The sequence below is a fragment of the Protopterus annectens genome, chromosome 3.part0 (assembly GCF_019279795.1).
Source record: "Protopterus annectens isolate FY-2018-M chromosome 3.part0, PAN1.0, whole genome shotgun sequence".
NCBI classification, from domain to species: domain Eukaryota; kingdom Metazoa; phylum Chordata; order Ceratodontiformes; family Protopteridae; genus Protopterus; species Protopterus annectens.
In genome coordinates, this window is record NC_056731.1 from 113,325,442 (window position 1) to 113,469,620 (window position 144,179).

Below are 144,179 nucleotides of genomic sequence, written 5' to 3' on the forward strand. Positions count from 1 at the left end.
GTACATATTTTATAATCAGTGCACCTTTACACCACATCCCTTGCCCAACAGCCCAATATTACACCTTATTGACCTAAACAAGCTTTTGTCCAGCATTTCTTCTCTTTTTACATTGTAATGCTTACATTTGTTAAAACTAGAAAAGAAAAGAAAAAAAAAAAAACACTTGTTTACTTTAGTATCTATATCGCATATAAGAAAGTCTGAAAATGCTTTACTACATACATGCCATATCATAAAATGCTTTATACAAATACAGTCAAGAACAAATATTGCTTTTACTTACAGTTGCTTTTTCCATTTTTATTCTGTGTTTCCTTTTAGTATCCTTCCAACCATTAATGACATGAAGTGGAGCATATGCCTGTCAGTCCACTACCAAGTTTAAAAAAGTCAACAAAAATCCAATCTTTCTCTGCCACTTTTTCTTGTAAAGCCATATTTCACAAATGTGATTGATACTTTATAGTTTCACATTTATTCACTAATTTCAGTGTTGCTGATCTTCTTCCTGTTCATCTCTCTATCCCATCCTGACTCCAGAAATCCAAGGTACTCCTGAGTCTTCTAATCCGCTGCTGTGCATTTTTCTGTCTCTCAAGCATATCCCTTAGGAACATTGGAAGAAAAGGTTTCACTGGCAAAGGCTCTCTAGGAGCCTTACCATCAGAAGAATGAAAAGCATTAGTTCCCATATGTTTGATTGCTCACTACTTGTTAGACAAACATTTGTATTTTCCCATTAGCCTGCTCTGCATCATAAATGACTTTGATACTCCAGAAAAAAAGTATTATGAAGACAGCTGGATACAGCAGTTTGAATCTCACACCTGCCTCTCAAAATTCTGTGACTGCTGGGATAAATTTGCTTCTAGTGTGCCTGTTGTATAATAAATAATCATTTTCCACAAACACTCTGTTTCCAGTTTTTAATACTTTGCCCTTCTGCCACAGTGTTGTCAGGATCAACTCTGTCTGCTGGCATGATTGCATCTTTGCTAATACAGGCTCAGTTGTATTCTCATGACCAGGTTTGGAGCATGCAGACAATGTGCCCTTTCATTTAACAAACCCTGCTTTGGAATACCGGCCCAGTTACTTATTTGTGCTTTCATAAAATTACGGACTTCTGTTCCTTCCAGTTTTTCTGGTACAGCAGAAAATCTCAGGTTCTCTTTGCATGCTCTGTCCTCTAACATTACCATTTTTTAACAGCTCTTCTTAAGCAGTCTCCTACTTAGCCAGCCCTTTTCTTCATTTGACATCTGATTTTTCCAGTTTTATCAGTTTATCTGGATGGCTGTTTAAATCTTATTTCATTTTATCCAACATTTTGTTATTTGAGTTGATATACCCCTTCAATGTTTCATTTCTGCTCTGAGCACATTTGACTTATTTTTTCCTCTAAGTCACTGGAGGGATCTCTTGCACAAGGGCTGGAGCTTGAACTGTTTTTTGCTGAACACCTGCAGGATTCTTCCAAATCAATGTTTTCTCTTAAACCTTTCTAGTTGCTTTTCTTTAAGGCCCTCTCTGTTTTTTCTTTGTTGGCACCCAGGCAGTGTACTTACTAGCTATTAACTGAATTTTATTAAAACAGACAGAATTACTGGCCTTTATCTATTGGTTTCTTTTTTCTCACAGGCATGCAAAAATTAAGCTGTTGATCAGTGTATAGCCATTTTGGAAATTCTGGCATCCTAATTGCTCTAAACAGAGGAGATAAGTATGAAACAAGATTGAAGTGTAACTATATTCATGGGTTTAAGGCTTTGACTATATCAGTATTTTGGTGTATAATTCCACATTCAGTGTAGCATTGGAGGAAGTGGAGCTAAGAGCTTGTCATGCCACTGAAGAGTGCAACAGTAGTATAGTCTGAGACCCATCCTCTTTATTAATTACTTGTTAGGGCTCTACAGGATGTAAATATTGCTCTATACACTGACTCCTCTCCCTTCTTAGGGGTGGAAAATCCACAGAATTGACACGGTATACAGTACAGCTCCTCAAGCTATTACTAACTCATCAGCATATACAAGTACTAAATCCAGTCAGTATTACTGTCTGGAACTAACCAGAATATTAGTAAGACAGGTGTTCTCTAAATCAAGAACTTTAGATGTGCCACTATAAATCAAGTCAGCAACTACAAATACATTAAGATACAGTGTAAAGTCCACATGGATACAACTGCATCCAAAGTTATATCCTCACAAATGCCCAATCTCACTTTCTCTAGGTGCTCCTTCCCTGCTGTTTTATATAGAAAACTAGCTCCATTAAATGTATTGGCCCAAGCTAGACACTGTTACAGCTAACATTATCCCAAAACACCAAACCTTTCCTAGATACTGTTTATATCCTCCTCCCACCTTTCTCTCAATGTTGAATTCCTACTATAGACCATCTGTATTCTCTTCAGATATCACAAAGTAATTATTTTTGGTGACTTTAACCTTTTTCTGGCCCACTGAACTCTCATCTGAACAGAATTATCCTTTCTCCATAGTCCAATACAATTTGCTCCAGAACAACTAAATTCCTTAATCAATAAATCTGCAATATTAGTTCTTATTCTTACTTTCATTATTGTTCTCCTGCTCACTGAAAGACCACAAACCCATCACAACCTCCTGCTTGCTAAAAGTCTCCAACTGTCCTCCCAACTACATAATCACATACAATATCTGAGTTCTCACTAGACTCTCTGTTATTCCATTGTATATATACAGATCCGTCCGTACTGTACTCTACAATCCACCCAGATACTATACTTTCAGTATTTTTTAACACTGTTTTGCCAAGCCAGGATCAGCTCAAACCCCCCCCCCCCACCCACCAAGTACTAAAAGGCTAAAATCTACTAAAGCCTCTTGGCTCAACTCTGAATTAGCACAGCTGATAACGTTTGGAAGGACTGGAAAAACAACCTGAATTACCAAGCCAAATAAATATTAGTGCATACTGGTCCTTACACACGTTTACCAGAATGCAGACCAACAAGGCAAAGGCAAATTACTGCAGAATCCAGCAACTATTCCACCTCAACCAACCCATACAATTCTGAAACTTTCTAAAAATGTAGCATCAAAAATATTTCCCAATGCAAGCAGCCAGAAAATTATTCTACCTGCCATTCTGTAAGCCATCCACAACATAATCTGCAACTCACCCTGTCCCCACAAATCTTTGCACAAATGGATAACCCTCACACAAATTATGACCCTCTGCATGTTGCCTAGGAATATCTACTGTTCTCCTTGCCAGTCATCATTAAAAAAAAAAAAAAAACATGAAGGAATCAAAAAACTCAAAACTTCCCAACCAAAGCAGATTATATCTCTTCTCTGTCTACTCTAAGATACTAAAACTGGTCTCCCAATTCCTTGCCACACCCCTTGTTCATATATTTACTTTAACACTAACTACTGTACTTGGACTTTACCTGTGCAAATTAAGCATGCTAGTATTCCCCTCCCTAGGGTCCCCAACCCCAAAACAGGTGATGACTGTCACATCATTGCCAGCTGGGACCCAAAAGCCAGACTGTTAGAAAGTCTGATTAGCATCCAAATGGTAGAATACCTTATCAAATATGACATTTTGTCAGATAGTTAGTGTGCCTTTTGGCCGAACCACAGCACTATCACTGCTATCTTCTTTCTAACCAGCTAAATCCACTTCAACATGGAAGATGGCAAGCTCACACGAGCTCAGTATGGCTATCTTCATGGATGTCAAATGTACTTTTGACTTTGCAAATCATGATAGTCTCACCAACAAATTCAAAGTATGCTGCTTTCCTGATATCTCTGGTTCCTGGTACTGTTAGCTACCTCCATGACAGGCACTTTGCTACCATGTCCAAATCCCTTCTTTTCTGAGTGGCGCCATCATCTCTGGTGTACCGCAGGGATCTGCTCTTGGCCTGCTTCCATTCACTCTTTTCATTAACCTCCCATAGAACCTTTTTAGTGTTAACTGCCTGCTTTTTACCAATGACACTATCACCATAACCATCATTAGAATAATCCAAGCCTTACAAAGTGACAGAACTTCTATAGAACTGGCTACTATAAAATAAGTTAACTCTCAGTAACAACAGATCCACATTGGTATATATATATATATATATATATATATATATATATATATATATATATATCAGAAGGTCACACACAATATTATTATACCATTGGACATCACCCTGCCTGTGTTTTTTTGACAGAAGTACTTAGGACTGACTCTTAATCCTTCACTATCCTTCTTACTCCACATCGAATCGGAATCTCGAAAAGTTTTCACACAACATAACAGTCTTCTTTCCAATAGTTAAAAAAAAAAAAAAAAAAAAAAAAAGCTACTCAAGGACCATCTTAATCAATCCACTCAGTGCCCATGCTTCAACACCCCTGGGTTGAACACTACTACCTTCTTTATTCTAGCACTCCCACTTTTAGTGCTCCACCCCCTCCCTTGCACTCCCACTTATTCCTCCTCTGTCCTTCTAACTCTCACCCCTTATACTTACCTCTGCCCTTCTCATCTCTGTCTTTTACCCAAATTAACATTGGGTTTAGTCCATAAGCTTTGTTCTGAATGGCCTAACATTCCCAGTCTGACTTACCTGTAAGCCTTACATACGTAACATGTTTTGCTAAACATCTTTTATCACCTCATCTCTCTCTTTACGAAGGCATGACTGAAGTATTTGAAATAAGGTACTTTTTTCTGGTTTAGACACCTTTTAGACTCTCCTTTACTTACCTGTCAGTTCTATTGATGTATTGACTCGTCACCTTTATGTACAAAACTCACCCTAACTTATCTAACAGTAGTAGCAATTTAATGACTTGTCACGTAGAAGAGCTGATTTAGGACTGTGAAACAACTATAGTGTTTTATAAAATAACTGCAGTGTCATTTAATTTTTCAAATTACTACTACTGTATGTGTTTTTTATCTCTTGCTTTGACTTGCTGTAAATATAATTTTTTGCCTGTTTGACCAGGATCATGCCTGAAAATAGTCTTTGGGCTAGTGTATTTACCCAGTTAACACATGTAAAAAAATAATATTAAAAAATAAAACCTGGAAAAGTGAAGGAAGTTTCAGGTCAAGTGTTTAACTTGTGAAATGAGATGAACTACCAAGTTAAGTGTGTTGATCTCTAGGTTGGTATGTGCTGTCATCACTCATCACTCTATAAAACCACACAGTGCTTTTGTTCTCACTCCCAGGCAGTACTAGGGGGCATCATTGTTTTCCATGGAAAAGTCATATGGTTTCCAATTATCACTGAGACGTGTTCTTTTTAAACACTTTGAAGCTTTTATACTTTGACCATTGTATACCTCTACCAAATAGAGTCGTAGCACCATTCTTTCATTATCCTGAGATTTACCAAGCAAGATGTTAGTATTAAAAAGGGATATTTAATTTTGCAGCTTGAGAGACTTTAGCAAAATAAATCCAGCTAGCTGGAACAACTTCTCTTCAGCCATCTTAAATGAAGGAAACCTGACTATTTTTGTAAATAACTTTATTTATTCATCCCGTGGTTACAATGAAAAGAGGAAAAAATCTCAGTAACATTTTCCATTATCATGTTCGTGCATTATACATACAAGCTCCATCATAATTCTGTTTTTATTTAAATACATTACAACATACTCATATACTTTACCGTTGCTACTGACCTATTTACTTAAGTCAACTACTTGAGCATTATTTTGTGTATAATTTCTCAATTGCATCATTTATTTTTATGACATTTACTTTTGTGATCTTGTAATGATTCCATCTCTAAAACATTCATTTCCTTTAGTGTATTCAGTACTTCATTACTGATGGTTTAATTTTTGATTTCCACTTTTGTGTGATTGTTTTTTGGCTGCTAATAATATTAAACTTAATACACTACTGTGCTTTGGCATTTCTAAAACTAGACTTCAATTCAATAGCATTGTCTCCTTGGTTAATATATGTGTGCCCCCAACAATTGTGTCAGGACATTTTTCAAGGAGTCTTTAAACCCATTTAACTCCACACATTCACAGAAAATGTATTTCTAATGTCTTCTTTCCTTCCTTTCACATCTCTGACAACTATTCTCCACTTTGACAACAAATCCTCCAAAGTCTACTTGAAGTATACATACCTATATGGAAACTTTCATGCAAATATTGTAAATCTTCTGGACTTTGTAGCATACCTAGGGATCTTACAAGTTTCCTCCTATTGTTCTTTTGCAATTTATCATTCTAATCTTTTTCCCAATCAGCAAAATTGGTAGGGAAATGGCATAAGCACAAGACTAAAAACACATTTCCTTGGTGAATGTCTGACATACTAAGTGCTCATTTTCTTGAAACCCAAATAGCCTGTGCCAGAATGTACCAGAACAACTACCTGCAGTCAAGAGGAAAAAGTCATCAGCTTAGTTTAACTTGCTCAGTCCTCAGCAACAGGAAGCTAATTCATCCATTTGCGTCCTGTAGTCTTCCAAGTCAAGAAATCATTTTCTTACGGAGAGCTTTTCTCCAAAAATCCTCTATAATCAGCAATATCTCAACCAATGAGAACTGTATAAAATGTAAAACATGAAGGCTCTTTGTTAGACAGTAGGCTACACAACTGCTATTAGTATCAAATACCTGTCTGATGCTGCAGATTTTATACTGCAGTGTTACAAAAATGGCATTTTTATCTTCCAAAATTTCTAGTGTTATGGTTAAAAAAAGGGTTATATCAAGATAGACTCAGGGTATCAGTGGATGAATTGTTTGTTTGTTAAAGTGATGCATGATAAGGGCAGGTAGAACTGTTTGCTTTCAGGTATTGCACCACATACATTATCAACAACATTTAAAAGCAATATTAATCTACAAAACTGAAGCTGTTATATGGCAAGTAATAATTTCAAAGTTGTGTGTCTTAATGCTTTACATACAATGGCACAATTTGTTCACCTGTAGGTCACACGACTTTGATACTGATGCAAGTATGAAAATATTGCTAACATTCATAACTTTGTCTTTACATTATGTACCATGTTTATATATATATATATATATATATATATATATATATATATATATATATATATATATATATATATATATATATATAATTATTTTTTTACTAACACTTGCTTATTGGCTATACTACTCTCTAAATGACAGTACCACTCTATTTTTGTGTTAAAAGAACATGCATTTTTTTTATAACCTGTTGCAAACACTCCATGATTTCTCTAGTCCTGTACATCATAAATTGTCCATTTCATTGTACATGTTTAGCAAATCATGTCAGCTTGTAGATGTCATCTTGCTGGCTTAGTTTTCAGTATGTATCCATACCAGGGCTTCAGCAATTAGATTTAGAAACACCCATGGAAGTCTCCTGTTAAGATGAGTGTACTCTGACAGGATATGCCCTTTTCAGATTATTATACTTGGTTATAAGAAGCAATGATTAAAGGTATGCTCCTGCCTCCTCACGTCTACACTTAACAGGCTGGAGATAAGTGAAGCCTCTTTTTTTCATTTTTTTACATTGACTAAATAAAAACTTTCAGTCTTCTCATAGTTATACAAGCAATGTTTTATGATTTTTTAGCCAAGAAGTACACCTTTTCTCCACAGGTCATCTGTCCAATGATCTGTTCAAAAGCCCCCATGGCAGGATAATTTTTCCAAGTGACTAAATAGAACAAACTGATAGGACTGACTGTTTTTATCCTCCAACTGCCAACCATCTGGTGAATCATTGCATTTTCACCCATTTGTTCCTTAAATAGATGGCAGCCAAATTTAACATGAGTGTTATCTAGACAACCATCAGGGATGTAACATTATGTGGCCACCATCCCACTGCTCAAGCTTGTATGTACTGAAGGATTCAGTATGCAATGAACCTACAACAGCATGTGATCCACATTTAAGAGTAACATAATCCCTCTGGAAGGCCCTACCTCCTTTAAAAGCAAGCACCTTTATGTAATCCCTACCTTTCTCTACTTTGAGTGCCAGTGTAGTCTGTGCTGAGGCATGAGTGTCTCACAGAAAGATGAGTGGGCATTACCTTGCCATTCTGATCCCTTTTCCAGCTCTTTCAGCACCTAGTCTGCTAACTCAACCAAGGACATCTAGGCCATAGTCAGGGTTTTATGCCTCTGTACAAGCAGACTGTCCATTTATACAAATACTACAGAGCAGTCCCTACTGATGCTGGTAAATGCCAGTCCTTACTCACCCCTCTCCTGTGCAACCTCCAACTGAGAATTTCAGTGAAACTATAAGAATGACCGACCATGTGACAACACAGCAATAAAATTAACTAAAGTTAGGCACATTATATTACACTCCATGCTAATTAAACTATTTATTTTAATTTAATTTTGTTTACTTAGGAAGAGCACTGCTCAAGACTGATGAACTGCAGGCTCAGCCAGGGTTACTAACAAACTACTAACAGCAAACAGTACAAATATAAAGTGCATAGTTAAATGGGATTTTGCCAAATGCTTACAAGATTCCAAATTCTTAAATGTTACATTCTGAACTGAAACCCGGCAGCTGACTGCAAATGTGGGCGGCAGAAAACCTGGCTTTTTTCTGTCTTACTGCACCTTATGTATGTACTGTGCAATGGTAGGCAGGAGAGTTCAAGTCAGTGTATAACCACTCCCACGTTTCTGAAATGGTTTGCTGTTTTAGTACCCCCTCCTCCTTCTCATTTGATAAAGAGCTTACAGACCTGGAGGATCTCATGCCCTTGCCAACATAGGCAGAAAATCTGCCTATCTTATTCCTACTGGCATTAAATTCAGTCACCGTTTACCTTGAACGTAGGGATACAGTAATTACTTGCAACCAATGAAACCCATAAAAAAGATAACACTACAAACTAGTTGTGTATTTTGCAAACATTTGGTTTACCAGTATGTTTATAATTTGTACAAAAAGCAGCGTATTTTTACTTTAAAGTTAATATTAAAATGCACTCTAGAGGAAGCAATCTAGTACTAGGTATGCTGCTTACACTTGTTAGTATACTATCCTGCTGTTATGAAGACACCAGAGTATGCTGTATACAGTGGAATTAAATAACTCCAGCTTTATCCTTTAGTAGAGGGTTCTTTTCTTCAGTTCTTGAAAAAAGTGAAGCTTTCACACGATTGAAGTAGACATTTGTTCCTTCATTAAACCGTTCACTTCTCTGGACATTTCCATCAACTGGAGTGTATGTCTTGAAACGCCTAATTGATACAGTAAGGAGATAAAATGCCAAAGTTAATTTTTCTGTTATTATAGTAAAATTATTCTTACCATCTTCCACGTACTTCTAAACTGAGATATTGTGATTTTTAATGAAAGTTTTGATCCTGTAATAACCCACAACTTATAAAAGCTACATACTAGGTAGCATTTTTCACATACAATACATTAGAGTTTTAGCCAGTGTAGTTTGGCATTTACAAGCTGAAACATTCTCTTTCCAATCATGATCAAACAAATGTCATTAGCCTTCCTCAAATCCAAAACAAAAAACAAAACAAAAACCTTCATTATAATTGCTAACATTATGATTCAGGTCTAAATGAGCACCAGAGGAGCCACTTTTGCACAGCTGCGTAATAGGTTCATAGGTAAGTACTTGGCTAATTGCCCTTGCAGGCCATTTTAAGCCTAGCCAGTTTTCCTTTTTGTGCTTGAAATAACTTAGTCCATTTGGTTATAGATTGGCCTTACCCATCCCATGGTCAATAATTATATATTACCACTAATAAGAATAACTGGGATCATACCATAGATAATTTGAGAGGACCCATACATGGGATAAAACATTCAAGAGTTGTCTCTTTCCTTAGTAGTAAAGTGGGAGTCCTGGTGTAAATTTTATATTTCCCATCCATACACAGGGCAGATGTCATTAGCGGACTGGAGTTCCACTGTGACGACCCCTAACTAGAAAAAGCCGAAAGACACAACAACAACACAGGGGAGATGTTCAGGCAGGAATATGAAAGCAAATATTCACCCATTTACTGAAATCTTACAGTAATCTTAGAACTCTGCAGATGTTGTAACTGTCCATGTGCATCTGCACTGAGATTTAAAGTGATAAAGCCTTGGCTACAGCTCTGGATAGACTAGCAGTTTATGCATTGAATGGCTAAAGCAAAGGAGAGTGAGCGAGCAATTATCTCAAGCTGACCCATCAGGGGGGAGGTGGTGTGACCTGCACTGCTAAACCTAACAGGAGTATTGAGGTATTATAGGTAACAGCTATTGGATCTGTGTGGCTCATACCACACAAAAGACATGGTGATGTGGCCAGGTATGCAGTGGCATTCTAGGGAAGCTCTCTAAAGTAAGCCATCAGCAGCTGTGTGGGGGTGGGGTGGGGTAGGTTAGGTCAGGATGTCACATGATGAGTAGGCTAGACCACTCTCTTATTGTTGCCACTGTGTGAGGAATGGGCCTGCCTTTTGCCCTCAGAGGAATGAACAGGCCAGCTTAGTGTAGATTGAATAGGCATCGGGTGGATTGTGTGGACCACAGTGGAGGAGGAATGTTAGAGCATTAGTGCAGGGGAAATTAGCACAGACACTGAATCTACCTCAGCCCTAGGTGGTAACTGTTAGACAACTCAAGCTGTACAGTTCCACTATGTGTGGAGTTCATGTTAACTGAAATGCTTGTTTTGCCTGTTGCTAAATTGCAAAGGTAGTATTTGGATGATGCATTTCGGGGTTCCAAACTAGATATAGGGGTCCATCTCTCTTCCAGTGTAATTCCAAGTCAGCTTATTCAAATATTTCAGCTTGCCCCATTCCTTCATGCAAAACAAAAATGCATTCAAAAGTGTTATCATTTGCCATGTCCAGAAAGCTTCATAGAAGAAAGTTGCCATCTAATGCCTAAGCATTAGCTGGATACCTAGTGACCTTTTTAGAAAAAGGCAACCTTTCAGTAGTCATGGAATGTAGAGTAGTATTCTCCCATGTTCTGAAAAATACATCCTCTTCCCAGACTACACAATATGACTACAAATTTACTTTACATATATCCACCTGTTACACTCCGCCCATGCATTCAAACTTGCTGGGCAGCAGAAGGAAGGACTATAGTCTTGTGTTCACAAAAGCAAGAAGTACATGACTCTGGCTAGAGCTTGTGAGTGAAGATGTTCAATGTCATTCACTGAACAAGGATCATCTATGGGACATCAGAACTGTTAAGTTACTGCACCACAGGGGAGAGGATACTAGAGAACAGTTACAAAGTGATCTTCTCCATGGCTGACAAGAGCTTAAAGTGAAGCGAGAGGAACACTTACAAGGGATATGAGTTATTAGGAAAAGCAAATTGAATCTTATAGTATGAGGTGAAAGTACACGACATGGAGACAAAATACAACTACAGGATGGCAGTGTGTCATAAGTGCTCTCCATCCAAGCATACAAGCCGTTTTGTTTTGTTTTGTAGTAGCCTGCCTTCTTAATCTGGTGACTATCACATTCTACAGTTCCCTAAACCACTTGCTCAGAGAAATTCCATGAGAATAAGAATGCATCCTAAGTTTTAGAAACAGCAACAGTGTTTTTGTTTGCCTTCTGAGCAATGTAGCAACAATCTAGAAAAAAAAAAACATTAACACCCCCCTTTGCAGGAAACTTTTGACATTCAAATCTCTTTGCTGTTGCAAATGGTTACACTGCTCTAAACTATTCCTTTCTTAAAGAAGATATTAAGCTAGGAACGTCTGCTTTTCTACCCGCACAACACACAGCTCAACATCTAATATATATATATATATATATATATATATATATATATTTTTTTTTTTTGTTCAAACTGTTATTAAATTATGTCTTAAAAGACAGGCGCACATATATTAATAAAAAAGAAAAACCATATTAACATTTTTCCATTTACACTCATTATACATTACATATTTTTTCATTTTTAATAACTGCCTTTCAGTACAACATTACATAAATTGTTCAATTCCTGCCTTCCCTTAAACCTCACTCCTCCTCCTTCTGAACAATATTCTGCATGTATTGTTTAAACAAATTCCATTTATTTCTATGTAATTTGCTCCTTCCCTTTTCTAGAGATCCCTCTTTCATTTTTTTAACACTTTTACAATATTCAGTTCTCCAAATACAGTTTGTTTAAATTTTGATTTCCATTTTCTAGTAATTGCTTTTTTGGCAGCCAACATAATTAAACTTAATAAGGACTTACTATATTTAGGCATTTCAGATCTTGTGTCCTACTTCAAAAGAATCATGTCCTTAGTTACAACCATTTCCTCTCCCAATATGTCTTTTGTTTTTAAACAAGAAACATCTTTATTAAATCATCACTTATGACATAGGCAATCATACATTTATATAAATGAACGCAAACCATAATGACATGATTTTAGTTGCAATTATTATACATCACAAACCATACTGACATAATTTTAGTTGCAAACATTATACATCACTTATAATCTACCCAATCACTGTCAGTCAAATATTACTTAACTCATTTAAATCCTGCCTTCTTTTAAATCATATTCCTCTCCTGTCTATATTGTACCCACCGTTCCCATTTTTTCTATGTAATTTGCACCTACCCTTTTCTAAAAATTCCAATTCTAGTTGTTTTATCTCTGTTACTATATTCACTACTTCTAGTAGAGTTGGTTTAGACTTTAATTTCCATTTTCTAGTAATTTCTTTTTTGGCAGCCACCATAATTAGACTCAGCAAGGCCTTACTATGTCTAGGCAATTCTGATTCTGTATCACAGCTCAGGAAAATAACTTCCCTAGATGCACCAATTTGCTCACCCAGTATTTCTGATAGAGTAGTCTGCAGGGAACGTTTAAAGTCTGCCAACACATTACGTTCCCAATTACCTTTCTCTTCCCCATCACACGTCCAGTATTTGGGGTCTAGCTGAGGAAAAAATATCTGGAGAATAATTGGGGTATAAAAATATCTATGTAAACATTTCCAAGCAAAAATCCTAAATCTTCTAGATTTTGTTGCATATTTGTGAGACATACATATATTCCCCATTGTTTCTTTGTGAATTGTTTATTCAATCTCTCTTCCCAATCCTTTCTAACCTCCTCTAATTGATTTGTACAGTTATGCAATATTTTATATACTGTACTAATTATTCATTTTTTAACAGCAGCTTCTGTTCTGCATTGTCCTAAAAACTCTAGCAATGCTGTTTTTTCATTTAGGACCCCCCCCCCTATTTGTTGTTTTATAAATATAACATTCGTATGATTATTGTTATCCTCCTTAAAGATCTGCATCCGAAATCCTAGTCTCTCATTGTTTCTTGAGCTTCCCCATCTGTTTTATCATCCCTTTCCTCTTTAAATTATATGTTTCTGCATGTGCTATGTACAGGAGCCTTAACTATGTAGCTCTGAAATACCCCTTCAGATAGAGTAATCCAAATCTGCCTTGTTCTATTGGAAGAATTGGCTTATCCAGAAAAAAACTAAGAAGCACAACAAACTGCGCAACTGTAATCCAAGCCAGATGGCTAAAAAGAAGAAACCAGCAGAACTTTTAAAGATGTATTTCGTTTTTCATTCACAAAATATGTGAACTTCTTCAGACAAAGCTTATCCCACTTGACTCTCACAGTCTTTCCCTCCCAGATAAAATCCTTCAGCTCTTTATTAATTGCTATGCACAACTTCTCCTCTATGTGATAAAAACATGCCTGACCTGTGTATAACACTAAAGGGACTAAAACATTTTAACTGCTTGTATCTTACTATCCATACCCATATAACACAGCTTCCAACTTCTCAGTTTTTGTATTGTCTTTTGTTTAGTCTCTTCCCACATATCCTTAGATGCCACACCAGAATCCTTTTTAATCCTTATTCCTAAGTACTTCATTTTATTATGTTCCAATAAATATGGATATTGCTAAACCAATTCATGTGTGGGTGCATAATTTACAGTTATTGCCTTTATTTTAGCTTAATTCATTTTGTATTCTGAAAATATTTGAAACTGTCTCAAAATGTTTCACAACACTGAAATGTCCTTTCTGGTTTTGTCAGGTGTAAAATAATATCATCTGTAAATAGAACCAACTTTTCTTGACTACCATACCAATTATATCCTTGAATTTACAAGTCCCTTATTTTCTTTGCCAATGGTTCTAAATATATTGCAAATAACAAAGAGGTAAGAGGACACCCCTGCCTGGTTCCTCTGCTCAAGCAGAAATTATCAGAGAGCAACCCATCCACTCCAATTTTCACCTCCAATCCCTCATAGTTCCTCTTAATCAACCTTATAATTTTATCATGGAATGCAAATGCTTCCATTGCCCTGCTTATAAACTTCCAACATACTCTGTTGAATGCTTTCTCTGCATCAAGACCCAACAACAACAGTGATATTTTCTTATATTCTGCTTCCCTCTGGATCATTAATATTCTGTTAATGCTGTCAAATGTTTGCCGCCCCTCCACAAAACCACACTGATCCATATCTTTGAGTTTTGGCATCACTTTTGCCATTTTTAGCAATTATAGACAGAAGCACTTTATAGTAGTAGTATAGTATTGAAATAGGCCTGTATGAAGCTGGATCTGATGGGTCATTATCCTCGTTAGGTATTACAGCTACCACAGCTTTCTTCCAGGATGTTGGTACTTCTCTTCTTAAAATACTATTAAACAAAACATTCCAGATCTTTATCATTTTTTCCATCCTAGCTTCCAAATGTCTACAGAAATATCATGTATTTCTGGGGACTTTCCTGTGGATTGGTTATGCATCACCATTTTTATCTCATCTCCTCTTATTCTGTTAGTAATTGAACCTCATCTACCTCTAACCTTGGTATATTTAATTCCTCCATAAACATTTCCATTTGTACTTTTTCTTGATTTCCATATTCTCTACTTTGTGCAGACTTTTATAGAATATCAAAAATATTTCTAATACCTACAGGATATCTTATCTTCATTGTTGTAGTTTGCTTAAGCTTGGTGATAGCCCTTTCTACTTACTGTTGCGTGAGTCATTGTTCTAAAGGTATTTGTGCTCTAGAGTTATTATCAAAAAACAGGAGCTTAAAACAAATCTTTCTAAACTCATGCATATTATCAAGGTAATCCCTTACTTTCTGTTTAGCATTCTGCAGTTGCCCCTCTTCTTGCTATGTGCGATTCCCCCTATTTTGCAATATTTTAACATTTGTCAGTCCCTCTAAATAATTCTTGTTATTCTTAACCATAGCTCCATTTCTTTTATTTCCACACTATTTTTAAACTCCACCTTAAATTTATCCCACTTCCTAGCTATATGTCCAAAACAAATGTATATCTTCTCTAATAGCTCCTGAGAAATTTCCACTACCCATTCTTTAAAATTCTCTTTTTTCAACAGATAGGTGGGAAAGTGCAAGTGTCTCATTTTTATTTCATTACCCTGTGTTTTTATTTTAGTTATTATTGGCGTATGATCTGAAGTAGATGTTTGATGTGTATCAGGACTTTCAATTGTACATGTTACTGTGAAATGTAAATTCTGTGTAGCTTAGTCCAGTTTTTGTATCTTGGGAATAATATATAAATTCACCCTGAACTCCTAGTACTAAATTCATATGTTCCATGCCAAATATTTTCATAAATGTCTTCAAAAATCTCCCCATCTTTGTTATATTTCCCTTCTGAGGCCCCAAAAACATCTTCACTGCTGCAAATCAAATTCTAATCCCCATCTATAAGTAATATTCCTTGCTTAAAGCTGATTATTTCTCCCAGAATTTTCTTAAGCTCCATTATAGCAGTTTTAGATGGAATATAAATGCATGCCAGTGTAATCCTCCTCCCTTGCCAGTAGCCCCTTAGTACTACAAATCTATAATTATTATCTTTCTATCCTCTTCTGTCACTATTGGAGCTCCTCTTGCAATTAATACAAGTACTCCTCTTTTACTTTGTCTTAAGTATTCTCCTGAACAGCCATCCTGAAAAGCTTTCTTTATCAAATTCACATGTTCAGTTCTTTCCAAGTCCGTCTCTTGTAGCATATCTATTTGCACTCAGTTTTTAATACAGTTCACTACTGTTTCTGTTTTGTATTTATCATTGAGACCAATGGTATTTAAAGACATTACAGAAAGCATCATTGTGTTAAAAAGTTATTATTCTCAACTTTTATGTGTAATAGCTTTTTTAAGTATCTAGGTCTAGCTTTTGTGTTACATGCATACAATGTTTGGCAGGTTGATCTGTTGTACAACTGCTTTGTCATATCCATTTGAGCCTATGCCATGTCTTACAAAACTTTGTTTTATTGAAAGCCCTCAAAAAAATCACATCTCCAATACCCCCTTAAAACCTATTAACTTAATAACACGAAAAAAGCTATGTACACTTTCAAAAATGAAGTTTTACCCTCCTAATAGGAACATGTGTCCCAAACTGACAGCCACACTTATAGACTTAGGTTAACCTAAAAGAAAGGTTATCCATGCTAAGGCGCACTGTACAGCCTGTGCTTCTACTAAGTGCTGTCTGTTTTTTGTCTTATCTTTATAGCTCTCCTAGCTGGGAAGACACTTGAATGCTATCAGAAAACATTATATCCTAGCTACTTCTCTTTATCAGATTGTTTCCATGGAGACATGAGGACCAGATGCTGGGTTGCTAGTAAGCTTACATTTATTTCATAGAAAAAAAGCTTTATAATATTAAATGTTTTTTCATTTACTTGATTTCTCTTAAAACTTGTTACTAGATCATATATTGCAGTTCCTACATTCCTTAAAACTGAACAAGGAAAAAGAGAGAAGAAGGGAGGAAAAAAAAACAGGAACATCTGTTTACATTACTACCCTCGTTACACTTACAAATAACTGAGAAAACTTTACTTTATAGGATGCAAGGAAAATCATGCACTATAAAACTTTATAAAACTATAAAATATTACTTTTAAGAAAAATAATTGTGTTTTACTTACACGTAACTTTCTCCCTCCTCTTCCCCTCTCCTAAGTATTTTTCTGAATATTAATGAAATTAAGTAGGGTATATGCTTTAGTGTCCCCTACAAGTTTAACAAAGTCAGAAAAGTCTAATATTTCCAGATTTTCTTGTTCTGTCATATTTTACAAATATAATTATTGCTTTGTTAATTCCACATTTATCAATTTCCAAGTTACTGGTTTTATTCATATTCATTGCCATCTCCCAAATCATGTCTCTGCTTCATTTCCAAAGTACACTCATTTCTCTCAGTTCTTCTAGTCAACTCTTGTGCTTTTTTCTTCTCTCAAGCATTTTCCATTGAAACACTGGAAAAGATTTCACTGGCAGTCTCTCTGTGGTCTTTATTACCACAAAAACAATAAGCAGATTTTCCTTCTGTTTCACAGCTCACGTTTTGTTAGACAAACCTTTCTATTCCCTCCTTAGCATGTACTGCATCAAAAATGATTTTATCTTTCCAGGAAAGAATATTTTGAAGATAGCTGGGTACATCAGTTTGAATTCCCTGATTAGTGGAATAAATCTACTCTTCTTCTGCCTAGTGTACTTTGAGTAATCATTTTTCAAAAACAATCTGCTGTCTCCCACTTTTAGTACTTTGCCGTGCCACTGTTTTGTCAGAATCAACTCCTTCTGCTGGTAGGATTGCATCTTTACTATTAAAGGCCTATGTTTCTTTCTCATAGTCACGTTTGTAGCATACACATGATGTGCCCTTTCATTTTACAAATCCTGCTGTGGAATACCAGTCTATTCATTCCAGCTTCTCTGGTACAGCAGAAAATCTCAGTTTTTCCCTACATGCTCTAACCTCCATTTCTATTATTTTTTTAAAACATCTCTTTTTGAGCAGTCTCATATTCAGCCAGCCTTTTCTTCTATTCAACCTCTGACTTTTGCAGTTTTATCACCTCATCTGAATATATGTTTAAAGCTTCTTCCATTTTTCCACCCTTTTGTCATTTGAGTTGGTATACTCCATCAGTGTTTTGTTTATTTTAATCAGATCTGTGTGCAGTTGTCTTATACTTTCCTCTAGGTTACTGGAAGTTATGTCTGGAGCTTGCACTGCTTTTTGCTGAACAGCTACAGTACTGTTCCCGGTCAGGGTTATTCCCTTTTGCAGCTGGTTTTCTTTCAAATCCTCTGTATTTCTTTTTTCCTGGCATCCAGGAAGTTCACTTTCTAGTCAGTTACTGAAATTTGCCCAGAAATAAGTTCACTGCCTTTCTCTGCCGAGTTTCTGTTTTCACAGTAGGAGAACTAGAAATAAGCTATTACTCAATATGCAGCTATCTTGGAAGTCCTCTGATCACCCAATATTTCTTTCTCAAATATTTGTATTAAATTTAAGAATATGCATATTACAAAATATAAATCAGAATTAGAAGCATACACATTAATTTAAATCAGCCATGCAAAAAAGAAAAAAACACATAAGCTCAAACCAAGCTAAAACAAAAGCTATTTACAATGGTGTCTCAGTGAACAGAGATGAAATAATCCTTCAAATTAAAGTTCTGTTTCAAACTACATAAAAGTCAATTCTATCAAGTATCTCTGCGACTTTTATCCAAGAATTATACTGTTTTTGTATTGATAGTAGCTATTTCCATTTGAGTAACATTGAGTCATGTTTCTGAATTCTTTAAATGTAGGTGAAATCTTGCTCTTCCAATTTGTAGTAATAGTTTTACAAGCAATGGCTAATAAGATACAAAGTAATAAATGTTTAGATTTGGGAACACACTTAGGCATAGGGGCATTGAACAAAGTCAATGATTTGGTCAACTAAAAATTATCATTAAAACAGTTTGCAAAAAATAATTAATTCTCCCCAAAATGGTCTAAACAGGCTACACTCATAAAACGTGTGTTGCCAGTTAACTATCACTTTAAATTTACATCTCCAACATTCTATTTCTTGGTCAACATTAATTTAAAAAAAAAAAAAAAAAACACACACTAGAAAAAGTAATAAACAAACACAATACACAAAACTAAAACAGCGTATTAGTGCAGGTGAAAAAAAATTCAAATTAAAAGTAACAAAAGGAAATTTTTAATAAGCACTTTTGTTCATCCAAATAGTTTGAACTTCATCAGACAAATATAAAAATGAAGAGATCCATTTAAATAATCTGCCACCACATCATATGACCTCTAATAAGTGAGGTCACTTTAACTAAAGTAAAACAAAAAATACTAATTTAACAGCAAAATAAGTATACACATATGTATATTTAAATATATAAGATCTTTAAAACCAAGTCTCGACTACCTAATAGCTATACATTATTTTATAAACAGATAATCATTCACCTTTCAAGGATCTCATATTGAAGAAACATCAGTAAGACCCAGAAAGCTGCATGCATTTAAACTTAGTTGCCACACAAGTTCAAACTTATTTTGGCTGCCAAATTAGTATTTTTGGTTTTATTTTAGTTAATTAAGTGACGTCACTTATTAGAGATCATATGACGTGGTGGTGGATTATTTAAATGGGTTTGTTCATTTTTGTATTTGTCTGATGAAGTTCAAACTATTTGGTTGAATGAAGGCACTTATTAAAAATTTCCTTTAGTTACTTTTCATTTGAAATTGTTTTTTTTTTCTACCTGCACTAATATGCTGTTTTAGTTTGAGAAGTGTGATACAGATTCTGTGAATACATTTCCAAGAAAATAATTTCCATTGTAATGAAAGACAAGTTTGCATTTAGGAAATGGAGATAATTTTTTTATCATTGTCCTAAGGGAGATGATTATTAATTGTTTTATAATAACCCCAATAGCTTTCTTTATGTTACAGTATCTGATTCTTTATTAAATTTGTATATTTTATAAAGATAGCCTTTTCCTTGAGCTGTTTGTTTACCCATAATAATCAAAAATTCTGTCATCAAGGAAACACATGTAAAATGCTCAAGGGGGAGTGGTCCCAAAATTGTTTAATACAAATTTCCTCTCCCATTGAAGCATTATGATGTTAGCAGAGATGGGGGCACATGCTGCCCCCATCATCATACCTTTCATTTGAAGGAAGTAGTGCCCATCAGTGAAGACAAAGTTATTTTTTAAGACCAATTCCATAAATAAGTCGAAAACATTTATTTCATTGTTGAAAAATACCCCCAACGTGACTTTGAAATCGTGGAACCATTCAAGTCCAATGTCATGATGGATGACATTAAACAAGTTAACTAAATCAATGGTACAAAAAACATATTCTTCATCATAACTCAATTGTGATACCTTACTTAAAAAAATCCCATGAATCTTTGCATATGTGTGAATAACCATTCAACACATTTTTGAGTTTCAAGTCCACATATTTAGCCAAAGAATGAGTTTTGAACTTGGAGGCATTAACTATTGGTCTCAAATGGGGGGGGGGGGTCTCTCAAATCCTTATGTGTCTTATGTAGACCAAAAGTAGAGGGAATAATCAGGAATTTAACCTCTAAAAAACACCAAGTGCTCAAGTCAATCTGACCCTGGTCCAACATGTCCTGAAGTAACCAATCTATTCTGGGGTATGCTATATTCAGCATATTCAGCAAAGTCTTTTCATAAAAAACATTGTCACACAAGAATAAAACATTTTGTATAAATAATTGTCAACATTCATAATAACAACCCCCTCTCTTATCAGGTTTCATCACCCGAATAGTCCTGTTCTTACACAACTGCTTCAAAAGATCAAATTCACATTCTGAAAGGTTCCCAACCAACTGTGTATTGTATTTGCATAAAAGTGACCTAAAATCAAAGTCATATAACTTCTCAAAGATAAGCAGAGAGAGGGAGGGGATGGGGTGGGTTGAATATACTACTTCTTTTAAAATCATCCATAACATTGGCAACAAATGTCTTTAAATACCACTTTGAAGTTAACTTTCTGTAAAAATAACTTCAAATCTATAATCAAGTCATCTATTCTAGTGTGTGATGTAAGGACAAAATTATAAACCTTACATAACAAGTCTGCCATGTCAGAACCAAAAACATAGCTTGTATAGTTAAAAATGAAAAAGTCACCTTGCGTATTTTGAACAATTTTAAGCCATGAGGGTCATCATCATTAGAAACAGGTGCAAAACAGCTTTTAACACTCAAATCCACATTCAACTGGCATAATTCTGATCTGTTCTCCTCCAATTCTGATGTATACAGACCCCATTCCTGTTCATGTCTCCCCTCACTGCATTCTGTTGATTGTTGTACAGACTCCGGATCCACTCTGAACATCTGGGGAGATTTGGGCCTAAAGGGGCCAGACCAGTGTGAGCAACATCGTTGTCATCATGGCTGGAACTGTCTGCACCTTCATTGGGTGTTACCACAGTAACCAAGGGCTTCGGATAAGGCAATCCTTTCAGATGGTTAAGCCAGTCACACTCAAATTTCTTTACCTTCTGATGTTGAACATCTCCAATGATTTTGTCAACAGAAGAAAAAATGCTGACAAAATTCTGCTTATACAGTTCAAAGAATAAGTCTCCATGGATAATTTTCTCTAAGTCCTTAGCCTCATGAATTAATACGTTGATCGTCTTCTGGTTGTGTTTAATTAAAACCTCCAAAAGTTCACAACCCTGATGATAAAATAATTTGATTAATTCTGTGTGTAGAGGAGAGTTTAACACAACACCAATAGGGTATTTCCAGTGCCATAAACCCTTAGGAATTTTCCACACCTTGATACTTTCCATAAAATAACCATTTTCAACCTGTAACTTTCTAATTTTAAGTAGTTTGTCTTTTAAACTTTCAATGGGTTCACGCAAAGTAAAGTTACCCTTTGAAACATCATGTTGGAAACCACTATTCTCCTGAAACCACTCAGATAACTTGACGGGTCGCTCACACAATACTGGTCTTAAGGCTTCAGGTGTAACAGTAAAGTCAGTCCCTGAAGTATTAGAGGTGACCCTGTTATGAATTTGTCCTGCAGGAATGTCCATAATTTGGGGGTCAACAGCATGCTCCGTATCCATCTGTGTGTGCCAGGGTTGGTCCATGGAATGATTTGGTTGAGTTGAAAAAACTCAGATGGCATATCAAGCTTAATGCTTGTGTCTACCCTGGGTTAAATGATTATGCCTCTATTGCTAGTGTGCTCAAACTTCGTTCTTATGTTTTATAAGTTTTTTATATGTGTTACAATTTTTTTTTACATATACAATTAGTTCATTGACTTTTCTTATTTTTTAAGAATTTAGCATGCTTGTTTTTATGGTGTGTTTCTTAAAGGCATTCATTAATTAACCAGTTAAGTGTGGTGTTAGTCACGTGATTTTTTGGTGGGGCATTTAAATGTGGAATGTACTATGATTTACTTGTTTTTGAAGACGTCTGTGGATACATTCTGATGAAAGTGCTAAAACTGTCTCAATAAATTGGATTGGTTTGTTCTTCTATGTACTGGCTCTGCTCCTTTGCTGATTGTTTTGGTTCTTGGTTTGTGGATATGTCTACCTAATTTAACTACCTTAACTTTATCTAGTTTTGAAGCTATATCTCTTGAAATGTATACTTTATATATTCTTGATTGTGTGCTGTGACAATGTGAATAATGTGTAAAAAATAATGAATTAGAGTCAGCATAATCATTTACATTTTTAATATTAAACATGCTAATAAAGTCAATTTATGCCTTTGATGTGGCTGGTTTCCTACACGTATTTTTTTTTCAAATATCAGATAATATACAATTGAAATCCCCCACCAATATTATACTCTCCTGAGAGTGTTGTATGAAGTCTTTAAACTGATGCTTGACTGCTTTAACTGCCAGGCCAGGAATCCAATATAAATTAATTAATGTGTAAATCTTTCCATTTATATTCAAAGATACTAAACAAAACATGCCAAATTTATCATGGTATGTATTTATAATTTTGGGCATCAAAGCAGAATTTCTCTACAAAATTGCTTCCCCTCATTTTTGTTTATGAGAGTTTACTAATACAGAACAGTTGTTAGAGTTAAGTCTGTCTATATCTTCTTGTAATAAGTGGGGTTCTTGTAAGAATACAATCTGAGCATTCAGCAATATTAAATATTCTAACAGACTTCGCTTTTGCTATTATTATTTAAACCATAAACATTAATGGATATACACTTCTTGAATATATTATCATTGGTGGTATAGTTAGTCATATGTACCTATTATTTTCAGAGAAAAGGAAAAAAGCTATATTACTGAAGAGAATAGTTTATGGTTATCTTCTAATTCACTGTAACTAATGTTCGTAGACACCCACATATAAACACTAGAGTAAGAAACCATGAAATCTAGAACTAAAAAAAACAGTCTGAAAAATTCCTGAGGTATAAAACCCCAGATTTCCTTTCAAGCTTACCCTCTAAAATCACTTCCAAAACCTATTCTTCACTCTAAATATCTAAAATATATAAATATTTAACTCTGTACAGAAAGTAGCTTTTCAGATCAGACTAGCTCTTGAATTATATATTCATCATACTGTTACGTAACTTTAATCCTAAGTAGACATAGTCTTATAAAATGCATCATATGAAATTTATTACTATTCCCATCTGTTTCTATAAATATTTGAACAATATTTAAAGATTTAAGTGCATTATTATAGAAAAAGAACTTTTTGCAGACTTTAAGTATAATAACAGCATAACTATGCACTAATACAAAGAATTATGTTTTAATTTTACCAGTTATGATTAAATAAACTTATATGCATTTAACAGGATGTGCAACAAAATATTTTGATTGTATAGATTGTATCAGTGCAGATCTTATAGCAGCTATACTTAATAGTATCACCATAGTCTCCAAAAAGTAGAATGCCTTATACCATTAAGCAAAAGTAAGGCTAACTGAATAATTTTGAAACATGTAATTCTCACATCTCACTAAAAGATGCTTAACTAACAGTTTATACAAATATCAGAATATCTGGATACATCCAATCCTCTGTCTAAACACCGAACCAATATATTTCTCTTCAGACAAAGCTGATAGGTATTCTTGAGTCAAAATATATTTGTCTTTAATTATTCTTTTATCTCATATATATATATATATATATATATATATATATATATATATATATATATATATATATATATATGGGTCTATATTAAAAGACCGAAGAGGTGTTTCAGCGAACACCTCTTGGTTGACATGTAATGAGCAAATGCACTAAAGTGCGAATGCTCAAAACAGTGATTTATTTCCCTGGGAAAGAAATCACTTGGCCATCCCCATGTGTTCGCCCCTTTCCTCACTGTAGTGCAATCTCGGAGTTGGTATATTTAGTTAGGGGGGTGGGGGCACAGCCCCCACATTGGGGGGTGTGGACGTTGTTATGTTTTAAAGTGTGTGTGTTTGTGCTAGCGGTTTCTTTCCCAGGGAAAGAAACCACTGTTTTGACTGTTCGTGCTTTAGTGCGTTCATTCGCTCAAACACCTCTTCGGTCTTTTAATATAGACCCATATATATATATATATATATATATATATATATATATATGTGTGTGTGTGTGTATATATATATATATATATATATATATATATATATATATATATATATGTGTGTGTGTGCGTGTGTGTGTGTGTGTATACGTGTATATATATATATATATATATATATATATATATATATATATATATGTATGTATCTTTTCTAGAGTTAAAATCAGTGGCATGTAGCATAATTTTGTTTCTTTGATCCTAGTTAAATCATATGCCACATAGTTTCATTTATGTCAATACTAATCTAGAGTTTGTCATATTTTATCTGCTAGATTTAAAATAGGCTATTTTCTATAAGACCTTTATCAACTTTTATGGTTTTGATTCTTATAGATGCTATTGCTTACAAGCAGGGTTCTTGTTTTACATGCTATAATAATCAAACTATATGTTTCAACTTCCCCAAAAAATAAAAAGTATGCTTGCCACTTTAAATAACAAGAAAAAAATAATAAGTCATGTGAGTGCTTTTATTATAAAACATGTATATGTCATTATGAATTACTAGAAAACCCTGACAATTCATGAATGAACGTTGAGCATAAAATATGTGTTTATCACTTTAAAAATCTGAAAGACAGCAATGACTCACGTTTGACCTTTAACCCAAATGCTTACATCATCATACTGTTAAGTCCAAGCTGTCTGCACACTCACAAATGGATTACCAATAAAACAGAATGTTTAAAATGAAGAAAATCTGAAAATGGAAAAAAAAAAGTCAGTTTTTGCTCACGATCTTGGCAGGAAGCCGAGAAGCAAATAAGTAAACTGTTTAAATGCTTGAAAGAATAGCTCGAGCTAGAACAAAAATGGTTCTTTCTTTCACTGTAAGAGAGTTTATTAATTTTGGATATTTATTTACTCAATTAAACCCTGTAAGCACTAAAGGCCACATCTAAACAGTTTTGGAACAACACCAGTAACACCAGAGAGATTGCTCAAATCTAATCCAGTAAAGAAATGAAATGAAAAAGGAGATATTAACTGTATAAATTCTGTAGTCATTCAAACACAGACAATCAAACATTCAATGGTCCCTTACTCGTTGCATATATTTAATAAATATTCAGAAAACTAGTCATTTGCTGAACCAGAACTAAATTACTATGAATATTATTTACCTTATATATTAAACCTTCATTTATTTATAAGAAAATCTGCACTGTCATACAGTCTTATAGAGAGACAGATAATACATTGTTTATGAATATAATTGCTTTTGTTTTCACTGCTTAAATTATTTTGATTGCAAAATATAAACCAATGTTAAAGACTAATTATAATGATATAAGTGCTGGCATGAAGAGACAAGAAACAAATATTTTTATCTTAGTTTATGCTTTTAAGCTTAAGTTCCTTTTGTTTGAATGCATCCAAAGTGTCATAGTTGTAAAATATTATTGAATGCTGAAACAGGTATAAAAGGGAGAAACTTTTAGATAGTGTGAAAAATACAAAAAAAGGAAATGTAAATGATTTATTGGCCTTTCAGCTTTTTCTTCTTCTTTGTATCAACTGTTTTCCAATAATTTCTTTTGGCTCGTCACTTTAATGAACTAGAGCACCAGTCCATAAATTCTATTTGTTCTAAAATGTTATTAGATGTTAGAAAATATATAGCTGTGTCGAAAGTTTCAAATGTCTTGGTACCATCTGCGAGAAAGACTTTAAGCCTAGGTAGGAATAACAGATGTACTTTGATTTGTTTCTTTTTCATTCTTTTATTAGGGGAATATATTCTTTTCTTCTTGAGATTACCTGGCAGTCTTTAAAACTAGTTCTTTGTCTTGACAAGAATAAAATCTTACTGTTATAGATCTCAGTAAGCTATTTACCTTGTTAGATGACAAAAGAACCACCAATGACCCATGCGTTCTTTCAAATCCAAGTGAAAGAGACTCTGGTATATTTCAAATGTTAGGAATCCAGGATGTGAGGAAATTAACCATGTCATCTCCTTCAGTCTTTTCCGGTAGACTACATATGTGCATATTAATTCTATGAGATCTACTTTCAAGATCATCTAATTATTTTGTTTTAGTAAAAATTCCACATGATGTTCATCTTCTGATACTGTGCCTTCTATATCATTTAATGATTCTTCCATGCTGGTAATCTGATCAGTCTCCTGCAGCTGTTCCATTTGTTATTTACATTCATCTTTGAAAGTATCAAGCTTACTGACCATTTTATCAATCTTCATCGGTAAATCAAGTATGCTGTTAACTAAGTTTTGTAATTCCTTCTTAAAAGTCATGTCCTGTGAATTATTTTTCAAGTAGCTCATTGTGAAGAACTGACAGAGTCCTTATTGCTTATAAATGACAGGAATTTGATAAGTTAAAGTTTAAAATTGAGATATAAACTTCAAGGCTTCTTAGTAGAACAGGCAAAAACAAAACCACTGCACCAGATAAAGTCCAGACCAGGCTCCAAAAATATAATGCAAGAAATCCAAGCAGGCAAAGTACATGCATGGCATAAAACCAAACAATTTATTTAGTAAAAAACATGTAAGCACTTTTGCATAGTACTCCTGCGTTTCATTGGACATAAAATTCTATCACAAGCTTAAACATTTTAAACACTTTTAAACCAATCACTGCTAGCAACTTTTCCTTCCAATTAAATAATTAGTGAAAACAAAGTGATTTAAAGTAACCTAACACTTTAGCAAAATGTATAGTTATGTGCTCCCAATACCTTGGTTCCTTTGCCAGTTTTGTCCAGTAAATTCTATCCCCCTCTCGCCTATTTTTTGTACCCATACTTGGTATCATCCCTGTTAGCAAAACCTCCTTTTTCTGACATCAATCCCTGGTAAGGAAGCAGTCTCTAACCTGCAGCCTGAATTTCTTCTTGGCTTCATCCCACTCTATTACCTTTCCCTCTCTAGTTATTTGCTTCGAATACATTGGTTCTTTTGCCAGTTTTCTCCAGTAAATTCTGCTCCCCACTTGTCTATTTTCATTACCCCTACTTGCAATCATCTCTACTTGCAAAATCTCCTTTCTCCATTCTCATGTTGGCTTAGTTCTAAAAATACTTTCTGCAACTGTAAGGATATAATATTTTGCATCCAAAATCCTACTCTCTTATTATTTTGTGAACTCCCAATTGCTTCATTATCCCATTCCACTTTGACTTATAACCTCCTGCTTAAGTTATGTGTATGAGCCTTACTAGTGTAGCTGTAAAATATCCATTCAATTCAGATAATCCTAAACCACCTTGTTCTATTGGGAGGATTGGGTTATCCCACTTAAATCTTGCCTTTATTTCCTTCCAGATAAATTCCTCCAACTCTTTATTAATTATTGTCCACAACTTCTTTTCTGGTTGATAGAAATATGTATAACCTGTATATAAAACTAAAGGGGCTAAAAACATTTTACTGATTGTATCTTACTATCGATATCCATAAACAGCTTCCAGTTTCTCAGTTTTTATATTATCTTTTGTTAAATCTCTTCCCACATACCCTTAGCTGCCATAACAGAGGCTTTTTTAATCCATACTTAATCATATTGTGTCCCCATAAATATGTTTATTTTTTTATCTAATTCATGAATTGGTACATAATATATGGCTATAGCCTTTGTTTTATCTTCATTAATTTTATATCCCAAAAAGACTTGAAAATCTCAAAATATGCCACATCAAGATCATTTTCTGGATTTATCAAGTACAAGATAATATATGCAAATAAAAATTACTTTTCTTGATTACCATATCAATTAATTCCTTGAATTTTTGGGTTCCCTATTTTCCTTGCCACTTGCTTTAAATATAAAACAAATAAAGGAGAAAGAGGACACCACTGCTGGGTTTCTGTGTTGAAATATAACATATTGATGAGGAACCCTCCCACTTTCATTTTTGCCTCTGTTCCTTCAAATATATCCTCTTAATTCACTTTATTATTGTATCAAGGAATGCAAATTCTTCCATTGATATACTTATAAAATCCCAGCTTATTCTGTTGATTTCTTTCTCTGCATCAAGACTCACCAACAACTGTGGTATTTTCTTACATTCTGCTTTCCCTCTGGGTAATCATTGCTCTATTAATTTTGTCAAATGTTGGCCTCCCCTTCCCAAAACCACACTGATCCATATCCATCAGTTTTGGCAACACTCTTGCCATTCTTTGAGCTAGTTTAGACATAAATATAATCATGGTTTAAAATTGAAATGGGTCTATATTAAGCTGGGTCTAATATGTCTTTATCCTCTTTGGATAATACAGGCACCACAGCTTTCTTCCAATATGCTGATGTTTCCTCTCCTTTTAAATAATATTAAACTCTTCCAGATCTTTATTAGTGTCTTCCCTCCTAATTTCCGAACTTCCACAGGAATATTATTTGTAATATTATCTGTTCCTGGAGACATCCCTGTAGATTGATTATATATCACAATTTTTATCTCATCTCTTCCTATCTTAACTATTAGTTGTTGAGCCTCATCTTCTTCTAATCTTGGCACAAATAAGTCTTCTGTAAATATTTCCATTTGTGCTCTTTCTTGGTTTCACCATTCCTCTGCTTTATATGTATTTTCATAAAAGTTCCGAAATATCTCTAATACCGCTATAGGATCTCTGGGTATTTTTCTTATCATATACTCCCTAAGTTTGGTGGCAACCGTTTCTACTATTTGTTGCCTAAGTTGTTCTGCTAAAATTTTTGTGCTCTACAGTTATTATCAAAAATAGTTGCTAAACAGCAATTTTTCCAAACTCATGCATAATATCCAAATACTCCCTTATTTTATCTTTACCACTCTGCAGTTGCTCATCTCCTCTTCCTGTTCTGTGAGATTCCCCTTATTCTGCAATATTTTAAACTTTGTCAGCCCTGCTAAATAGTTTCTATTACTTCTTGACCATATATTTCTCTTTTTTCTACCCTGTTTTAAACTCTATTTTCATTTTATCCCATTCATTAGCTATCTCTCAGAAGACATTTCGTATCTTGGGGAATAACATGTATATTTTGTCCGAGTTCCTACTATTGAATTCATGTCTTCCATACCAAATATTTGCAGAAACCTCCTTAGAAATCTACCTTCTTTTGTTATATTTTCCCTTCTAGGTCCACTAACACATTCTCATTATTGCAAATGAAGTTCCAGTCCCCACCAATAAGTAATATTCCCTAGTGAAATCGGCTTATTTTTCCCAACATTTTCTGAAGTTCCATAATAGCAGTTTTTGGTAGAATATAAATATATGTCAGGGTAATCATCCTCCCTTGCAAATAACTCCTTACTACCACAAATCTGCTATTATTATTTTCCCCTCTTCTATCACCATTGGAGCTCCTCTATCAATCAGCATAGCTACTCCCTGAATATCCAGCCTGAAATCCTTTTTCAAACTGACATATTAATTTCTTTCCAAATGTGTCTCTTCCACCATTGTTATTTGCACTCTGCATTTCTTATTATAATTCAGTACTACTTTCTTTTTGTCTATACCTATAGACCATTTTTTATTATCAAAGATAATATGGATAGAGTAGCCATTATGATGAAAAGCTATTGTTTCCACCTATGATACATGACAATGTGTATTTCCAAATTTTGTTTTACACACACTAATGTTTGGCAAGCTGATCTTTTATACAGTTATTTCTTATGTACATTTGAACCTATGTTACATTTTTCAAGTATTTTTGCTTTAATGAAAACCCTAAAAAAAAACTAAATGCAGTGTCAGTATACACCCATCCCCTATCAGCTTAGAACAAATACACAAAACTATGTACATTTTCAAGAAATTAAGTTTAACACTTCAAATAGGAGCAATTGTGTAAAATCAGCAGCTGCATCCACAGGCATAACCTATTCTAAAATTAGGATTAGCCTTGTTAAGGTGTATGTTACAGCCTGTGCTCTCACCCTGATTACTGTTTGTTCTTCCCTTATGTGTGTTCCCCTCTCAGATGTGAAAACAGCTTATATGCTTCCAGGAAACATTAACTTTTTATCCTAAGAAAAAATGTACTGTCTACCTTTAAATAAAAGTTAATTGTGCACTATTCTATAAAATGCATTAAAGTATTAAGGCTGCTGGGGAGGCTGCCATTTCTTATTCATTTTCCATAATCTTAAACTTTATTTTTTCACTGTTTGCTATCGTACCTTCAAATTTTGCATTTTCATCAGCAAAGAATGCTCAGAACTCTCAAGATTAATCGCTTGCCCTGGCAGACAGCTGCTTAGCCTCTAAAATTAATTTAAGAAAACAATCTGACCATTGGTTCACAACTGCCTCACATACTTTTACTGCCCCTGTGAGTACAACTGGACCTCAGTTTGTGGAAGTACATTTCACCTAAAATACAGGTGAGACAATAGAGCAAAGCAAGCCTTTTCCCTCCAGTCTAATGCCATATTCACTGTAGTCCAGCTGTAGTGCACCACTGCATGATTTAACATACTGCTTTAGGCTATCCCCCTTAAAACATTCTTATCTGAAGACAGAAACAGACTTAGTGGCAAATAATCCTTCTTCTTTTAAAACATGTTTACTACAAGTTCAATGAAGGATGGTCTCCATCTTTACAAAAGGAAGAGCAACAAATACTGAAAGGGGGAAACAGATTGAAGAAATGTCCACCATTCCACACCCTGTCATATACTGCAGAGGATGACTCCACTCCAAATTTCCAACAGGAAAGTAGAGGTCACTCTGTGGCCTTTTGCCTTTTTCATTAGTCCAGTTTACTAGAAACTGTTCTGCAGGGACCTCATTGCAGTGGCCATCTGCTGGCTTATACCACAATAGTTGTATCTACCATGAAGCAAATCAAAAGTGTACATACTAAACAGTTACAGATTCTCTGGACTTATTCAGCTCTTCTTTATTCTACTTTTATATGCAGTTATCTTGATTTAGAAGAGGATGTAAAAGAAAAGGGATGGGTAAATTAGCAGCATAATGGCTTACTGGCAAGCTCTCTGCCTTGCAGTTGTATGGCAAGGAGTTCTGTTCCTACCTTTGATCACTCTGGGGTTGTGCATGTTCATGCATCCATGTGGGTTATGGGTACTCTGACTATATGAAAACTGTCCATTTTCTTTGACTTTCAGGTCCAGGTTGTGGTTGAAAAGCATCCACCAAAGAGCAGTTCACTTATCCAATTAACCTCAGACACAAGCAGTTAATCTGTGTTCCAGGGATAGCAAGTTGGTATGCATAGGCAATGCAGAATGCAGAGGTGGTCACTTACACAGTACTACAAATAGTCTACAGGAAACATGCAAAACTGCATTTGTAACAAAAGTGAAAACTCCAGCATAAAGCCATGGCTGTATTATAAGAGAAAGAAACCCCAAATCACCTTGTGCTAGCAAAGACTACAGAGGAGTAAGAAAAATTGGATAGGTGGGTAGTGGATGGTTATCACCTCCTGGAAAACATTGACCTATATGCCAGAAAGGTGAGAAAATAGACAATGTTCAGTACAATGGAGGTTCTGGGGATGAGGTAGCAAAGCTCTGGTCTGTAATCCTAAAAACTATATCCATTTGCCACACAGAACAGAACTGGAACAAATAAGACACACAAAAGGATGATAAAACAGTAACATTTCAGTAATATGTGCTTAGGGAATTTCAAGAAAGAACAGTGTTAGGCAGCAGGTAAGATGCATATACCTAATATGCACAAATGAGGTCAAGGACAAACTGGGGTAATGCTCTGAATGGGTGACGAGTTCAAAATGAGGTGGCAATGTAAGAAAGCATGCAAGGTATTAGCATACTCTCAAACTGTGGTAAAATTCACAAAAGCAAAAGCAATTTATTTTTTTAGTTTCCATAGGCAGAGGGAAATTATTGTTTTGGTCAACTGAGCAGCCTGATTCAGACAGAGAAAAAAAGATTTAGATCCAGGACTATTTTAATAGTTCATAGTTTAGTTATAGTGCCAAAGCTAAAGGTTCATAAACTTGTGTCTCTCAACCCCTTTAGGGGCATATACAGCTAAAAGGGCAATAGAAAAGCAGGACACCCTAGGTTTGCAAAGCTACATAGGTTATTAGAAGACCACTACAACTGTTTACATGAAAATTTGTTGCAAAGGGAATTTTCACAAGTAGGGCAGAGACTGTGGTCTTGTGTGAAAGATATGAGTGGCTTACAGAGACAACTGCAGTGATGCTTTGTGCTTGAAAATGTTGCCATTTTGTTTCTATGTTTAGTTCGCTTCTGTCAGCTGACACAAAGCAGTCAAGGATGCTAGTGACTGGCACTCTATCATGAAAGGTGGATAAAGGACCACATACACAGTGGGCACCTCTAAGGCCTTATACTGTATAGGAAGAGGGAATATTCCAATGTAGTTTGCATACTATATATGCCAACAGGTTCAAACCTGAGAATGTTAACTTATGCACAAAGGAGTATCTCAAGGTAACTGCATACCACATGCAATCTTCTAGAACCCAACTAGCTTGAAATTTATGTTGAAAGAGTAAGAGTGTTACTGACTGCTGTCAGTCACAAGTCTCATCTGTGGCACAACTGGGGACAAAGCAGAACTGTAGTCAAACCTTCATGATTGCTCTTCAGGACAGATGGCACAGATGAGACCTGGTGCAATGTGGGACATCCACAAGAAGCCTAAGAGTTGTCTGTTAGCCATACAGAAGTCAGAAACTGTCCACACTATTTGCTGCTTGAAGCAATTTAGATTGTTTATCCATTATGATGTGTGCAGTGCACATTCGTATTTTTTTGTGTTTTGTTTCAGCCAGTTCAGTAACAAACTAGACCTGATTATTACCAACATGGGGACTCTATGCTCCACACCAGAAGTATATCCCTCATTGGTAAGATCAGACCATAAATTAATTTCACTGGATGTCCACATCCTAACCCCACCCCCAGCCCAGAAAACCACAGTGAAAAACTTCTCAAAAGCAAATTTCTCACTTCTCAAAACTGAAGTGGAATCCTTCAAGGCCCTAGAGCCAGTGGAAACTACGGCCCAAACTGCAGAATCCTGTATAAATGCATTCTACAGACATCTCCAGGAATGCATGGATCATGCTATCCCAAACAAAACCAAGACCCAATCATCCAAAGGCAGGCGTCCAGTCTGCTGGACCCCTGCCATAAATAAACTGTACAACAGAAGGAGGAAGCTACTACATGATAGAGTAAAATCCCTAATAGGGAAGGCATCTCTGATCTGTACTAGCAAAAAATTACGATCCTTCATAAAATCCTCCAAGGCCAGCTTCGAGAGAAAAATTGCACAGGACACCAAAGACAATCATAAGGCTTTTTTCAGTTATGTTAGGAACCTTGGATGCAACTCCCAGACTTGTTCTGAGTTGATTCTAAACGACAGAAAATACACTGAACACACAGACATCGCCAATATCCTGGCAAACAGGTTCAGTGCAAACTCCCCCCCCCCCACAAAAGAGCAAGTATCTATCCCGGCAGAGGGCTGCCTCCCAAACATCTCTGATGCTCAGGTGAAGGCTGCCCTCTCCAAAGCAAAAAACACTGCTTCCATGGGACCAGATGGCGTCCCAGGTTGCATCCTACATGAACTCCAAGAGGAACTAATCCCTCAAATAAAACAGCTATACAATCTCAGCCTCACTACAGGATATGTGCCCACAGAATGGCGTACAGCAACAGTGGTCCCACTCCACAAAGGTGGAGCCTCTACGGACCCTGGAAACTATTGCCCCATAAGCCTGACTAGCTTAGTCTGCAAGGCTATAGAGAGGATCATCATGGAGCTCATAAACAAAGACATTGGGGACCTACAGACACTAGATCCTACCCAGTTCGGCTTTGTCAAGGGCAGATCCTGCCTTTTGAACCTGGTTGACTTCTTCGAAACAGTCACCAAAGCCATAGATGAAGGGAAGGTAGTCCACACAGCCTATCTGGACCTTGCAAAGGCATTTGACACAATACCCCACTCGGGCATCATAGATAAGCTATCCAACTTAAATATAAACCCCTATGTCACCAGATGGGTCGCAAACTGGCTCAAAGACAGAACTCACAGAGTGAGAGTTGCTGGAGCCATGTCAGACTCGAAACCGGTCACAAGTGGCATCCCACAGGGTTCTGTCCTGGAACCACTCTTGTACGGTATATACTTTTCTGAGGTACAGGCAAACGTGGGAGGACTATGGCTCACCAAGTTCGCAGATGACTGCAAGCTGGGTGCCATAATCGACTCTCCAGCTGACACAAACATCCTTCAAAAAGGTCTCACAGAGACAGATAACTGGTGCCAGTGCCATGGTTTAAAGCTAAATGCCAAAAAGTGTATAGTCATACCCTTTGGCAAAAACAATGTGCCCACAAATTACCACATAGGTGGAAACCCATTAAGTACAGAGAAAGTTATTAGGGACCTGGGGACCCAAGCTGATAGCAATCTCTCCTTTGACAACCACATTGCCAAAGTGGTTAGAAAGACATTCTACATAGCCCACCTCATCACGAAGGGTTTCACATCTAGATCAAGAGAGGTAATCGTGCCCCTTTATTCATCCCTCATCAGGCCCATCATAGAATACAATTCCCCTTTTGGGATGTACCTTACCCGACACCTGCAGCAATTAGAAAGACCCCAAAAGTATCTCACCAAGAGGATCAAGGGTCTCAAACAGATGCCATATGCTGCTCGGTTAAAAAAACTCCAGCACTACTCAGTTGCATACCGCCTACTTCGAGGCGATCTATGCCTGACATACAAAGCTATGTCAAATCCAGAATTAATGGACATGCTCCACCTCAGTAAATCTAAATCCCTTAGAGCCACACGCTCGAGGGACTTGAACCTCAGCACAGAAATAAATAGAACTTGCTGGAGAGACAGGTTCATAACCCAGAGGCTCCCTTCGCTCTGGAATAGAATTCCAGTTCATGTGAGGCAGAGCACCTCATTGAATCTCTTCAAGAAGAATCTCGATAGGTGGATGGGGGATCATAGGTTTGTCCCAGGGATTACTCCTGTGTCACTATTAGACAGAGGCACAGAAAACTAAACCTTAAAAAGGGCACAGTATACTCAAATCAAGGGGTGGCGTAAGCCATACAGAATCGGGCTAGGCTTATAATTGCCCCAGGGCAGATAGCCTAGTATGAACCTATGAACCTATGAACCTAAACATTCTAGCATAATGAAATAATGCTAATACAGATTCAGACTTTTCAATGAAAAGGTAGCTATAGGGCAGAATATACCACAGTACATCTGTAGTGCTGAGTAAATTATTTTTTTATGTTACAATTACTAAAGCTACTGCCCCTAAAGTGACTTTGGCACAGTAAACTCCTGCCTGTGACCTAGATAATCCAGAACTGGAGAACAACCTGGTCTTGTGCAGGAGCCAGTCAAGGACAGTGAAAGTGAGGGTGTCAGCACCAGCTTTACCATCCTGCTGAAATGCCAGCATGTACTGGGACAACAGGTATTCAGAATTCAATACAGACAGTGACTTGCACCTGCAGCTGGCAAGATGCATGCAGAAATGTACTTAGTGGAAAGTATAGCAATCACTTGCATCACATTTTAGTACATCATGTTACTTGAATATGGGGTAAAGCCCAGGTAAAGCAGGAAATCTTCACTACTAACTGTATGAAAGCTGACTGCAGCCATCTGTTGCCTTGATGATGGGGAACAAATAGGTAAAGTCATGTCAGCAGGATCAGAAAAAACACCTAGAACAGCAAAATATATATGCAACTTTCATCTGAAATATTTCTGTGCAACTCACTACTTTTAGGATCAGTATCACATTACATTGTTTCCAGTCATATTGTGTCCTGACCACTGCATGTTTCCAGTCATATTGTGTCCTGACCATTGCAACCATGTCAGTCTACTGCTCTCACTCAAAACGCAAATTACGAATTCAATTATAAGACTTACCTCTGTAGAAATAATACTCCTAGGAAGACGAGCAGCAGAAGGAAAGCTCCAAAAATCAGGACAATCTCAAGTGTTGCAGCACGGGGTGTACCTTACAGAAGAATATTGCAGATTTAGAGTGCCAGCAGTTAACACTGAATAAATTACATTCATATTTATAAACAACTCTCAGTTTAAGATACCTAGTTCTAGTACATTTAGATTCAAGTCTGTTTTGGCACAAAACAAAATGCACTTAATGTACTAAACTGACAAAAAGCCTAAACTCTATACAACTGGTAGTTGTTTCTCAACCATAATAGTTCCCTGTCATGCTGTGAACAATTAAACAGCATTTACCAGAAACATTTATTACTGCTTTACTGTCATGACAGACTCTGGTGGTACCCCTACAAAGGAGGATTTATTCAGATTTACATTAGACTACTAAACATTAGTTACAACACCTGGAATCACTACAGTCTGTGCTCAGAACAAAGTGCAAAATAAATGTTGTTCTTCACCAAGCCTCAAAACAGGTATCTGCACAAACAAAACATATGTTCTAGAAGATTCTACCATATCTGCCATCTTCTTATGCAGTAAACTGATTACAGCAGTGCTGGCAAAGTCTATACATATTCTCAGCATACATTTAAAGAAACTATACACCAATGCATGCTGTGACATGTCTATATCTCTGCATTAGAAAGAATAAGTAGAAAGCAGACACTTGAACTCAGTCTCTGAACCATTTCAGTTAATTTCTAGCTCTCTTTGCTTGCTAACTATCTTACTTGCTGTCCTTCCCTCAACCTGCCTCTTCTTATTACTCATATTCTTTCTTTCTCTTCTCTTCTCTTTATTATTTATATTATCTCAAAGTACTTTTAATATGATATATGATGAGTTTAACTGTGTGAAGTAGTATTTAATTATTTAATTTATTTTTATTTATCTTTATCTTATTAATTCAAAAACCCAATCTTCAATTGTATATTTCTTGCATATCCTGTACTATATCATAATCTCCTCCCCAATCCATTCAGGAACTTGCTAAATTATTAGTCTTCCTGTCCCTAGTACTGGAATTTGATCCAACTACCTGATCTTGATGCAAGGGTAGAAGAGGAAGAAAATAATTACCTTCTCCAACAGAAACCATTGTACTTGTCAACGCCAGGCTAGCCTCATCCAAAAGGGATACATTCACACAGTAAATACCAGGTTGGTCAAATGTTCTCTGTACTGTCACTCGGCACTGATCCATAACTGGAATACTGTCACAGGCTTCACTCTGAAGCTCCTTACAGCTAGAGTCCAAAATAACTGTGCACACTTCAGTAGGAATACTGTGAAAAGAGAAGGTATTAAAATATAAATCTTATAGTGCAGCCTTTCCTTATTTACTATTTGGTCTCATTCAGCTAGTACAGAAATATAAACATATTAATAATAGCATAAAAATCCTGGGTCTTTTAATGTGATGTGCAAGAAGTGATGATAATATACAGTTTGGTAATCCATAGCACTGCTGGGAGACAGACTTCTCTTACTAAAGGAGAAGGATCTGGTGCCAGCACTATAGGTGCACAGATACATATTCTGTTAGCTAAATCAAGCCCAATCAAGCAAGCTGCACTATCTTCATAGGTTCATACTAGGCTAATGACTTCCAGGGTCTTTAGCATAGCCACTAAACCAACCCAGTTTTGTCCCGGAGTTCCTTGGATGCAAATATGGTGTGGTATGTTAATAAAGAGATTTTGTGTGTGTGTGTGTGTGTGTGTGTGTGTGTGTGTGTGTGTGTGTGTGTGTGTGTGCGCGCACAGGTATTTTTATTGGGGATTAATTTACTTACTGTTGATCTCTGTACTTCAGAGACATGGAGGCCAGGCCAGGGGTGAATTTGTGATTTCCCATTCAATGATAAAAGTATCTTTTGAACAGTGTCAGGGATGAACTCTGCTTCAAGTAAATGGGGTGCTTATTCCAAAGCACTGGGATCCTTTGAGACACATATCAATCCCCCCAGCAGGTTCTATATATATTGCAGACAAAATTCAGGTCTTTGGATCTAATGTTTCCAGTGTTGTTTGTCTTGCAGATGTGGAACAGATCCATCAGAGCTGGATAAAAGGAATTCTTATATGCTAGGCATAGATCACCTCTCGGTAACCTGTAGGAGACACAGTACAGAGATAGGGCCTTAAGGTGATCTCTGTAGGATAGGGTATTCTTACCCTGGATTTTCCTGCTGTGGAACCTTTGAGGGCATTCCAACTGTTGCAAGTGCAAATGCCTGTCTAATTACATGCCAAAGGGTGGCAGTGTACTGAATGATGAGTCTGATTAAGCCAGAGTAGAGTGGTACTGTTACTTCCTTAGACCTGGATGCCATGCCCCTGCTTATGAGTTGGGTGACATAGAATGATTTTCCTATTATCTTTGCTACATGTTGATTGAACACCAGATTACTGTCTAAATATGTTTCCAGATCCCTATCGGGTCAACTCTTACGAGTGTTTTATCAATGAAGTAATTAGCTTGGGTCGGCTCTTTCCCAAAGGGCACTATAATGCATTTCTTTGCATTGAGTTTTAATCCATGGCTTTTGCACCAGTCATTTGTTTGTGTTAGATCCTCTTGTAGAATGTTGGTGTCATGGGGAAATACATGATAGCTCCCAATTTACAGTCATCTACAAACTTCATGAGCCAGAAGCCTTTGACATTAGCCTTGATGTCTGACAAGTAGATGCCAAACTGGAGCAGGCCCAGCACAGAGCCCTGGGGTACTCCACTGGTGACCGGTTTCTTGGTAGAGATGGTCTTACCATTTCTGACTTCTTGGGTTCTATCTGTGAGCCATCTGGTAATCCAGTGAGTTATTTAACGATTTATGCTTAGTTCTGAGAGTTTGCCAACAATACCTGATTGGGGTATTACATCAAACACCTTATGCAGGTTGAGGTAGGTGGTATGCACAGTTTTCCCATCATCCATAGCCATGGTGACCCTCTCAAAGAAAGGGTTAAGTAGGTAAGACCTTCCCTTAAAGCCAAACTGAGGTGAGTCCAGTGTCTGTAAGCTGCCAATGTCCTTATTGATCATTTCATGATAATTTGTTCTATGGCTTTGTATATTGGACTTGTCAGACTGATGAGTCTTTAGTTCCCAGGGTCAGTTGATGGTCCATCTTTGCAGAGAGGGATGACCATTGTGGCCCCCCCATTTATTGGCATGTAACCTATTTTGAGGCTGTAGTTGAAGAGTGCCTCAAGTGGTCCTGCTAGGCCACGTTTTAGGCTGTTTAGGAGGCAACAGCAGATATTGTCAGGGCCCACTATAGTAGTGATTCTGGTGTTGTGATTGTCCCCGACCTCATAATTGGGCTTGCTTGACTTTATTAGACCACTTAGTTTCTTGTTTAGTTGAATCAGCGAGCTCTTGTTTTTAAGAGAATTGCTTTTTCTGATTTTGGCCATGACTTTTTTCTTTTGTTATATAGTCTGTTGTACATGGTTTTTGTAAATAATTCTGCATAGGTAGCTGTGTTCTTGGGGTTTGAGGGAGCCATAAATTTTTACAAACTGCCACGTAATAGAATGTAGTATAGCTCCTAACCGTTATGGGTTTAGCTTGGTCTTCCAGGTTGAATTTCATTTCAAGGGAGACAGCTTTGTAGTCCGACTTCACCAGTGAATATGTGACATGGGGGGGGGGGTGCATTGCTTACCCATGTTGGTGAGTACTAAGTCCAATATGTTTAATCCTCTGGTTAAGAGTGCATTATCTCATCCAGGGTGTTTGTGCTGATGAAGTCGAGGAAATGCGTGCCTGTAAATTTTTGGCAGTGTACATTTTGCAGTCTATAGAGAGGTAGTTAAAATCTGCCATGAATAGGGTATTTGGTTGGATGATGAGCATCTCTAGTAGGTCTAGGTAAGAATTGTGAGCTTTGTGGGTCACACAGGGTAAGCTGTAGCTGGCCAGTACGTGGGAGGGAACCTTGTCTATGGAGATTTGGCCATGATGAATTCCAGGATATCATCCTTTTCAACCAACCTAGAGTTGTATTTGCTACCAACATAGATTTAGACACTGTCACCTTTAGCCCCTATCTGTGCTGCTGTTGGTCTAAATATGTGGAAAGCACTATAGCCTTCTACTGCCGCAGTACTTTCTGTGGCTTTAAACAGAGTCTCGGTAATAGCACAGATGTCTACATTTTCCAGAGTAAGGAGAACTTGTAGGGTGTGGAGTTCATTGTTTAGACTCCTAGCATTAAGCAGAAACACCTTAAGGTTGCTTTTAGTTTTTCTTTTTTTGCTATGTTGGTAGTTTTAGCCTGAAAAAGGCTGTAAGGGGATGGATAAAATTGTAATCAATATCCAAAAGCCCATTGGGGACAGATGCAGACCATCCTTGGTAAAGCAAAGTGGTCTGTTATGCTTGTCCTCCCATGCTGATATATACTGGATTCCCCTGAAGTGACATCAGAACCTAACCCAATTGTTATAATGAGTCATTTTCTGTTGATACTATGGCATCATCCTTGGTGAAGTTATAATACTGAATACTGCAAAGTGCAATGCACATACCTCTCTGTGACACATATTCAGAAAGATCCAGAATGTCTTTTTTTCATATAGTCCAGTGAAGTACACCTCAGGTCTTTTACACCCACATGAACTATGTGGTGCAGCGACATGACTGCATGTATGATGTTGTGGATCCTAGCTCCAGATAGGCAACTAGCTGTTATCTTCTCCTTGTCCATCCTGGTTTGAGGAGTATCTGTGTGTTGTACAATAGAAACCTCTATGACAAGATACCAGGTAAAGTGTTTGCATGCCTTATGGGCTTTGTTCTTTGGGGGATTATTGGATGCAGGCTTATGTGTAGTGTTAGGTGTTGTTTTTGGTGTGTACTTTACTGATTGCTGAGGTTAGGTTTTGCAGTGTTATGGTTTAAGAGGTCTATGAGGTTTGAAGATTTTTTTTTAATTACTTCAGCATAAGGTCTATGTGTGTGGTGAGTGGTATGTGTGAAGGATGTAGTGTGTGTCTTTTTGACAACCTTGTTTATAATTGAGATTTTTGCCTCCAAGGATGTTATGTATGTATGTACATCTCACATATACTGTGTTAGGTTCTTTAAGATTTAAAAGGTTGTCTGAGTACATAAGACAATTGTTACATTGTCTGAGTATGCCCATATCTACCAAGCAGGCCACAGAGACTATAGGAAACTGCAAATCCATGTTGTCAGAACGCATATTAGGGTTGGACTATTATGGTTTAGGGTCTTGGTTTTACTGAGGTCACCCAAGCAGTGTCTAGGATAAAGGCTAGATGTTAGATAGTGCTATGATGTTAGTGCTGTATGACACTATTTAGCTCCATGCAAAGCCTTTCTGTGTTATGGATTAACATCCCAAGCATCAGCTGTAGAAGTTTGCTACTACAGAGGGTACTGCTAACCACCACTGAGTGATGAACAGCTCCATGAAAATGTGCCAAATTTATAGCAGACAGAAAAAGCTGAAAACTAACTCCCGTGCCCTCTGGCCAGTAAATGACTACACTTTAAGTTCCCTGGAGTGCCTCCCAAGTCAGAGAGACCAAGTAAACATCTTCTGCCACAAGATGGATGATACTGGAACTTCTTAATGTAAAAACACAGCAAAAGTTATCTCTCAAGTGCAGATTAACACCCAACTAAATCCCTCTGGCTGACGAAATGATCTCTCTTTTAAGCCTCCCTGTGTGTTTCCCAACTCGGACTGATAAGACTACCTTACTACTGGCACTAGAACAGCAGTCCCAGTCTTCTTAATGTAAAAACACACTTTGGTTGGCCAAACGTGAAAAGGTACCAACTAGCTGCAACAAGTAATTGTTACTTTAAGCTCTCTAGTGTGTTTCCAACACAGACAGCCCAGACTACCTTTCTTCTCCTGTAAGAATTGCAGTCCCAGCCTTCTTAATGTAAAAATGCACTTTAAATAGACAAAAGTGAAAAGGTATTGGAAACAAATCAAATAAGTAGCTACAATAAGTAATTCTCATTTTTAACTTCCCAACTTCCCAACTCAGACAGACTATGTTACCTTTCTACTCCCACTAGAATTGCAGTCCCAGTCTTCATAATGTAAAAACATACTTTAGTTAGCCACAGGTGAACATGTACCAGAAACAAGTCTAGCAACTAGCTACAAGTAATCACAAGGTGATTCAAAGGCAGACAAGCCAGCAATGAGGAACACACACATTTCAAGGCAATTTCAAAGTACACTTGCAGTCTAAGGAGAGGACTTTCCCATTTTTTTTATGTCAGTAACCATTAAGACGAGCAGAGGGGATAAGACTAGGAGAAGCTTCTAGAACCAGGTATACAGTAGGGGTAGGCAATTCAGTACTCAGGACAAGAGAAACATGTTTTCCATGCATACTACATTACACTATCCAACAGATGCCATTTGATAGTCTAGATCAAGTGGAGGGACTGCAAGGATTATTCTCTGTGACGGTTGACTATTCCAAGTTTATTAGGGATCATCCTCAGGCAATGTAAAAAAAAAACAAAGGGGCAGGGGAACTGTAGTTTACACACAGAAAATGGGATACCCATCACATGAGATCCACCCCATTAGGCATAGTGATGGTGCTGTTGTGAATGGAGTGACCACAGCTCGGCTGTACTGTGGAAATGCACTAGTCATTCGGGTTTGCTGTACTTATTACAGTATGACAGATTCTGAAGCAGAGATATCATATATGTCCTGCATTTTGCTCAAGATGTATCACTCACAAGAAATTCTGAATCTTTAGTCATTTGGACAATGAATACCCTGCATAACAAAAATTTCTGATTCTCTCCACCCACATGGACTGAATGAAACAAAACACAAGCAAAGTCAACATGGTTATGTACTTGTACTATTTGTTACTACAGCAGGCCAGAGCAGTCCAACATTTACAGCTGCTGCTACTCCTGCCACCTGCCTGAGCTTAGCAGTGTTAGCAAACCTCTAAAGGAAAATGCCAGTTTAATGATTAGCTTACCTGCCTTCACAGGTAACAACAAACTCTACCACAGAATCAGATTGGGCACTTGTAACTCCTCCGATGCGAGTCATTGGGAGAACATCTATGTCCAATATTCCATCTAGAAAGAAAAAGACATGCAACTATACATGTGTTTGCAACTTGTCAGATGTTCTGTTGGATTTACCTTAAAAGTCTACAGCCCCTCTGCACTGAGGTACTCACCTACGACAGTAAGGACTGTATTAAAGTATCCATATCGGTGCAGCAGACATTCAGCAGGGGCCTCCTTTTCCTCAAGGTCACCTTCTCCAGATTCAGAAGATTCTCTACTTGATTCTTCACTTGAAGATCCAGCCTTAGTAGTAACTGAAAAAGTACAGCAATTTCACAATAACTATGCAATTCCAACTAAAATGGTAGTTTCTAAAAAAATTGAAATACTTGGGGTAGAAACAGCACTGTCACAATTAACTCCACACAAATCATCATGCCAATACCCTTAAGAAATTCCAGCAACCCCATAAAATGGGTCTAGGACTTAAGAGAATTTCCAGTTGGTCCCTGCCTCACTTTCAAGTGTGAACTTTAGCCTTATAAGAAATATCCCCAGGTCACTGACTGAAAATTGACAGTGGAAATGTTTTGAGTTGCTGGTATGGTGGTTAAGCCACCATTAGTAACAGAAATGCACTTCATTTTTCTTTATATCATCATCCCCCTCCTCCCACCTCTACAAATACTGAACATACACACTTCAACCATTTAATTCTTGAAGCAACAATAAAATGTGTGATGTCCAAGTTGAAAGTACTGACTGATGAAATATACCCATCATTAACCACTTACTCCATTGCGTGAGAACTCTGTAGCCCTTACAATGATTTGGCACAACCCACATCCTTCTTCAAAAGGTGGTGATACTAGATTTACCTAATAGGTATGGTTTTGCCCCCATTCTCCTGCTCTGTCTATATCTATCTCTCTCTCTCTCTCTCTGTATGTATATATATATATATATATATATATATATATATATATATATATATATATATATACATACATACATATATACACATATATGTGTGTGTGTGTGTGTATATATATAAACACACACACACACACACACACACACACACACACACACACACACACACACACATATAGAGGCAACTAAGTAGGTCAAAGTTTACACAAGTTAAACTTAAAATTGTACTACTGTTATGTATTCTTTATAAAGATGCCAAGCAGTATTTTCCTGCTTCATGAAAGAAAGCAAAAATGCAGATCAATTCCGTAAGAAGAAGGGTCCTCAGTTTGTAAAACTCTGTAAGAAAAAGGGTACCCAGAATATAAAGTTCTGCAAGAGGAAAGGTAGCTGGTGTGTAAAACTCTGTAAGAGGAGATGTACCTGCTGTATAAAGCTCTATAAGAGGAGGGGCACCTAGTGTGTAAAGCTCTGTAAGAGGAGGGGTTACCTAGTGTGCAAAGCTCTTTAAGAAGAGGGGCACCTAGTGTGTAAAGCTCTGTAAGAGGAGGGGTTACCTAGTGTATAAAGTACTGTAAGAGGAGGGGTTACCTAGTGTATAAAGCTCTGGAAGAGGAGGGGAACCCAGTGTGTAACGTTGTGATATCATGCTGCCTGCAGCTATTTTACAACATTACAGCACATACAAAGAAAAAAATCTAGTTATTCCATGTTTATAAGGTTCTACTTTTTAGAACAGAAAGATGAAATTATGAAAATAATTTATTCCATTTTTTTATTCACAAAATGGACCATCCTCTACTTACTAATTACCCACACGTTGCCTCATTGTGGGTAAATAACAGCACTCAAAAGTTCCAGCCAAATTTGACATCATTCTAACACAGGCAGCATAATCCTTGTAGTGAATACCAAGGTTACATCATATTTTATCCCGCCATGCTATATAATGGAAAAAATGTCAGTTTTAGTGGCTCCTACATTTTACAATCAGATCAGCTTGGTCTGAAATATGCTGTCCTCAAAGTCTCCGTAATATATTTTTACATTTATTTAATCTCCTAGTAAATTCTCTTATCATAACCAGTGATTGATTTCTATCCAGTTCCAATGCCAATTACTTTAAACAACATCCAAAATCAGAGCCTTCCTACTGGGACTAACTTCAGTAATGAAGCTAGTATGAGCACACGTTTATAGAAGATTGCATTTCCTTAAAAATATAAGTTGCACCAAACAAATCATATTTTCAGTCTTCAAGCCCCCCCATCCCATTTGAGTTCAGCTTATATCTCCCAGATGCCTATGAATATTTAGAAGTGCTCTCTCAACTGTGGCTAAAAAACATCTTCCCCATGAGCACCAACCCACAATTATTCCATCTTACCCTGTCCACTTCTCACTCTTACCTACAACTAGTTACTCCAACTGCAAAATCAAACTCCATGAATTGCTAGACACTAGTACTACTATTGTATGACCACCTAAAATTCAAATAAGGTTTATGTCTCAGTAATTACCCTCATAACCTCCATGTTCAGTTATGTATGGAACACCAAGCACTGAAGACAGCTAATACAAATGAAACAGAAGGGAGGCACCTTAGAGGGGTGTGAAATACATCACTTCCAAGTTGCAAATGCTTGTTTGTGCTGCAACATTTACTCATCTGAAAACAGCATTTTAGATTAGTTATCCACACTTTCTTAGAAAAATAAAGAGCAAGTACTGGGCTCTCCATTTTTAGCCATGATACAGACCAAATACACAAGATTCAAATAATTTAATTAGCACTTCAGTTATACTAATTTAAATTATTAAGCAGCAGTCTCTTCTGATTAAGACATTATTTATTTATGAACAATATTCTCATTAACAGGACAAACTAGCAGAAACTATTGAAAGATGGAATCATTCTAGGTCCTTTCAATAGTTAAAGATTTTGCAATGTTTAAGGAATGTTGTCAGAAAATACAAAAGTTTACAAGTGGAAGCCACTCCCTTAGTGATTCTCAAGGCAAATGGTCAGCCTTGTTACTGAGAGGGCTCCATGGCCTTTTGATCCTTAGACTCCAACTTGCTACTTGGCAAACATCCATAGCGCTTACAAAGCCGACCCAGAAAAAAGGATGCTGCTATATACAAGACCATTTCTTAGTTTGGCTTTCAGCATTGAATCATCAGTCATTCAGAGATTACAATGGAAATCTTACCCCTAGACTCCAGGTGAAGACAGCAGCCTCTCAAAAACAGTTCAGCAGAGATGGGGAATTCTATTCCTTGAAACAAGTCTGGTTAAGGCTTTCCCTTGAAGTATGATTTTTTAGTAATTACTCAATACAGGACATGAGCACCATTACCTATGCATAACCTTGGCATAAATCCCTACATAGCTCACTGAATTAGGCATAAACCCCTACATAACTCACAGGACTAGGCATAATAAATCCCTATATAACTTGCTGGATTGCCAGCTGGCTCACAAAGAAATCAGGACCAGTAAGACCACCCCCACCAAGAGACTGGTCACCAGTGGAGTACCCCAGGGCTCTGTGTTGGGCTCGCTCCTGTTTGGCATCAACTTCTTGGGATTTGAGGCTGTCAAAGGCCTCTGGCTCATCAAGTTTAAGGATGATTAGAACTCATAATTTTCCCCCATGACACCAACATCCTACAAGAGCATTAAACATAAACAAATGACTGCTGCAAAAGCCACATAATAAAACTCAATGCAAAGAAATGCATTATAGTGCTCTTTGTTTGTTTAAACAGTTATTCCAGAGGGCTTAATAGGTTATGTTTTAAGCTATTTAGAAGGCAACCTGAGATACTGTCTAGGCCCATCAATGCAGTATTCTTGGCCTTAGAGAGAGAGCATTGAGGACCTGTTCCTTAGTGATAGTAAGGAGCGTTATATTTGATGGTATTTCCTGAGGGGTGCCTGAGGGGAGATAGGGGTAAAATAGAGCTAAACATATCTGCCAGTAAGTTTGCTATATCTTCTGGTTCAGTATAGGTGGCTTTATTACCAATGTGGTCTGCACACAGTTGTGTATTGCCTTTGAGGTTGCAGACATAGCTATAGAATACCTTGTGGTTGTCCTTGGACTTGGAGGCCAAATTTACCTCAAAATTGGCTTTGGTAGACTTTATTTGTCCTCTGAGTTGTTTGGTTAGTTCAATGAGAGTGCTTTTATCCTGCTAGGTGCAGCAACTCCAAGTTTTTGTCATGATTTTCTTCCTTCTGTTAGACAGCCTATTGATGTGATTCAACCAAGGTGGTTTGTTTTTTGTTAGTTCTGTACTTATTCCTGGCGGGTACAACTGCCTCTGTGCAGCTATTAACATGTTTGTAAACAGTTCCATGTAGCCAGCAGTATTCTCATGGTTCAGGGGATGCCTGAAATTTTGCTAGGTTATCACTTAATAGAAAGAAGCTAGCCTTAGAGTAGTTCCTGAATATTTCATGGTTAGCTGGAGTTCCAAGTTTTATTTTTATTTCAAAGCAGACCATTTTGTGGTCTGACTTTACAAGACATTACACTAGAGGCTGTGCAGCACTCTCCCATATTAGTGATGACCAGATCCAGTATATATGTGCCCCTGGTCAGTGTACTGACAACCTTGTGTTTACAAAATCCATGATTTTCTGTGCCTGAGCATTTGGTGTCATATATGATTCCTAGTTAGTTGTAGGGTAATTAAAGTCACCCATGAACATGGTATTTGGTTGGATGGCTAGTGTCTCCAGTATGCTTAAATACATGTTATGGGTTTCCTGGGTCATATAGGGGAACCTATAGCCTTCAAGGATGTGGTATGGGATTTTGCTTATGGTTATTTGAACGGGGGAGCTCAAGTGCATCATCCTTTTTGAGTTTGACTAGCCTTGAGGTATACTTTATTTTGATGTAAATTGAGACACTTTCACCTTTAGTCCCTGCTTGAGTAGTAGCTGGTCTAAATGTATAGAAGGCATTATAGCCTTGCACTGCCAGGGTGCTCTCCATGGCTTTCTTTATACTAGCTGATGAATAGAACAGACAAGCAAATTATATTAAAGCAAGTACTAGTTTAGATATTTTTAAGAACAGCCTGGACACTTATTATGAGAACAAGTGTTTTGGTATCTTGGCAAGCTACAAGGGCATTAATGCCCATGCTTGAAGTATTTCTATGTATGTATGTATACTATGCCTCATTAGCTGCACAGTCATCAGCATTCTCCAGGTGATGAGTGCTTGTAGGGAGTGGAATTTATTGTTTAGATTCCTAGCATAGGGTAATAACATGTTTAGATTTTCTTGGTTTTGATTTTCTATATCAGAAGTACTTTCAGTTTGGCATTGCCTACAAAAGGCACTATGGGGAGGACAATGTTTTAGCTAATATTCAAAAGCCTAGAGGGGAGAGGTGCAGACCATCCCTGACAAAGCAGTGTGGTTTGGTGATCATCTCCTTCCATGCTGACAAATATTGTACCGTCTTAGAATGCACCAGAACTAAGCCAATTATTAAAGTCAGTCATCTCCTGTTTGTATTGTGACATCAACCTTGGAAAAGGTAGAATGCTGCTCAGTGCTTATACCAGCCTGAGGCACATATTCCGAGAGCTCCATGATGTCTCTCTTTGTATAGTATAAGGAGGTATCTCTCAGGTCATTTACACCCACATGGACTATGACTGAGTCATACTATTATGTCCAGTGACCTAAGTGTGTACATAATGTAGTGGATGCTGGCCCCTGATAAGCGACTGATAATGATTTTCATGTTACTCAACCTGTTCGGTGGGACATTGGTGTGTCAAACAATGCAGCCTTCATTGACCAGAATGTTGGATTGTGTGGTGGCTTGACTTATGGACTTAAAATTAGAGGCTCCATGAGATAAAGCTGAATGTGATGATGTGAGTGTTGTTTTGAAAAAGTGCATTTGAGACTGGTGAGGGCATTTCTTATGTGTTCTTTATCTAGGAGGACTTTGGGGTTTAGGAAGGTTACATTTAAGTGCCTCAGCATATATGGGTCTATGTGCTTGCTTTGTACTGTGTATGATGGGTGCAGCATGTGTACTACTGACAACTTGATTGATATTAGGAGAGCTTTTATGTCACAGCTTTGCCTCCAGTGACATCATGTGACTACATCTCACACATACCTTATGAGTTGGTTTGAGAATTAGCTGGTTGTCAGTAAACATGAGACAATTTCTGCACTGCCTCAGGATGCCCATATCCTCCAAGATGATAAAGGAGATAGTGAGAAAATTCATATTCATGGCAACAGGCCCCTTTTATTGATTAGATGGTTGTGGAGAGAATATAAAGTAAAATCAGGAGTATCTGATTTGCAATACTGGAGGCAGTGTTTGTCACTGTGCAAACTATTTGCCCTGTGTGCAACTAGGTATTTTTAACACCATTAATGAATTAATGACATAGACAAACAAAGCAAACCATGTTAACATGTTCACAGTTACAAAAATTATACATCATATATATTCTTTCATACAGTTATCATCAATATGACACTGCATAAATTGCTCAGTTCCCACCTTCTCTTAAACCTCACTCCTGCTCCATACATTATTCTGCCATGTCTTGTTCCCACAATTTCCATTTTCTATGTAATTTGCTCCTACCCTTTACTAAAGATCTCACTTCCAGTTTTTTATCTCTGTTACAATATTTACTACTTCAAGTACAGTTGGTTTAAACTTTGATTTCCATTTTCTAGTAATTGCTTTTTTGGCAGCTAAATTTAACTTAATAAGGTCTTACAATGTCTAGGCAATTCAGGTCCTGTATCCCAGCTCAAAACAATCATTTCTTTAGCTACACAAATTTGCTCACCCAATATTTCTGAAAGAGTACTCCGTAGGGAATTTTTAAAGTCTGACAACTCATTACACTGCAAAACATATGTTTCCACTTCTTTCTTTCTTCCTGATCATGTCGCCAACATTTGCTAGCTACATGAGGAAAAATTCTTTGGAGTCTGCCTGGGGTATAAAAATACTTATTCAAACACTTCCAAACAAAAATCCTAAATTTATTAAACTTTGTTGCATATCCCCATTGTTCCTTCTGCATTGCTTATCCAGTCTCGCTTTATATTTTCTCACTACCTCTGACTGATTCCTATAGTTATCATGCAATATTTTATATGTTGTACTAATTATCCCCTTTTAACAGCAGCTTTTGTTCTAGATTCAGCTACAAACTCTACCAGATCAGGTCTTTCATTTAGGATTCCTATGTCCCTTTCTCTTTGCTGTATTCTGATATCAGTCTCTGATAGGGAAGGCAATCTCTAGGCTGCAGTTCATATGTCTTCTTGGCCTCTTCCTTTCCCTCTCTAGTTATTTTCTCCCAATACACTTGTTCCTTTGCCACTTTTCTCCAGTAAATTTTACTCTTCTCTTGCCTACTCTGTGTCCCCAACTGCAGTCATCCCTATCAGCAAAATCTCCTTTCTGTACTCTCACGTTGGCTTAGTTTTAGAACACTTTGTGTATGGCTGTTGTTATTCTCATTAAGGATCTGCATACAAAATCAGTGTGCAGCTATGAAGTGATGAAATTTCAATGCTGTTTTTATAGGAAAAATGTCAACTTAAGGTGCCTGCATCTATACAGGGTACTGACAAACACTTGATGAGAAACTAATAAAGTAGACCCTGATGATTTACGGATAAAATATTTAAGGAGGTATTCTGATTAGGTTAGACAGTGGACAGACAATAGTTAATCAAACAGTACTTACTGAAAGAAAAAAAAAAGAACTAGCCTTGTCATGAATGACGACTTCTTCTTTCGGCTTTTTCCCAGTTAGGGGTCGCCACAGCGGATCACCTGTCCGCTCATGATTGGCAGTGGAGTTTTACAGTGTCGAGTTGCCAGCCCGGGGCCCAACCTTCCACAGAAGGCACACACATGCACACACTCACACCTAGGGCCAATTTTAGAGTGTCCAATCCACCTACAGCATGTCTTTAGGATGTGGGAGGAAACCAGAGCACCCGGAGGAAACCCACACGACCACAGGGAGGACATGCAGACTCCGCACAGAAGGCACCCCAGCCGAGGATCGAACTGGAGAACCTCTTGCTGTGAGGCGGCAATGCTAACTACTGCACCACCATGGCCGCCCTCATGAATGATGACTAGTGGGTTAAAAAAAAGAACTAGCCTTGTCATGAATGATGACTAGTGGGTTTTCACCTAACTGGCTACTGCCTGGCTACTACTGTTGCTGGTCTCGATAGCTTCACTCTGCTGGGATAAAATGTTCCTCTGTTTCTTCTCTACCCAGAAGCAAAACAGTAGCACCAATCCCAAACGGCAAATCAGGCCACAAGCTCATTGTTAAAAATAAAACCTGGAGCCCCAGCTAAACTGGGAATATTCAGGAACTATTCTAAGGCTAACCTCCTGCTATTAAGTGAGAACCTGGCAAAATGTCAAGACCCAATAAACCCTGAGAACACGTCTGCCTATGCAGAACTGTTCACAGAAACCCTGTACAAGCATGTTAATAGCTGCATAGAGGCAGCTGTACCCACCAGGAAGAAGTACAGAACCAACTCAAAAAACAAGCCACCCTGGTGGAATCACAAAATCAATTGGGTGTATAAAAGGTGGAAGAAAATCATGGCAAAAATTAGGAGGTACAGCACCCAGCAGGATAAAAGCACTCTCAAACTAAACAAACAATTCAGAGGGCAAATAAAGTCTACTAATGCCAAATATGAGGCAAGTTTGGCTCCCAGGCCAAGGACAACCACAAAGCATTCTTTAGCTATGTCAGCAACCTCAAAGGCAATACACAATTGTCTGCAGAACTCATTGTAAATGGATCCACCTATACTGAGACAGAACATCTAGCAAACCTCCTGGCTGATAAATTCAGCTCCAACTTTACTCCTCTCTCCCCCTCAACTTTCCCTCAGAAAATATCAAATATAACTCCCTCTAATATCACTAGGGAACAGGTCCTTAATGCTCTCTCTAAGACCAAGAACACTGCATCAGTAGGCCCAGACAATATCCTAGGATGCCTTCTAAGTAGCATGAAAGATGTCCTATCAGGGCATCTGGAATTACTATTTAACTGTAGCCTCCAAATAGGCTTTGTGCCTCATGACTGCAGAAAGGCAACAGTCATCCCTCTGCACAAAGGTGGGCCATCTACAGACCCTGGAAACTACAGACCCATAAGTCTCACTAGTCTTATATGTAAAGCCATGGAAAGAATTATCATGGAGATGATCAATTGAGATAAAGTAAACCTCCAAACACTGGAACCAACCCAGTTTTGTTTCGTCAGGGGCAGATCATGCCTACTCACCCTGGTGGACTTCTTTGAGAAGGTCACTAAAGCAATGGATGAGGGCAAAATGGTTCACACTGCCTACCTTGACCTGGCCAAGGCATTTGACACAATACCCCACTTGGGCATTGTTGACAAAATCAAGAGGTTAGGTACAAACCCGTCTGTCACCTGGTGGATAGCCAACTGGCTCACTGACAGGACCCAGGAAGTTAGAATTGGGGAGTCCACCTCTACAAAGAGGCTAGTCATAAGTGGAATCCCTGAGGGATCAGTCCTTGGACCGCTCCTTTTTGGCATTTACTTCTCAGAAGTCAAGGCTAACGTCAGTGGTCTCTAGCTGACTAACTTTGCAGAGGATTGCAAATTAGGAGCTGTCATTGAATCTCACATTGACACAAATGTTTTCCAGGAGGGGCTGACACACACACAACTGGTGACAGAGCCATGGACTAAAACTAAATGCCAAGAAATGCATAATAGTATCCTTTGGGAAGTCATCCATCCCTGGTAACTATCATATTAACACACCCTTTAGAGTTGACCCAGTAGTCAGGGACTTAGGGATGCACATAGATAGTAATCTAGCCTTTGATCATCACATGTCTATAGTGGTGAGGAAATCATTCTATGTTGCGCAACTTATAAACAAAGATATGACATCTAAGTCCAAGGAAGTCATTATTCCACTGTATTCAGCATTCATTAGACCTATCATTAAGTACAATGATCCCTTTGGTATGTACCTAACCAGGCATATCCAACAACTGGAATGTCCACAGAGGTTCCTCACTAAAAGAATATAGGGCATAAGTAATATGTCCTATGCAGACCACCTCAAGGCCCTATCCCTATATTTTGTCTCCTACAGGCTTTTGAGGGGAGGTCTATGCCTGGCATACAGGGCATTGACAGATTCCACTCTGATGGACTTCCTGCATATCCACAGAACAAACAGTACCAGAATTACCCATTCTAAAGACTTAAACCTTGCCTGTCATATAAATAGGACCTGCTGGACAGATTAGGTATGTATCCCAGAGACTACCCCCTCTATGGAACAGGCTAACCATCCATGTAAAGCAGAGTTCCTCTCTAACCCAATTCAAGTGCAACTTGGACAATTGGATGGGAAACCAGAAATCAGCTTGGCACCTATGTCTCTAATGCAAACAGGTAACCTGTAAATGGTTAATCTCCCAGGCTCATGCTTACACTTTCAAGGGTATCAGAACTTGTCAAAGATTTGGGATTCATGGCTAGGCTTAAAAAGGCCCTTGTGGTCATTAGCCTAGTAAACACTTATGAACTTACAAACCTATGAACCTAACCTATGAACCTATGGTGACCAACAGTCTTGTCCAAGATGATGCAGGGGTCTGTAGGCTTATTGTTGACTGTTCCTGGTAGATGTCTTGAATAGCAACCAGACCAATCAGGAATGCCCCACATAGACACTCGGTGTCCAGTCAGAGACAGCTAAGAATCAATGGTCTCTGATCCTTCTCTCACCAGGAGCAAAACAGAAGCACAAATTCCAAGTTGGCACCTAAGAAGCAGTTATCAGACTTTCTGGTGATCAACAGTCTCCAGGAAATAATGTCCCTATGCTCCTTCTCCCACCAACAGCAAAGCACTAATCCAAATATGACTACTGAGAGGCAGGATGTAGACACTCCAATGATTGGTTGTCTTGGACCAGATATTGCAGATTTTAAAGGTAAAAAAAAAATGTTAATATCCTAAGTGTTGCAGTGTGCACTAAACAATTAGATATGAAAGAGGACATAACTCGAGCTTTATCAATCTAAGGGAAGAGACACTAATTTTAAAAGAGCAAGACAGATTGGAGTTGGGTGGGCACTTAGTATTCTGGCTCTATGGAATACAGTAGAAGGTCCAATACATTTAAATAGCTAAAGGGTTGACTTCAGAAAATGATAGTTTTGTGCTAACTGACAATAGCCAATTAAGGAGGAGAGGGAAGGAAATTTGTGGTCAAATTAACATAAAGGGCGGGTAACTAGAGAGACAGTTGCATTGAAAAACACAACAGCATCAAACTAGAAGGATGGGGAAAATTTACTTTTGGTGTGACTCGAAAGAGACATAGCACTGATCTCTTTCCTAGATTAAATATGCAATAGAAAACAGAATATAATTAAAACAAAGTGTGATGAAAATACATGACAATTTACAAAACAGAAGGCAATAAAGCAATACAAATTACAAAAAAGCAATGTAAGTAAAACAAACTCAACTTTCTTTCACAGCATTCTATGGCATAGAGTCTGAGCAAGCTTTTCCTTTAAAACCTTGAAATATTTTATTTTGCCCCTTAAATACAATGTTTAGTTCCTAGCTCTCTCCTCAGTTCACAGGTAATTAACCTTAAGTAATGTGTTGTAATATCCGTGTGACTCACAAGAGACACAACTTGAGTCTTTTTCCATGTTTAAATATGCAATAAAAAACAGAATATAATTAAAACACTGTGTGATGAAAAATGCAACACAATACACAAAATAGAAGAAGACAATAAAACAATACAGATTACAAGAAAGTATTATAAGGGAAATACACCTTTTCCCAAATAGCAGTCTTTGACAAAGTCTGGGTGAGGTTCTCCAGTAAAGCCCTGAAACGTTTTATTTTACTCCTTAAATACAAGGTTTATTTCCTAGCTCCTCCCTCAGTTCACAGCTAATTAGCCTTAAGTGACCTTTCTAATTTCTGTGTGACTAGAAGTTTCTACAATTAAAATGTTATACAATAATATTCTGCTCAAGTACAGGACAAGTTGAGTTACATGCTTTAACCTTTTACCTACAGGCCTTCTTTCCTGCTACTAGCATATACAGCAAATTAGTTAACTTAGCATTTAAATGTAGATGACCCTTCCAAGTTTCTTCAGCATTCTTCATAAATCTACACAAAAACATTTAGAACTTGCCTGAAGTATTCGTAGTGGCAGGGATTCTGGTGGTAGGAAGTATTGTGGTCTTTTCTGTAATTAAAGTTAGATGTTAGTATAGGAAGTACTTGAAGATAAAAGAAATACTTTTTGCTAAATGGCAAAACAGTCCTCCAGCCTAAGTTTTGTGTTTCAACCCCCCCCCCACACTTTTAAGAGCGAGCTCCTCTGTTCATAATATTATCAAAAGGTGAAACATTTGCATAAAATGCAGGTAAAACAAGCTAGCATACAATTGTTTCTTATTTTCCTTTAGAGATGAATCTATAATTGCTGCTGTTCAGTGATGGATCCTGAAATAGTCCAATTTTTCAAACTGGACTACAGTGAGAATTATACTGTTTGCTCCCAATAAAAGGAAAATACATTTTAACCAATATACAACCTGAAAAGATGCCAACATATGCCTTGTTTAATCATATAGAAAATCTATACTTCCTTACCTGTAGTGATGGGTGGTGTAGGTGTGACAGGCCCACAAGGTGCAGGGATGGGCAGGACAGCTTCTATTGTAAGCATAGCACTGAAATTCCCAAGTTCTGTGTAAGTGTGATTAGCAAGAGAACTGCCAGAGACAAACAAGCCAGTACCATCTGAAAAATTCCATCTGTAAGAAATGTTTGCATCCTTCAAGTAATTACTGGGATCATGGAGGTGGACAGCAAATAAGATCGGCATATCCCTGATGAAGCGATGTTGTGAAGCATTACGATTATTCTTCTGGGATATGTTTACAGTAAATGGAATCTGATCTGGAAAAAAAAAAGAGTTGCACCCAGTAAAATGACTTCTAGTACCATATAAGACTTAAAACCTAATAAGCCCACTTTAATCTAAGGTGAGCAAAGCAACCCACTGTGTAAGAAAAGCTCACTAATAATGAGTGTCTATATCTGTGACTAGCGTCTCTCCTGCAGTCACCAGTCTAGCACTAGTAAATCCAATCCAGCCGAGACCATTCACAGCAGAGGTTACAGACATGAGCAAGTCATTTTTAATAGCATGTTGAAAATCCATTTTCAAAGGTCTTTCATCTTACATGAAAGCTATTCCCATTTTATGAGAGGAAGAAACTTGCTGCATAATCTTCAGACCTCACTCCACTGCAACACCTTTCTCAAATAATTACTGTGTCCCTTCATTCAAGAGTGGAACAGGCCAACCTTGAGCTATTCACTTCACTGTTGAGGGTCACAGTAAAACCCATGGCTCTCATCAGCCACTTTACACTGCAAGTAATCTGCCTGGCAGCTCCTGGCAGGTTTTACACTGGTAAATCATAAATAAGAAGAAACCTGTCTTTAGCCAGCTCACTTAATTCCTTAAAAGTGGCAGTAGTCTGGGACAATATTTAGTTTGCAAAATCTGAAGCTTTGCTCTCAGTTTATGCTGTATTGGGAAATCCCCCCCCCCAAAATGGTGTGGAAGGTGGTCTGGAGAACAAATCCACCTCCGACACACACAGAAACACACACACGGGTCCAAAGTCACTGGGAACACTTTCAAAAATGTTTAACTTTTCTATATAAAAACATGCACCTGAGTCAGTACTGGACAATGCAAGAAAAAATCCCATATTTTAAACCATGACAAAATGAATGGCTTTGTATTATATTTAAAAAAAGTACCAAAATAATTGCGAACAGTTATATACCTCACATTCTTAAAACACTTCTTGAATAGGCCTCACACATATTGAGTGCTGTCTGTCACCTTGTCATACTTAGACATTTTATACCTATGCTATGAAGTGTAATTTGCCATCACCACATGCCTATGGATTCACCACATGGGAGAGGAAGACCTTAATTTTCCACTGGCGTGTGATAAAAATTATATCTCTTACTCAAGAGATTGAGAAGGCGTTGTCCTAGTGGTTTACAGTAGTTTTCCAAAGAACTGGAGCAGCAAGCCCCAGCGGTGCTGCCAAGGTTGGAGTGGGCATTTCTACACAAATGGAAAGGACTAAAGGTACTGTAGTGAAAGAGTACCGATACTCTGTGAAAAGCTAATATTGGGACCAGGCAAGCTGACAACAAAACTGTATCATTCCTCTCCCCGCAGAGTCAAACTATGCTGCAACTAAATCATGAACAAAGTTTTTTTAACAACTTTATTAAGACATTATCCATGCGCAGTGCACACACCCTTCCCCAACAGCTGGTCCATTACTTTCCCCTCTATTTTACCCTCCTCCCCTCTTTAATATTCACATCAGATCCAGCCCAATACTAGGGATTGCAATTCTTAAATATAATATCAATATCTTTCATAATCAGTTTTAATGTAATGTACATCAAATTATCAGCAACAACAAAAAAAATATTCTATATTTTATCAGTTTACTCTGCATTCCTTGCCTTTGTATCTATTAATAGTTTCATTTAAATCACTGTATAACCCTCCCCCTGTATTCCTCCCAAACTTTTTGGGACATCTCTTTCATGATTTCTTATCTGCCTATTCCCCTTCCATCTGTTTGAAGCACCCCATCATTGTCTTCTGAATTTTGGTATATCCTTTACCTCCAGTTCTCTTCTTTCATCCTCCATTAGCCTAATCATCTTAATCTGCCTAATCTTCTTCCCTTTTGTGCTTTTTTCCACTGCCATTTCTTGGTCACATTTTTCTTGGTTATTACCATTTCCTGTTCCCCAGAAATTCATTCATCGATCTACAATGCCCAAAAATATACTCCTGTCATCCTCAAATTTCCAACATCTTCCTACCAGGCCTGGAAGCAAACTAGCCAGTCTTACAGGTGTATAAAAACACTTATGAAGATACTTCCATGCAAAAATATGAAATGTTCATGCCTTGGTTACGTATCTCGGAAGCATCAGGATTTCCCCTCATTCTTTCTTTGATATATCTTCTACAAATTCAACTTCCCATCTGTCTTTCCACTCCCTAGCTTTCTGCTGATTCCCACTTTTACCCATTTTTTATCTTATCCTATGGTCTGCCATCCTTTTACCTTCCATTCTCCTACTTTCTGTTTCTGATATAAGCTCTGGCATCAGGGCTGCATCCTCCCATCCTCCCTTTATTCTCTTCCATTGCCATACTACCCATTGGTACTCCAATTCCTGATTATTCCCTCACTGAAACTCTTCCCTGATCTCCTGCCAGTCTTTCAATTTTCCTCCAGCTTGTACCTGATCCCAATATTGCATCCACTTCTGTTTCTTTGACTATCTCCATGTTACTGATTCCTTATCCTCCTCTTCCTTTGTTTTTCCAACTGACAGTATCCTAATCCTCCACTGTTCCTCTTCTGCTAAGTTCCAAATTTTCTTAAATTCTCCCTGCATCTGCTTTATCCATTTCAAATTGATGTCATTAGCCTTTTTTTCCAGAAACACCTTCAAAATATCCCTTCCTTTTCTTAGCATGTTTTCCTTCTGTAACTGTAATATCATTTCTTTCCATTCTGCCTTATAGTCTACATCCACTACTTGCAATGCATTTACTACAAAGCAGACCTGCAGATTTTCTTTCAGATCTGGGACCCCCAGTCCACTTTTTCCTGTTGTTTCTGTTATCCTTCCCCAATCTACCCTTGGCCTTTTTCCCTCCGTTACAAACTTTCTACTTTCATGCCTTGGTTATGTATCCTGGGAGCATCAAAATATTAGAGAATCAATTGTTCCACTTTCTTTAACATCTTGATCTCTGGTAAATCCCAGAAAACCTGTCCTGGATATACAAATTGAGGAATAATGCACACCTGTAATAATTAAATTTTCTAATTCACCTCTAATCTAAGCATCCTCCATGTCTCCAGTTGCTTCTTAATCTTTTCTAATACTCCTTCATACCTTACCTTCACCATCTCCTCTGCAGTCTTTCATCAACCTGATTCCTAAGTATATCAATTCCTCTTCCACCCAGTCTCACACTTTTTCTTCCGTAAACTCTTTTTCCTTTCTTCCCACTTTCAAAATTTCAATTTTATCATTAATCTTATATCTTGTTATTTATTCAAAGTCTTCCATTATCTCCCACAGACTTCCTATATTCACCTCGTAATATGTTAAAGTTACCAAAACATCATCTGCATACAACAAAATCTTTTTTTTCATCTTCTGCCCATTGGTATCCTCTTATTCCTGATTTGGTAATGGATTCTGCTATGGGTTCAATATCAACTGCAAATAGCAATGGAGGGAGTGGACATTCCTGCCTTGTGCCCCTGCATATCTATATGTCTCCTGACAACCTCACCATAATCTTCAATCTGACCTTAGCTCATTCTATATCTTCCTCATCATCTCTACCCTTCTTTGCGGAAAACCACTTCTTCCATTAGCTCCACAAGGTAGTGCCACACTGCCTTACTGAAAGTTTTCTCAGCATCAAAGAATAGTAATGCTAACTCATTTCCACTTTCTTGCTCCTCTTCCATCAGCAGTAACAGTCTTATTAATTTATCCGTTGTTCTCTTACCCCCTACAAATGCCATCTGGTCTCCATTAATAATTTTAGGTAAGATCTTACCCAATCTATCAACCTGAATCATCATAAAACACTTATCATCATGATTTAATACCAAGATTTGCCTATAGTATGTTGAAATCTTATGTTTTTCCCTTCTTTTGACAGTATAGATATTTCTTCTAACTGCATCTTGAGCTATATATAATTGCTTGCTAAGTGTTTTCTGTCCTCTTCATCTTCTCATATCTTTTATCTATTTTTCTCTGTTTATGATGTCACACAGATAGCTTGCTGGTAGCTCCTCCCATGTCCTTCACTAGCCTTCTGTGCCATCCATCAAGTATGCAGCATTTATCTCCCCTCTTGACCCTACGTCATTTCCTTCCCCTTTTCTTTATCCAGTAGCTTGTCAGTTATGCAAGCATTTCCCCCACTAATAGGAGAATACTTGCATTCTTAACCAGACATATTTTACACACATTGCCACTGAAAGAAGGATCTGTAAACAGCAAGCATAATATCATAATATCATTCCCACTTTCACATGATTGTGTTTTAGACTGGCTCTCAGCATGTACTTTTCTCAATAGAATTTTAATCGTGGTGAACCTCACCTCAATGACAATGACATTGCCAATGTCAGTACAGTGCAGCTCTTTCATAAGAAAGAAAAGTAACTAAGAATTATATTGCCTCTACCCATCTTATAACAGTATTGTAGATTGAAATCTTAACAGAGAACAAGAAAAGGTAATATTTTCAGTAATTGCAATGTACTACCCTGTATATAGTTTCTTTTTATTACCTGTGTCAGTCCATCTGTCTCATACAGTCCTTTATATCATGATCATCCCAGTATAAGCATTCTGACACACCTTCTTTGTCCAAGTAGCCCCCCCATGTACCACAGCATCAGACTTGTGCATATTAGCCAAATTCCTTCATAACTAGTAACTTGTCTGTCTTGACTATATCATATACAGTTTAATATTATTGATTTATTTAACCATCCTAAGAAAAAGAAAAAAAAAGAAAGTGGAAAAAAAACAGCACAGTACTTGTTTTTAATTTTCTTTTCTCATTCGACCTTTGAATGTAAGCCTACTAGGCATCATCAGTTATTCTGTCAGTTTCTTATTTAGGAGAGAATAAAGAGGCAAAGGTAAAAGGAACAACCACTTATTGTTACTTAAATAGGCAGCACCAGTACCTGGTATTTTTCTGTGTCGGTCTCAGTCCAGTCTTATCTAATACACATCCTCTCCACAGATCTTTCTAACTAATTTATCAAGCAATTATAACTGTTTTCCTTCTCCTCCTGCTTCCTTCTCCTTTCTCTGCCTTGACTCACAAATTATTTCCTACTTTTTCTTTAGTTTCTGCCACTTTCTGAAGAGGGTAAAGTAGTCCACTTTCTTCCTTCCTATGTCCACTTCTTCTCCTTTTACCATCTGCTGCTTCATGCTGTTCCGTTCTTCTGCAGACATCTTTTTCAGTCTATGATTCGCTGGTCTCCATATATAGTCCAACACCTCTGTGAGTACAGTAAAAGTCCTGGCTGACCCTTTCAGAAAAATCTTAAAATTGGCACAGCCTGAGTATGTCATCCTCCACCAAAGTCCTGTCTCTTTACATGCTCTGATAACTAGTAAAGATCCATTCCTCTTTTGTCTGGTCTCATAAAAATAGTCCACATCCACAAACACCTGGGCATCTATTATTTAAAACTCTTGCCTGATTGTTATAATTCTTGTAAGATAGCCTCCTTCTCTACAAATGTTTGAGATCTGACAATTATTGGCTGTGGTTTCTTGGCTGGTTACACACCTGAGCACCAAGCCATCCTGTGTGCCCTCTTAATATGTATGTCCACCTAAGACATTCCTGTCCATTCTTCCATCAGGTTAACCAGTACATCCATGCAGTTTCCAACTTCATAGCTCTCTGGAATGCCTAGCAATTTCAAAAGTTCACAATGGGCATGATCCTCCTCATCTATTGCCCTTGCCTCTAAACAGTCCAACTTAGCCTTGGCCACTTCAGCTCTCTCCCTCATTTCCTCATCATCTGTTATCACTTCTTGTATCACTGCAGACTGTTCATATGCTCATAGGCTAATGACTACTAGGGCTTTTGTAAGCCTAGCCATGCATTTCAAATGTATCCCACAAGTTATTGTGCCTTACTTTATTTTAAGGTATGTATGTTAGTTAAGTTCTTGAATTACTTCATCCGACCTTTTTCTCTTACACTATCAAATTATCCATCAATCTCTTTCATCTCCTTTATCTCCTGCCAAATCATCTCTAATGTGGCCTGTTGACTTACAGATTCTCTCTTGGCCATTTTTCCTTTTCTTTGAGTTCACTGTCCTTTTGCTGCCCAACTATTCAGGTTTTTTGATTCACCATCTCCTTAAATGTCTTATTTGCCTCAAAATCTCCAGAGGGAAGTTTTTTCCCCAGTTTTTCTATATCCTTTGATCACAGCACTACAGAACTGATACAGCTAGCACAATGTGTAGCACAAAAACGAATAAACCTTGACCCAATAAACTGAATGAAAAGATAAATCCACGGTGCTGGAAACACACATTTTATCGCTAAAATCCATGATACTTCGTAAGCGCTTTCATTTAAACTGTGTTAAACATCCTCAGACAATTCAAAATAGTTGCATCACTTCCTTTTATGTTGTTGTTGTTCTTGTGTCTTCCAGCTTTTCCCGGTTAGGGGTCGCCACAGCGGAACTCCGGTCTGCTAATGATTGGCAGTTGATTTTTACGTACCGAGTTGACAGCCCTGATGCACAACCTTCAACGAAGGTACACCCATTCACGCATGTCTCCACGCAGAAGACGCTCTAACTGAGAATCGAACCGGACAGCGTCTTAATGTGAGGCGACAACGCTACCGCAGCACCACCACCGCGGATCTGCATCACTTCCTTTTATATATATGCTAATTGCTTCATTATTAAATTACATGGTTAACTAATCATGCCTATTCCTGCTCACTACTACTGTTCCTAAGGTAACTAAAAATGTCTTTAAAAGTCTTTGAGGGTGCATTTCTTTACAAACATCTTAAAACCGGACAAAGTGTATATAACTAATACAAAGTAGGGTGCATTTCTTTACAAACATCTTAAAACTGGACAAAGTGTATATAACTAATACAAAGTAATACAAAGCTTAATATCGCTCATGTGCTCATGAACAGAGATCTCTTTCTAAAGGGACTTCTAACTGCATTCAAAATATTTAACAAATATATACTAAAAATATTAAAAAATATAATATTAAATATATATGAAGAAACGTTAAAATTCATATGATGAATCATAATAAAAAATAAATAATGAATATATATTATAAATATAAATATAAAGTACATAAGAATCTTGTCACAGATAAATACATCTAAATTTCTGCTTCTGTATGAGTAAGCAAAAAAGTAATATATATATATATATATATATATATATATATATATATATATATATATATATGTCTATATTCATATTTATACATGAAAGGGATTCAAATTATGAACCATACAATGTTTACTTGAATTAGATACAATATTAATACATATTAATATCATACAGATCACTCAATTTTGTTTCTTTGTAAGGCTTTTAGTTTCAAAACTGGGGCTATTGAGCTATGCTCGTTTATTCCAGGCCAAATATCAGTTTGTGTTTTTACTAACTAAGAAGACCTATCACTGAGTACAATGCCCCATCTTGTATGTACCTAACCAGGCATATCCAACAATTGAAACGTCCACAGAGGTTCCTCACTATAAGAATACTGGACATAAGTAACATGCCCTACGCAGACCACCTCAAGGCTCTATCCCTGTATTCTGTCTCCTTCAAGCTGTTGAGGGGAGATGTATGCCTGGCATACAAGGCATTGTCTGGCCCCACTCAGATGAATGTCCTGCATGTTCGCAAAAGAAACACCACCAGATTTACCCATTTTAAAGACTTAAACCTTGCCTGTGATATAAATAGTATCTGCTGGAGAGACAGGTATATATCACAGAGACTACCCCTTCTCTGGAACAGGCTTCCCCAATCCATGTGAAGCAGAGTTCCTCCCTAACCTATTTCAAGTGTAACTTGAACAACTGGATGGGAAACAGTAAATGAATTCCTGGTTTGGCACCTATGTATCTTATGGGCACAGGCAGCCTGTAAATGGTTCATCTCCCAGGCCTCTGCTTGTAAATGTTTTATCTCCCAAGCTCTTGCTTACACTTATCAATGGTACTAGAACTTGTCAGAGATTTGAGATGCATGACTAGGCTTGAAAAGGCCCTTGTGGTCATTAGCCTAGAAAACACCTATGAATCTATGAACCTAAGAAGCACTTGAGGATTATTTAATAAATCTGTTTCACCTGATATTTCCATGATTAATCTACAGACAGATTTTTTCCCTCCCAGTAACTTACACCCATCACCAACATCACCCAGATGACCAGTTTATGAATCCACCATACTTGAATGTTTACACCAAGGAACATAAGGTGGCCAGTTTGTAGATATATCATGCAACATTCCAAATAAACCAGATGGGGTAAACAAACACCGAAGTGCATATGAATATACTGGTGTCATTTGTTTTCATTTGAAAAGCAAGATTTCCTGCTTCCACACATTTTACTTCAGTGAAAAATGAAGTTCCTAGTCAACTGTTCTGCTTATGACAATTTGGCCAGAAACAAAATTAATACCTATGCTATTTGCGTTATAATGTTATATTGCAATAATCACTGTAAAACTCTTCTCTTCTTACTTGCTTGGCATGTCTACTTTTAATCTCCAATCCTCCTAGTCAAAAGGAGATATGACAGTAAAGAAAAAGGAGTTTTAGAGTAACAGCAAAAAAGTCAGTTAAGAGAGTGTGTCAAGACATACGTCAGCCCCTACCACTCACCTGTAATTGTATACAATGTACTCGCATTTGCTATCGGGACACATTTTTTTCCTCTTCTGTGATAAACTACCACATCCATTTCCTGATTACCAAGGGTCATGTTTGTTGTGTTCATTGTAATAGTAGTAAATGATCTTCCTGACTTTTGGTAGTACTGACCTAAAAGCAGAAGAAAAAGAAAGTTTGTTAGGCCAAGTTCCTTGGTTAAATACCATACATTTTCATCTCAGGAGAATGTACTAGCAGTACTTCAAAAGTATTCATTAATGGCATGAGTGATGAATATCTTCTTCATAATTGAAGTGGCCCATCAGGAGATTATTGTATTATATTCAACTTTCTCCACAGTAATTATACAGATGGCTGCATTCATCAAAGGGGAATCCAGAAACAGTAATCTGCTTCTTCCATAAGGAATCCTTTGAAGCAGCCAGGAGATATGAGCATGCAATCAGAAAGGTGTTATGTTTGGTTTTTAAATGGTCACATGTAGGTGCTGAAGTATATGAACAAGGGCTTCATTGCCTTAAATACTGATGGGTAGCATCTTTAATTCTCCTTGAAAAAAGTTACTCAATAAATTTAACCATAGTCAAGGAAGGGTAAAGCAACAAGCTAGCTTGAGAAAAGCTGGATTGGGTCGAATAGATAAGCAACTTAAATATTCCCTTCAAGGAGTGGAAGGCCAGCCGACTAAATGCGGCTGTTCAGTAAAATTGGACACTTTTTCGAGTTAAACCCCAAAGCATCACTGCATGATAAACCAGTGAACTGGTGAAGCTGGGAAGAATACACCACTGAGGATTAATATCAAAGAGGAAAGGCTGTGTAGGAAAAGCCCACTTGCAGGTCATAATGAAACAGTAATTTCTAGGAAACTTCTTTTGTAATGTCTACACCTTGGAAACACTTTAGGTGCTTTAATATACTACATATCCACAGGCTAAACTCACCATTTGTGAAAAATATGTAGACAAACTGCCTATGTCTGTGGTCGCTGTGATGAGGGAAAGGCCTTCCATCAGGAAAACTGTTACATGTTATGTCTCCACGATCGTAATCTTCATTGTCATCTTCAGTCCAGGATGTAGAGTTGTACACATTTCCTGATTGTCCTATAGGAAAGGGAGGTAGGAAAAATACTGTTGCATTACATTGTCAATCATGGATCTGTGCTCAAACCACCATGTTAACAGTCATATAAAAATACGAGATCTCAGAATAACATTGTCTACTCCTCATGAAAGAAAAACTAGCAGTGAACCTTTCCCAAAATGAGCAAGAGAGAGAACATCCATTTGCTACTCACATAATAGGCTAGAAACTGATTGATATAGTTTGGCACTTCACGTTTTGGCACAGATGCTAGAGTGACCGGTACAAGGGTTGCAGCAAATGAATCCTTGACATAGGTATCATACTCTGCATTGCACACAACAGTCTACTCAAGACAGTCTTATGCTACAGAAGGAGAGGTGTTAAGCACTTCTGAAAATGTGCCTTTAGCTTGTGCTTTCCCCAGAGGTTAAGTAAAACCAACTTTTGGAAATTTACCAAAGCAAACATACAGAGTCTAGTCTGTTGCTCGATAAGCAAACATACCCATCAACAAATTCCCACCGATCCTCTGGCAATTCCAAGTTGCAAACACTATACCACAGCAAGATCCTGCACTAAACCGGAGTCCCATCATAGACAGCACAAACCCAGCATAGCTTGCAAAAGCACAAATAAAGTTTGTTTATTAATTTATTTATTTATACATTTCATAACCAGAGTAGAGCACTGATCAGAAATGACTAATTTCAGTCTCAACCTGGGTATGAAAACAGAGGTGCACATTTCAGAAAAAACAAGATTGTAAAGAGATTACATGGCAACCATATGCAACAATTAAAAATTAGGACTGAAATAGTATACAATATTTCCATTAAGGTCAAAACAAGGTGAGTAATATAACATTCGAAGTGTAAGAGGATTAGAAATGCATAAATTGATCAATCATCAGGATAGAAGAATGAATGGTACATAAATTGAAGGGGCGTGAAAGTTGCAAAGGAGATGTGATTATGGTTTATGAAGATAGTGGGAGAAAGGAAGGAATATGTGATGCGGTCAGTAACAGAGGCACTGGCATTCAATAAGTTTCTGGAGATGGCCTCTAAGCTAGGTTAGGAATATTGTTAATAAAGTTTTCCTTGTCTTGCACTGAAGCCATGAATAACTATTCTGCAGCAGGCTTAATAATGCTTGTATCTGCCACATACCTGCATAGGTGTCAACATGCCCTCTGCACTTTGTGCCCTTTCATCCCTTTGTGGATATTTGTACTACAGTCTTTACCAAGTCCAAATCTTGTTAGTCCACACATATTTAATTAGCTATTCTTTAGCCCATTTAAAACCTCCATCCACTACCTCACCAAAGGTCTGTGGGCTGGTATTTGCTGCAAGTTCCAGTACTGACTCCACAGCAATCTTCTATATAACTGATGCTCCAAGCACCTATCACTTACTAGTATGACAGGTCCTCCATTACCATCTTAAAACTATGCAGTCTAACTTACTGTAATGTTTTATGGGCTACTAAGGTGGTTTACCACTTGCCTTCCACTACTACTGCCACTACTTACCAATGGCCAATGTATTTGTCATGCAGAGCTAAAAGTTGTGGACCTCTTGTCCATTACACTAGTGCAGTTTTATTAGATTTATAATTACACATATTCAGTGACCCCACCAAATGCAGCACCAAAAAGCAGTATTTCACACAGATCTTTCACAGGAGAAGCTAAGTAGGCTAATGAATGCAGTCTTATACATTAAAGCTAGATTTAAACAGTTGTTCAGCACTCATGGGGAACAGGACAAAGGCCAAATATCCTGCTACCCTAACGCTTTGCTATGTGCTGTATGCCCCTCATGTCACTCTTATTTTACAGTGGGTTGGTAACCTTGATGCACAGTGGTTACCCCCAAGATTTTACAGTAGAATGGATCTGTATGTTATTTGGGAATTACCATGTCTGAACCAGTTAGACTAAGGTTTTAAACACTAGTTCTCAAACTCTGCTTTGCAGCAGTCTAATATTGCAAACACTAATTCTAGTATTTTATGAACTACTAAGGTGGTTTCTTAGGTTCCTTTATTTTGATTTACACCACTTCAGTCTCTTGTTAATTGCTGAAGTGGGGAAGGTGGAATAAGTTGTAAAGTGTGCACCATATACATATGATGTGTCACTGTCATCCTCGTACTAGGATTTCATGCCCTGTTTCACTTGGAGCTTGCATTAGGTATCCTGGGGAAATGTCACTGAGGTCAGGATACCTGGTAAACTATAACCAGACTGCTAGCCTAGGGCTTCTGCCAGCAGCCATGCTGTTGCTGACTAGAAAGTATCCTCAGAGATGGGGGGTAGGGGGAGTAGGAATGTGCAATTAGATTAAGTGGGTTGAGTAGGCAAGTAGCGATGCCACCACCTAAGTGGATGTGTTCAAGTTGGACCCTACGACTGCCTATGTAGGCCAAGCTACTTGGGTTGGCATGTAGGAGGGGAAAAAATAATGGCTTTATATATAAAATATCATTGCCATGTATCCAAGCAATGGCTCTGGGACCCAGTACGCTGATAAGTACTTCTGTCCTGTATTTGAGACTGCAACAGGTCATGTACCCACTGTGATCATCAGATTAGGTCAGTGGTTTAATACTACCATTAACCAAGAGCCTTATCGTTGTCACTGAAGAAACATTAAGCAGAAATAAGTGCATTTTGGCATGAAACCCACAAGATCAATTAGGCTACACACAGCTATTTCATGACTGAGTCACATGCTAACCCACATGACTTCTCAAAGTTGTATAAGCAAAACAACCACATGTTCTGTAAGGGTTCCCCACCTCAGTCAGTCTCAATCACTTTCCAGTTAGACTGTTGCTTTGACAGATAGTTCACAAGTTCAAAGTATAAATGTACTACAAAATGCACCCAAAGTGCACTTTAGTGGATGAATCCTTAAGTTGCGCATGGTTGTTCCAACCTCCCAATGAAAGTTTTGATAAAGGCTGAGAAACTATCCCACTTTCAGAGCTTTTGAGAATCTGAGAAAAACACAGAGCTTTTAAGGGTCACCTCTACAAGAGGATTACCAAGTTACAGGGGAAGAGAGAACACAAATCAGCAGAAAGCAGTGCAGACAAACAAAAGTGCATTACCTGCTGTAGAATGAAGTCAGACATAGTAATGTGTGCAGCTTTCTCAATGTGACCAAGTACCACAGCTTCAAACTGATTATACCTGTAAATCCTGCAGACTACCTTGTGGTGCCCTTTCACAAGAAAAAGGACACAAATCATCATGACAATTATCCCATTTATGATCTGGAAGGCCTCCCCAGAAGGAATCTTTATTTTTGGCCCCAGTCCCCATTCTGCATGGGAAGAACTGAACAGCATAGAAACTACAGTGACTCTTGCAGCACAGTCACTATAGGTCATTGAATTTGGTTTAACAGAGAAGATCCACAGAAAACTGCATAAATATACATAAATCAGTGGTGCACACACTAGGGAAACAGGAAGCATAACCATGACAGGCCAGGATAGATTCAACAGCAGAGCATAGTTTTAAGATGAGCACAACCTTACAGCACACAGAATCTAAGCTAGTTCCAATACTGAGTGTTCACTCTTCTGGATTTTCTTCACTAATGTACTTTAGTATTTTTGTTATTCAGTAGTGTAAGTAGTAAACACATTGGACAGCAATACACTTGTTCTGGAAAGATGAAATCAACAAGAAAAGGAGGGTAGTATTGCTGAAATTAATTCATCCTTGAGTCCTTCATGAAGTAGACCCCATTTTCACAAAATGTTACCAAGATGACACTGATATCTAAAAAACGACACAACTGATATCTAGGCTGTATTTTATATTTTATGGAGAGGGGTAGGTTAGAAAAAATAAAAAAGATAGCTGGATGCACAGGTCCAAGGATAAAAAATGCCCAATCCTGGTGTACGCACTGGTGCCAGGACTGCTAAAAATGGCAGTGTAGAATCCTCAGGACACAGAAACATTCCTACAATGGGGTTAGGCCAGGCTCAGGGGGAGAATGGCTCCCCTATGGTAGTAGTCCACAAAAAACGACAGGCAAAAAAGAGAATAAAGATGACAGAGTGGACTATTAAAGATAAGGATGAAATTATGTATTGTTACTACTACACAAGAAGCCCAGAATTTCCAGATAGAAGATATCCAGAAAGATTGAGAGAAATTAGAGGAAAGAAAAATACTTGTACAAGAAAAATTGCCAAAAACTCAAAATAAAAGTTTATGTTCACTAACATAACATATCCATGAAAAACATTAAACAGACGAAGAAACTTTGGGTGCCTTGAAGAAGAAGCAACAGAGGAAGTATAAAAATCTAAAGAACAAAACAAAGATTTTTGAAAGGCATAAAAAAGAAACATGGACACGGGAAAGAAAAAGAGATCTGGTATGCTGCAATATTTATGCAAAGGAGAAAGCAAAACTAATTAATACATTAAAAAAAAAACAGAAGAGAAATACAAGCAAACGCACCTGGACATAGATGAGTTCACAATACAAAAAAAAAAAAAGTGGGAAAGGAGAAAAGAGGATTAGTAAGAAAGAAGTTAAAACAAAGAAAAACTGAATGGATTATCTGCAAAGCGATGGATTTAGTGTAGAAAATCCAACAGAGGTAATGTTATAGTATGATGGAATAATGGGTTTCCAGATTAATGAGAAACAGGTGGAGCAGGAGGCATCTGAAGACTTGCCACATGCTGACACTCTGGAGCCTTTAGTGGGAAACCATTGCATTGATGGGTTTCTTTCTGCGGGTTTGTATCGCACATTTTCATTCACCTGAGAAGAATACAAACTGCGACATCAAATGTTTGCCAGCATTTATTACATATGCATTTTTTTATTATTCTTTTTTATTTACTTGGAGCCAGAGGAGGTTGAGCCACCAGAGAAAGTAAATGTTCTCATCCTGTGGCCTGGGTCTGGGATTCATCGGAGTTTGGATGCTGGGTGGACCGTACTCTGGTCTGCTGCTACACTGCAGAAAGCAGAAGTACTTGCTTCTTCTTGGGCTTGGCTGGCAGAAGTTAGAAGTAAGTGTAAGAGCTCCTCCACTCACTGGTTGCTGCTGCCTGCTGTGCTGTCCTCCATGCTATTCTAAATCCACCACAACGTGAATGTACAAAGGTGCATATTAAAAGGTAAACACTCTGAGCCCTCAGTTGAGTTTCCGACAGGCTGGCAGTCTGCTTCATGAAGATGACATCATCATGCACACTTTAAACTACAAAAAAAAAAAATCTTGCTTTTTTCCCACTTTCTGAAAGTTAAGAAAATTCAGTTACAGATTTGCTGTTTTGAACTGTTTGGAAGTTTCTAGAAGGTCAGTGCTTGCTTGGGCTAAAGGGAAGTCTCTGTGTTCACTAGTGGCAGTGGTTAACACTGAACAGCCTGCCTGTCCCTGTAGGAGTGGTTACTGCCTAGAAGCTGTAGTTTTATTGTCCATTTTGGGTCAATTCTATACTCCTTGATCTCGCTCTCTTAAAACCCGGCTGCCTCGTGGTTTTGGCGTCTTTCCAGGCTTGCTAGTTGTTGCTGAAGCACCTACCAAGGGGAGAAAACGCTGAGAGAAGAAAAGGAGCCACTTTTGTGATTTTAAGTATTTTCTTCTGATTTTTTGTTAAGTTTTACTGCTTTGCTGCCTACTTTTTGGCATTTTCCGGCTTGCTAAAGTTTATATCTGTAACAGTAACAGTACTTGGAACACATCTAGAGCCTGTTTACTGCATTTTCTGTGTTGCAGTTAATTTAAAATCGTTTTTTTTCTCTAAAAACTGCATTTTACCTGATTTTGGCCTAGCACTCGTGTGGGGTCATTTATTGCACTGTTGTGAATATTTTGCTGCTTGTGTATCTCTGCTACCTTTAAACTACAACAACAAAGAAAAAAAAAAAAATCTTCTGAAAGTTAAGAAAGTTCAGTTACAGATTTGCTGTTCTGAACTGTTTGGAAGTTTCTAGAAGGCCAGTGCTTGCTTGGGCTAAAGGGAAGACTCTGTGTTCACCAGTGGCAGTGGTTAACACTGAACAGCCTGCCTGTCCCTGTAGGAGTGGTTACTGCCTAGAAGCTGTAGTTTTATTGGCCATTTTGGGTCAATTCTAAACTCCTTGATCTCTCTCTCTTAAAACCCTACAACTCTCTTTTTGCGTGGTTTTGCGCACTGAGCAACGTCGGGCATTCCAGGCTCCACAAAGTCTGCTTTTCACTTTTTCCCTTAGAACTGTTCAAAAATCACTCTATTCGCTTTCTAAAGCCCTGCACTTGTTCAGCTCTTATAAGGAAACACTAACTAACTAAAGCACTACACCCTCCTTGACTTCTCATAAGTATTAGGCTCCCGATTGGTCCTTCCTGATCAAGTGAAAAATCAGTTCCCTTCCCTAATCTGATCAGTAAAAAAACAGTTCCCTATACTAATCTGGTATGTCCAAGGGTCAGTTTCAGGGTTACTCTCCAGTCCAGCTGGTGAATCTGGGAATTTTGAGGCAATGTTACAGTTGCCTTATGTACACAGACAACCCTCTCCTCCTTCCAACAAACTCTAATACATGTGAGAGATGCAGTTACACAGCCAAACTGGAGGCAGAGCTCTCTCAACCCAAGACTGGCACAGTCAGTCAGGAGGAAAAGGTAACCACCTGCACCACAAATCCAGTCTCACACAGACCTATTGCATCTGCATACCCAACACATAAACACACAGAAACATACTCGAAGGCTCTAAATAAAAATCTACCTAAACAGCAAAGACCTCCTAAGCAGATATCCAAGCAACAGTCACCCCTCAACAATACCCATGAATCACATATCTCACAAAATCAGTGTGCCTCACAGTCACAGTCCTTAAGGCCAAACAACACACCAAATACACTTGTTATAGGGGACTCTATTGTCTGGCATACTGACGTCCCACTCACCAGACTGAACAAGGAGAAGGTCACTGTAAGCCGCCTGTCTTGTGCCAGGATTCGCCACATAATGCAAGCACTCAGGTCACTCCAAAGCAAGTACAAGTATGACTCTGTCATTGTCCATGCTGGTGTGAATGACCTGAGACGTACTTCCCTGGACTACATGAAAAGAGACATAGAGGAGCTCTCTGATCATGTAGCCCAGGCTGGTATGACCCTGACCTTGAGTAGCATCTTGCCCTCACCAAGAATTATGCCACAGTATAACGACAAAATGATCAGTTTCAACAATTGGCTAAAGTATTGGTGTCATTCAAAGGGGATCCAGTGTCTGTCAGCCTGGGATGACATGCTTGACAAGCCACGTTGCTTCGCTAGGGACGGCTTGCACCTGTCACCTTTAGGCTTTCGTATACTGGCCAAGGCTCTTGCCACCCCCATAGTGCCTTTTTTAGGCAAGGCTCAAAGGACAAACCCACCTCCATAGACAACCCAAGGATAAAAAAACTAAAGGTAATGCTACTCAATGCCAGAAGTCTAAACCTCAAGATGCACACACTCGAGGCTCTCCTCAGTATGGAGAAAATTGATCTGTGCAGTAACAGAAACCTGGTTTAAAGCTCCTGAAAGCACCCCAGCACTACCAGGTTGTAACTCATACCATGCGTTTCGGCCCCAAACCTCGGACCAAAGCACAAAAGGAGGGGGGGTATCTATATTCATCAAAGATACCTACACCTCCAGGAAGCATCGGAAACCATCCATGTGCAACTAACAGCGGGCAAAACTGCCTTTCAGTTTGTAGCCTGCTACAGAACACCCTCCCTATTATAGGAAACCCACTTGGCATTCCTGAGAACACTGGAGAATATGAAGGTCTCTCCAAACACTATGTTATTGGTTGACTTCAACTGCCAAAACATTGACTGGGAAAACTACTCAAGCACAAACACCCTCGCCCAATGGTTCCTTGAATTTATAAACTCTAACACGATGGAACAACTGGTCACCACTCCCACAAGAGGGAACAACATATTGGACCTGATCATCACTAACATGGGGACTCTATGTTCCACACCAGAGGTAAACCACTCATTGGTAAGATCAGACCATAAACAAATTTCCCTGGACATCTATATCCCTTCCCCACCCCCTGCCAAGGAAATCACTGTAAAATATTTCTCAAAAGCCAACTTTGCACTACTCAATACTGAGGTGGAATCCTTCAAAGCCCCTGGGCCAGAGGATAATACAGCCCAATTCGCAGAATCCTTTACAAATGCATTCTATGAGCACCTGCAGGAATGCATGGATCGTGCTATCCCAAATAAAACCAAGACTTTCCTCCAAAAACAGGAGACCTGTCTGGTGGACCCCGGCTATAAATAAGCTATACAGCAGAAGAAGAAAGCTACTACATGACAGAGCAAAATCCCAAAAAGGGAAGGCATCTCTGATCAGTATTAGCAAGAAACTTCGATCCCTCATAAAATCATCAAAGGCCAGTTTCGAAAGAAAAATTGCCCTAGACACTAAAGATAATCACAAGGCCTTCTTTAGTTATGTCAGGAATATGGGTGGAAACTCCCAGATATGCTCTGAACTGTTGCATAACGGTACAAAATATACCGAACCTAGAGACATAGCAAACATCCTGGCAGACAGATTCAGTGCAAACTTCTCCCCCCCTTTCCCCCCAAAGGAGCAAATGCCTATCCCAACTGAATGTAACCTCCCTGACATCACAGATGCACAGGTGAAAGCTGCCCTCTCCAAAGCAAAAAACACAGCATCTATGGGACTGGACGGTGTCCCAGGCTGTGTCTTACACGAGCTCCAAGAAGAACTGAACCCTCACATTAAGTCACTGTTCAAACTTAGCCTTACTACAGGATATGTACCCAAAGAATGGCGTACAGCTACAGTGGTCCCACTCCACAAATGTGGTGCCACAATGGACCTCGGGAACTATCGCCCCATAAGCCTGACTAGTCTGGTCTGTAAAGCTATGGAGCGTATTATCATGGAACTCATAAACAAAGACATTGGGAGCCTCCAGACACTGGACCCTACCCAATTCGGCTTTGTTAAGGGCAGATCTTGCCTCTTAAACCTAGTTGATTTCTTTGAAACAGTTACCAAAGCCATAGATGAGGGCAAGGTAGTCCACACAGCCCACCTGGACCTCGCAAAAGCCTTCGACACAATACCGCACTCGGGCATCATAAATAAGCTTACCAGCTTAAATATCAACCCCTATATCACAAGATGGGTTGCAAACTGGCTCAGGGATAGAACCCACATGGTCAGAATCACAAGTGCCATGTCCAAATCCAAACCAGTTACAAGTGGCATCCCACAGGGCTCAGTTCTGGGACCTCTCTTGTTCAGTATATACTTCTCTGAGGTTCAGGCTAACACGGGGGGATTATGGCTGACAAAGTTCGCAGATGACTGCAAACTGGGGGCCATAATTGACTCTCCAGCTGACACAAGCCTCCTCCAAAAGGGTCTCACAGAGACGGATGCTTGGTGCCAGAACCATGGCCTCAAGCTAAATGCTAAAAAGTGCATAGTCATCCCCTTTGGGAAAAACAAGGTGCCCACAAATTACCACATAGGTGGTAATCCATTAAGTATGGAAGAAGTAATTAGAGATTTGGGGACCAACGTAGATAGTAATCTCTCCTTTGATAATCACGTTGCCAAAGTGGTTAGAAAGACCTTCTATATAGCCCACCTTATCACGAAAGGGTTCGCATCTAGATCAAGAGAGGTCATTGTGCCCCTCTACTCATCACTCATCAGGCCCATAATTGAATACAATGCCCCTTTTGGGATGTATATTACACGACATCTGCAGCAACTGGAGAGACCCCAAAAGTACCTCACCAAGAGGATCATGGGCTACAAACAGATGTCCTATGCAGTTCGACTAAAGAAACTCCAGCTCTACTCAGCTGCTTACCGCCTACTCAGAGGGGATCTATGCCTGACGTACAAAGCCATGTTAAACCCAGAATTAATGGACATGCTCCACCTCAAAAAATCCACGTCCCTTAGAACTACACGCTCCAGGGACTTAAACCTCAGCATAAAAATAAATAGGACATGCTGGAGGGACAGATTCATTTCCCAGAGGCTCCCCTCACTCTGGAATAGAATCCCAATTCATGTTAGACATAGCCCCTCACTGACCCTCTTCAAGCGAAATCTGGACGCTTGGATGGGAAATCGCAAATTCACACCTGGGATCTCTTCTGTGTCCCTGCTAGACAGAGACACAGTAAACTAATCTTAAAGGGTACCTTCTGTGACCTACTTTACAGAGGCACAGTAGACTAATCTAATAGGGAGGCGGAAGCCAAATACACTCTGTCTAGGCTTATAAATGCCCTAGGGCAGATAGCCTAGTATCTACCTATGAACCTATGAACCCCTGCATGTTAATGACATTGTGGGAAATGCTGGTGCTGTGTGATGACAACAGCAACAACTGCAACTAAAAAAAAAAATGGGAATTGAAGGTGCCACTTGAGAATTCTTGGCACCCCATTATTTTGCCCTCAAAACTGGTAAATACCAAGGAATTCAATATGGTTGAGAGGTATGAGCTTCAGATAGATGATACTGGTGGATATTAGTGGGTCAAGTCTGCCACAGGATTTAGCACCTTGACACAAAGATCTACTTAGAGGGATAGACATCCACAGATCAGTTTATAATATAATGTGCCAAATTATCAGTGTGTATCAGTATATATTTGGGAATGATGTGCCTGTGCACATATATTGGTGTATATCAATATATATTTGGGAATGATGTACCTGTGCACATATGCTGGTGTATATTAGCATATATTTGGAATGATGCACCTGTGCACATATATTGGTGTATATCAGTATATATTTAGGAATTATGTATCTGTGCACATATGTTGTTGTATATCAGTATATATTTGGGAATGATGTACCTGTGCACATATATCGGTGTATATCAATATATATTTGGGAATGATGTACCTGTGCACATACATCGGTGTATATCAGTATATATTTGGGAATGATGTACCTGTGCACATATATTGATGTATCTCAATATATATTCGGGAATGATGTACCTGTGCACATATATTGGTGTATATCAATATATATTTGGGAATGATGTACCTGTGCACATATATTGGTGTATATCAGCATATATTTGGGAATGATGTACCTGTGCAATTTTTCTCTTATCTGTCATAATTTAAACATTTTTAAAAAGGGCTTGTCTTTTATTCCATCTAATAGAGCTAATATTGTGAAACTTTAGCTGATTTACAACAATGTGTTAGAAAATTAAACTTGTTATATTTTACATGAAGTTCCTGAAATACAAAATAAAACTACTATTTTTTTTTAAAAAAGTGCATCTAACGCTGTTTTACATAGCACCTCGCAAGTTTTTCAAGATTTTTTTGAAATTTGTTTAAGTTGTTGTTGTTGGGTCTTTCGGCTTTTCCCGGTTAGGGGTCGCCACAGTGGAATTCCGGTCCGCTAATGATTGGCAGTAGATTTTTACGTGCCGAGTTGCTGGCCCTGATGCACAACCTTCAACGAAGGTACACCCATTCACGCATGTCTCCAAACAGAAGACACTCTAGCTGAGAATCGAATAGGACAACATCTTACTGTGAGGCGACAATGCTACCGCAGCACCACCACCGCAGGTTTAAATAAGAATAAAACTAGGTTTCACAAATTGACTCTGAAGAGAGGACTGCTTCGAGAGATCTAACAGAAAGCCATGATTTAAGAATAATGAAGGTAGACAATGGCAGTGGCGTAGCCATTGTGAATTCTAAAGATTATGTTGATGCTATTAACTGCATGCTGAATGATCGTTCTTGATATGAGGAGTTTTATTAATTATAGTTTTGCTGCTACTGATAAATTATTATTAGATATGCTTGATCAAGGAGACCTTAGTTTTACTGTGTATGAATTTTTAAAAGTAGATTTCCCTAAGATAGCAAGATTTTTTGGTATTCCTAAGATTCCTAAGGACAGACTACATCCCCCATTTAGGCCTATTATAGCGGCAGACTTTAATAAGACTGAGCCCATTTCAGTTTATCTTGACTCTAAATTAAACCCTGTAGTACAGAGGTCACAATTTTATTTGACAGATTCTTGGCTATTTTCAGACATACTACATTAATTCACATTTAATGAAAAGGAATACTGTTTAATAACTTTGAATGCCATTTCACCTTTCACTAATGTTTTTGAATTTTTTCATTAATACTACTATCTGCTTGCTAAGTGTAGTTTTGAATAATATTTTTTAAATATTTGATGGTAAATATTATGTACAGAAAAAAAGGAGTCACTATGGATGCAAAAGTTGCTCCCTTCTTTACAAATCTGGTTATGTGTTGGTGGGAACAAGAGTTTCTTGTTAAGCATCCTCTGTTTAAAAGGTACACAATTACTGACGTTACACTGATGATTTAGTTTTTCCTTGGGAAGGTGGTGAAGACACTTTTGACCAGTGTTTTGACTTTTTAAATAATACCACCTCATTTTTAACAATCATTTATGGCAATAGAGGTCACCAAGTAGTATTCTTAGATGCGCTACTATCTATAGATGCTGACAAAAAAGTAGTTTCACAGTAATGTTTTAGGAAGCCTACATGTGTTAGTTATTTGACTAGTAATAGTCAACATCCATTTTTTATGAAAAAGAATGTAGTTAAAGGACAGTTCATAAGGTTGAGTGGACTTATAAGTGACAAGGTTTATAAGGCAGAGTCACTTAACCTTAAAGAGTTATTTTTATCAAGGGGCTAGTCTGATGAATATTTAAGTGTTATATCACAGAAAGTGTTCCTAAAAAGACATACTGATTTCAAACCAATCTTAAAATATAATATTTAGAAATCCTTCAATTAAAACGAAACAAAATAATCCACATGGATAAAAGTAGGTAGAAGTTTATTGGTGCACCTCTCAGGTGTTAAGCACCGCATAAGTTACAATCTTAAAATATGGTTATTGTTTTAAGAGGAATATGAGGTGTAACCAACATTCTAAGTCCTTTTTGTTACTAATTTCCTGTGACAGTCATTATAAGAGATTTCACCAGCAAAAATTGGAAAATTATTTTTGGTAACAGGGAGTTAGTCAACACTGTAGGTAATAAACCCATCTTTGATTACCAAAGAACACAACTTAAGATCATTTTTTGAGATGAGATATCAATGTTTCTAATGCACTGCATCATCCTTGAGTTGGCACATTTCAGTGTCAACACTGTAAATATTCTAAATATGTTTTGAAAGTTCTTCTGCTATTTTACAGCATGACAAAACTCAGATTTGGGATAAAAACAGGTACACTTGCTACACTCAAATAACAGTTTACCTTGCATTTTGTGAATCTTGTCCCAGTTTGTATGTGGGCAAAACTGTTAGAAGGTTTGCTAAATGTATTTATGAACATGTACAGCTATTAAAAACAAGCATTTGAAGAATGCGTTAGCAAAACATGCACTTGTTTGCTGTAAATTTAGGACATTTTATTTTTATGTTCTAGATAATGTAGTTATGTCCCCTTTAACTGGTGACTTCAATATAAGATGAAGTCAAGGAAGCATTGTGGCAGATATGCTTATCTTCTGATAAGTCACCAGGCTTGTATGATGTTATAAGCATTAAATATTTTTTTAAAAAATAGAAAAATGTAACCATTATTTTTTTTAACTTATTCAAGTAGCTCTTTTGCAGGATATGTTTACATCAGAGACAATTTTTTTTTTACTTAATGACTATTAGGCTAATTAGTTGGTCAGGTGATGTGTTGGTTTGTGTATTTAAGTCTTATGAGAACTGTGGGTCTGTTTCTGACGAAGTTCTTGTGAGTTACATTAAAAGAACAAAAGCACTAAACAGTCCATTTTTACTTGATCCTTCCTTCTCCTGCTGACTTAACATTTTATGCTTGTTTGTTTTTGTTTACGTTAATCTTCCAATTTTTTGGGTTTTGAGTTACTAGTACATGTAGTCTACCTGGACATTAGGAGGGACTTTCACTTTGCCCTGCACTGGTGGCTGCTAGAAAATGGCAGGAGTTGGGGGTCAATCAGTACTAAGGAACTGGATTGTTAAATGGTAGGATATAGGGTTGTAGAAAACTTGACTCATTTCAGAATATGGAAAGTGTTACTTGGAAGTGAGTCAGGGTCTGTCCTGGGTCCAGTACTCTTCAGTGTATTAATTTCATGTGCATCTGTGGAACAGAATAGGATCAGCCCCTTCACTAGTGATGATATCAGCAGCAGTGGAAGATGGAGGTTCGAAGAAAAGATTTGGAAAGACTGCCAAAGTGGAAGCAAGATTGTCGATTTTAGTGAAAGCAAAGGGAAACTACTGCCCTTGGTCAACAGCAACCTTGGTTGTCTGAGACGAACTGTGGGAGTGAACCAATGGCAACAAAAGCAAAGAAAAAACTCTGGGAATGTTGGCCCACCAAAAGTGGAGTGAAGACAGTAGCAGCAACCAGAGCAATGTTGGGTTGCATCCTCAAGGAGTAGTCTTCTGAAGTCGAGAGGTAGTGCTTCTGCTTTACTGGACCCTGGTCAGGCCAAACCTTGAGTACTGTACCTTGTACTGGAGACCATGTGAGGAGAGTGTCATCAGGCTGCTGGAAAGAGTCAAAAGGAAAGCCACCAAAAGGTGGCATGAAATGGTGGAGGGAATATTTAAGAAGAGACAGGGATGACAATATTGGCGACAATTATCATTTCAGATGTGAAATCACTGATGTGCACAAAAGGATGGGAAATTGACCACTGGCAATAGATTTGCAGGGGCTTGCTACTTCAAAAGCACTGCACTGAGTGATGCTGACTGGTTAGTGGGGATCCAGAGGCATTCAAAAAGGCATGGGTAGACAGAGGTGATGAGGACAGTTAAGACAGCAGACTAGATATGCTTGTTGTCTTCTTCAGTCACCAAGCTAATCAGGTGCAATGCAAACTGTAGCACTGCCAGCTTATTACAGACAGTAAGATCAGGGCATTCCAATTAGGATACAGTATTTAGACTGGGCACTGTTAAGAATGCCACCCACAAATTTGTTAAGAGTGATTCTTTCCAAGTCTGAAAAGTATTGTACCTTTACAAGAAATGTGTGTATACTGGAGAATGAGTAATGAGAATGGGGTGGTTAAAGGGGGAAACTGAATGTTAGAAAGAGCAGTGTTCCAGCACTAAAGCTTAGGTAGTTCCTTGTGAGAGCTAGTTAGCATTTCATGGCTAACAAGCATGGGGCATGGTCGTTTCAGAATAATCCCTATGTATGGTCCCCAAAAGCAGATAAACAAATTCATGGAGGTGAAACAGTAGTGGACTTTTCACCTGCTGCATCTATGCATCCATAATTGGTAGGGAGAATCCTGTAGAGAAATTAAAAAAGGCTTTGAGGATCTAGTTGGAATAACTTTGAAACCTGTGCATAAAAACTCTCTCACCAGTGGCAACTGTGCTAAGGAAAAGAACCAGAACACTGGAGTGGGAAAGGAAGAACATAAGGGAATTGATTAGTAGTGGGAACATAAAAGGCAGTAGGGCAAAAATAAACAGAAAAAAGTGGTCTATGTATAGGGTTGAGAAAGCTTCAAGTGAGGGGAAAATAAGGCTAAATACCAAGCATCAAAGGTACAAATGGAGAAAGCCTAAAAGTAGAAACAAGAATGTTGAAAATGCATTACTAGAGAATCCGGGAAGGATTGGCAGCTTAGTAGGGGGAAGCAGAAGGTGGCACCAAACTGAATAAAAGCACCCTGGATATTAATGCTATGCCAAAAAAAAAAAAACAAATAGCTTTCCAAAGAGGCTAGAAAAGATCCATTCTGAATGAATACCTGGCTACAGGTGAGATTCCATAGGAGTACAAGAACCAAACAACAATGAGGATCTGCAGCAGAGCACACCACCTCTACAAGAATTATACTGTTCAGCATACAGTCATAAGTTTAAAGGGGAATAGAGGAAAAGGCAGACAAGCTATCCATGATCAACTTCTAGAACAGCAAACATCTGTGGCCTGGAAATCCAAACTGATCCACTGATGAAAGGATTTTTGCATGCCTTAGACAGACATACATCCACAGATCCATAAATACTCTAGGGTCACTGACTCTTATGACCATTCACACCTTGTCACTACTCTCCCTCAGGCTGTAAGAGATTAGTGGATAAACTCCTGAGGGGATGGGTGGTCAATCAAGCAGGTCAGATGGCTTGGTTGTGAAAATACAGCAAGTGTGAGGATATTTATCCAAGGGTTAATGCAATGGTGCATTCCAAGTTTGAAGACTTGGATTATTCAGTGGGAGCTAGCAAATGGTAGTAGGGAGATCAAGGACCATGTCTACAGAGAACATTTAAGGCCAAAACACATGCTAGACATGCTAAGGAAATGAGGAATTTTGTGATCTGCCATGGCAAGTGGCACTGGTGAAACTGTTTGCTTGGTTCTGGAGGCCACGTGGGAAAATACATCAAGGAAGTTACCAAATGATTGCCTGAGGGATTGTGGACAGACAGGGTATATTTTTTTACTGGAAATGAGGAAGCAAAAAATGGACAGAGTTTTGTACATAAAACCTTAACTGAGAATTGTGATGCAACAGAATCAGGGATAACACAACTTTCAACAGTAAAAGGGTCAACTTTAGTCTCTGAAAGGTAGTTCAAAGTGCTAGACAGACCAAAGTTAAGGTTGAACAGAGGGTTACAGCAGCTGAGAATGCATATAAAGCAAACAACTCTGAAAGTGTGCACAACACTAGTACTATTATATGAATGATTTAGAACCACTTGAAAGCTGCATTTCAGGGCCATAAATGGTGCATAGTCTATCACAAGTAACAAGCAGTTACTAGGGCACATCCTATAGGACTGACAGCTCAACTACAAAACAGATTTGTATATCCAGGGAGCTGGTAGCTCTCTTGATATGATAGGAACATCTCCCTTTCCTTCCATTTCAGGGGAAGGCTTACTGGTTTACAATTCCCAATACTGATCCATCCTAAGAAAATATGCATTTCCTGGTCACTGGGACACTGAGCACCTCTCTGCAAGTACCCTCATGTATAGATGGTCAGGAGTCAATGTATTAGGTCCCTAGGCCTATTCTCCCTCATTCCCCAAGTCAAGTGCTTGGGGTAAAGTGCTGCTTTTCCATTCTGCACCATATATATGACCATGTCTTAGAAAGGAATCAAAGAGTCTATCAGATGCCTAAAACTAGTATCTGCCAGATGGCAAATCCCACTGCAAAATACTATACCCTCAAGGAACAGCTTTCTCTTAGTTACCCAGTCCTCTCTATATTCTGTATTTAGGACTACTCCCAAATTCCAAAAGTGACAGGGCAACCTGCACTTGTCCTAAATGGTTTGGCATTACAACTGTTTTCCCTTAGTTAAGGTGGCTCAGTTTCTGTACTGAAGAACTCATGTAGCATGAAAGATCATCTCTTGAGTAAGCTGCCTACAGAAGTTATCAGTATAGACTACACGATGTAGAAGGGAGAAGTTCTCAGCATTTGAGAGACACTTCTGTCTGGACAGCATTATGTTTGTGATGTTCAATTAATTTTGTCTTTGCTTTTAGCAAGTATGCTTGTGGCCAATAACTGACACAGAAATGGCCTTTTCCCTTGCCTGAGAGGATTCTTACCATTATGTAGAGGCTAGATTAACTTCTACAGCACTGGATATGGCTGAAGCACTTACAGTACTAAAGATTTAAACAGTTTTGTTAGATTTTTCCATTTTGTAATGCAAGAATTTGCACTACCCTAGTGGTAGTAAGGACATCACTAAAGAAAATGAACTCAGGGAAAGAAGCAGGTCCGGGTGAAGTCCCAAGAGATATGATATAGATGTTGGCTGGGATAGGGGAGAAATAGCTCCCAAGGGTGTTCAAAGTAGTATGGAGAGAGAGGTGTATCCCAGATGACTGGAAAATAAGCATACTAGTGCCACTGTTCAAGAACAAAGAGGGCATTCACTACTGTGGCCAGTATAGAGGTATTAAACTCTTGTCAGACTGCATGAAAGTTCTAGAGAGGGTGATTGATAAACTAATATGCAAAGTATGCAAAGTAGTAGAATGTAAGATGGAAGATGAGCAGTTTGGATTCAGATCAGGATGCAGCACAACTGACCCGATGTTTGCCGTAAGACAGATAGTTGAGAAGAAGCTAGAGATGAGGAAAGAGTCCAAATGGGCAATCCTAGACTTGGAGAAAGCATATGACAAGGCATCTAGAACGTTGATTTGGATAGTCCTGTAGTAGCTCAAAGTCCCTGAAACATTAGTAGAATTAGTTCAGACTATGCACAAAGACCCAATATCTCAAGTATGAACAGTTTTCGGTCTCACAGTGGAAATCCCAGTGGAAGTGTGTGTGCACTGGGCTTCAGCTGTGAGCCCAGTGCTGTTCATACTGGTGATGGACTATATTAGCAAGTAGATTGGAGGGGTCAGAGCAACAAAGCTGCTGTATGCAGATGAGGGACATTACAGACAGACTGAGCAAGAACTTCAGCAAACAGTAGGGGAATGGAATGCAAAACTGAAGGAACATGGGATGAAACTAAGTACAGATAAGACAGTTGTAATGGCAGCAAATGAGGGAATCAGAAGTTGAGAACTGATTTAGAAGGGACAATAGTGGAACAGGTTAACTTCAGGTATCTAGAAGGGGTGTTTGAGGAGAAAGGAAATCTGAAAGAGGAGGTCACAGCTAAAATTAGAGGGGTTGCAGCCAACTTGCACAGAAGTGTCGGGGGTAATGTATCACAGAAGAATGCCAAAGAAGCTGAAAAGTAAGGTGTACAAAACACTACTGTATGGTACAGAAACCTGGCCAGTAAAAGCAGAGCAGTTGAGGAAGCTAGAGGTGATGGAAATGAAGTGCTTGAGACAGGTGGTAGGATGCACATTGTGGGACAGATGAAGATATGAGGACATAAGAGCTGAAGTTAAAGTAGCTCCATGGTTTAGGCATATGTGCAGAAAGGCAGAATACAATGTGATGAAGAAGATTCAGGGCAGACAGGAAGAAGGCAAGTGGAAACGAGGGTGACCAGCTAAGAGGTGGATGGATTGTGTGACAGGACACCTGCAACAGCCAGGCATGACTGTCAAAAAAGTAGGAGAGTAGCACTGAACTGAGAGAGATGATGATGTCTGACATGACACCATGACCTCATGTAGAAAATGGGAAAAAGGGGGTTTGATGATGTTGATGATAATATTAAGATTTATTGCTTTAGTCAGAGCTTACCTTTCTTGCTTCTCAGTTGCTTTTCCATCTTCTGCTCTTAAAGCACTGATGCTTGTGAAGCTTGCTTTAATGGTGCTAATCAGCGAGCTCACTTTACTTTCTTTTCATCCCACAAAAGGTGCCCTTTCTCAAGCTGCCCACTTGGCCATTCTGACCCATTAATGTCCCAGGTTTCTGAGATGCTGACACATTTAAAATGGCCCTTAACTTAAACCTTTCGAGGCCAGTTGCCCATTTACAGATGGAATCTTTCTGCATTTTTGTGCTCTTACTAAGACAGTGAAGTCTATTGATTTTTACACATTATGAAGCTTTGCCTACTGAGCTGGTTTTAGTTTAGACTCAAGTGCGAGGAGTCCATTTTCCTAAAACTGGACCATCTCTCAATGTTACTCTTTCTTAAGCTCCTATACAAGCTTCTCTCCTACTTCCTGGGCTGAGATACAAGATTTTTGCCCGCTTCCTTGGATCATATAGAAGATCACACACTCCTACTTCCTAACAGTTGGATTCTTGTGCAGATATTGCCCCACCATTTGTAGACATTAATCTTTAAAAGGAATTTAGATTTTTACTAATCATATTGCTTTGATTATTATTGCTGTGTTACTCTCTACCTCAACCTATGTTAGATTATAGCAACTAGGCCTCTCTTTTGTTAGAGTAAGAAGGATACCCTCAAAAGTCTTCTCTGGAGGAGAAACAAAGCAGATGCCTTATATTCAAACCTAGTCTAACTCAACTCATTCCCTTTTTTCTAGTCCAATTCTCATACTGGAGGCCTCTAAACAGTTAAATTAGCAAGTTTCAACCCCCACCCTCACATTTATTATTGCACTGTTCTGAAGACAGCATTCACTACAAAATGACACTAAATCTTACATTTAGAAAGCCAAGCAGACTGAACTGTTCTAACAACTTTGATGATCTCTGTACAGGATCTGGACCAAGTACTGCTGTGTGAAACAATCCCAAATACAGGTATAGCAACAAGCAGCAGCAATTTAGGAAAACTGGATTGTACATTTGTTATATATTAAAACTAATATAAAGTCTAAACATATTTATTATTATTTACTGACCTGAGTCACCAGAGCAGGCTCCATTATAGACTATGTTTCCATTCTCATCTTCCTTCTGACATCTGGGAAACTGGAGGCTTGCAACAAAGGTTATATTTGATCCCACGAGTGCTGGGCTGTCACTGGTTAAGTGTACCATCACCCTACCACCTCAAAAGAAAAAAAAAACAGATTATAGACTGCCAGAGAAGGTGCATCAGTGTTAACAACCTGCAGCCTTCCTAGCACTTTGGCTTGATTAGCAGCAGTCAACCTACCTTACCAACCTAAGCTGCCAGCTTTCTCAGCAACATAAGTTGCCTTCTTCTACACCTCCTGCAAAAAGGGACAAACCAATGAAACTCCTTCCACTAAGGTCATGACATTTTCATATTGGCCCACCACATCTTAAACCACCGATAACATTACTTTATCTGCATCAAAACAGGTGTTTTTGGTGCTGTTGTACAAAGATCAGTCCTGCAGGTCAATCTTGCATTGCAAATGTACTAGAAGATCCTCCTCCTGTCTAATGCGTTTTACACCCTGCACAAGAAGAAAACAATCTCCTTAATCCAGATTAAGAGAAACAGATTATTTACTTCAAACAAAACCTTGGTAAGTGGTACAAAACTTGAATTTTTAGAAAGGGAAACCCTGAGGACAAAAATGTATCCATTAGAGGAACACTTCAAACATTGGACTTGACCCAATTTGGCTTTGTCAAGGGCAGGTCATGCCTACTGAATCTGGATTTCTTTGAGAAGGCCATGGACAAGGGTAAAACAGTACTTATCGCCTACTTCGACCTGGTCAATGCATTTGACACAATTCCCCACTCAGGTGTTATGAATAAACTCACAAACCTCGGCATAAATCCCTACGTCACCAGATGCATAGCCATTTGGCCCATGAACATGACATGTTTTTAACGTGGGTGAATCCAGATCCATCAAGAGATCGATTACTAGTGGTGTGCCACAGGGCTCTCTGCTGGGACCTCTCTTGTTTGGAATAAACTTCTCTGAAGTCAAGGCTAATGTGGAAGGCTCCTGGATGACAAAGTTTGCTGATGACTGCAATCTGGGGGCAATCAGTGAATCTCCCAGTGATGTAGATATCCTTCAGGAAGGTCTAGATAAGACAAGCAATTGGTACCAGAACCATGGCCTAAAACTAAATGTAAATAAATGCATTATCATACCCTTAGGAAGTCAAATACCCCTGCAGATTACAACATCAATAGCTCACCCCTAAGAGTAGACTCAGAGATGACAGACCTTGGTACACAGATAGATAGTAGCTTGATCTTTGACCACCGTGTGTCCACAGTGGTGAGGAAGTCCTTTTATGTGTCACAACTTATAAGTAAAGGTATGGCATCCATATCCAAAGAAATTACAGTCCCACTGTACTCAGCTCTCATTAGACCAGTAACTGAGCACAATCAGCCATTTAGCATGTACTTGACTAGGCACTTACAGCAACTGGTGTGACCACAGAGGTTCCTCACAAAGAAAATACAGGGTGTTAACAACATGAACTATGTGGATACACTAAAAGCCCTATTCCTTTACTCTGTCTCCTACTGACTATTAAAGAGTGACCTATGCCTGCCCTACAAGGCACTCACAGATCCAGCCCTGATGGAGCTGCTACACATCCACAAGTCAAACAACTTGAGGGTTATCTGATCTAGGGTGCTGCATAGACAGATATGTGTCTAAGAGATTTTCCCTTCTTTGGAACAGGCTTCCTACTCACATTATGCAGAACCGTTCCTGAGCTGTCTTCAAATGCAGTTTGGATCAAAGGATGGGGAATTGCAAATTCAAACCTAGGGTAGTGCCTTTGTCCCTTAGGGACAGGGGTAATCTGTAACAAACTCAATGTACAGGCACAAATACATGCCATCTTCTTCCCCCTAGGGTCATATACTGGATAAAAATCAGGTTATATTGTCTTAGGCTGTTAAGGGCTCTTAAGCCATTAGCCTAGTAATCTCTTATAAACCTATGAACCTATGCAGTGACAATTATATGTTTAGTAAAGTTTGCGCTCCCATAAAAATGAAAGGTTGTACTCCACCTTTCTCCTTAATCCAGGTTAATCAAGAAATGGAAATAGTGAAAATGTAGCCAGCAAATAAATTCAGTTCTCTTACTGACTGACCACAATGTCTACAAAGTCCATAACTACAGGACACTGGCAAGATGACAGTTTATGCAAGCTTTTGCCTAACCGCAGCATAACATTTAAAACTATTCCAATTAGTAAATGGACATTAGCACTGCACAGAAGATACTTTTCAATTTCTGCCCAATATGGAAGGAAAACATATAGTTTTAAGTTTCTGCCCAGTTCCAAAAGACATAGCTTTATTTTTTTCTGCCTAGAATTCCAAATTTAAATTTTTGGATTATTAAGCTGTGTTTTTATTCATCTCACTGACTTAGGGGAGCAGCAAGGATAAAAGCAGGCATGTGATACCAAGGAAATTAAAGGTAAAATAAAGATCATACAGAGCAACATAACCAGTTTTCTGGAGCAGACTTCCTGCAAAGTAAGTGACACAGAGATAAGAAAAATCAACCTTTCCAACAGGTTTTCCATCTGGCATCACGTGCTTTCCATACAGGATACATTTTCTCAATCCAGTTGTTGGTATCTGGAGACCAGTCTTGTAGCCTTGCATGATATCTTCTGTTATTGCCTCCATGAAACGGGCGCCCGTAATTTCTTGTATTATAAGAATCTCCTCTTGGAGAGACATCACTGAATCCTAAAGAAAGGAAAATGTAGAGATTTACTGAACTTGTTATTCGATATCACTCTTCTGCTGAAGCTTCCTGCACATGAGTAATAAAGAAATGTTACAAACCTTCAGAGCATGGAGACACCCATGTTGAAATATCCAAGCTCACCATATGGCAAGCTTGAGTAATAAATTTCTGTCTGCTACAAGATTTACTAGTATCATCACAACAGGGGAACAAATGAATGATGACAGCAAGTGCAAACTACAACAGAATTCTAGCAGTGAAGCAGCTAATCAGACTTTTACATATCTCATGCCATATGACAGATCTCCAGTCTGTTTTAAGCAGAAAACTCTGACATTATTTTATGTCCTCTGTGTACAACATCTGACATTACCTGGAATCCTATGTTACTTTTTCACTCTGGCAGTAATACCTTGCAATAGGCAAAGTCTAACCACTTATATTCATATAGTCACATGACAGTGCATACAGCTTACCAAGCAGCTACCACATGCAGGGGTGCCAGAGTTCCACAATGTCATTGTTAATTTGAGACCTTTTCAAAGTTCCTGATTGCATCAAGATCTTGGAGGCTAAGTTTCTTTTAATTGAGGTCTTAGTATTTTACCTAAAATACTGTCAGCCAGCAGGACTTGCCATGTATCAATGGACGATTTTCAACATAATGTGCATTATCTGGTGACAATGGCTATACCTTTAGTTTTACATTATAAAAAGGACTTACTAAGTTACTTTCATGAATTCATTCATTCAGTACTATCCTACCATAATGCTCTCTGGTTCTTTCAGATATAGACTCACCAAAGCTGCCACTCAGTAATATTTTGGGATTTTTGAAATGCCCTAAGGCATCTACCATATCGGAGAGAGTAATGTTCATAGGTTCATAGGTTCATAGGTTCATACTAGGCTAACTGCCCTAGGGCATTTATAAGCCTAGCCAGAATGTGTTTGGCTTTCGCCACCCATTTTAAATTTATTTTGCTATGCCCTTTTTCGAGGTTAGTATACTGTGCCTCTGTCTAACAGTGACACAGAAGTGATACCCGGGGTAAACCTACGATCTCCCATCCACTCATCAAGATTCCTCTTGAAGAGAGTCAGTGAGGGACTCTGCCTAACCTGGACTGGGATTTTATTCCAGAGTGAAGGGAGCCTCTGGGTTATGAATCTGTCCCTCCAGCATGTCCTATTTATTTCAGTGCTGAGGTTCAAGTCTCGAGCGTAGCTCGATGGGATTTGGATTTTCTGAGGTGCAGCATGTCCATTAATTCGGGTTGGACATGGCTTTATACGTCAGGCACAGATCGCCTCTGAACAGGCGGTATGCCACTGAGTAGAGCTGGAGTTTCTTTAACCGGGCAGCATATGACATCTGTTTGAGCCCTTTGATCCTCTTGGTGAGGTACTTTTGGGGAGTTTCCAGTTGCTGCAGGTGTCTGGTAAGGTACATCCCAAAAGGGCATTGTACTCAATTATGGGCCTGATGAGGGATGAGTAAAGAGGCACGATGACCTCCCTGATCTAGATGTGAATCTCTTCATGATTAGGTGGGCTATATAAAATGTTTTTCTAACCACTTTGGCCACGTGGTTGTCAAATGAGAGATTGCTATCAACTTGGGTCCCCAGGTCCCTAATTACTTCTTCTCTACTTAATGGATTACCACCTATGTGGTAATTTGTGGGCACTTTGTTTTTGCCAAAGTTGATGACTATACACTTTTTGGCATTTAGCTTGAGGCCATGGCTCTGGCACCAGTTGTCTGTTTCTATGAGGCCCTTTTGGAGGATGCTTGTGTCGGCTGGAGAGTCGATTATGGCACCCAGTTTGCAGTCATCTGCAAACTTGGTCAGCCACAGTCCTTCGTGTCGGCCTGTACCTCCGAGAAATATATACCGAACAAGAGAGGTCCCAGGACTGAGCCTTGTGGGACACCACTTGTAACTGGTTTGGAGTCTGACATGGCTCCAGCAATTCTAACCATGTGGGTTCTGTCCTTGAGCCAGTTTGCAATCCATCTAGTGACATAGGGGTTTATATTTAAGCTGGTGAGCTTATCTATAATGCCTGAGTGGGGTATTGTATCAAAGGCTTTTGCGAGGTCCAGGTAGGCTGTGTGGACCACCTTCCCCTCGTCAATGGCCTTGGTGACTGTTTCAAAGAAATCAACCAGGTTTAAGAGGCAGGATCTGCCCTTAACAAAGCCGAACTGGGTAGGATCCAGTGTCTGTAGGTCCCCAATATCTTTATTTATGAGGTCCATGATGATCCTTTCCATAGCTTTGCAGACCAAGCTAGTCAGGCTTATGGGGCGATAGTTTCCAGGATCCGTTGAGGCACCACCTTTATGGAGAGGGACCACTGTTGCTGTACGCCTCATTATTTCTCTTGCCTCCGCCATTCCATCACAACAGTACAAGGGTCAAGTCATGAACTGGGCGGAGATTCCTTTGGGGGAGAAATAACACCAACCACTCTGATAAAGGAACATATTCTACTCCAAATGTGGGCTAGTACAATAATGGATCTGTACAAAGGAAACCCAGTTACAGTCTTAAAGCTCAAAGGCAAACCACTAAACTATGAGAGGCATCTAAATCATGGACACTTTCAGAAAAAAAAAAAACTTTCTACCTAAGAAGTCATTCTGACAGTCAACTTGAATACCATAACATTTCCCAGGATGAGTTGATAGAGGAGTGAGTACACTAGCTTTTTCTAGTACACTGCAAAACTAAATTCCACAGAAATTGTGCACCTAGTTATATCTTTATTTCTTCTAAATTACTGTACATCTGGGGGAAAAACTGTATGGCAATATTTGCCAGGTATACATGTTGGCTGGACATGTTCTTAAAATCCTTTTTCCTACACAGTGGGCATGCTACAACATTGTAGAAATAATTGTGATAATGACCTTTCTTGCTCTAACATTTATATACCCTGAGGAACTAGACTGCAGCCTTGGACAGCTCCAGCTCATTGTCATTTATTCTTGAGTTTTGAGGGTGAACTAAGATCTTATGTACCAAAAAAGGTTTGTGACCTATTGGACATCATGAGGCAAATCTGAACATGAGAAGAGCAAAGAACGAATTTGGGGGTGCAATCCAGCTTCTTGTGATGGCAATATTTGGTGATTTAGCAAGAGTATGTGGAGCTACATCAACTCTTTTGTAGTGCAGTTACAAAACAAGTACAGAGAACTGCATGCATGGTGACTCAGACAGCCTGCAACACCATGTACAGTTTATTACATTTTCATGGAATAAGCCTTCAGCTGCTTGCAAACTGTCAAGCAGTCGACTTTCATTCAGATATCTACACTGCATGACATTTTTGCATCTATGCTGCATGACATTTTTGCATCTACACTGCATGACATTTTTGCATCTATACTGCATGACATTTTTGCATCTACACTGCATGACATTTTTGCATCTATACTGCATGACATTTTTGCATCTACACTGCATGACATTTTTGCATCTATACTGCATGACATTTTTGCATCTACACTGCACGACACTTTTGCATCTATACTGCATGACATTTTTGCATCTACACTGCATGACATTTTTGCATCTACACTGCATGACATTTTTGCATCTATACTGCATGACATTTTTGCATTTTCATGTCATTTTCTGATATGCAAGAGGGAAAACAGGAATCACAAATGTAACAAGAAAATTAGAGTTTCCCCAAAAGAGGAGTCTGCTTTAATAGTTAATGACAAAATCCTGTCCAAAATGATGAACACATCTCCCCAGTAATCTGTTTCAAAATCTATGCCATTAATGTACTGTGGTATTACATCTATGTTGTAGGTCAAACTTCATCAGCAGACTTGAGAGTGCTCTTCCAGGCTGTATTGATGTGTACACAGTCCCACATCAAATCAAATCCTTGTTTAACAGATTAAGGAATATTTCCAGTCAATCATTTTACAGCTCTTACTATACATGTGATAACATAGAGCACCAAGCCCTTGGGCTTCCGGATACTGACCAAGGCTCTTGCCTATAGTGCCTTTTTTAGGTGGTGTTCAAAAGACCAAATTACCACCATAACAGCTACAAACAAATGCAAGCTGAGAGTCATGCTGCTCAACGCTAGAAGTCTAAATCTCAAAATGCACTTGCTTGAAGCACTCCTTAAAATGGAGAACATCAACATTTGTGTTGTAACACAGACCTGGTTCAAGGCAGCAGAAAGCACCCCTGCACTACCATTCCACACCTTTCGGCCCCAGAACTTGGACCGAAGCTCTAAAGGCGGTGGTGTTTCCATATTCATAAAGGATGCGCACATCTCCAGGCTGGTAGCCCAACATAACGCATCAGAGATACTTCAGGTGCAGCTAACAGTGGGTAAGACAGCGATTCAGGTCGTAGCCTGCTATAGGTTCCCAACTGTTGTCCCAAGACTCACACTCCATGTTCCTAAGCCCCCTGGAGAATATTAGGGTCCAACCTAATACTCTCTTACTAGGCAACTTCAAGTACCCCTCCATTACCAATACACTTGCCCAACGATTCCTGGAGTTCATTAATTGTAATGCTCTGGACCAGCTTGTTCTACCCCCACTAGAGGTAGCAACATCCTTGACCTGGTCATTACTAACATGGGTGACTGTTGCTCTATACCGATAGTCAGCTTCTCCCTGGTTAGATCCGACCACAAATTAATCACCTTGGAAATCCACCCCCCCCCCCCCACAGAGGTAACCACCATGAAAGACTTTGCCAAAGCTAACCTTGGGCTCCTAAAAACAGAGGTGGCTAACTTCACGGCACCCATGCAAATGGAGAATAGTTGTATGGCCGCCAAATCATACACCAGTGCACTGTACGAACACGTACACAAATGGATGGATCTCGCCATACCCAATAGAAACAAGACACTCTCCTCCAAAAAAGGAAGCCAATCTGGTGGTACCCTGCCATAAAGAAACTCTACAACAGAAGGAGGAAACTGATGCGGAATAAGGTGAAGTCCCAAGACTGGAAAAACTCCCTTATCAGTCTCAACAAAAAGTTGAGATCCCTCATCAAATCCTCTAAAGCTAGCTATGAAAATAGAATTGCAGCAGATAGTAAAGACAATCACAAGGCCTTCTATAGTTATGTAAATAATCTCCACGGCAAAACCCAGATTTGCTCTGAGATACTGCACAATGATAACCTCCTATACTGAGCCAAAAGATATTGCCAGTATACTGGCTGACAGATTCAGTGCCAACTTTACACCTCCCCCCCAAAGGACCAATCACAATACAGGTAGATTGCCAGGCACCCAATATTACTGCTGCACAGGTTAAAACAGCACTCTCAAGGTCAAGAATACAGCTTCTATGGGACCTGCCAATATCCCTGGCTGTGTTCTACATGAACTACAGAGTGAACTGGCATCTCACCTGTGTGCCCTGTTCAATCACAGCCTCACCTCAGGCTTTCTCCTTACTGAATGGTGCACTGCTACAGTCATCCCTCTCCACAAAGGAGGAGCAACTACAGACACTGGGAACTATCACCACATTAGCCTGACGAGCCTGATATGCAAAGCTATGGAACGCATCATCAATGGACCTAATTAACAAGAATATAGGGAATCTCCAAACTCTGGATCCCACACATTTTGGTTTTGTGAAGAGCAGATCATGCCTGCTCAACTTGGTTGACTTCTTTGTGTCAGTCACCAGAGCTGTGGATGAAGGCAAGGAGGCTCATACAGCCTACCTTGATCTGGCCAACACTTTTGATACCATTCCCCACTCAGGAATCATAGAAAAACTCACTAAGCTAGACATCAACCCCTATATCACTAGGTGGGTTGCAAACTGGCTCACAGATAGAACCCAGAGTGTGAAAGTAGCTGACTCCAAGTCAGACTGCCAACTAGTCACGAGTGGAGTCCCACAGGGTTCGGTCCTGTGCCCTCTCCTGTTTGGTATTTCCTTCTTTGAAGTCCAGGCCAACACGAAGGGACTCTGGCTGACAAAGTTCACAGATGATTGCAGGCTGGAAACTATTATTAACTCCCCAGGTGATGCTGACATCCTACAGAATGGCCTCACTGAGACCAACGACTGGTGTCAGAACCATGGCCTTAAGCTCAATGCCAAAAATTCTGTCATCATCTACTTTGGGAAAAACCCATTTCCCATGAATTACCACATTGATGGTAGTCCACCGAACACAGAAGGTGTTATAAGAGATCTGAGAACACAGGTTGACAGCAACCTCTATTTTGATCACCACATTGCCACTGTGGTCAGAAAGTCCTTCTATGTGGCATATCTCATTACTAAGGATTTTGCATCCAGGAAGAAAGAGGTCATTGTCTCCCTCTACTCTTCCCAACTGGAGTGGCCACAAAAGTACCTCACAAAGAGGATCCTAGGCCTCAAACACTTGGCCTATATGGACAGACTCAAAAAACTCCAACTATTCTCTGTCTCATATCGCCTACTTAGAAGCGATCTCTGTTTGACTTACAAAGCCATGTCTGACTCAGCTCTGTTAGAAATGCTACATCTAAAGAAATCCCAATCCCTCTGCACCACACGCTCCAGAGCCCTCAACCTCATTACCACAAACAACAGAATGCACTGGAGGGACAGGCTCATAACCCAGAGACTGCCCATGCTATGGAATAGACTTCCCATACATGTCAAGCAGAGCACCTCGCTGACCCTCTTCAAGAGAAATCTTGATGAGTGGATGGGAAATAGAAAATTCACCCCGGGGATAACCCCAGTGGCTCTACTCAACAGAGGCACTGGGAACTAAGGTAGGGTGGCACGATGCCAGGGTAATCCTATAGCTAGGCTTGTAAAGGCTCCAGGGCCATTAGCCTAGTACACACCTATGAACTTATCATTCCAATTTTAATAGTACTGTACAGCATTCTGTATTTTAACATGATTGCTCTCTAAAATAAATTAGTGTAATCTCTATTAGTGACTGCATTCCTTGTCAATCTTTCTAGTCTCCAAAGTCTATAAAAGCCCTTGTGTAGACACTAATGACTAGATGCATATCACAGACCTGTTACAAGTACTTCAACATATTGTTTGGTCACCTGATTTTAAATGCACTGACCCACTATTTGCCCTATCCATCTTTTTTATAGTGCCATGGTCCCTATATATGGTGGGCTTTATTCACTCAGAATAAGCCTGAACGACTACAAAGCAACAAGTTTCCTCCTCTGTCTACAGAAATGAGATTTGTGATTAGTATACAAGAACAAGCATTGGCAGAGAGGAATAAAGACTGTGCTAACTTAAAGAAAGAAGCACCCCATGTACTTAGAATAAGAAGTAATCCAGCAAAAGCCACCTATTGTAGAAATTTACAGACAACTGCTTGGCCAACCCAAAACGTTTTGGCATACAATTAAATCGTTAAATACCACTAAAGCCTTCCCAAAAGTAGCCCAATTAAACTAATCAACCATGAATTTTACTGCAGAACCTCAGAAAGGCTATTTCCCACCCCACCTGAGCTTACAGTACAATTCTTTAAACATGTAACTATATCTACACTTGTAAAATAACTCCTCACATTTCCAGCGGGATCCCTTTCCACTTTAAAATCATATGCTCATTGGGTCTGCCTCACCCCACTGAGACATTAAGCTACAGTTTCTGAAATTCTAGCCCACCTTTGGTCATTGACCTGTAGCTCAGTTACAGGACTAGAGCTCCAATACTGGCTTTCTTTTATTAGCTTCTTGAAGTTTGAATTTAACCCTGAAATTTTCCAAACTCTTTCACCCTTTTCTCATTGTTTTAAAAGGCTGTGTCTCTGACCTCCACCCTTAATGGTAATCTGATTTCAATAGTCTCTCCCTTCCTTTTTACATTTCTATTGTCTGTTGTGTAAGGGATTTAAGTACTCTTCCCACCCATTGTTTTTCATAGATCCAGAATACTGAGTGTCCACCCAGCAAACCAGTGCTGTTCACGAGTAAACCTCCTTTACTACATACACATTGTCTCCTGCTAATTTTCCTTGTGCTGTCATCTGTTTTGCACCTTTGTCACACTTTGTGAGGGTCCTGAATTTATCTGCTCCAACCTTGGCAGATAAGAAATTTTATTTTACTATTTTGCACTTCAGTTCATTCTTTTAGAGTGTTATTCTTTTATCTTTCCTTTATTTGTTGATTTTGCACTTTAAATCATTTTAAATGTCCTTAATACTTGCAATCACCTTGTCCAGGTAGTTTAAGTTGTTTTGTGGTAGCATCTCAAGCAATTTCTTTTGCGTTTTTACATTAAGAGGAATGGGATAGTCTATCTAGTGACAGTGGGTGGTCGCCTAGTCTATCTGAGTTGGGAAACACATAAGAAAACTGTAAGTGTAGTTGTTTTATTATTGGCCAGAGGATGTAAAATCCAATTTCCTGTGTTTTAAGTGCCTGTATAAATTTGGAGCATTTGCACACCAATGTCCACTGTGCAGCAGTCGTTAGTAGTGCCCTTATAGACAGAGACATCTAGAAACCAAATTTTCCCCTGTAAAAAAACACCTGTGAAACTGTACCAGTAACTCTGTGACTGTAGAGCGACTGCTTCTCATTTTGAGTAATATAGACCAGCCAGTATGCACATTGTGGAGCACTGCTCCTTGCATTTAGTTTTATATAACCTAGTCTAGTATCCAGTCCCAAAATCACCCTTAATCACCTCACTATAAAACGCCTTGTGCACCACAGCCTTGTAACTCACCCAATAAAGGACCTGACATCATAGACACACACCTTCCCAATTTCACTGCAGCAAGTTTGGACACTAGTTAATTGCCCTAAACAAAGCTGTCACACCGGATGTCTACCAGACATCCTGAGTGATCACTTCCCCACATTCCTTCTATGTAAATGCACCGACCTTTCCAGCCCTAAACTCTTTAGACAAGTCAGAGACAACAGTAAACTAAATACACAGGATCTTAACCACATCCTAAGACAATGCAAATGGGACCCACTACTAACATTAGGCTTAGACCAAACCATCGACTACTTTAACAGCACTTTCACTGGCATCCTCAACTCAATGGCATCCATTAGAAGAATTAGAGTCAAGGCAAATTATGCCCCATGGCTAAGCAGGGACACAAGAGCTCTACTAAAAGCCAGAGATAAATAAATCTTGGAAAGCCTGGAAAAGAGATAACATAAACCAATCCAAACAAAACTACCAGAAACTAAGAAATCAGACAAAAAGACAAACCAAACTTGATAAACAAAACTATTTCCTTAACATCCAAACCAAACACACAAGAGACCCGCAAAAGTTCTGGCATGCCATCAACTCCCTACTTAACCCAGATAAAACATCCACTCCAACTCCCACCACCAAGAATAACACTAAAGACATTGCCTCCCAATTTAACCATCACTTCACTGAAACCATCCTGTCTTTATCCTCTCAAATCTCCAAAACCAACCATTCAAACACCCCAAGCCAACCCCTTAATAGTATCCTCTCCTTTACTCTCTCACCTGTCCCTACCACTAAAATTAAAAAACTCCTACAAAAACTGAAACCTACCACCCTTGCTGCAGACAACTTACCAGCCAACTTCTTAAAAACAGCAGCTGACTCCCTATCATACCCTGTATCCATCCTTATAAACCGCTCCATACAGGAAGCCTACATCCCACAGTTATGGAAAGTATCATATATCATCCTCTTCACTCCCAAGTTATGCAATTTCTGAACTCTAACAATCTCCTTTCACCCACACAACATAGCTTCCGACAACACCACAGCACTACAGCCGCTCTCCTGTCTTTTACAAATGCAGTTAACCTACACAGAAACAACAACAACTTCATATCAGCAATATTCTTAGACCTATCCACGGCATTTGACATGGTGTCACACACCAAGCTACTGGAATCCATGACCTCCCTATCCTTTGCCCCTTCCACTATAGCATGGTTTAAAAGCTATTTGTCAGACAGACAGGAATCTGCCAAATGGCAAAACATATTATCTCCCCTACTTCCAAACAGTATAGGAGTTTCACAAGGTTCAATACTGGGCCCTCTGCTCTTCTCCATATTTACAAACAGCCTCCATACCTCCACCCAACATTCCACACTCATACAGTATGCAGATGACTTAACTCTCATCTGCTCCATACCATCACTCATTACCCTTCAAAAACTTGCTCAGGAATCCTTTACCTCAGTGGAAAACTGGATTACCCAGATGCAACTCATCCTCAATCCCAACAAGACCAAATTACTAATATTCACTCCCAACAAAACTAAGACTACCCATCAACCTTTTACAATCATATCCAAGAATGGTACTAACATCTCCCCCACTAACCACACCAAACTCCGTGGCACAGAAATTGACAAGAAACTACTGTTTGATGTCCATATCTCACAAGCAATCAAAAAGGTCCACAAAAAAATGGGTACAGTATAAAGACATTGAAAATTTCTATCTGATCAGGCACGAATTACACTAGCCCAAACACACCTACTATACACCCTTACGTATGCTGCACCAATCCTTACCCACACAAGAAAACAGGACCTGGAATGACTTCAGTCATGCTACAATAAAATCGCCAGATTTGCTAATAACTCCACCTTCAAAACCCACCACTGTCAGGCATTACGAGAACTTAAATGGCTAGAACGTCCTCAGCTACTCAACTATCACCAATTAATACTTACCTACAATATTTTGAATTATCCTTACAAAATCCCATCTCTAAACCAACTACTAATCCAGTACGTATCAAATCACCCCCTACGCTCTTCTGAAAAATCTCTCCTCTGTATCTCCAAAGCCAATAACTCAGCAGGGAAAGCTCTGTTCTCCCACAACATAGCCAGGGACTGGAACAACCTTCCCACTACTCTAACCTCTGCTCCTTCAATCACCATGTTCAAAAACTCTCTGAAAGAGCACCTCATGAATCAATGGCTATGCCCATGCATCACATAAAACCGCTATCTCATTTTATAACAAATAACTAACTATTTATATTTCTGACAATCTGCTACAGACTCAGGAATTCCTACTGCAAACCTTAAAATGTAATCTTTTTTCTCTATGCCATAATTTAAGACTTGCTGTTTTCTATATAATCCTTCTTTATGTTGTTATGGATTGTGTAACTATTTAATAATTTGTACAGAGCTTTTCTCCCCGAGCCTCCACTGAAAATGGACGTGGGTCCAGTTGGACTATACCGGTAAACAAATGTAAAATGAAATAAATAAATAAAAATAAATAGTTTGGTGGATATGGGTATATTGAGACAATTAAATAATGGTTTAATGTTCACTGACAACCATTTAATCCTCAAGGAAACAAATACATTATGGGACAGATGTATATATACAATGTCTCTGGAGGCAAAACTTTTGCTTATAAACAATCACAATAATCTGGTTATCAGAAACACACATAGTACACCCATCACACAGTACACAGCCCACACATAGACCTACTTATGCGGGGCACTTAAATGCAATCTTCTCAAACCACAAAGACCTCCCAGACATTCCACCTGAAAACATTTTCATAAGCAAACCTGAAAGCACTCAACAGAAACACCACCTAACACTGCACATGAGCCACACCCAGTGGAGCCTCAACTGCAAGCCCAAAAAGGCAAGTCAAAACACTAGCCAGGACTCTAATCATAGGGGATTCCATTGTATGACATACTAATGCCCCACTCACCAGGCTGAACAAGGAGAAAATAATGGTCAGTTGCCTATCGGGGCCAGGATCTACCAAGTAATGCACGTGCTCAAGTTATTGCACTACAGGTATCAGAATGATTCAGTCATAGCACATGTGGTGTAAATAACCTGAAACTTACCTCTCTAGACTATATAAAGAGAGAGACATTATGGAGCTCTTGGACTATGTGTCACAGGCTGGTATGTGCCTAGCATTGAGCATCATTCTAACTTCACCAAGCTCTCCTCACTTTAAAGATTGTGGACAAATGTGCAGTTACCGAGAAATTGTTTAGAGCCACAGAGAGTACTCAAAGACTGCACAGCTTCAGTGCTTTCCACACATTTAGACCAGCAACTGCATTGACAGGGACTAAGGGTGGAGGTGTACTTAGATTTACATCAATAACAAGTATACCTCTAAGTTGGTTAAACAGGATGACACACTGGAGTTCCTCCATGTCCAGATTACCACAAACTAAATCCGATACCATATTAAACTAGAGGTCATTCTCTGTATCCCATGAAATCCATATCACATAATTATACATACTGGAGACACTCACCATTTACTCCAAACTAGTAACCAAAAGACAACCAAAACTGTCACGGACAATGTGAGTCAACCAGACAATTTTATTAGCAGCCATCAAAACATAAAACACACGTTAATCCATGTTTCGTCCTCGTAATAAAGACTTCTTCAGAACAATGAAAGAAATCCAGTTCTCATTTAAATAACCCACTATACATCACTAATTTATGTCATTATTCAATAAATGCTGAATTAAACAATTTAACAATTATACTTAATATTGCAATTAACTAAAAGGAGCCACACTGCATCACAATTGAATGAAATTTTTTTTATAAACATATAAAATGGATTTATGTATGCTAGGTGAATTCAATCCATAAGTATAATAATATTTAAAAAAAAAAAAAAAAAAAATATATATATATATATATATATATATATATATATAAAACTACTTATATCATAATACATTGTGCACTGCTATGCAAAAATGTGCACGAATGAATTTCATCCTAAAATATGCCTTAACTTTAAAATGGGGGCTATACTAATATATTCATTAATGCCAGGACTCATTTGAGCGTTTAACCTTAACTGCCACTTTAATTCAGATACATCAAGGTGAACATCTAATACCTTACCTTGTAAATCTTTTTTCACCTGCTGAATAATACAAAACTTAAATTCATGGTCTACATTACCTAAAATATGTCTAGCCAATGCATTAGTGGCTTTTCCATGTTTTATATCCGGTACATGTTCCCTAATTCTCTCTCTAACATGTCTAGATGTTTTTCCCACATAAAAGGCGGGACATTTTTGACATTGTGCAATATAGACCACATTTTTTGTGTAACAATTAAAATGTCCTGAAAGGTGGACCTTTATATGGTTAACTTTTATACAATCCTTTGTAACCATAATAAACTTACATGTACTACACCTTCCACATTTAAAGTTACCAAGTTATCTTCCTACAATGTCTATTTTAAGCTCTGACTCTCTCTGTAAGATTTGTTTGAAGGTTTGATCTTTGCGAAAAACAAATTTGGGGACCCCCCCCATTTTTGTATATAAGTATTTAATAACAAAAAAACCCAATTTTTCTCAACCATCGCTATAAACCATTCAACATCTTGATTGTACGTGGTAACAAATATCAGATTCTCAGTATGGTTAAATTTACTCATATTTACATTGTTGTTTAATTTAATTCCTTGATTGTTGTTAAGTATAGCCTGACAGAAACCTATCTTCCTTTTATGTACAACTTCTTTTTTAATATTATTACACAATTCATCTGGGTAACCCCTTTTCTTAAACATAGTGATCATAAAATCTAACTCCTGTATAAATGCATCACTATCACTCACCATTCTCGCTGCTCTTACCATTTGCCCTTTTACAATGGCTCTTTTTTGGTGGTAGGGGTGCCCACTATAAAAATCCAAATATGAATTGGAAAATGTACTTTTTTTAAATATTTCAGACCTAAAACAATTTTTGACCCTATCAATGGTTAAATTAACATCCAAATATGAAATACTAACCTTGCTAAAATTATGTGTAAATTTTAAAAAATCGACAGTATTATTAATATAACTGATGAATGCATCAAGTGTTTCATAACCACCCTCCCATACGATAAAAATATCATCCAGATAGCGTATATATCGTGCAATATAATCTTTGTAGATGGATGTGAAAACATATTCCTGTTCCCAGTATGCCATGATATAATTTGCATATATGGGGGCACATGCTGCCCCCATGGCTACTCCTGTTACTTGTTTGAAAAAATTACCATCAAAATAAATATAATTGTTTCTTAAAACAACCTCCATGAGTGTTATAAAAACATTTACTTGATCCTGATCACACAGCTTAGTTTTATTTAATTAAGTTTCTAACCAGACCAACCCTATATCATGAGGAATGACAGTGAATAAATTACATACATCAATAGTTAAAAACATAGTGTCATCATTAATGTTTAACCCTTTAATTTTGTCCAAGAAACTCCATGAATTTTTAGTTATATATTCAAATACTTTAAGGCCCTTTTGCATATGTTGGTCTAAGAATTTACTAATAAAGTATGTTTTGCTTCTTTTTCCATTCACTATTGGTCTAAATTGTATGTTATTGAGACCTTTATGTAGTTTTGGAACCCCAAACATACTACTAACTACTGGACAAGGATTTTTTAAATATTCATATTCCATTTCATTAAGCTGTCCTATATAGCATATCATCTAAAAGCAAATCTATTCTTAGATGACTAATGTTAATTTTATTAATACTACTCTCTATATAACTGTCACTCATCAACATATTCATTATGGCATTGTTATAATCCATCCTCTCAATTATTACTATTCCATTCCCTTTATCGGGTTTCATAATCCGTATATCTTTGTTTTTTACTAATGTTTTCAATATAACAACCTCATCATCAGTTAAGTTAGAATATCCACTTTTATAATACCTATTCATGTGTTCTCTGATGTCCATTTCACATGCCTTTTCAAATAAGGCTACAGTCTGATTCATAACTGGATTAAACAGACTAGGTTTTTTCAATACTTTGTCTTGTTTGTCTACTGTACTATCAGAAAACCACATTGTAAGATTCATTTTCCGAGTAAAAGTCTTGAGGTCAGTTAACATTTCTGTAATATTACCTTTCCGACAGGGAACAAATGTGAAACCTTTTGACAATAAGTTTGCATGTTCCACCTTAAAAACATACTTGATATAATTATAAACCTTAAAATCATCATAAGTGTTGCAAATCACTTTCGGGTTACTCAATACATTACATTCAGAGGCACTTTCCATTTGATTTGCTAATAATTCCACTAACAGGCTTATTTCATTGTTATCAGCACAATTGAAAACCACTATATTTACTATCAGATGTTGCAGTGCACAACTTATTATGATATAAGTAGTTATATATATATATATATATATATATATATATATATATATATTTTTTTTTTTTATATATTATTATACTTATGGATTCAATTCACCTAGCATACATAAATCAATTTTATATGTTTATAAAAATGAAATTGAAAAACCAGGAAGGTGCACCATAAGCCGCAAAAACATGGAATAAAAAATGACTTTCTCCAATTGGTAGAAGCCACGTTTATTAAAAGAGAACAAACAAACAAATTGACTGCAGTATAAAAGTTAGAGCTTTCGCGTTGTATTCAACGCTTCATCAGACATAAAAGCAGTCAAATAACTTCCATTTAAATACACTAGGTGACATCACTTCCCATCTGAATCAACAAATCAAAACTTGGACATTCAATAAAAATTAAAAACACAAAAGAATATTCAATAAAATATCATGCACAATAACTAGTGCCTAAGAGGTCTGCTAACTAAAAACGGCTTAAGTACTATCCTGTCATTTAGTCCAAACCTATGAGCTTGCAATTTAAGTATCCATTTGGCTTCCCTCTCTTCAGTGCGATTTTTAATATTACCCAATCTAGCATTTTTAAAAACTAGTTCTAGGACCTGGAACTTGAAGCTATGAGAGCATCCTTTGTCTATTACATGCTTAGCTAAGGCATTGGTAATATTGCCCTTTTCAATAGCATAGACATGTTCCCTGATACGTTCACTTAAAGTTCTTGTTGTCATTTCAACATAAAAAACGCTGCATGTCTGACATACAGCAATGTAAACCAAGTTAGCAGATCTACAATCAGCATAATGCTTAAAACTATAGGGGCATTGTGTTACAGGATGTATAAAGCAATCAGAATGAGATATATGTTTGCATTGATTGCAAGAATTACAAGCAAATGTGCCCGTCCTGTTAGAAGATCTAACATTCTGGTAGTCCCTGTCATAACAAAGTAGTCTAATGAGAGACAGCATATTCCTATAGGCTACGCGAGGTCTCTCATCAACCAAACTCTTGATCCTTTCATCCACCATTAGAAGTCTCCAGTTTTTATTAAGGACATCTAGAATGTGATGGTTCCTGTTAGTAAACGGAATAACAATCCTGTTCACAGAGGATGTGCTATTGGTCATGTTAGAACGTTTGTGGGGATATGACCTATTGATCAAAGGGGCTCCTATGTCTTCCCTGAGGAGATCCCCCATGGTAATGTCAGCAAGTACCTGTGTTTGATCATAGCCTCTGGACATAAAATTCCTAGCTAATTGTGATTTATGATGGTTATAAGCACTATTTTGGGACGTTAATTTGGAAACCCTAATGGTCTGATTCTTGACTATGTTTTGATGCACATGCCTGGGATGCATGCTATTCCGATGTAACAAACTATTCCTCCAGCAGGGTTTCCTAAATAGCTCAGTGTTAAAGCTATTGGATCCCTTAATTATCTTGATGTCCAGAAACTTGATCTCATTGATCGAGTGTAAACACTCAAAACAGAGAAAATCTGTTGTCTCATTCAAATAAGTTATGAAGGCTAACAATTGTTCAATGGTACCACCCCACAACAAAAAAACATCGTCTACAAACCTATTGTAAAGTTTAAGATGTTTCAAGTGCTCAAAGCCAATGTTAAAAACATATGTCTCTTCCCATTGTGCCAACACCAAGTTCGCATAAGCGTTGGCACAAGGGGTGCCCATCGCCACTCCTTTTGTTTGTAGATAGTATTTGTCATTATAGCAGAGAACATTGTTCTCAAGAACAATTTCAAGAAGTGACATGCACCTCGTAATTGTGTTGTTTGGTAATTTTTTCTGAACTAACAGCGCCCTAATGTAATCCATGCCAACATCATTGGGTATTGATGTGAACAAGGACTTGACATCAAGTGTGACTAATATATCGTCGATATCAAAGAGAGGGGACTTGCTGTATACAGCTAAGTTCTCTAGAAAGTGAGAGGTATCTCTTAGAACATGCTCCACATCTAAAACAACAGGTTTAAGTAACTTGTCTAAATAAATGGATGAGGGTTCAGTTAGCCATCCACGACTAGATACAATAGGTCTTAGAGAAGGGTTCATCACATCTTTATGAATTTTGGGTAAACCCCTAAATGAGGGAACCAAAGGTTTGTCAACCAACAGGTATAAATACAAGTCCCTATCGATAACATTAGTTAGCATTAAGTCATATAAACAAGCATTTACTCTTTTAATTAAGTCATTCAAATTATAATTATATATAGGGAGATATGTCTCCCTATCAGCTAACATGCATTCCATTTTATCAGAATAGTCAGATTTGTCTAGAATGACAATAGCCCCACCTTTGTCTGCTTGTCTAATGACTATTTTGTCATTACACCTCAAGTCGGCTAAAGCTAGTTTCTCATCAGATGTCATATTATGAAAATTTGACTTAGCTTGTTTGTCATTGTAGAGATCAAATAAATCAGATTCACAGGCCTGTTCAAAGGCCTCTAGAAGAGGGTGTTGTTGAGGCATAAAAGTAGATGGTTTCTTAAATGACTTATGGGCAGCGTTACTATTGCTAGCATCCTGACCAAACATTAACTTTAGCCCCAGGTTCCTTGTGAAAAGTTTAATGTCAACAATAATATCGGTTATATCACTGCAACCAGAGGGTATAAAACCCAACCCTTTATTCAGAACCGAAAGTTCATTATTATTCAAGATATAATTGGAAATATTGACAACTAGGTCCTGGGTCTCAATACCTTCTTCATATGTTGTAGAGTCTCCTCTGTGCTTTTCCTTTTTACCGCTCTCCCTTGTGGGGACCAAGTCCTCCTTTCGGTTGGTTTGTATGGTAGTGGAAAAGAAGGCAAACCATCACCCAAACCAAAGACCTCATCCTCTATCGAAACGATAAACGGATCTATCGATAGCTGTTTCCTCCGAACATCATTTGCCTTCTGGCCGGACGCAATATCCAAATGGGGCTGTTCATCCACAATGGCGTTGTTCTCAGCGTGCACCTGGGCTTCAACAATGACTCGACGAGGCAAAGGAATGTCTATGTTGTTGTGTGTAGCATCAGGCACAGTCTGTGAAGACGTAGTCAACTGACAAGCACCTAATAATGAGGTCATCAAAGGGGAAGATCTCTTCTCGGAATCGTTGTGAGTAGTCACCGGATTTAAAGGTGTATGCTCTGGTTTGTGAGGAAGGCCACTTTTAGGTGGAAATTTATCGCGGGGCCAAGAGAAGACTTGGCCTTTATGAAAGTCCAAAAAATCTCACTCAAGCTTCCTCTTTTTATCTTGTAATGCTCTAAAATCAAGTGATGACAAGGTACGTTTGAGGTCATCAAAAAATATGAGTAACTCATCATTACCCAATAACTCGACCAACTCATTGTTAATGGCTTTAACCTCATCCACTAGTTGTTTTATCACAGTCCCATAATATTCATTTAAAATTCTGATATATGAAAAACTCATTTCCAAATTTTGCTTCTGCCATTTGGATAGAAGCTCCGGGTTAGAATTCCCAAACGTGGGCATCTTCAGTACCCTTAAGCCTCTCGGAACGAGTTTGAATTTGAGGCAGGCTTCCATGTGCAAGCTCTGCCATTGCACGGTACGTAGCCTGTGGAGCTTGTTCTCAAGCTTCCGAGTTGTTAATACTATATCCATGTTGTTTTTGAAGTTATTACCTGCGTTCTCAGGCTTATTCAAGTCAGAGATTGTCAATTTAAGTAGCGGATTAACATCCATTTGGACATAATCATCCAAAACAAACGGTTTTTCAACCCCTGAGTTCCGTTCAGGCTGAATAGAAGTAGCAGCCATGTCCCAGCAAGGAAGAAACAACAACAGTCACAAGAAATTACAAATAATTCCTGCCAGGTGAAGCACCTTCAAGAATGAGGACAAATGCACAAGTAGAAAAACCAGGAAGGTGCACCATAAGCCGCAAAAACATGGAATAAAAAATGACTTTCTCCAATTGGTAGAAGCCACGTTTATTAAAAGAGAACAAACAAACAAATTGACTGCAGTATAAAAGTTAGCGCTTTCGCGTTGTATTCAACGCTTCATCAGACATAAAAGCAGTCAAATAACTTCCATTTAAATACACTAGGTGACATCACTTCCCATTTGAATCAACAAATCAAAACTTGGACATTCAATAAAAATTAAAAACACAAAAGAATATTCAATAAAATATCATGCACAATAACTAGTGCCTAAGAGGTCTGCTAACTAAAAACGGCTTAAGTACTATCCTGTCATTTAGTCCAAACCTATGAGCTTGCAATTTAAGTATCCATTTGGCTTCCCTCTCTTCAGTGCGATTTTTAATATTACCCAATCTAGCATTTTTAAAAACTAGTTCTAGGACCTGGAACTTGAAGCTATGAGAGCATCCTTTGTCTATTACATGCTTAGCTAGGGCATTGGTAATATTGCCCTTTTAATAGCATAGACATGTTCCCTGATACGTTCACGTAAAGTTCTTGTTGTCATTCCAACATAAAAAATGCTGCATGTCTGACATACAGCAATGTAAACCAAGTTAGCAGATCTACAATCAGCATAATGCTTAAAACTATAGGGACGTTGTGTTACAGGATGTATAAAGCAATCAGAATGAGATATATGTTTGCATTGATTGCAAGAATTACAAGCAAATGTGCCCGTCCTGTTAGAAGATCTAACATTCTGGTAGTCCCTGTCATAACAAAGTAGTCTATTGAGAGACAGCATATTCCTATAGGCTACGCGAGGTCTCTCATCAACCAAACTCTTGATCCTTTCATCCACCATTAGAAGTCTCCAGTTTTTATTAAGGACATCTAGAATGTGATGGTTCCTGTTAGTAAACGGAATAACAATCCTGTTCACAGAGGATGTGCTATTGGTCATGTTAGAACGTTTGTGGGGATATGACCTATTGATCAAAGGGGCTCCTATGTCTTCCCTGAGGAGATCCTCCATGGTAATGTCAGCAAGTACCTGTGTTTGATCATAGCCTCTGGACATAAAATTCCTAGCTAATTGTGATTTATGATGGTTATAAGCACTATTTTGGGACGTTAATTTGGAAACCCTAATGGTCTGATTCTTGACTATGTTTTGATGCACATGCCTGGGATGCATGCTATTCCGATGTAACAAACTATTCCTCCAGCAGGGTTTCCTAAATAGCTCAGTGTTAAAGCTATTGGATCCCTTAATTATCTTGACGTCCAGAAACTCGATCTCATTGATCGAGTGTAAACACTCAAAACAGAGAAAATCTGTTGTCTCATTCAAATAAGTTATGAAGGCTAACAATTGTTCAATGGTACCACCCCACAACAAAAAAACATCGTCTACAAACCTATTGTAAAGTTTAAGATGTTTCAAGTGCTCAAAGCCAATGTTAAAAACATATGTCTCTTCCCATTGTGCCAACACCAAGTTCGCATAAGCGTTGGCACAAGGGGTGCCCATCGCCACTCCTTTTGTTTGGCCCCGCAATAAATTTCCACCTAAAAGTGGCCTTCCTCACAAACCAGAGCATACACCTTTAAATCCGGTGACTACACACAACGATTCCGAGAAGAGATCTTCCCCTTTGATGACCTCATTATTAGGTGCTTGTCAGTTGACTACGTCTTCACAGACTGCGCCTGATGCTACACACAACAACATAGACATTCCTTTGCCTCGTCGAGTCGTTGTTGAAGCCCAGGTGCACGCTGAGAACAACGCCATTGTGGATGAACAGCCCCCTTTGGATATTGCGTCCGGCCAGAAGGCAAATGATGTTCGGAGGAAACAGCTATCGATAGATCCGTTTATCGTTTCGATAGAGGATGAGGTCTTTGGTTTGGGTGATGGTTTGCCTTCTTTTCCACTACCATACAAACCAACCGAAAGGAGGACTTGGTCCCCACAAGGGAGAGCGGTAAAAAGGAAAAGCACAGAGGAGACTCTACAACATACGAAGAAGGTATTGAGACCCAGGACCTAGTTGTCAATATTTCCAATTATATCTTGAATAATAATGAACTTTCGGTTCTGAATAAAGGGTTGGGTTTTATACCCTCAGGTTGCAGTGATATAACCGATATTATTGTTGACATTAAACTTTTCACAAGGAATCTGGGGCTAAAGTTAATGTTTGGTCAGGATGCTAGCAATAGTAACGCTGCCCATAAGTCATTTAAGAAACCATCTACTTTTATGCCTCAACAGCACCCTCTTCTAGAGGCCTTTGAACAGGCCTGTGAATCTGATTTATTTGATCTCTACAATGACAAACAAGCTAAGTCAAATTTTCATAATATGACATCTGATGAGAAACTAGCTTTAGCCGACTTGAGGTGTAATGACAAAATAGTCATTAGACAAGCAGACAAAGGTGGAGCTATTGTCATTCTAGACAAATCTGACTATTCTGATAAAATGGAATACATGTTAGCTGATAGGGAGACATATCTCCCTATATATAATTATAATTTGAATGACTTAATTAAAAGAGTAAATGCTTGTTTATATGACTTTATGCTAACTAATGTTATCGATAGGGACTTGTATTTATACCTGTTGGTTGACAAACCTTTGGTTCCCTCATTTAGGGGTTTACCCAAAATTCATAAAGATGTGATGAACCCTTCTCTAAGACCTATTGTATCTAGTCGTGGATGGCTAACTGAACCCTCATCCATTTATTTAGACAAGTTACTTAAACCTGTTGTTTTAGATGTGGAGCATGTTCTAAGAGATACCTCTCACTTTCTAGAGAACTTAGCTGTATACAGCAAGTCCCTCTCTTTGATATCGACGATATATTAGTCACACTTGATGTCAAGTCCTTGTTCACATCAATACCCAATGATGTTGGCATGGATTACATTAGGCGCTGTTAGTTCAGAAAAATTACCAAACAACACAATTACGAGGTGCATGTCACTTCTTGAAATTGTTCTTGAGAACAATGTTCTCTGCTATAATGACAAATACTATCTACAAACAAAAGGAGTGGCGATGGGCACCCCTTGTGCCAACGCTTATGCGAACTTGGTGTTGGCACAATGGGAAGAGACATATGTTTTTAACATTGGCTTTGAGCACTTGAAACATCTTAAACTTTACAATAGGTTTGTAGACGATGTTTTTTTGTTGTGGGGTGGTACCATTGAACAATTGTTAGCCTTCATAACTTATTTGAATGAGACAACAGATTTTCTCTGTTTTGAGTGTTTACACTCGATCAATGAGATCGAGTTTCTGGACGTCAAGATAATTAAGGGATCCAATAGCTTTAACACTGAGCTATTTAGGAAACCCTGCTGGAGGAATAGTTTGTTACATCGGAATAGCATGCATCCCAGGCATGTGCATCAAAACATAGTCAAGAATCAGACCATTAGCGTTTCCAAATTAACATCCCAAAATAGTGCTTATAACCATCATAAATCACAATTAGCTAGGAATTTTATGTCCAGAGGCTATGATCAAACACTGGTACTTGCTGACATTACCATGGGGGATCTCCTCAAGGAAGACATAGGAGCCCTTTTGATCAATAGGTCATATCCCCACAAACGTTCTAACATGACCAATAGCACATCCTCTGTGAACAGGATTGTTATTCCATTTACTAACAGGAACCATCACATTCTAGATGTCCTTAATAAAAACTGGAGACTTCTAATGGTGGATGAAAGGATCAAGAGTTTGGTTGATGAGAGACCTTGCGTAGCCTATAGGAATATGCTGTCTCTCAATAGACTACTTTGTTATGACAGGGACTACCAGAATGTTAGATCTTCTAACAGGATGGGCACATTTGCTTGTAATTCTTGCAATCAATGCAAACATATATCTCATTCTGATTGCTTTATACATCCTGTAACACAACGTCCCTATAGTTTTAAGCATTATGCTGATTGTAGATCTGCTAACTTGGTTTACATTGCTGTATGTCAGACATGCAGCATTTTTTATGTTGGAATGACAACAAGAACTTTACGTGAACGTATCAGGGAACATGTCTATGCTATTGAAAAGGGCAATATTACCAATGCCCTAGCTAAGCATGTAATAGACAAAGGATGCTCTCATAGCTTCAAGTTCCAGGTCCTAGAACTAGTTTTTAAAAATGCTAGATTGGGTAATATTAAAAATCGCACTGAAGAGAGGGAAGCCAAATGGATACTTAAATTGCAAGCTCATAGGTTTGGACTAAATGACAGGATAGTACTTAAGCCGTTTTTAGTTAGCAGACCTCTTTAGGCACTAGTTATTGTGCATGATATTTTATTGAATATTCTTTTGTGTTTTTAATTTTTATTGAATGTCCAAGTTTTGATTTGTTGATTCAAATGGGAAGTGATGTCACCTAGTGTATTTAAATGGAAGTTATTTGACTGCTTTTATGTCTGATGAAGCGTTGAATACAACGCGAAAGCGCTAACTTTTATACTGCAGTCAATTTGTTTGTTTGTTCTCTTTTAATAAACGTGGCTTCTACCAATTGGAGAAAGTCATTTTTTATTCCATGTTTTTGCGGCTTATGGTGCACCTTCCTGGTTTTTCTACTTGTGCATTTGTCCTCATTCTTGAAGGTGCTTCACCTGGCAGGAATTATTTGTAATTTCTTATGTTTATAAAAATTGTTTTCATTCAATTGTGATGCAGTGTGGCTCCTTTTAGTTAATTGCAATATTAAGTATAATTGTTAAATTGTTTAATTCAGCATTTATTGAATAATGACATAAATTAGTGATGTATAGTGGGTTATTTAAATGAGAACTGGACTTCTTTCATTGCTCTGAAGAAGTCTTTATTACGAGGGCGAAACCTGGGTTAGCATGTGTTTTATGTCTTGACTGCTGCTAATAAAATTGTCTGGTTGACTGACATTGTCCGTGACACTCACCATTTACCCAAATACCATACTCATGGGGGATGTCAATTATTCCTCTATAAACCGGGAATACTATATGACCCTAGATTTACAGGTGCAGAGCTTCCTTGACTTTGTAAACATAAACATCCTAGACAAGTTAATACATAAGCCTACTGGAGATGCAAACATATTGAACCCAGTACTCACAAATATGGGATAACTCAGTACCCCCCCCCCAAGTGTCATGCCTTCTCTGGTAAGGTCAGACCACAAAGCAGTCTCCTTCAATAAAAGAACAAATTATGTGATCCCAGCAAACCCTGTAACAGTTAGAAACTACTCCAAAGCAAGCTACCTTTTATTAAGTGATAACTTGTCAAAATTCTAAACCCTTCCAAACCCAGATAACTCAGCAGCCTATGTGGAATTTTCACAGAAGCTCTGTACGACTATGTCAATGATTCCATAGCAGCTGCTGTACCTACCAGAAGTAAGCCTAAAACTAACTCAAAACACAAGCCACCCTGGTGGAATTCAAAATTAAACAGATTGTATGATAAAAGAAAGAAAGTCATTGGTAAAATCAGGACGTGTCACATCAAAAAAGATAAAAACTCTCATAAGACTGAATAGACAACTAAAAGGACTAATTCACTCCAACAAAGAAAATTTTGAGGTAACTATCATCCCATATAATGACAACCATAAGGTCTTCTTTACCTATGTTTGAAACTTCAAAGGCAGCACACAACAGTGTGCTGAACTATTGGTAAATGGAGCCTTGTTCATGGAACCAGGGGATATAGAAAATCTTCTGGCTGACAGATTCATCTACAATTTCAGCCCCCTCTCACCCCCAGCTGCCCCTAGGAAATACCATCTAATATAATCCCTTCAACTATAAGTAGGGAGCAAGTCTTAGATGCGCTCTCTAAGGCCAAGAATATAGCTTCAATACCTCCTAAACAGTCTGAAATATGAACTATCAGGGCCGCTGGTGTCATTATTTAACCATAGCCTCTGCGTAGGCTTCAAGCCATAAGAATGGAAGACTACATCGGTCATACCTCTGCAGAAGGGAAGACTATCATCCTTCTGCAGAAGGGCAGACCATCAATAGATCCAAGAACTATAGACCCATTACACTTACTAGTCTCATTTGCAAAACCATGTAAAGAATTATTATGGAAAAGATTAATAATGACATAAAAAATTTTCAGACACTTGTTTTAACCTACTTTGGTTTCGACAAAGGCAGGTTATGGTTACTGAACCTGGTGAATTTCTTTGAGAGGGTCACCAAGACTATGAATGAGGGCAAAATGATGCATACTGCCTGTCTTGACCTAGCTAAGGCATCTCATACAATACTGCACTTGCACATTGTAAACAAACTCATGGAATTAGGCATAAACCCCTATGTAACTCCCTGGATAGCCAGCTGGCTCACAGACAGTACTCAGGAAGCTAGGACTGGACAGACCACCTCCACAAAGAGGCCAGTCACCAGTGTCATCTCCCAGGGCTTTGTGCCGGGTCTGCTCTTCTTTGGCATCTAATTTTTGGAAGCCAAGTCCAATGTCAAGGGCCTGTGGCTTACCAAGTTTGCAGATAATTGCAAGCTAGGAGAAGTCATAGAAACCCTCCAAGATAGTAACATCTTACAGGAAAGTTTAACACAGACAATGACTGGTGCCAAAGCCACAGCTTAATACTCAGTGCCAAGAAATGCAGAATAGTACCTTCTGGAAAGTCATCCAGAGAAACTACTTCATTGATAAAACACCCCTAAAACTAGACACAGTAGTCAGGGATTTTGGGGACTCATGTTGAAAGTAACCTCTCTTTCTACCAACATGAGTTTAAGGCTATAAGAAAATCATTCTATATTGCACAACTTATAGGTATCTAGATCCAGGGAAGTCACTGTGCTACTTTACTCATCCCTTATGAGACCCATCATTGAGCATATCACCTGTTTCTGTAAGTACCTAACCAAGCACATGCAACAACTGGAATGTCCACAGAGTGTCTCACAAAACAATACAGGGTATAAACACAATGTCCTATGCAGATTGCCTCAAAGCCCTGTATCTATCCTCTGTTTCCTACAGAGTGCTGAACAGTGATTTATGCCAGCATACATGGCATCCTTGTATCCCAGTCTGATGGACCCAGACCTTTTGCATATCCACAGAATGAACAGCACCAGCACTACTAGATCTAAGGATTTAAACTTTGTCTGTGGCTTAAATAGGACATGTTGCAGGAACAGATACATATCTCAGAGAATTCCCATTGTCTGGAATAATTTTCCCAACAATGTGAAGCAGAGCTCTTCCCTAACCTTATTCAAGTGCAACCTTGGACTAGTGGATGGAAAATTGAAAATTCACCCATGGTATGACACCTATGTCTCTGATGGACAGAGGCAGCCATCAAGTCATCCGTGACTAACATACACGCCCTTAAAATAACCTCTAAGGCACAATACAATAACTCATGGGACAGATTTAGGTTGCATGGCTAGGCGTATACTGGCCCCAGTGGTCATTAGCCTAGTACACACCTATGAACGAATAACCATTAAATTAGTAAGGGAACTGTTAGACAAAGCTAGACTTCAGCTATAACCCACACCTACACATATTTCATGCCAAAATCTTGCAAATAGGAAGTTCAGTTCTCTGCAAACAACAAGCTCTGATACTTAACCTTACTCTTACTACTAAAATCATCCCCTCAGGTTTTACACATGCCACTATCACCCAACTTACTAAGTGATCGTACCTGCAGATGCTGCAGATTACAGACTTAGAGTAAATGTTCTCTTGCTAAGATACTTAAAAATATGTATAAAATCAGACATTTGAATACACACTTCAGAAGTAAATACAGCATACTCACTGCCATTTTCCACCTTACAAATAAAATATTAACATATATGGACAAAGGCATGCTTACAGGTGCAATATCTTAGACCTTAATTGCACTTTCAAAATGGCCAACCATCCTTTACCTCCTCAGAAGCAAGTCTCCTGTGGATTTTCAGAAGACACTGTGGCATGGTTTTGGAACTATCTTCTGAACCGAACCTTCATGGTTGTCAGTGCTAACACTCTTACAGATGCTATTGTGCTCACAAAGAGGGTGTCATATGTTTATGTGCTGGGTCTACTTCTGTTCTCACTGTGCACCAATAGAATCCCTTGGGATTTACCATATATCTCCTGCACTCTGTATGCCGATGATACCACATTTATCAGTTCCTACAAAAGCCACTTGATACTAAACAATGAATTATGAAATAACTTTGCAGCAGTTTGGCACTGGCTAGTCACAAACAAACCCACAAAATCTATTGGAATATTATTGGCACAGGTAAAAAGCAGCTAATGCTCTACTGATCAGTATCAAAGACCGAGCTGGTATAGATGTACCATATGTCACATCAAAAAATATCTATGATTAGAATTTGTCCAACTTCTTCTATTTAAACAACACATAATAAAGTCAGTTGAAGTCCTGAACTATCTAAAAATTCCCTGCAGAACAGTAAACCTCCTCAGTATTGAAACTAGAAGAGTCATTGTTATAAAGATCCTTATACCAAGACTTACCAGTCAAAGCCCTTCTCTTAAAATATAATACAAGCCTCCTTCAAACACTGAAAACAAACTTCTTGGCTTTATTTACTCATCACAGCATAATGAAGATCACTGTTTAACTACTGAAAAAAAATGGTTAACAATTACTTGTAGAGTCAGCTTTCTACTTTACACATTGGAATTTAAATTACTGAATGAAAATGACTGTCCCTCTTTAAAAAAAAAATGATTGTAATGGAAGCTACCAATTACAAAAAAAAAATGATGTCACTCAATTGCTCAGATCAAAGTTTATATTAGCAAGCAGCCCAGCACATAAACAGCTCACTATAAAAAAGGCCAAATGAACTAAAACACTACAATAATTTTCAGACATTAAGGAAAAAGGTAAAACTCATGTAAAAAGCAATCAAAATGTGATTGCTTTAGGAATAGAAGAGAATGGAGGCAATGTGATAAACAAGCACCCTAATTTTAAGCCCAGTTGCACATCAACTAAAAGCTGCACAGACGACCTTCTATCTCTACTACTACTGTTTATCTCTAGCAGTAGGATATATTCTAAGAACGTAAATTTGCGGTTATGTTTATATTTACCTGCACTTAGACACTGTATTTGATTGGTACAATTAAAATGACTAGTTATGTATACTATACCACTTAAAGATTTTGTACTGTGTCAGCTGTCATCTTTGACTATTTCACCAGGATGTGTACTATTCTAACACACTCTAGCTTACATATATAACCACTGTTTTAAACTACTGTACTACTCTCAGAAAAGTTTTGTGCAACTAACAAAATCCCTTTTGTTGAAATGTATATTCAAACCATGTGGTAGACTATATTTTGATGTATGATGTCTCAATGATAAATATTAAGATTTATGCTACTGTCTTATAATGTTCTAAATAAACCATTGCTATTTATTGTAATATAGTTTGTTTTTACCATGTGGCCTGGACTGTGGCTGAAAATGGTCTTTGGATCAGTTCAGTTACCTGGTTAACAAATGTAAAATCAATAAATAAATAAACACAATCACGCTTTAACATAGTCTAATGTTTCCAGCTCAGATATGGTTATCATATTATTCACCCCCTAAATTCTGTTTCAACCGTGGATAGACTAACCCACAACCTTGCTTTAAGTCTGTTCCATCTCAGTGACTCACTTAAAGACTTAAAATTACAGTTTCTGTTTCCAGGCATCACATTTTAAGTAATGGGCATGTTTCACATGCATGCCAAGGAACCATGGTTTGGCCAATTCATGTACCATTTGGATCAAAGTGTAGGTGTACAATTTAACTTGCTGCAGTAGCTATCTGTGTATACACCTATTCTCCGTTTTAAAAGACACATATATAAATATATAGCAACATGACTTGGAGAGGTAGGTAACAGTACAAGATCTCAGTGTACAGAATAGATTTTTGCCTGTGATACGACACAGAACAAACACAAAGGGCTGTTCTGTCACCACCCACCCCTTATTTTGGGGCAATGTGGGGACATATATTTCACCTGTCCAGAATTTTCGTAGAATGCCTTGGTTTTTGCCACATATTTTTGCTCTGCTGGTCATAAAATTTGTGGTTTCCTGGCAAATCATTTAGGATTGCAGCCTCTAAATAATGGCAGACATTTGAGTTTCAGAGCGCATATCCTTCAGGAAATGCATAATAATGCAAAACCTGTTGTACTAGGAACTTTCCAAGTTTATGAGAACAATATTTAAAATCTGTTCCTGATTTTGTCAGTTTATCCCCAAATTATTTTTGACTTGTCCAGAATTCTTTATCAAAGAAGTTGAGAGGTATGAGAATGCCCTTTCACAAGCTCCGAATAAAGCACAGACTGAAGTACATACCACTTTTCAAACCCCTCAATCTCTTAGAGGAAGAAGTCTGGACAAAGTCTCAAACATGGAGGGGGGGGGGGGTGCTGACAGAGTTTAAATACTGCTCTTCTAAACTTAGAAAGTTGCTAGAATAACACAACGTGTGTCCATTGACTTCAGTCTTTAGTCAGTGATTTGACTGAAAACCACACATTTTATGAAGAACAGACAAAATTATGAGGCAAAAATCTGGATCTTCTGCGAAAATTAGGGTTGCCACCTTTTGAAATGCCCAAAGTGGAACATTTTTGGTACAAACATCAGATTTTGCAGGCTGAAACATACCCACAGCCAGTACAAAGGACAGAACTTCACTTTTTTGCTTAAGTAAAAGCTTATTCTTGTGGCATTTTAGTTGCTTATTCTGTTTCTTATAAAATGTAGGTGTTTCAGATACAGAATAACTGTTTTATGTAACTATTACATAAAATATAGGAAATAATTTTGTCCTAAAATCACAGGACATTTGCCATTTTTACAATTTTTTTTGCAGGACACAACTGCCCAAAGAGGGACTGTCTTTCGCAAAGTGGGACAGGTGGAAACCCTAGCGAAAATACGGATAGATGAGCGGTATGACCGTAGTCCTAAACTTAATAAGTACACTGAGAAGAGAAGATATATAATACAGGACCTGGACAGGCTTTAATGTGCTACTCGAGCCGCTGGCATTTGTACTTCTTGCTTCATCAAAAGCCTTTTTCCTGCTTTCTGTAACAATCAGTACATGTACGTCCCAGTGTTTCCTGCATTGTAAGTGTATCCATGGATATGCACGCGCACACAGACGTTATTTATAGGTGTGTATGTATAATACATAGACAGAGAGCGAAATCATGTCACCTAAACAACTGATGTGGGATTTTTCATTAACGTTAAATCATTCCTTTGTAACTAACGAGTGAAACATAAGAAAGTCTTTAACTGCTATCTGCTTTCACACTGTAGAACATCTGCATAAATAAAATGGTAATAAAGCTACTTACGTTTGTGCGCTTTCGAGGAACTTTCTATTACCAACAAAGTTAAAACTAAAAGAGCACCAAACACCAACTGCTTCAGTGGCTGCATCTCGCTGAAGCGACTCTGTGTGAAAAGGAGAGACAAAATCCCCAGAGCTGTGCTACACACCTATCTTTCTACTAAATGCCATTCAGTATGTCTTTTTTCTGGCTTTAAGTAAGGCAGTGTCATCATGTGACAGAACAAAATAAGAAACGGGTGCATTACACTGCAATTTAGCAACTTGTGTTTTCTCTACTTGTGTCCATGACTCATGCACTGCCAACGCGGTCTTCTTATCAAATAAATAAAGAACATTGTCACGGTTATGAATTACGCCAATTTATAAGCATGTGATCGTTTACTAGTTACTAAAGTTTATGTTGCCGCTAAGGGTAATCCGATACAGGGACAGGCGTACCTCACTTTCATCTCGTTTCTGAAATATTTGTTTTACCACTCTAAATCCTTCCATGATCTAGGTGCTTACTTTGCCGTCATATTCCCCATCTACCCTTATTTTTCCCATCTACAGTTATTGATAACACATCTTACGACATCCCCTTTTCCCTAATAACTGCTATGCACTTAATTTGTAGTAATTATCAGCATGCAAACTGTTAGAAAGTGTTAAAAATAAAATTCAAACTACTTCTTAGTGGAATTCATCATCTTAAAGGGTGAAAGTGCTCCTTGCAGGATCATGCCTTCTGCAATCAGATGCTATAGCCTTCTTGGAAGGTATAAGGAGCATTTTTTTCATATGTTCATAGCTGTATACTAGGCTAAAGACCACTAGAGCCCTTATATGCCTAGCTGTGCAACTCAAATGTGACTTCAAATTTGATTTATATAGAGAGTAATTTATTGACTGTTTCTGTCCATCAGAGACATAGGCACCAAACCAAGAGTGAATTTCCCATTACTCATCCATTGGTCCAGATTGCGCTTAAATAAAGTTAGGGAGGAGCGCTGCTTCACATAGATGAGTATTCCAGAAAATGGAATTCTCAGAGAAACATATCTGTCTCTCCAACTTGTCCTATTTATGGTCTTTTGATCTAGTGGTTTTGATGCTATTTGTTTTGTGGATGTGCAAAAGATTCATCAAAACAGGGTCCAGGGATGCTTTATATGTCAGGTGTAGATCACCTTTCAGAAGTCTGTGTGATACTGAGTAAAGAGACATGGCTTTGAGATGATCAGTGTAGAGCACAGGGTTTGCTCCATGTATTCTTTCTGTAGGAACCCTTGTGGACATTACAGTTGCTGACTGTGTCTGGTCAGATACATACCGAAGGGGGCATTATACTCTGTGATGGGTCTGATAAGAGCTGAGTACAGTGGGATGATGACCTTTCAGGATGTAGATGCCATGCTCTTACTGAAGGGGATTTTTTTTATTTGTTGTTTCTTTGTTTATTAAGTGAATAAATGAACTAATCAAAACAGACTATTTTTCAGTCTCAGCCCTGTCATAAAGCAAACAGGACACAAGGGCAAAATGATAGAAGTAATGTGTTAAAAACGTGATACATCATATAGCAAAAACAATTATTACTGTGGTTAAATAAAAATAAGCAATTAACCTCTGCTAGTAATATGCTTCACCTAAACATTGTACAAAAACACAAATAGCATCTATAAATACAAATAACATTCTTATACACATAAGACCTTTCTGTACATTTGTACTTGTAACTAAAGTCAGTATAAACATATCTCAGACATGATTTATTCTACCTTGCATTAAGCATGCAAAAGTTAATCTTTGATGATAATATTTGCTGAGCTTTGTGCCTGAGAAGTGATAGTTCTAAGAAGTTGAAGGATATTTGGTTACATATGTAATAGGCATGACATATGAATAAACTGCTTTGGATATGAGATGCCGAAGAAGGCTACAAATAATGTGAGATCTGACTGCAGCATAAGAAAGATTAAATGCAGCAGGGTCAAGCACAGAAAACAGATGGGCTATAACAAAACAAGACTCTGCTTTATTCTGTTAACAGTTGTTACACTTATAAAAATTACATACATAACTTTTTGCATTTAGCAAGCCTAATTTACGAGCATAGATATAACCTTGTATGTACACAGCAAGTAACACATTTAATCTAGAAGTACTTGTCACATTCATTTTGTACATTCCTATTCCTTATATTCCTATGTTTTTCTTGTTTTGTATATATTGTAAAATGTAAATGTTAAAGATCTCAGGAAACTCATCTTCTGCATTTAATACAATACCATATAGTCTATGTTAATTATTACTGACAATAATATGTCTAGTCTGGACCAATTATTCTTTAGAATAACGTGGCTCTGATCTCCATGTATTTATTGCACTCAGAATGTATATCAAATCTTCTTTGTTCTCCTGAAGGAGACAATGGGGGCACACTAATTTCTCATCCTCTTTTCTCACATTTATGTACATTTTTGGGCATTTGACCTCACTGCCTGCCAACCGTCAAATCTTCTCTTGGTCAGCTGGCTCATTCATTCTCCATGCACCATGATGACAGCCTACTGAGAGGAGCTGTCATGTAGGCAGCTATATATAGTTTTCCTTTATACAGTCCTAGCCCCTCAGCATTTGCCCAGTAATAGTCCCAGGGTTAATCCACAGTAGATGTTAATGAGGACATATTAATTGCTTTCACGAATGATGTAACTCAACAAGATAGCTCTGCCTCTCCCCACCCCGAAGCCAATGCTCCTGTGGGATCTCTGATTTCAAATGACGAATCAACAGTGGAAATGTGTGCCTTGGGCATGTGCTACTGCAACTTCCCCTCCCCCAAAGAGAGGCAGGCTGACAAAGCCATATCATTCCTTCCATTTTCCATGCCAGCTGCTTCAACAGGCACCCAAACAACTAAATGAAATCAGATCACTTGTGATATAGTCAGGATTTTCTCTCTCCACGCCATTAGAGTTTGTCTTCTTTTCCCATATGTTACTTGGGTAAAACTCGTACTTAAAATTTGTATAAATGTTAAGAAGTCTTCTGTTATTTATAGTGTTCAAAGATTTCTGTTATCTGTAATGTTAATATAATTTATATTATTCACAGCTGTGACTTTTTCCGGGATAAGGTTTGGAGTATCTGCTGCATTATATCCTTTGTATATTTTCTCTCCTTTCAAATGTTTTAATTATTTTTAAATTCATGGCAACTATGTTTAGTTTACTGAAATGTTTTTGCTAAGTAGTTCTCTAAATATTTTAGTCTGGATTTCCCCAGAAACATATCCACTATTTTCTGCATGTCCATAGCTTTTAAATCCATATTTTCAAGAACCTTATTGATGATTTTCCATATTTTGGACATAAATCCACAATGAACGTCTACTTCTTTTTCTTCTAATAACATTTGTTTCATCTATTATTTTTTGTCTTATGTACTTGAACATTCTAGCAAAATTATTTGAATTTGGAATATTTAAGGCCACTCTTAGATAAATTGTTGGGAAGAATTTTGAGTTATTTAGCAGACATCTTAACATTGTATGAATACTGTTTAATAATCTTTTTATGCCTACAGCTCTGGTCCATATGAAGTCAGACTTAATGACTTTAATCCTATTGCTTTTAATAAATGTTTTATATTATAGTCTCCTAATGTTTTATCAGGTCTTATCAACCCTAAAATATGGAACACACTACTTCATACAATATGAGTGTCTGAAAATTTAGAAATACTTAAGGATAACTTAAATAGTTGGATGAGCAGTAAGATTTTCAATCCCAGTTCCAAAGAGTCAGTTTACGTATATAGCCTTATGGCTCATGCACACTAGTTTTCTATAATATATTAACTTATGAACCCATGTTTTATATTTTCAGTCACTGTCTTTAAATATTTAGAATGTTTCACTCAAGAGTTGCCTGAAGGCAAAATTAGACCAAGATGTTTATAAAACTTCTTATATTTAACCTGTATGTTATTAATCTGTAGATTGTATTTTCTTGTTCTGCTGTTAAATATTGTTAGTTTCTTATTTAATGTTACTTTCATCTTATACTCATTAATGGATGCTTCCAATTCCATTACATGTCTTTTATTCCTGGATGACTCAAAATTAACAGTAGAATGTCATCTGTGAAACCCATAACAGGTAAGCAAGTCTTCTCTATTGTTGGAATATCTTCCTTGCTTTGCGGTAGTGTTTCTATTATCTCATTAATGTAAATTCCAAAGAGCGAGGACAGTATGCATTCCTAATTTATACCTTTATTTGCTGTACACTCGTATTTTGATTTTACTTCCACTCTGGCATGTTATTAGTGTATAATTTTATTATGTCTTCCAATATATCTATCTAATAACTTTTTCTTTCAATTATTTCAAATAGTATATTTCCTACCCAAATTATAAAAAGCTTGTTCTTCAACTCAAAAATAAAGCAAATCATTTTTGCCTCTTAAAATGGGAATATTTCTCTTTTACATGTTGTAAAAATGAGCAGGCTGTTTCAGCTGAATTCTCTTCTATATAAACACATTTGATATATCCTGTTCTTTTACTATTCCCTTTAGGCCCATCAATACTTTAGAGGTGAAGATTTTTAAAGATACATCTAAATGCATAATTGGTTTATATATTTTAGTATTATTTTTATCTCTTTTCTCATGTACTGGGATAATTATACTTTTTTTCATTGTGAGATATTTATAGATTTCTTTAACTGGAAGCACAAGATTTTTTTCTCAAAATGTATATATATATATATATATATATATATATATATATATATATATATATATATATAAAACAATTAAAAACGCATGTGAATACTTGTAATTATTTTAAATTATATTTTGTATTTAAGTGTACTTGGTTTTCTTTTTGTATAGTCTGAAGAAGCACCATTTTTAGGTGGGAAAACGCTAACTTGTTTATTAAAGTTTCTTAGCCTGTGCTGCCGTGTTTTATCCTTCTTACTATTTTACTCTTTTTCGAGCATTTATATTTGAGTTCAAAGGACGTTCATTCACAGTGGAGTTCCTGTTTCCTTATTACAGGATTTTTTTCACCATTCTTTTCTGGCAACTTTATAAACTTTTTTATAATTTCACCAGGACCAGTAGCCTTTTTATTCTTCATCTTTCTTAAGTTTTCATTGTTTCGACTTTCAGTAAAGGTGCCTGTTAACACCTTTCTATTTTTTCCTCAATAGACATAATTCAAGACATTTACTACTTCTTTTAATTTTTCTTCAGAAATATACTGTACTTAAGTGATCAGCCAGTCTGGAGTCACTGATCTGTTCCCTGTACACTTTGCAATTAGTTTCCAAGATGTCTTATTGTCATTAGTCACTACTGCATTCAACATTGCTTGCCACGTAGTTTCAAATAATTCATTTTTTTTCATTTTTATTACATTTTTATAAATATTATTTTTATTTCCTTAGCCTTTTTGTATCTGCATTTTTGTCTTTGGACAATACCACAGTTGCCAATTTTTTTTATTGCCAGACATTCCTCATCAAACCACCCCTTACTAACATTATAGCTGTTTAGGCAATTTGTTTCCTGAGCAACTATTTTCCTAAATATTTGTATTATATAACATAGTTCTTGATTTTTTATTTCTGTATTTGCTTACAATGTCCTTTACTAACTGACTATTTCTTTCTGTCATTTGTGTTGTCATCATATTTTGCTTCCCATTTCCACATCTGTTTTATCAAATGTGTTTCGCGTTTCCCACAAGTCCCTTTCTTTTTTTTAATTCTAATGTTATTGAAAAGTGCATACTTTTTGTTCTTGCCTGAATTGTCAGTTGTAAAGCATCTCTATTTTTTGCTCTACAGTAGTGAACTACAGAACTGCTGTGAAAGACTATTTTCAATCCCTAAACCCAGCTCTGTTCACTTTCTTATCATCAATCTCTTTCCTTTCCTCTGAACATAATCTAAATAATTATTTCACACATTCATATCACCCATACTTTTCAGATTATGATCTCTTCCTATAATTTCCAGTGCGTGCATTAATTTTTCAGTCTCTTTTTATACCTTTATGATTATTTTTATGTGGCCATTAATAAGTGGCGGCTGGTGACTTCAAATTAAAGGGGGCTGCAGGAAACAGCTTAATGGGTGGGGCCAATGGGAAGGGGTGTGTCCAAATAGAAAGGGGTGGGGCTATGCTCAAAACCACAACAACTGGAACTTTAATTAAATACGCTGCCCTGGGTGCCAAACCATCATTATGAGAGTCCAATCAAGACAAAATAAAGTGTAGAAGAAAAAATATTTCAATGCATTGGCTATATGACAACTTACTTAATATCTAGATGGAAACACAAAGGTTGTGAGGCATGAAAAAATAAATTACTTTTTAAATACATAACTCGAATGCCAGTCAAAATCAAGTATTAAAAAAAAAACAAGCATCCTTCAACTCAAGCCACTTCTTGCACTGCAGTTCCAATTATAATTTATATTCAGCTTTATAAAATTACCAAGTAACATGCTGAAAGTAGCAATCTCTGTGATACCCCCACTTGTAAAAATGTTTCTTATCCAAAAAAGACCTGCTGCCTGACAACAACTATCTACTTGTTTCATGGGGAAGACATGATCAAAGTAAAAAATGAACAGCAAACAAGAAACAAGCTGAAGATAAATTGCTTAAAGGATTACTGCACAAGTTATGGACCACACATGATAGACTGGCATTCTGTTTAGCTTACGGGTAAAGCCTGCAAAGATGACTGAAAGTCTCCAACAAATGTAATGAGCTTCTGAAAATACTGTAATCCTGTCCTTTATTACAAATACTGTCATATGCATTTCAATACCTAAGGCTTATACGTTATCTAGTTATGTAAATATTCTCTGCATGGCAACAACGAAAAGGCTTTCAATGTTGGTAATTCTTTAACAGCATGCTTATTAAAGATTACTTGCATCTTACAATCTCTGACAAGCTTACCTGATGGTCATTAAAGCATTGCTACTTAAACACAGAGCAACAGGGCCCTGCGACAGCATGCATTTTCTGAATAATAAGAAGCATAAATCAACAGTATAAAAATATGACAGAAAACCAGAACATCCTGCAAAATCAAGGACAGATGAAAAGCCACGGTCGTACTTGTGGTCTACCTTGGATGGAGGAATACTCTGCACACTTAACTGCATAACTGCTCCTTGCCATGCTTGGACACATCCAGTGCCACTACAATGGGGAGTGGGGTGCAACAAGTATGTCACAATTTGAAATGTCTCTGGCTGACAGTGATGGCTCTGACACTCATACCTCTCAACCTCAGAGCAAGAAATCTGGATAAACCCATACACAGAAGTGGGACACACACAAAAATAAGGACAATTTTTTAAATATTGCTCTTATAAACTTAGAAAGATAATAGAACAGTAGTAGGTCTTGCATTAGTATGAATTTTCTGAAGGGTATGAAATCTGAAACTCAAATGTCTGCCATTATTTTCTAACTTTAATCTTTAATGATTTGCCACTAATTTGCCAGAAAACCACAATTTTATGAAAAACAGACAAAAAATGTGATGCAAAAATATAAAATTGTCAGACAATAGAGCTGGGATCCTGTCAAAGAAGGAACACTTTTTTAATATTAGTACTGTTAACTTGAGCAGCTGACAAAATAAGAGCATCTACATGCATTTCTGAAATAAAAGCAAACTATAACTCTGATCATTACAGTTATTTATAATTGTAAACCCTCCATGTTTTCTTCCAAAATTGCCATTTTGCAGAGGGATTATTAGGGGGAGAGCAACATTTTGAGCCAAAATTGGGGACGGTTGAGAGGTTTGGATATTCCTAATTCTATAAAGTGATTTATTTGCACATACCTCTCAACTTCTTAATGCAGGAAATCTGGACAAGGCCAAATATATTGGGGTATTGGGGGAACATACAAACAGTACTAAAAATGACTCTTATATAAACTTAAGACAGTTGATAGAATAACAGGTCTTGCTTTAGCATGCATTTTTCTGAAGGTTATGATGTCTGAAATTCAATGTCTGTCATTATTTAGTGACTTAATTCCTAAATGATATGCCAGAAAACCACACATGTTATGAGGAAAAAAACAAAAATAAGAAGCAAAAATCTATTAATTCTGCAAAAATCTGGACAGTTGTGAGGTATAGTTCAGCTGGGGCTGTCTGAGTTTGCTGCCTTTCCCCCCTCACAAACTCATGGTCGAATGGAGCCTCCCCCCTGCAGCCATTCCAATGTCCCAGTTCTTGGTTATTTCACCCCATTTACCATAAACACTGTAATGTGCATACTGCTTTACTTCTGCAATGATTTGGATTTCATTTGAAAGTTTTATTTTGCATTTTACAGCACAAACCCTAATAGATATCTGCTAAACAAAGCAATGCAGTCTCACAATGAAAATAAACAGCATTAAAACTTCTCTGATCTTGAAACTTACATTCATTGAAACAGCATTGAAACCCACATTCAAAGAAAATACATTTTGCCAGTGGCAGATAAAGATTAACTTTGGGCTGTTTTCAAATCATAGGCCCCTTGAACAAGAAACATACACATGCTCTTTGATACACCTTCCTGATCTTGTACAATACAGTACAGTTGCTAGACGGCATTTTAAATGTATTGTTTTGAACATTTTTCCAGTAAACAATGAAACAAAATGCATGCACCAATAATGACAAAACTGCCCAATTCAGAACATTTCCATCATAAAAGTCTACTCTAACTTCTACAGTCCACCAGTATCAGTAAATATGCACAATCTCTGAAGAAGTAAAATCCATCTAAATAATTCCACATTAAAGAAATCTGTAACTAATGAAGAGGTTGCTGCTAGCAAACAACTTTATATGTCATTGTTTCATCTACAAATAAAGTGCCTGTTGCCCTTGAGGAATAAATTGCCTATGTTGCATTAAAAAAATGATAAGCTAGTAATATTGCAATAGGGAATGGATGGCAAACTGATAACAGGTTCATAGTTACTAGGTATCTTCACCAAAAACGACTGCAGCATCCACCCCCTTTACAAGGCAGTACAGTATCAGCAATGCATCTACCTACTGTGGGAGTAGAACCCACACTTTTCTGCATGAAAAGCAAGTACACTACCTGTTGTGCTATTAACAATGCAAGCAGACTCAGCATAAGGAGCACTAAACGTTTGTTCCCATGCAGCTCTCAGCTCTTTGTAAAATCTATTCAACACTCAGCTGTATCTCTGAACTTTGCAGCACAAGAAATCTGGAAAAAGCCTAAATGTATTGGGGGGGGGGGACAAAAGCCCAAAAAACAGGGACACATTTTAAACATTGCTTCTATAATGTTGGAAAGTTGCTAGAACAAAATGTTGTGTTACCACCATACATTTCATTGCCAAGTCTTGAACCCAGGGGACCCGGTGCAAAACAGTCAGAGCAACATACCACTATGCCAAATCAGCTGTTTTGTGAAAGAGAGGAAGACTGAAACTTAAATGGCTACCATTTAGTGAATTCAGTTCTCATCATAGCTCTCAACCTCATAGCAAAAAACACGTGGACAAAGCCAGTAATGGGGAAATACAGCCCCCAAACATATTCAGTGAAGTCAGTTCTCACCATAGCTCTCAACCTTAGCACAAAAAACCTGGACAAAGCCAATAATGGGAGAATACAGTCCCAAAAATAAGGACAAATTTCAAATATCCATGTTATAAACATAGAAAATTGCTGGAATAAAAGATTTTGTGTTACCATGTACTTTCTGAAGAATATGAAGTCTGAAATTCAAATGCCTGTTATTTTTATTTAACATTTGTTAACCAGGAAAGTCTGACTTGGAACAAAAGTCAATTTTCAGCAGAGCAGGGACAAACACTCCAGACACATGTCTTTGTAAAATGGGAGGACATGCAGACTCCACACAGAGGGCACCACAGCCAAGAATCAAACCAGAGAACATGTAGCTGTTCGGCAACAATGCTATCAGTGCACCATTGCACTACTGACTTTGCAAGTTAAAATAAACATACAGAAACCACAGATTTTATGAGGAACAGAACAAATATGAGGTAAAAATCTGCAAACTTTTTACAAATTGTGGTGGGTAGGGAATTCAGGCCCTTGCCACCTGCACCCAAGGTACAGGGTTCAAGCCCCACCACCATGTGTTCTCTAGCCACCAGTATATAGCAACTGGGGCATTACACACACACACACACACACACACACACACACACACACACACACACACACACACACACACCTTCTTCATAGCCCGCAGTCCTGAATAATCCGTAGCAGCCCTGGATTCACACACCTTAATCTGCAGCAGCAGAATCAACGGCTGGTTTCCTTAGCCTGCCCATGCAAACTAACGGCTGGTTTCCTGGCTCTGTGAGAGTAGGCTGGGGTTTCCTGGCTCTGTGAGAGTAGGCTGCAGGCTCCAGCCTGCAGGCAATGCAGTCCGGTGTCCTTCTGTTTTGTGCGGCCGTCACCGCACAGACATCTGGGGCTGCAGGGCAGAAATGCCTTTCTCCCCTATCCTAACTGCCTAACACAGCAGTCTGTAGTTCTGTGAGTACCAGGAACTCCAAGCATGCATGCGTGGAGTTCCGAGGCATCCATGCATGGAGTTCCGGGACTTGTGATTTTTTTTTTTTAATTTTGCATGTCATTTTTTTTATTTCTTTTCTTCTACAGGTAGGGGGGCTGCAGTCCTGCAGTCCCATAAAATGAGCCGTCCCTGACATTAATTGAAATTTCTATTAGGATGTATTTGTCCATTTTTTTAAATCAATCCAGAGCTTAATTTCCATCTTTTAAATTTTTTCCAGATGTTAAAGTTCCACAACAATAATGCAGGTAGGGGGTTGATCGGTCTTGCAACTTCTTGTGCAGTGGCTTGTTGTTTACAAGATTATGCATCTACTGTTTATTCATTTTTGCTCCAGTTGAACTGGTGATTTGGTAGCTAATACTATGGATTAAATTTTTATGTAAAACATGTTTTGGTTTGATCTGTATGCTACCATAACATGCCTAATTTAGTAAGGTTATTTTCTTTCAGTTTTGGATTATCCTTTACAGTCAGGTCATATTCTCAATAGCTGTTGACATCTGTGTATGGTTCACTGGGGGCCACTTATTAAATATTACCCATTTTGATGGTGGAGAACATTAAATACCCCTTCCAGTTTTTCACTGAGATATGGCAACTCCTATATATTTGTCTGTTTTGCATGCTTTTGCTTGTTATTTAAGAAAATATGCAAGAGTGGTTTGCCTACAGATTCAAAAATCTCACCATCAAATTTGACCTTAATGATATGCCCTTCTTGCAGGACATGCACATTTTGAATTTCCCATGATTCCCATGACATTCTTGCCATGTGGTGATAGTCAGGATCTTTAAATACTAGTCAAGGTACTTGTTCACTGTATTTATTAGGTGCAGAATAACCCCGAGTGCCCTAGTGGCTGGAGCCTGTGAATGTTTTTCACTTTTAAATGGGTTATTTAGTTAATTTTAAATGATGCCAAGAGGTACATTTTGCCTTTTGTCTGTTTTCTGCTCTAGAGTTGTTACTAAATAAGAAGCCAGAGAGTTACACAGTGCTTTTTTAATGTTCTGTTATCTTTGCTGTTAATATTACAATTAACATGTTTTATAGGTGGTTTAAATCATATAGTTACTAGATCCTTTTAAATCTGTCAGTATTGTCTTGAGCTAAGATATTTGGTTTGCTATCTTTTTCTGCATATTATTTCATATTTTGCTCCAAGTTTTGAATGTGCAACATCAAGGCTATCAGATGACGGCCTCAGACACATGCAACCCTGATCCTGTATAAGAAATGCTTTTCTTCACATAATTGTGATCCTCTAATAGTTTGTTATTGCTTAATAGGGGTTAGGTGCCTTAAATGTCACCACCCATTCTCTGTTCCTAGCATTATATGATAACCAAATTATATTGGATTTTACAGGTGCAATACAACGGGTTATAGCGAGATTTTATATTTTGCATACTTTAGGAGGCATTTGTTTACAGTCTTATTTGCCTCACTTTGTTTTGCACCTGTAAACTGCACATACAAATTTTGGGTTTTCCTAGTATCCCAAAATAATGAAATTTGTACTGCCACCATCCTGGTCAAATCCATTTACATAATTTTCCATATCAGTAGTGCAAAAGCATGTGCCTTTTCTTAGATTGCTACAATTTGTACATTTTTTGAAATAAATGGCTAGTCAAAGTTTCATTGTCAAGGTTCCATAACTAAAATCAGTGATGCTTACACTATATGGTGTACATTAAAACAAAGAATTTGTTCACTATGCTTTCATCTTTTGTTTACTGAAAACTTATCTTTAGATTATTAGTTTGTGTGGTCTGTCCCTGTACACCAAATGCTTTCTTAATCTTTGCACATATTCTTAATACATTGCCAGCAACTTCATCATATAAGTGAAAGTGTTGCATGGCAGTGTATGTTTGTACCATATGATCTTTAATGCTGGTAAGTCGGGGGGGGGGTTATATCATCACTGATCTGGATAAGTCATTAGTGGAAGAGACTGAGTTACTGTTAATTAGTCTTTTACAGTTCTTGAAAGATAATTAGGACCAGTATAAAAACACTTTTGGAGGCCATGTTTTAAGCTTTGAGAGCAGAGATAAGCTACTTGTCATGTCACTCTTGCAAATGTGTCTCTTATTCTTGTATAAGGTTTGACAAAACCAGATTTGTTGGGTAACCAGGACACCGTCTAGACTTGCTGCATAAAGATAAAAGGGGATGCAGAGTTAACTGGCAGTTATACAGAATTAAATAATTAGTTTTGCTGTTTGGCACAGACCTAGGAGAAGAAGTAAATATGTAGGGAAAAGTTTAATTTGAGTGTACTTTCAATTTGCACAAACACAGTTGCAGCATATATTTTTATCTGATTTATGAAGAGGCATGTTTCTCCCAATCACCTTGAAGTAAAAATTATAGGAATTAATGGTATGCAAATTAATAAGACTGGCATTTGTATGCCATTAATTCACATGATTTTTAGTTCTACAGTTTTATTAGGGTAGCCCATGTGATGTTATCACAGTATCCTTGCCAATGTCTAAAAGTATTTTTGTTATACTTTCCATAGATTCATAGGGGGTTACTAGGCTAATGGCTTAAGACCCCATGCAAGCCTAGCCAATATAACCCAATTTTACCCAATGTATGTCCCCTAGGGGCAAGAAGATGGCATGGATTTGAGCCTATGCTTTGAGTATCTTATATATTGTCCCTGTCCATAAGGGTCATGGGGTGCCATCCCAGGAGTGAATTTGTGATTTCCCATCCATTGATCCAAATTGCATTCGAAGAGGGCCAGGAAGCTTGTGCCAAAGACATTACAATCTCTGACACATATCTGTCTCTCCAGCATGTTTTGTTTGAGTCACTGACTAAGTTTAAATCATTAGATCAGGAACTCTTATTCCTTTAAATTACAGTTTCTTTTTTACTACCCTCAAGTTTGATAGATGGTAGGGAAGATGACATTTTTTGTTTTATATCCAAGAGTTAGTATGGAGATATTATAATCTTCTCTCTGTAAAATGTACAGCCTGACTGATATATAATTGTTTTGGCTCTTCAGAGTGGTATTCTATCTCTTCATCTAAAATACTTATACTCTATCCTGGTAGTAAGAAGTCAGGGGAAAACTATTTATCCTGGAGGTAAAGAGGTCAATGATGGCCGATCAATATGCCTTTTATTATCCTTTGGAAAAGAGCCAGTAAAATCTGTCTGGACCTTCTCCATGCCTGTTAGGTCAGGACTGGTAGGTCAGTCATATTCCCACAGGTTCCTCTGCATTATATTTGCACTAGGTGCACAATACTTATAACATTTAGCCATGTTTATGCATATTATCTTTCAATATATTTTCTTTTTCTGTTGTGCAATAAGCATCTCGCCTGATATATATTGAGGACATAACTGTTATGAGTTGCTTTTGAATACATTTTTGAGCTGTATTTTTCCTGAAAGTGTCTTCCATAACCCAGATGGACTGGGCTGGGTCTCAGCATTTCTCCATTTTATCTTCATCTTTATGTAGTTGCAGTAGATTAACAAAACTGTTATCAGTAGCTACTATAAGAATAGGTCAAACCACCCTTGTCCTAACAGCAGCTTTGGCTTCCAGAATATTTGTTTCTCTGCTGTATCTAATCCCTTGTTTTCTGCTGACCCTTAACTTTGACCACAGATACTTCTTGTTAAATATTTATTCTTCTGGCCAAGAGTGCACTATACCAATATTTTTAACTGTCTGCACTCTGATTTTTTTCTCAGATGTTTATATTACCAGACACTATCCAAAATGGATAACAGCTGTCAGTAAATATACTGATGCATTTTATTTACTTCCTGGAGAGCTTCAGTTACTTTGAAGTCAGCCACCTGTCAAGGGAAATTACTAGTTATGCTCTGGCTTTCTAGACTTCCCTGGTCTCTTTTACTTCTTTTCATCTGGAATGAGTTTTTCCTTTTCATAAATGTGGACCTACCAACAAACAGTTGCATGTTTGTTTCTGAAAGGGCATTGTACTTTATACGTCCTTGCATTTTGCCTTGTATGTAGATTTCACATTGGTATTCCTTCCCTTCTCTCAAAGCCTTCAGCTTTTTATGGACCTCCAAGATAGTTGCACATTCAATAACAGCTTAATTTCAGCTTTCCTACTGTGAAAACAGAAACTCAGAAGAGACAGCCAGTAAATTTCAGTAACTGGCTAGTAAGTACACAACCTGGATACCAGCAAAAAAGAAATTCCGAGAACTTAAAAGAAAATCAATCACAAAAGTTGAGGAAAAACACTGATGGGAAAGAATTATGCAGCTGTTCAGCAAAAAGCAGTGCAAGCTCCAGCTTTGTTGCAAGACATGACTTCCAGTAACCTAGAGGAAAAAATGAGTCAAATGTATTCAGAGCTCATTAGAATAAATGAAACACTGATGGGGTATATCAACTCAAATAACAAGACTGGAAAAAAAATGGAAGAAGCTTTAAATGGATATTGAGATGATGTGATAAAACTGCAAAAATCAGAGGTTGAAATGAAGAAAAGGCTGGCTAAATATGAACATGCTCAAGAAGAGATTTTTCAAAAAATGGTAGAATTAGGGGATGGAGCACACAGGGAAAACCTGAGATTTTATGCTGTACCAGAGACGCTGGAAGGAGCAGACTGTATTAATTTTATGAAAGCACAGATAAGTAACTGGACTGGTATTTCACAGCAGGAGTTGTTCATTGAAAGGGCATGTCGTGTATATGCTCCAAATCTAACCATGAGAAAGCAACCTAGACCTTTAATAGTAAAGATGCAAGCCTACCAGCAGAAGGAGTTGATTCTGACAAAACTGTGGCAGAAGGACAAAGTAATAAAAGTGGGAGACAGTAGACTGTTTGTGGAAACTGATTACTCACTTTACTCTAGGCAAATGAGGAGAAAATGTAATCTACTAATCAGGGAATGTCGAGAAGTAGGCATGGGATTCAAACTGCTACACCCAGCTGTTTTCAGAATATGCTTTCCTGGAGGGACAAAATCATTTTTTAAACACCTTTATTCAATTATCACTTGTGACACAGGCAAACTTACATTTATACAAAAACAATCAAACCATTTGTCGTTCCTTTATTGTATGCGGGCTTGGAAATACTGAATTTTGACTTTTGTTTCTAGAAACCATTTCTGATGAGAAGTGAGGTATACTATCTTCATCCTTGAAGAAAAAAGTCCAGGTAGTTGTAAGGAGTCAAACAGTATCTGAGCAATACAAATGCAAATGCCAAAACACAGGACATATCACTTAACGCTACTCTGCACTAGCTTATTTTCCACACATATCACTCCATTTACGCTATTCATTTTTTGGTTACCATTATGGTTTTGCTTTCTGTAAATATGTACATAGCATCTCTATCTCTTTCCTCACTGTCATTATAATTTTTTCCCTTTCTCAATCCTTCTGCCCTCTTAGAATCTGTGTCTATACCATTACTTATATCATGCTTTGTTCTCTAAACCCCTTGTGTTACCCCTTAAAATTTTCAAGACTAAATCTGCTTCTCACTCATTTCTTGCTTCTCCAATACCACTTTTTCACTTGTGAAACGTATACCTCAACATGGTTCACTCAACAAAATCTAAAATGGCACGTAACAGCAGGAGGAACCATGAGGACCGCCAATGTGGGGAACCACTCCCAAAAGTGCACTAACAATAAATGCTTAACAGTCTCACTGTGTTTTTCGTTCACAAAATGGAACTTCTTCAGACATGCAACATCCCCCTCCCTTTCAAGTTCCAATATAAATTATTATATATTTTTTCTTTTATTATTATTTTATTGCTTTGTACTGTGATAGTGTTAAATTGGGGTCTATTTTATATCATTGAAAGCTTAAAAAAGTGAACGATGAATAATCAACCCCATGTAAGCAAAAGCTTACAATCTCGAAAGCTCAGAACAGCGATGTTTTTTCCAAGGGAAAAAAAAATCGCTGTTCCAAAAAGAAAAAAAAATTGAAAGAATGCATAAAGTGGGGGGGCTTTGCGCCCACCCTCCCCCCCGATTTGGGGGTCTGTGCCCCCACACCCCCCTTCTTAAATATACCAGATATACGAGATTGCACTACAGTGCCGAAAACGGCAAAGTAACGGAAGTGGCCAAGAATTCACTTAAAAGCTGCTTCGCTATTTTGCCTTTTCGTTGTTTTAAGTTTGACCAAGATGCATTCGATAGAATGCGTCTTCAGTCATCTAAGAGGAACCCCTTAAATTGTATTTGTTCCTATGGGCTGTTATGATTTATCTTGACCACTAGAGGGTAGCAGATTACCATGATTTTATCCTTTTATTAGTTTGCAGCATCTATTTTTATGTAGTGTGATTTTGTATATGCTGTGATATTTCTATATTTGTATTTATCTTATGGTTCTCCATGTCCTCAACTGTCTAGTTTTATATGTATTTTATACTGATTCCTTTGCTGATTTTTAAGGTATTTTCATTGTATCCTGTTTAGAGTGAATTTTAACTAATTATGCTAACAAGCAAGGGGACTGCATTGTGATTGGTTGAACTTTTTATTTATTGGAACTTGAAAGGAAGGGGGATGTTGCATGTCTGAAGACATTCCATTTTGTGAACGAAAAACACGGTCAGACTGTTAAGCATTTAGTGTTATTGCACTTTTGGGAGTGGTGCACTTGTTGGATGTTTAAATAAAGTGGTTCCCCACATTGGCAGTCCTCGTGGTTCCTCCTGCTGTTACGTGACATTTTAGATTTTATTGAGTGATTTATGTTGGCACTGTGTCTCCTGACTCTTTGTGGTTGTATACCTCAACATGGTACCATTTCTACATAGTAATCTCTCTTTTTTGTGAGTATTTTGTATTGGATGCAATTGTTGCATTTTTGTTGCTACTGTTTTGAGTATTTTCAAGGCTGAGCCTGCAATTGGCCATACTGTGATCAGTACTCTAGCCAGTAACAAAAGTGTAAATAAAAAAGTAAAAAAATAAAATAAAACAATGTTTACAGGAGCAACCTGCTTGTAAGGGACTTGAATGCTGGCTGCTAGCCAAGATAACATACTCTGTTGCCTTCTTTCAATGGTATGGTGGTATCATAGTCACAGTTGTAAATAGTTTGTTAAGCACTATATATGTAGCCATCCTGGGGTAAGGGTTCACACATGTCTGAGACTGGTCAGTGAGGTCCTGAGCTGGTGTTATGCATATGGATGACAAAATAAAATGAGTCTTGATTATCAACTTATTGTTAACAGACTATGCCAGGTAACTCACATGTGCACCAAGAAAATCATTTATGCTATCAAAAGGTCAATAAATTAAAAAAAATCTTGATAGTCAGTACAGGGGTTCCATATTCCAAAATATACATTTAAAAGAAAAAGATAAGTTTAGTCAATTCTGACTGCTAAACGCACTTCCTTTCCCTTGGTGCACTTGGGATGGCCATTGCAATATACTGCAGTTAGCAAGATTACTATTTACATTTTGTTCAAATATGTATCAAGAGTAATCATTACACTAAGTGTCACTGTGATTTGAACCAGTTTAACTGGTGGCCACCAGGCCTGGCTCCTGAATGCAATGTAGCAGAATATATAGCTCCATTTCATCTGATAGAATATTAAGTATCACATGAAGTCCAGGTATATGGTGACGTACAAAAAATCTGGACAAAGGCTAGGCAGAGATAATTGAAATTACTTAAAAAGCAGAAAGTAAAAAGTGACATCTCTTCTACATTGACATAGTAAGGGTGGAATAAAAACATGCAGGCAAAAAGTGATTCAAAAGAATGGTGATTGGGCAATGAAAACTGCGTGACTTCAAGGATAAAAACAAAGAGTCAGATAAGATGGAGGTTGCATTCTGCCTCCTTAGACCAGAGTTTCTAATAAGTCATTTGTAAATTAAATACACAGCTGTTATGATTTAAAGATCTCATAATCACACTGTGGATCCACCCCTCATTTTCTGAAGGTATAGCAGACAAATGGGTAAACTTTTCAGTATTATCGTTTTGAGTTCCTAGACCCTGGTTATCCACCATACTGACCAGAGTTTAATTTTATGTATTCATTTACTTATTATGTCCATATTTTATCTAATTTTGTTAGTCAGGTAAGTTCCATTTGGCTATTTTTCAAGAGAAACTAAAAAGATACATCTTCAGAGCTAGACTCAGCAGACAGAACAGTGCTAACATATGCATTGTAACTAAGGCATGTGGAGGTACAATACTACAGACTGGCAATCTGGGACTCTGCTGCAAGTAGTGCAACAAATGCTAGACAAACACAGCTATGTATATGTTTAACAGCACAAAGAGCACTTACGTTTACAAATAAATTATTTTAACTGGTATATCAGAATGTTCTAGTAAAGTGCGCTAATGTTCATTAATATTCATATCTTTACGTATAAATAAATAATTGTATGCTTGATAGCTTACCTATTTTACTACATTGATCAGAGCCTTTTAACCTCCCTCTCCAGTGCTCATTTGGTCTGGCTAAGTGACATCAGCACAGTGCCATACACTGTTTAAAATTTAGGTCTGGCTGTTTGCAGAGAGGATTAAAGCAATGTTCTGTAAACAAACTTCATGCTATAATCCAGGTTTGATTCACTTATCCTACATTTGCCTGACTCTGACTTGTTAATAATTACCCTAACATAATTTAACTGGCTAGGAAATCATATGCCCAAATAAATCATGTCATGTGAAGCACAATGAACTGTTGTATACCAGCTCTCCAAATATATCCATCAACTATAATAAGTCAAGTGAAGGGATGCAGAAGAGGAAATTGATTTTTCCAAGGTTGAAAGTGGCATGATAAAATATCTGCACTCAAAGCTATAAGCGAGTGTGAGCTGGTGTGCACGTGTTTGCGCTTGTTTGCACGGCGCTGCCCCCTGTGGAAACAGAAAGGGAAAAGGAAGCACAACAAATAGTAGGAAGTTAACCAAGGAGAACTAGCAGAGCTAGCAGGTGAAAACAATCATAATCAGGCAATTACACAGGCAGTACACTAGCCCAGCCCAGCCCAGCACTTAAAACTCTACAAACAACTTTCCACCATGTTTTCCTCACAGACACTGCAACATTGCAGTAAACTAAGAAAAGTGAAAACTTAAAAAGCTTTACTGAGACAAAGAAATGTTAGGGGCTGCCATTGCTGTTATAAGGCGACATATGCAACATGCTGAGGGTGGTGACAATGCGAATGCTGCTGAGCAACCCACAGTGAGGAGACGGAGAAGAGTGTACAGGCCCAGGATAACCTACCAGGGGCTACATGAGCTGGAGATAGTGGAGCGCTATAGAGTGGACAGAGACCTCATGCAGCAAATTGTTGAACTGTGCAGGCCATGCCTCACACACAGAACCAACCGAGGGGAACCCATCCCAGTGGAAACCAAGGTATGTGCTGGCCTAAGAATACTAGCAACAGGTACCTTCCAGAGACCAACTTGTGATATGATGGGGATTTCACAGGCATCAGCATCCAGGGTACTGCACCAGTTCCTGAATGCCATGTCAGCACATGTCGGTGATCATGTATATTTCCCCAATTCCTGTGAGGTATTGGCCAGCAATATGCGTCTTTTCCAGCAAATAGCAGAATACCCTGAGGTAGTGGGTGCAATAGACTGCACGCACATACGCATCAAAGCACCAGCTGGTGAGCGGGGTAAGGCCTACTTTAACTGCAAGGGCTTCCCCTCCATCAACTGCCAGGTCATGTGTGATGCCCAGGGCATAATACTGAATGTGTGTGCTGGCTGCCCTGGAAGCTACCATGATTCCCATATCTGGCATCTGACACAGCTGTACCAGACATTTGCCAATGGGGTCATCCCTCATGGTCATTTAGTGGGGGATGCTGGATATGCACTGGAGCCGTGGCTGATGACACCCATCAGAAATGCACACACACCTGAACAGGAATGCCATAATGAGGCACACGCACAAACACGAAATGTAATCGAGCGTGTGTTTGGGCTGCTCAAGTCACGGTTCCGGTGCTTGGACACATCTGGTGGAGCCTTGCAGTACTCACCAACTACATGTACCCAAATTGTCATGGTATGTGCTATGCTACATAACATGATCCTGCGAAAACAGCTGCAGCAGGAGCAGCATAGGGCCAGGCCAAACAGCCCCCCACCATTGCCAAGGCCATCACAGGCAGAGCATAACTCGGAGGAGGAACAACCTGAGCCTGCCCCAGTAGGCAGAAGGAGGCATGCCCAGTATGCTTTGGCCTTGGCAAAGAGGCAACACATAGCACATACACTGGCTCAGTAGGAACCCTGGAAATGATACCTCTCTCTGACTCACACATATAGTAAAAGGGATGCCTAACTTGACACTACCTGTTTTCAAACATGTATAGGGAGTGTATTATGTGCATCCGACATAGGCAGCCCTGCAGCACCACCTGAGGCATGATTACCATGTTTTAAGCAATATAAAGCAGTGCTAAACAGCTTTTACCACTATTTAGTATATGTAAGCAAAATTGCACACACTAACTAGCACAACTTTGGGCAATGTTAAGCAATATTGGGCAACGTTCAGCAATGTTGATTAATGCTGAGCAATGTTGGGCAAGTTCAGTCAAAGTTGGGCATAGTTGAGCAAAAGCAGGTAAACATGCTCATATTTGCTTTACTGGTCCTTAAGCAGTCTGGTCTGCCCAATATGAAAATATAAAGCAGTGACAGTCCTCGAACCCAGGATACTGTGCACTATAGTCACAGTACTGAACCACTAAACCATGACAGTATTTCACTGGTCAGCCTGTATGAAGAAATGTTGATAAGTCTATGCAAAGTGTCTCATGGAAACCCTGCAGGCACAGCATAACCCCTGTAGAGTTATGACACAAAGGTGAGCCCTGCAGTAAAAATACAACTTGATTTTCAACACACATATAGTATAAATGTTAATATTGGGCGTGTTCACACACGTCAACAAATGTAGTGGACTTCAGAAAGCAACATACTGAAAGGTCACACTGGGCATGCTCACACACTTGAATAAATGAGGCAAATGTCAGGCAACAACATACTGAAAGGCCAAACTGGGCATGCTCACACACTTAGGCCATGTCTGAGTACAGCAGTGGGCCACACATATCTGGCAGTTGCATGTGTTAACCCAGGAACCTCTCACTATTCACCAATCCTGCCTTGTGCACACAGTTATATGACAACAGACACATACATAATATATTGGAACTTTGTCATAATCAAATATGTACTACAGATACTTAGGTTGTTCATAGAAAGTGGAAAAGCAAAGAAGATAAAAAACCTGCGATCAGTATCATCAATAAACAATGTGCACTCCAAATATTATCCAGTCCAGGTTATGGAAAGATTATCTGCAAAGGAGTCCAGACAGAACCATGACACTTCCTTCAGCTATGTCATAAATAGCAATGTACACTCATATATGTCCTGAGTCAGGGCCAACTGTAAATGACTGACAATGCCAACATCCTGTCAGACAGGCCCATACATACATACCCACCTCCCACTGACAAAAGGCCCTATCATCATACCAGGAGATATCACATGTATAATGGGTAAACAGCTCCTTCCAAAGCTGAAAACATGGCATCAATGGGATTACATTGTTTCCCTATATGTGTCATAAGTGAACTACAGAACAAACAGACCCTGCACCTGAACAGTCTGTTGAGCCTCACCCTCTCTACAGGATATGAAACTGTTGAATGGGTTACAGCAACATTTGGCACACTCCACAAGTGTTGGTGCACAACAGACCATGGGAACTATAGTCTTATAAGCCTATGAAGTCTGATCTGCAAGGCCATGGAGTCCATCATGATTGAAGTCATAAACAGAGCTATTGGTAGCCTACAAACACACAACCCTACCAACTTTGGTTTGGTCATGGGCAGATCATGGTTCCCAAACCTGCTAGACTGTTTGCAAGGCAGTCACCCAGGACATACATCAATGAAATGAGCTACACACGTCCCACATAGACTTTGAACAGACCTTTTCCAAAATCCCAGACACATGTCGTATCCACAAAATCAACAACCTGTGCATAAATATGTATAGTCATCTGATGGATTGGCAACTGGGCCACAGATAGATCACACAAGGTAAGAATTGTGGAGTCCTGTTCAAGCTGGTAACACCTGCTGCCCCCCATGGCTCAGTCCTGGGATTGCATAAAACAAAGTGCACACACATTACCATGTCTAGTCTGATGATGTCAGCATCCCACAAATATAGCAGGTGAAATTAAAACTCCCAATAAAGCATATAGCGCATCGTGTTAATGTGTATTTCTCTAGTATCATAACATAGTTAGGTAGGGGTTTGAATCCTGCAATTGCAGTGTGTGTGTGTGTGTGGGGGGGTATGTTTGTGTGTGATTTCCTTTGAGAGGAGTGCCCTTTTTGGAGACTAGGAAAACACCTTAAAAGTGGTATATTCATCTTTGGCAAGTCTGATGATGTCAGCATCCTACAAATATAGCAGTGGAAAGGAGAACTCCCAGTAAAGCATATAGTGCATCGTGTTAATGTGTACTTCTCTAGTATCATAACATAGTTAGGTAGGGGTTTGAATACTGCAATTGCTGAGTGTGTGTGTGTGTGTGGGGGTGTGTTTCTGTGTGATTTCCTTTGAGAGGAGTGCCCTTTATGGAGACTAGGAAAACACCTTAAAAGTGGTATATTCATCTTTGGCAAGTCTGATGATGTCAGCATCCTACAAATATAGCAGTGGAAATGAAAACTCCCAGTAAAGCATATAGTGCGTCGTGTTAATGTGTACTTCTCTAGTGAGTGTGTGTGTGTGACACTGTTGGTCAATGTGTTGTGGGTTTTGCTTTTACTACTGTATGACATATCAGTATAACAACAGTATGCGCATTGCACACTTCAGGTATTTGTGTGGCAAATACATATATGTACATGTGACCTCAATTAGTTCATAGGTGTGAAGCCTGCTTTCTACATGAATACATCTATTACCTTTGACAGGTTGTGCTGCTACTTCTCAGACCTTAGGTCACATATGTATGTTTGTGACAATGCCAGCCACTGTAGTGATCTGTGGCCTAGGTCATCTGTGTCACACACACTCATGACAGTTTCTATAGAATAGTGTGAGTGAGGGTTCATGCCTGGGGTATATTTCAGACATGTTCAAACACAACACAGTCTGTCAATAATGGACATTCATTATAGGTGTACAACAACCTTTGTGGATATGCATACAGACCCTTTATTGCTTATGTGATACACCGAGGGACGTCAGAATACCTTTGGAAATGTGAATACCAAAGGACAGATGACATAACACTTGGCTGTATGTACACATCGGTACCCGTTCTACATGTTGGGAGCTACTACCTATGTGGAACTGTTGGGATACTATGTTTAGTAAATGTGGATGACTATGCTATAGTTGGCCTATAGATTTACAGCATGGGTTGGACAACAGGTATCTGTCTGTATGATACCCTTGTGGAGGATAGGTGTCTCATCTGGAGAATGCATTGTAGGCCA

At 38.1% G+C, this 144,179-nt stretch overlaps 1 protein-coding gene across 1 annotated transcript; it reads right to left on the reverse strand.

Moving 5' to 3' along the window:
- Positions 1 to 5,528: 5,528 nt before the first annotated feature.
- On the reverse strand, positions 5,529 to 120,223 carry GPNMB (glycoprotein nmb). The gene is made up of 12 exons (XM_044064622.1): positions 120,003 to 120,223; positions 89,244 to 89,432; positions 86,672 to 86,821; positions 66,162 to 66,323; positions 65,209 to 65,367; positions 56,265 to 56,573; positions 55,801 to 55,854; positions 43,753 to 43,896; positions 43,546 to 43,648; positions 37,623 to 37,828; positions 36,498 to 36,588; positions 5,529 to 9,265 (listed from the first exon to the last, which is right to left on the reverse strand). Exons 1-12 carry the CDS (start codon positions 120,085 to 120,087, stop codon positions 9,109 to 9,111), a joined length of 1,809 nt encoding a protein of 602 aa, XP_043920557.1. The 5' UTR covers positions 120,088 to 120,223; the 3' UTR covers positions 5,529 to 9,108.
- Between the last annotated feature and the right edge of the window lie 23,956 nt (positions 120,224 to 144,179).

Excerpts from the sequence above, each read along its gene's own strand:
- GPNMB (XM_044064622.1), bottom strand. The coding sequence starts at position 120,087 with ATGCAGCCACTGAAGCAGTTGGTGTTTGGTGCTCTTTTAGTTTTAACT. Across the intron at positions 65,368-66,161 it reads CTACATATTTTTCACAAATG|GTCAGTACTACCAAAAGTCA; the intron begins GTGAGTTTAGCC and ends TTCTGCTTTTAG. Across the intron at positions 37,829-43,545 it reads GTTGTTACCTGTGAAGGCAG|TATTCCTACTGAAGTGTGCA; the intron begins GTAAGCTAATCA and ends CTCTTTTCACAG.